This window comes from Chrysoperla carnea, chromosome 1 (assembly GCF_905475395.1).
Source record: "Chrysoperla carnea chromosome 1, inChrCarn1.1, whole genome shotgun sequence".
Lineage (NCBI taxonomy): Eukaryota > Metazoa > Arthropoda > Insecta > Neuroptera > Chrysopidae > Chrysoperla > Chrysoperla carnea.
Genome location: NC_058337.1, coordinates 33,131,007 through 33,250,222, shown reverse-complemented (window position 1 = coordinate 33,250,222; position 119,216 = coordinate 33,131,007). Strand labels below are relative to the sequence as shown.

The following is a 119,216-nucleotide window of genomic DNA, read 5'->3' as shown; positions in this document are numbered from 1 at the left end:
GTGCTGCCCTAGTGGAGCTGATGATGAGCCGAGCCAATAATTACCCATTTACACACAATCAATCATAATTATAGCGTTCACATATTTTGTATATATAATATATAAACTGTGAGTCGAGAAAATAACGCCAAATTATTGGATGGTATTCTATGCATAAAAAATAATTTTAAAAAAACTCAACCGATTTGGGTTTCTTTAAATTACGGTATTTTGCAAATATTAATAATCCACTCGTATGACTTATTATTTTTCATATTCTACATAAAACATAACTTTTTATAACAGAGTTTCACTACAGAGGAATATATATTTATAATTATCGTTTGATTTAATTTTATAATGGTTTTTATTCATACTTGTTTAGCATGTTTTAAAATATACGATTACTCGTTTGATTCTTATATCGACTTGTTTGAAAAACGCAATTTATGGTTATCCCCTTTGATATTAACATTATAATGCTAAGAAAAAGCATTCTTTTTTCTCACTTTCAATTATAATTACATCGTAAATTAGCCATCTTTATTAACGCCTTTCCTAGGACACTTGGCTTATCAAGGCAAATCTAACAATACATTAATAATTAAAATTAATCCAGCCGTTTGGATAATATAGAAGTTTTACATGCTAACTCTTTAAACAATGACAAAAGTCGATTTATATAATAATTGCGTTTTGAACATTTGGATTATGTGTATGGAATACGATCTTAGAGTTTGACGCGTTACTCTCGATGTAGCCCATTTAAAGACTTCAAATATTTTTCAAGATATTTATTTGTGTTTTTCTTTCAACTACAACAATAAAATATAAACAGGTCTTGGTTAATATTATTGGTATGAATAAATGATTATTAATTCAAAATATATAAGAAGTAAAGATTCTTGTAGTTATTGAAATAAATTCCACGATACTCGAAATAACATATAATATAAAACAGACTTACATCTTGCAAAATCTATAATTCAATTGCATCGCAAATATCGCCAATAGCTAAATTTGTTCATATAACACATTTAAAAAAATCTACAACGGATTTATTTTTAGCTTTGTAAAGATTTTTTCTACTGACAATGATTGTGTTGCAATTGAAATATCGATATTTAGCGAGATGTAAGTCGATGCTTTTTAATTGTATGATGTCTATGAGTATCATGGTATTCATTTCAATACCTATGAGATTGTTGTAGAAACGAATGTAGTAGTACTACACAAACCTACAGAAATATGTTTTTGGGTATCATAACGACTAGAACATTTTTTAATAAATTTTAGCATAACTTTTAAAATCACTTCAGCTCTCCCACATCAATGGATTGAAGAAGTGGGCAAATTCGTGCAAAAAGGATGGAAGTTCTTGGTCGAATTTTAATAAATGCACTCAAACTTAAGATCTGTTTATATAAAAATATGAAAAAAATTTAGGCTTAACGTACTTCAATTTTTTTCTTAATTTATATTAATTATTCTTTTCAAAATTGAATGTGTATTGTTTTTTTTTTCATTTTGTCGTCTGTGATAGTATAGTTTTCAAAAAAATATATACCATGCATAATATTAACAGATAATATATATATTATTACCACAGATGGGTATTAAATATAGACTGATACATAAAACATTATCAGAAACAGCATTTAGTTGTACCTATTTTTAGGGGTAAATAAAATGGGGCTGAATAAAACAAGTGAAAATCCTTCTTGACATGCCAACCTCCATACAAAAGACAAAATTATAATGAACATAAGAACATCTATTGCTGATTTATATTTAATAAATTTCTGTGGTTATTATCCTTAGATATTCTTCTTAAAAATGTTTCAAAAATCTTTATTTTGTGAACATATTTAAGGAAGATATTTTTGAATAAATTAATATTTATAAAATTAGGTATTGTTATATAAATGTACTAAATGTTCTATTGGGTGTATTAATTAAAACTGTGTTATGTACGAAACTTATTTTCAAATATTGTTTATAAAAATTTAATTTTAATTTTATAAAACTCCATAACATGCATATATTAGTTGTTTTTATCTCATCATAAATATTCTCGTTCAAAATGGAAATACTTTTTCCTTTTAACAATTCTAAACTGTACGTCTGTTCGGTTATAAATAATATAAAGATAATGTGGTACCATGAAATATCGAATTTAAATTTTGAAATTAGTATTAGTTTTATTTAAAAATACTATTGTGGTACCATTGATATTTGTAGCCCCACGAGAAGTTCAAAAGGGTACTAAAATGACCCTTTAACCATAAATTATACGAAATATATATCCGTTAGGTATGTTTATATCTTATCAATATTAAAATGAATCGAGTATTTAATATTTTGTGAAATCTATTTGCGGTATTAGCCCAAGAGCCGACAATGTTAATGAGGTTCACTTTGTTTTGAATATGAGTACATGGTCACACGCTTTTTTTTTGTTAAACATTTAAATGTTTCATTGATATTAACACTAGTTTTAAATAATTTAAAAATGGATGAAAAACCCTTTGATATATAGTTTTGATCTTAATTGTAGAAAATCTATTATTTATTATACATTTTATAAAACACCTATTTTTTATAAACCAATCTTGTCGGGACACCTTCGCAACCTTCTTATACGAAATATTTATAATGTCTTCTCATTTTAATATTTATAATGACTTTTTCAAGTAAAAATCAAATAAATACAAAATTTATAGTTTCTTTTAGCTGGAAGATTACAGTAGTTCCCTATTAAGTCTGTATGTTATACCATACAAACTTGCATTGAAGCTAGCAGTTCAGATTAGATTCCCTGTTTATTAATTATTACACATTGTTTTTTAAAATATACATTAATAAATATTTACGATATTATATTATTGTTCAATATTTGATCTAAAAGCTTCGAAGTATTGGAAGCTTTGGAGGTGAATGGCACAATATACGTAATACATTTTTTAGTTAATACACAAACCTATGGAATAAAAACACATTAAAAGATATATTCTAAATATGAAAAAAATTCTGATTTTAATAAAGAAATAACAATAATTTTATAAAAATGAACTAAATAAATAAAAAAATTAGAAATATTTTTGATTACTCGAGCAAAAAAATTAAGTGTAGGTATGTGACAAATAATAATTTGATGTTTGAAAAATGTGAGATCAAGTTTATTAATCAATAATATTATCAATCAGTATTTATTACTTATTTTATTTTAAATTTTTTAAAATTATTATTTCAATTCAATTATTCTTAATATATTATGCAAAAAAGTACTTCCACGCATGAGTACATTGAAATGAAAATACGTAAGAAATGATTCTGTATTTCATTTTGTGTACGGTAAATTTTTCTGTAGGTTTATTACTGTTTTTCGGATTGTTATTTTTAGAGAAAGAAATATCTCCATAACTTTAGCATGAGCTTAGTTGCGTCAAGCAATTTTTTGAGGTACGAACACCAACTAGGTTTACCGTTCGTATCATTAAGATTGTTTTGTGTTTATGATATAAAAATTAATTGTGTAAAACTATTTTTTTTAAATATTTGAACATTTGCCGGTGATCATTTTTTACGATTTATGATAATTCTTCACAATTTTTCTGTAATCAGACCAAAAAATAATTTAAAAATCTGAGTTAATTCTAATTTCATGGGGGGGGGGGGGGTCGAAATAAAAAAAATACGATCTTCTGGAAACTATAAAAGAACTGATGTCTAAATAGTGTGAGATGATGGACTTTTGAACTCTAATTTCCTAAGGATTCATACCATTGTGGCTAAGGAAACGCTTTTTTCTGATCAGAATATGTGTAACGAGTTTGAAAAACAGTAAAAAAATTAGGAAAAACAGTTCATCTTTGCTTATTATATTCGAAATTACATCGAATCTTGCTACATATTTAGGATTTTTCTATAATCGCTTTATTAATTATCATAATGATGATGTGATTAAATTTATATAAAAATGCACCTCCATTTTTTTTTTACATAAAAATGTGCACTTTTTCATTAAAAATATATTTAGGGTATGTATAAAATATGTAAATATATTTATGTTATTTTGTTCTTGTGTAATAAATGATTTCAGAAAGTAATTTAGTTTAATGTTTTAATATTAATTTAATTTAAATAAGTAATACCCAATATACAATTTGCTCCGAGAAGTCCTTAGCAACATTTTTTTTAAGGTAAATGAGATACAGAAAAATATTTCAAGCAAAACTTCCTTTAAACCCCCTTCGTATGACGGGGGTAATCTCAAAAGCACCTTAAAGATTGGACCCTGACCTTCAAGCTGACGAAGTTTTAGGAAAAGCGTACTTTTACATCCAAAAGAGCACTCCAAAAACTCTATCTTATGACATTCAAATTTTGCCGAATTTATTCATAATTAAAAAAATGTTTCATACAAAAAATATTAAGTTTTTTTTATTTAAAAAAAAAAATTCCAATTTTAAAGTGCTCCTCTATCTCTTGCGAGTTAACCTTTAACTGACCATGAAGTTCAAGGTTTAATCCAAGGTGCCTATGAGAATATCTCCTTTTATCCGAACAAATTTTGATAGAAACATTTTTCTGTATACCGACCTATCTAAGAAAAATTTCTCATTAAAGGGTGAGTAAGATCCTAAGGACTTTAAGAACATACTCACCACCGTTAGACCGTTAGCTCATAATGAAGTGAAATGTATATAATTTTTTTGTTGCCTGCCGTTTGAAATGTTGTTTAGGGTGAATTTAAAAAGAAAAACAAGTTTTAATTGTGGAAATCGAGTTTCAATTTTCGTATTCCAAGGTTTTTTTTTTGTCTGCTGTTTATGATGAAAGAAAGCCATTAACAGCACTTTACGTACTAGCAAATGGCGGGAAGTTCACAACTGTCGAAGGGGTTTGTTTTCCACAAATTAAACATTCGAATCACGGCTAAAATATTTTTCTTTATTAACAAACTTACCTTTAGCAAACGTCCAAAAGGCAGGCGAAAAGAATCAGAAGTTTCGCTTCATCATGGGCTAGCTAGCATAGGGGTAATGTCTTCTAGAGAAGCACATAATGTCTTCTTTAGCGATCATAATCTCCATTAACAAAATTTTTTAGAAAATGCTCTGAAATGATTCCTTACCTCTACTCCTGAAAGTATTACATTTTTTATAGTTCCCCCCTTTTCAGGTAGGTTAAGAAGTTTCAATATTTACAAAATGGAATATATTGGACTAGGTCATGGACAAAGAGTCGGAGAATAGGTAAAAAATGGAGCTTATTTATTTATTAAAGAATGTAATTATTTAAAGAATATTTTGTACTTCTTTTTTTGTTAAAAATCTTATCTGTTTATATTTCTTTAAAAGAAATCGTTATAGTGAAAATAACTAATTGTACGAAAAAACTTAATTTTTCACAAAAGACGTTTAGTATTAATATTATGAAAGTTTATGTTACGACGACAGTAGAATTGAAGAGAAAAGCTTTTATAGTTTTCTCTGAATGAGGAGATAAGCAAAGTGATACCAGAAAAGTATGTAAGTTGCCTATTTTATTTCATAAAATCACAAATAATGTATACAGCTTTGTTGCGAATTAATGCTATTTGAAAAAAAAAAAAATGTAATTTTATTTAAGAGATTCATTAATAAAAAAATGTATTTTACACCATTATCAACGATTACGTCTGTATAGTACAATCAAAGAAGTAATCGATTATGGAAAATGAAATCGCTCACATTTTGCTAAAACTGAGTGGAATGAGTTAAAATTATTGAGTAGGCAACTTGTATGACATATATGTTATGTTATATTTTTCAAATAATCGAAACTCTGTTACATGTGTAACATATACGTAATATAAATTGCCTATTTCTTAATTTTTAAGTCAACTTTATATGGACCGTTTTATTTAATGAACAATTTATTGTCTATTAATAAGTAGAAACATTTGCGCAACTAACTCATGGTTTACGAATACTAATAAAATAAATAAAACCATTTCACCAAGTTTTATCAAAAAGTGAGCGGCGGCTTATTTCATTTTCCTTTATTAACCGAGTTTTGTAACATCTTTTACTGTACTACTATACTGCTCATAGATTGCGTTTGAAATTTGTTAAAACTGAAAACTGTTTCGTGAATTGGTGAATATAATATGTAAATTGTCGAAAAATATTGCCTATAGATAAATTTTTGAAAGTTATATGAGAAAGATTTCCAGAAGAACAGTACTTATGTTCAAATTTGCCAAAACAATATAATCAGTTAGGGTTGGAATTAGGAATAAAGCCATCAGATGGAACATCGAAAGTTTTGGATCTGTATGGATAAATTTAAAAAAACGTTTATCTCTTTTAAAATCACTAATTTTAAACTCGCATCATGTCAATTGTACCTATGTGTGTACAAACTTGTTTTATACTGCACTAAAAATAGAATCCGCAAACAAAGCAACAGAAGCAATTCTAACAATTCTCTACATTTCTAGTTTGAAATAATCTACTTAAATCTGATTATTCCAAAGATTGGATTCGACAAAATTCATCGATGATAAATTAGTTCGAGTTCTTTGTACTTTTTATTCTATTTAGTGGGGAGCCTATTAAGTAAATTATCCTAGTTATAAAAGGTTTTTGAGTATAATTTTTTTTTTTTTTTTGGCGCGTGAATCGATGAAGTTTATTGACATTTTATTAAGAACAGAAATCAAGGTTCTACCTACCAAAATTGAGCTTTCCAGGAACTTTCTAGAAGTTGACCTTTTTCCACAACTACTTTAATTTTTGGACTACTACAAGAATAATTAAAAAAATATAAGATTATCAAAAAAAGGTATTTGTATGTGTTATTTTATTTATTTTCCAGATCTTACTAATTAAACTCGTAAATTCACAATATTTTATTAAAAAGAAATATTTTGTGGCGCACTGCACTTTTTTGTTTAGTTGTTATGAACTTTTGACATATCAATATTATAATATACTTTAATTATCGGAATTGTTTTGCATTTAATATTTCTCTTCGGAATTTGAAGTGCGAATTTAGTTTTTTAACGAATGCAATTCCAACAAAAACAAAATTCCATTTTTGTACATCTCCAATTTAATTGTGAAAATACTCAAATTACGAATAGAATTATTAAAAAATAATAATACCGAAGTAAGTAAATATAAAAATTATTATTAAAAACATTTTTTTTTACATATAAACCAACTAAACCTAAAACAGTTCTTAGTGAGTGTTTTACATTAAAATTTCGAAAATGATTAGATATAATAATTGTTTATAAGTATTCACATGTGTCCTAGCCTTAAGAAAAGTATTCAAAAATTGACAAGACATTGTGAAAATATTTTTATTAACAATACGTTTCTAATTTGTTAGATTAATTATTTTTATACAATTGTTACGTGCGATGTTACGGAATAGTCGATTGAAAATTTATAAAAAAAACTTAAAAAAATGAGGAAAAAGTACGAAAAAATAAAATATTATGAAAGGAAATTATATTTTGGAAATACCTTGAAAATTTTGAGATTTATTTTTATTATAGCCAACGTAATCTTTTTAAAAAAACGAGGAAATAAATGTTTTGAAGTATTATACTAATATTGGTTTTTTCACGTTTACTTACCTTACATAAAAAGAAATATGGTGACCAAAAATTGTGATTGAAGTTTGTTAAAACTGAAAACTGTTTCATGAATAGGTGAAAATTTTCTAAAATATTTGTGAGTACTGTTGAAAAGATTCAATTTTTTTTACAAATATGATAATTTGCTCCAGCATGCGTAAGTAGGCCAGGAATACAAAATTGGCGCGCCAAAAGATAAAACCATATTGGGATTAACTCATTTTTTGGGAAATAATTCGAAAAAACATTGTGTGCCTATAATTGTGTGTGTTTTTTTCAATTTTATTCAATTAATTCTAATTTGCCATTCCTAAATTCCTACATCATAAATTTAAATAGCCTTATTAAAAAATTTTCTCGAAACTCGCTACAAAATGTATAAAAAATCTGAATAGCAATAATGTAGTTCTTTTTCCCATGTTAAAAAGGTTTTTCGTAGTTGAATTTCGGTGTAATTTATTAAAATAAACCGTTGTTTTATCTCTTTCAGTTAATGAAAAAAACACTGAAAAATCACTTTGCGATACATATCACAGTTTTTGAGAACTCTGAAAAGAACTTTACCGTTATACGTTAGTGAAATCTTACAAAAAAAAAAACTAAAATTGTAAAACGCGATGTAAAGCTGTATGTTTGGTTTGTTATTTGAACCCCTTAGGGGCATGTGAAACTAAGTTTTGCAACCAAAAAAAGTTGTGCTACCTGTGTAATTCGTGAAAAACTGCAAAATTTCCGAACTTTTTACATTTTTTGCAGTTTAATTCAAAAACTATGATCTTTTGACATTAGTTGCTACCATCATTTTGAAATTTTATTAAATTTGAAACAATCGAGGTCAAACCACAGCGCTCCGTATAATAGTTTTTGAGATAAGATGCTTGACAAATTTATATGGTTTTCAGAAATGTAAAAATTTTGAGTTTTGCTCATGTTAAATCAAAACATTTCTTTTGGTGTACATTTTCTCCAAAAATATAAAAGATAGAGAGATGAAAATTTGCCTTCAACTAGTGAGTCTTATGAACAATTTCAGAAAAAAACCCAAAAACTTTTTTATAGAAAATTCCTTTTCAAAATTTTCGGAAACTAGAAAAAATCGCCGCATGAAGGCGATGCGAATCTGCTTTTTTAGTATATTATTTGGACCTCTTAGGGGAGTGTGAAACTATGTTTGGAAAGTAAAAAAAATTGTGCTACCTGTGTATAATAGCTGAAAAACTGAAAAAAGTCCGAAAATTTGGAGTACAACTTTTTTTTGCTTGCAAAACGTAGTTTTACACTCCCCTATGGAATCCAAATATCATACCAAAAAAGCAAATTTACGTCGCGTTTTGCAATTTTAAAGCAGAATTTGACCGGCGTATTATCTAAGACAAAAACATCCTCTCCACTGTTTTCAATCATTATTATGCCTGACGAAGGCGCGCGTTTTCGAAAATTATCATAAATAAAAATATACATTTTATAATTGATTTTTCTTGAACAAGAATGAAATTTCTATTTAAAAAAATAAAAATACGAATTTAAATAATTTATTCGATTAATAATCACTTTAGCGTTCATTCTTAAGGAAATTTTGAATAAAAATGCACAGCAATATCCATATTAATTTTTTAAATATATAACCATAAACGGATGTTAAGACAACATCCTTTTTTTAGATAAATGCAACCTAAATGTCTATACCTTTATTTACAATTGTTTAAATTAAATGTTCTGATTTAATTTAAACAAACGTATGAGTTCATGGTCAAAATTTTATATCATAAAAAGTCTTAAAAAACTCAAACTAAAAATAGAAAATTAAAAATACATTTCCTCGTTGTATTGTGAGCAAACACGGAAAAAAACTACATCTTCTCGAAAGTTCACGTTCCGCATGTGTAAATTCCTTTAGAAAATTCTATTCTTTACGAATTGAACATAGTTACACGATTTATATCGACAATGTATAGAATCGAATTCCGAATATGTACGATATGGCATTATTCGTAATAGTTTCATAGAGTTCAATTTTTAGTGTACTAAATCGACAAAGTAGCGTTTACAAAGATATTAAACAAATTTATTGTAGCGCTTTAAGCTAGAGCGGGGTAGAGCAAAAATTCGGGATAATATTAAAATTTAAAGGCAAATTGGAAAAATTTTAATAACTCTCAACGATGCGTTTTTTCGACTGTTTGAAAAGAGGTCAACTTATAAATTTCCTTTTTTTTTTTTAATAAAGAAGTAGAAAATTATACCACAATTATTACGTCGAGTAATTTTAATTAGAAAATTTGGAAGTCTTTTGAAAATTAAGCATCTTTTAGTTGTCGACGACTAATTTCCTAATTTTCCTAATTTCCTTATTTTCTTTTCGTATAGATAAGAAAAAATGTTCTGATTAAGAAATAAGATTGGGAATAACTTTTGACATACTACTTAATATTATAATATGAACTCGTCATAAATTTAAACCATGGCATCAAAATGGTTCTTATCCCTCGAATGTGCATCACCGAAAATTTCTCAAACATTGATTTGGAAATAATAGTAAATTAAGTTAAAGAAACATTTTTTAAAATTCACATGTTACAAAAATTAAAGAACTTATTCGACTGGTAAAAAAAAACTAACACTACAGTAGAGTCTCACTAATCCAGCCATCCAGTACTTCAAATACGTCAGCAACCTCCGTTCGCGCCTCTCCCATTGTTCTCCTATTAAATTATTAGTCGCGGAGCATTCTAATAATTCGACACCCTCTGATTTTTTTAATAGGATCAGCGATTGTATATTATAACGATTTTCTACATTTGAAAGCGGGTTTAATCAGGAATGGTGGCTAGATGTACTAAATTGCTTGTGACTAGCCTTTTAAAGATCCGCGATTCCTTACTTAGTTTTAAAGGATTTAATGGTGAGATTGGTGGAAGCGCAAGGAATATTGTCAGGTATGTTAGACTTCCATGCGTTTCCACAATAAAAAAGTGTTAATTTTTAATACAAATTAATTGAATTTAAAAAATAAATAAAAATTTAAAAAAAGATGATTTGCATCCATTGGAATTTTGTTAATCAAATAATTAAAGAAACATATACTAGTCTACAAAATTTTTATAAGCTTTCTTCCTTATTTGACGATTGATTTGAAATACTAGTAGAAGTATTATCTGGCTGGAGAATGCAGTGATGGGGACCTTAATACTGAATAATATAGGATGGTCAAATTAGGCATTATACACTTTTAATTTGAAACAGCAAAACGGTAGAAGCTATCAACATGATTTCTTTTTAATTTTATATATTGGATTATGGCATTTTTATTTTAAAATAATTCCATGTAAATGAACGCTTCTAAGAACTAACAACAAGGCTGTTTTCTTTTGCAAAAAAAAAGCAATAGGGGATTTACCTAAACATGATTTATAAACAATATTTTTAACTTCAAGGTGGTAATTTTGCTTATTCGCGATAAAAAATGAATCTTATCAATTTTATTTTAGTACACTCACCATATTTGCATCCATTGGAATTTTGGTGTCTATCCTCTCCAAAACTATACAAAATAGGGAGTTGAAAATTTGCAGGTAGCTTCAACTAGTCTTGTGAAACATTCACGAAAAACGAAAAAAATTATAGAAAATACTTTTTCGAAAACCAGTGATGTTTACGAAAAAATGTTCCGAACCAAAGTTGTTTATGTTTTTATAAGAATCATGTTTTACTTTTAAATTTTTGTTCTATCTCTAAATTTTTCGGAATTGTTGAAAAATTTAACTTTCTTTAAAAATAGTTTTAGATGAAAAACCAGTCCTTCCTGGTTAAAATCGATAGAAACTGAAATAAGGTCAAAATTTTCGAGGTTTTTCTTATTTTTCAGTATGATCGGGTCGTTTGCCGAGGTCGAAAACATAGATTTCACATTGCCTCTACATTTCAAACAATATATCAAAAAATCAATCAAGGTTCAATGTTTAATTTGGTTAGCTTATGTTGTGCGTCTAAGAGGCTGTTATTTACATGAAATTGTCTAACACATTATCTAAAATTAAAAAAAAATCATATTGGTATCTTACACCGTTTTGTTTTTATTTCAATTTAAAAGTGTATAAGTATTAATTAGCTGATTAACAACCATTATGTATACGAAGACCATAAAATGAAAATTTCTTCATTATTTGAATTTACAATACAGGAAAAATTTTTTGAATCAACCACGAACTTTTTATTTTCGGAGATAAAGAAAAAAAAACAACCTCAGAAAGGTTTCTTAACTCGGAAAAACATAAATTTTAAATTGGAATTCTGTATGTGTTATTTAAAATATATTATTTTCAGCTCACAATGATACGGCATTAAACAATCCAATGCAATACTACGCATGTGTTTAAAATATACAATATATTCTCCGTATGATTTGCACTCATGTGTGTATATTTGTCTAGTACTAGTATAGTCGTCAGATATATATCAATCCGACAATGTTTTAAACGCAACCAAGTGCTACCTACCTACCGATACTTATATATTTTACAAAAACTTACACCAGAGTTGGCCTTTAACATTTTATGGTTATTTTCGATATACTCTCAGTGTGTGTTAACCGTTGAATCCGTTAAGATGTACGTTTTCATGAAATTGACGACTCGACCGCCGCACAATTACTAATTCAAAATTAAAGGAAATCCGGAAAATATATATACATACATATACAAAAAAATAAATAAAATTTTAAAGATTAAAATTATTTTACAAATTGAAACTTTAAAATAAATTTTTTTAAATAATACAAAATAGTTTTTTAAAACAATGATGATATTACGTAACGTGTTAAAAATCAAAGTATATATTTAAAATTGTTGGAAAATTTTCAAATGATTTAATTTGAACGTGTTTTGGGAAAATTAATTAAATCTACCATTTATATATGTAAGTGCTTATTTTTCAAAAACGTTTATTTAAAAAAAAAATTATCTGTTTTTTCTGTGGGAGCGGTTCAAATTATTTTATCAAAGATCCAAACCTTTGCTTTTTTTTTCTAACCCAACAATCAATTTTTTTTGGATTTTTTTAACAAATTTTTTTGTTTGTTCTTAAAATTTAAAATATTTTTATAGAAATTTTTCAGTATTAAATAAGTTTGTTTATATTCTAAGATTTAAAAAAAAATTGAAATTATGTAAGAATATTTTATAACCGGTAGTGAAATTATTTGGGTAATAACGATCAGCCGGCAATACGAAAATCAATACAATAACCGCGAAAGGAACGAACCAGTGACATAGAGAGCTGCCTATCTTTCAAACTAGGAAGTTAATTTAAAACACTCACACATACATACATGTACACAATCAGCCATGTTTTTTGTTATAAGTTTCAATTGTTGTAATAAATTTTTCTTTTTTGGTTCTAGGGATAAAATGTTATTTAAAAATTTAATCTGGGTGATAAGAAAATCTTCAATATAAATTTAAAAACAAAAAGTTTTCGAACAATTAGGAAAATCGGCAATTCGAAATTTAAAATTAAAATTTTTAAAAACATAAAATAATTTTAAAGTAAAAAGTAAAAATTATGAAATTCAATTCAATGAAAATTATGTGTTGCAATGTAATAAATTATTTAATAAAATCACAATTATATTGCAATCTATGAGTGCAACAGTGACTGAAATATTGGGTGTTCAATGTGTAAGAGTGAGACGGGTTTTTACTTAAAAGTATCTTCTTGATTAAAGATTGTAAGCGATTAACACCACATGGGTAAAAAAACGACTAAGCGTAAAACTAGATGGCGTACCCTCTCCATTGGTGGTAAGTTTTTTAATTTTTTTAATTTATTTTTAATTTTAAGTTTTATCAAATTTAGAACATTGTTTTAATAAAAAAACATGGACTTTAAAAAATAATATTGTTGTTTATTATGAATAATTAAAATATATTCACGGTTCAGTTGTAATTAGAGCATTCCTAATATTTAAACATTACTACACAAGGTTATTTTGATTTAAAAACATTATTGGATAAGAAACTATAATTGTTGTCATAATATATTGACTTCCTCTATTAATTTTTTTTTTAAGTAGACGCGAATGTCAAATTTAAATAAAAAAACACTTTCAATCTTGAAGAATATTCCAATAGGTTAATTTAATTTTGATTAATTTTAAATATAAAATACTAGTTTTTCAATTTTCAACAGTTCCAAGAAAATACAAACATGTTGAAATAATAATGGACTTAAATGGCATATATTGCGAGCTAAGTGAATGCTATAACATTCGATGTCTTAATGTGTATCTACTGTTTAAAAATTTCAAAAAATAATGAATTTTAAAATTTTAGTTATCGTCTTTAATTAACTATTATCATTGAGTAAACATCAAAATTCAACGTCTAATCAATATTCAGTCTACTCAGACCGTTAGACCCATAATATTATTTTTTACTTATGAATACTTCCTTTTGATAGTACGAAAAACTTTTTGATAGTACGAATATCTTTTTATTTTTGCACATTTTCCGAGTTTATATTGTTATCAAAGATTTTCTGATCCGAAATTTTAGGTAGCGTTCAATTTGTGCTGGTAGCAATTTTCTTATCATAAATCTATTCGCCAGACTCTACATTCAGAGGTAAAGTCGCATAATTTTCGATTAGCTCGTATTTTATGAGATGAAAAAATAAATTGTAGTTAAATTTCAAAACAAATTTTGAATATAATTTTATGTTTATTTCTGATATAATTAGAGTTTTTAAGAGTTAAAATGTCCATTAATAGCTGTGAAATCTGTGAAATCAATATACGCACATTTATAATCGTATTTTCCGAAGGTTACTTTGATTACTTTTCCTTTTAATATTAGTTCAAGAGTCAGTGACAATGATTACGTCATAACTTTGAATTGTTTAAATTCAAAGTATAACAATGTTTTATATCATATTGGTACTTATTTGAAGCTCTCAAATACAGTGTTTGATTTTGAGTTTGAAAAATTTTTTCGTATAAAAGGGAATTAATAATAATAGACCGTAGGAATTTATAAACTTTTCAGTGGATACACTATTTCCATTTTTTTCTTCAAAATTTTAGGTTCAATATACTGTTTTGCAGAGGTGGAGGAGAGTTTATAAATTTTTGTATATTTTCTTTAATAGAATTTGAAATTAAATATTTTAAAATTTGAAAAAAAAGTTTTACTAATGATCCTTTTTATCTAAACCGTCACGTGATAAACTTGACAAGAGGCTAAACAGGATTCAAGGCATACTAATTTTGCATAATTCTGTATGAGAGATGATCCTATTTGATTTTGAGCCAAATAAATTTATACTAAAAGTTAATATTAACCTATTTAATAACAAAGATATTATTATTAACCCATTTATAATAAATGATAATACTAACCTAAAATGAATATTAAATAAGTTAAACTAAACAACTGACTTGAGCTATTTGTATAAATACCCTGTTTAGACAGTGTTATGTTTTTTGGAATTTACAAGTCTTCAAACGGATTTTTAGACAAAAAAATTTCTTCGAAAATTTAACTTTTTGAATCATACTAACCTTTTTTTATTATAAGATGGGTTTGGTATAAAATTAAAATCGGTAAATAGTAGTCGTTAAAGACCTCTCCGTTAAAAAGCGACTTTAAATAAATAAATAATAATAACAATAATAATAAAATCGATAAACTGACTACTTCAAGCTATTTTCAAATTTTCGACTCCCTATCTATTTTAGTCTTCAGAAGAAAACAAAAATATTTACGAAAAAATGTTGCAAACGAAAGTTCGGTAATCGAAAAAAATAGACCCGGAAAAAATAGACCGAAAAAATAGACAGAAAATTTTATAAGCTCGGAGTATTGTTGTAATTACGAGTTGGTTGGGTTGAGTTTGTCGACTATAGCGGGGTTGGCTGTATTCTGAAGTTCTTAGCCCTCCCTATTTCAAAAATTCAAAAATTGATTCCGGTATATTTTTTCTTAAAGCCAAAATTTTATTTAAGCAGTTTACAAGGTGTGTCCTACGGTCTACAGATCCAAGACCGAATTGACCTATGTTGCTCAAACTCATTTTTTACGTCTTGAGCAAGCTGTAAAAATTACTGCTCAATATATCTTTTCGTTTTTGAGTTTTGAGATATCATGGACAAATTAACTATAATAGGCGATTTTTAGGACCACCTATCCCAAAATTTGGTTTGTATCATCAATATTTATTACAAAGTTGAGACTAAACTTAATATACCATGATATATTTTATATGTACAGGATAAAAGAATATTTAAATTGTACGATCCCGTTTAAAACACATAGATCAATTACCGATCTGTGTAAATTTACAGGGTAGACCCAATTTTTAAAAAAAGTTATTAATTTTAGAACGAAGTTTTATCCGTAGATATTCTTTTTAAAATATTCATATAAGAGAAACGCACGCAATGTCAATATATTGATTATACAGCTAAATACTTGGTTTATCTTTTAATCTAAATTAATTTTAATAAATTCTATAATTGTCTGTTTCTTTTTATCATGTGGTATATATATGTTTTCTTGTTTTCAAGTATGTAGCGATCCAATTCCATAATGTTTTACAAGTTTTAATGAGGACTATATTTAACATAAGATATTTTGGGAAATATCCCAAGAAATATAATAATGAATTATTCTTCGTTTCAAAGCTAGTATAAATATAATTTGTTTTTTAAATTGTCGGAATAAAAATAGTTGACAATAACATAGGCCTGCAACTAAAAAATTGCACAAAATTTTTCAATTAGGTACCTTATTAAAAAATTTCGACCACATCCGAGTTAAATTGGCTTTGCAAGAAATAACTTGATAGAAGGAAATATTATTTTTGGATACAACACTCTAATGAACACATAATTTATCAAAAATATCCCAGGCAGCTAAAAAATTAATTTTGCACATCTGTGGAATTTATTTGCAAACAAAATAGACTTTTTTTTAAAGGATTTCATTTTTATTGACATTATACTATAAATAACAGCGCATGAAAAGGGTGTTAGTTCACGATTTTTCTATTTACAAACTAATCTTCCTTACAAATTAAGTTGATAGCAAATGAAATACATGCAGTGGTGGATTTAACGAGTATGCAAAGAAGCAATTGCCCACTGGGTCCTCGAAATAGTGCTCCACAAGGAGCCCGAAGTGCATTTACGAAGGCTTAAAAAAAGGAGAAAAATGACAAATTTGTATAAAAGGACACGACAACGGGACACGAAGTCCGTTAACGAAGACTAAACAAAAAGAGGAAAAAAGACAAATTTAATAAATTAGTTATGTAATTATTATGAGGGTAAAAAAGGGTACCACAAGGCAGAGGCACCAAACTCTAACGAAGACTAAAAAAGGCTCTATTTATAGATTTTGCCCACTGGGCCTTTTCCATTAAATCTGTCAGTGTTATCTGCTACGCTTGCAAAAAAATTATGTTTTATCACCTTTACTAAAATCTAAAATATATAATAAGAAGAAATGTGGACATATGAAGCGTAAGCCCAAAGGTTGATATTCACTGCAATAACTAAACCTGTATGAATTGTCATTAGTATTATTCTCGCTGGAAAAAATAGATCCGGATCTTAAATCATTCCGGCATTAACAAATAGCTATGTATAATCGGAGCGCACTAATGAAAGATTTATAGTACGGCTTGTAATTGACTCGGGCCCGTATATATTCTATGAACTCATCTCTGCTATGTAACTGTGCAGGCTGTATATCTGTATAATCTGTAAATCTGGAAACCGATGAAAAACTAGTGAAAACCGATCCAGACTTTATATTGATTTTGAATATGTTTGGAACCCTAATAGAACTGGCCATATGATTTACTGACAGTTATGATTACGGTCTCGTGAGCCTTAAATATGATAGTAGGTAATGCCCAAAATCGCCCTGTAAGAGTTCGTGAATTTCTATGAGGACTATCTCCTGGAGGGATTTGAAAAACTCACTAAGTGGTGGAGCTGGAAACTGCCTGCTTGTTTGATAATTCATTAGACGTGATTCTGAAGTCATCCTGCAAATTTTCAGCCCACCAAGTGGTCCACTGTCCACAGAAAAGAAATTAGCTAGTTTTTAGCTGAATAAAATATCTTGTTTTTATGAGAATGTAATCCTTGCTAGCATATCCAATGATACAGCAGTACTGAAGATTTGTTTGTCATCAGAATTCATCTAAATCAGTAATACCAATTTAGACTTGAGAGTATAATATTACACCGTTGTCAGTCAGACGGTCTATCAAAAAATCAACTATGAAATAAAATAAAAATAAAAATAGAAAATTTTTGAGATATATTCAATGCTTTTGACTTTTCTGAAAAAAAAGAACTTTAGTTTATTCGATTTTATTTGAAGATTGTTGGAAAGGCAGGCATTCTCTTTAGATTTGATACGAAGAAAGTTCATTATTATATGGCGCCCTTCAAATTACACCGGATTGCTAGCTGATAATTATTATTCACGTTTACTATGCAAATATAACGATTTACATATTTTCTTAAATCTGAGCGTCATTTGTGTCGATACAAATGTCATTTATGTTAAATTTAAAACCGATTCAAAATAAAAATCCGAAAATTAGATATACAAACACTTTTGCTTAATAGTCTGCCGCGCCCTAAAAGAGTAAAAATCTTGACGTTATTATTTATCAGCTGTGTTTCAGTTTTGCATCTTTTTTCAGTAGTGTAAACGCCGTCAAGATCCAATTTGCGTAGCAAAAAATCGTTTAATTGTTAGTTTTCTAAGTAATCGTGGTTGAGAATTATCAGAGTAGTTTACTAAAAATGTTTTTTGAAGGAATCGCATGGCGTCCAGATAAGAGCCTCATTTTTCGAGCTAGAGGCTTCTTTAAAGATAAACCAAAAGTGCACGTTCCCATTTATCGTATTCAATTCAGACACAGTCATAATTTCTTGTCGTTACTAATTCGAGAGGGTTTATTCGCAAAATATCTAATTATAAAATTAAATTATTCTCTGATGGTAAAACACCTTAAAAACCACAAAATTTGAGAACAACAATGTGAAGTGAAAACAATTAATTAAAATGGTTTATATAGTGTTCAACTTGACGCAATGTTGTAAGACCTTGTAATAAAATTTCTAAAGTAATTCTATATGTATTATATGTTATAGTCTTACAATATTTGTATGACCTATGTTTCTGAAAGCGTTATAAATCATCCCTAAAGTCATAAATGTTTCTAAAACATCAGTATATACTTTTCATATTATTTATCGTCTTCACATACAATTGCTCACTATAAAATTTTCAATTTCTTCTTTTTATAAAATGAAGTGGAAAATTAAAATAATTTTATTATATTGAATAATAAAAATTTAGAAATAACATAGTGAAATTAGAAATGTACTGAGTGAGATTATACGAACGAGTAAAATTCTACATAAAAATATTGTACAGTGTAATAAGGTTTGCTTAACGTTTTAACCCCCGAACTAAAAAAAAAGGGTGTTATAAGTTTGTTAACCCCCCAACTAAAAAAAAGGGGTGTTATAAGTTTGACCGCTATGTGTGTGTGTCTGTGGCATCGTAGCGCCTGAACGGATGAACCAATTTTAATTTTTTTGGTTTCTTTTGAAAGACAATTTTACGGAGAGTGTTCTTAGCTACTTTTCAAGTGCGAGCTTAGGGTTCCGTATCAGAAAAAAACTAAAAAATTGGCGACGATCTTCAAAATGTGTGTAAGAAAAAAAAGTAATTTAATGGAGAGTGTTTTATATATGTTTCAAGAGGGAATTTAGGGTTCCGTACCTGACAAATTTAGCGGGGATTTTTAAAACCTCATGTGAGTTTCACTTGTGCTTGAAATATTTTTCTGTATCTGATTTACTTTAAAATAAAGACCTCATTAAAGTTTTTTTTTCTTTCGAATACCACTTTTCCAAAAAATACACCGTTATTCTATTGTCTACTAAAGCCTAAAAGCATGTTGTATGAAATAGATGAGAAAGTTTTATGTTCTCAAATGAATATTTCAAAGTTTCGTATTTACTTTTAATACAATGAAAATGGGGACTGATATAAATTATGTGACCTTATAAAACGTTAGATAGGAAAATGGAATTTAATATTCACTTAGTGGTATTAATCGAAATAGCTTCCCAAAAGGATTGTTTATATACCACCCTTCTTTAACCATTATAAAAACAGTCTTCAATAAAATCAATAAAAGTAAATTGTATATTTTATAATATTTTGTTTCAATATTTTTAATCTTTATTTGATCGTAATATTTGATTACAATTTAAGAAACGATAATGAAATAGAAAGTGAAACTTTTAATTTATTCGTAAAACGAAAAGATATCTTAATAAAGACACCCGAATGAATTAAAATGATAAGGAAAGAATAATAAATAAAAAAAATAATATAAATACATACTTGTTATACGATACTTTATTTCGGGTGTCTACGGTATTATAGATTCTTTACATGTCTAACCAAGTGCAAACTTGATATTTTCGAAAATTCAAAAATTTAACAATTTCCTTAAAGCATTGAATTGGATAGTTCTTTAAATTTTTTATTTTGATTTCTTTGAAAGTCTATGGTTTTTACTATCCATCATTTTTTCTGATTATAAGCGTACAAGAAAGTCATTGGTGCCTACGACATTTTTTTTTTAAATTCCAGCAGTTACAATTCAAATTATATTTACTATGTTTACGAGAGCACTTTCTCGAAAAAATCTGCGAAAATGACTGATCTTCATATAATTTTAAAACTATTTTTTATAAATTCATTTTTCATGCCCTTTTAGAAATATAAATTATAATTACCAGACAGTTTTTCTGTTGCCAACACCGAGCCAGATATTATTCTAATAATAAACACGTTTTAAAATCGTTTTAATGTGGCTGTGGATTTAATAAGATTTAGTTTTATAATTAAAGAATGTAATTATAATTTTTCAGGCAAGAATTACGTTTCTTTTATTGCGTGCATCCACCGTTCGCGTCAACACAACCGCCCTCAGGTGCCAAACCTACTTGATCTCTAGCTTAGCAGTCTAAAAACAAATTTTCAGCTGTCTTAAGTTACTATCGGTAATAGACTTTGCATTCAGAATTTAATGAAACTTGGCATAGTTGTCCATTATTATATCACAATTAACCTGTTAAATTTTTAGGGGCCTTCAGAGAACTGAAAAAAAGATATTTTAACATTGATCCTTATGGAAAATCACAGATTTTATTTTATTTCACAAAACTGGATGTTCAGATTTTCAGTTCTCTGAAGGCCTCTAAAAATTTAACTGGTTAATTATGATATAATAATGGACAACTATGCCAAATTTTATTAAATTCTGAATGCAAAGTCTATTACCGATAGTACTACCTTAAACTCTTGAATTCGTTACCAGTTTTCGTACCAATAATGAATATCGAATACATGAGACTCTTGGGATCACATAAAGACGACATATGACTTGGTAAAGCAGGTTGCGAATATCAATTTCACTGAATTCAAGCTGGACATGAAGCAACCACATCTCAATGGAATGTATTTTAGCAATCCAAAATTTTTACACATGTAACTAATTATAAATAAGTTGATACAACGATCTGATTTCAAAATTCTTTGAAATTCGATTACACCGAATTATGCATTGTGAAATATTCGCACATACACTCTAGATGGAACTCTCAGATGTCAGGCGTGCAGTCTGTCTCTCTCCTCTACCTAATGTCCTAACTTTAATAAGAAAGGATTATCTAAATCCAACTATCTCGAAATCAACTTTCTTCTATCTATCGTCTTTCGCTTATTGATAACTGGGAGTTGTAACTCGCCAACTGGGCGTTAATAACTCGTACTAATTAAAATCAGAAGAAGGCCCTAATTCATTAGTTGAATTTTCGGCTACCAGATGGCAATACTTGTACTCACTATTTTTATCGGCAGTTGGCGGGATTTTTCTGATTTGAATTTGAATATTTTTATTGGTCTTAAAAAAACCAATAAAAATATTCAAATTCAAATCAGAAAAATCCAGCCAACTTGCGATAAAAATTTGTACTATTAAACAGGAAGTAGACCGCTTTTTCAGTAGTTCCTATTTTGATCACCTGATTACCAAATCAATACCAAATTGTTGATGTTTTGTCGGCAGAGTTAAATAATATTTAGCTTATAATTTCAAAAAAGTTGAATGTGCACATTTTTGATCTACAGACCATATTAAAAGTGATTGGTATACCATTTGATATTATTGTGATACAGTTATATTGTTATTAATTAAAATATTAATCAATTCATTTAAATTGATTCGAATGTTGTTCCAATTTTAATTAAATTCATTCATTCATAGTAATATTCTGGCTGACTTAACTTTAATATGTACTATTATATGTTATTACTCGTGTATTAGTATTGTTATAATCTATGGTGATTTATATGAATAATATTTTAATGTTATGTTTTAGTTACATTACAATTCATTGTCTATAATCTGACATACAGTCACTTAATTAAAATATTATTATTAATTTTTATAGATTTTTTTTTTTTTTTAAATTACAGATTTCAAATAAACTGGACCGTTATCCTACTACAAAATACAGAGTGTTCATTTCAAAAGTATCCAACCTTAATTACTCTTGACCTGATGTGATTATTGTTTTGAATGAAAACATATCGATTTAGATATCGAGGGGAAGTTTATTAACGGTATCTAGAGAATTTCAAGCTATCCCAACTTCGAAATTTCAAATGGCACCCCTACCTTGTGATACATCATTTGAAAGGGCATTCAATTGGTTCTTAAGATAGATGACACAGAAAATGGAATGTATTTTATGTCCTTTCAAATGATGTATCACAAGGTGGAACTGCCATTAGAAATTTCAAAGTTGGGGTAGCTAGGGGTTAAAAGATGAAACCTAAAATTCTCTAGGTATCATTTTTGAACTTCCCCCTAGATATCTTCACTCAAAACAATAATATCAGATGAAGAGAGTTATTAAGGGTGGATACTTTTGGAATAAACACACTGTATATTATTAAAGTTACGCTAAACTGTATATTTGCACTAATGTTACTTTGTTATGCTTGATCAGTTTGGGCTGTTTCAGGGCTCATTTTTAGGATAAAGAAGTGAATTTAAGATGTGCTACTTGAATAATACTCTAAGACTCTAAGTGTTGTCATGCCAATCGAAATTTTAAGACCATTTGTAAGAAAAAAGTCTTGCCCTGGGGCACGGCACGTGCCAGATTCTTATTATGAAAATTGGTAGTTCAGATAGTTTTTGTTCTCGAGATATGAGCATATTTGTAAGTGGCAGCCGTGCAATATACTCTTCAAGTGGGTTGTTGAACAAAAAAAAAATCAATTTTTGTATTTTATTTAAATTCTTTAATGAATAAAGTATAAAAATGAATTCACAGATTACAAACGTTATTTAGGCATAGTGTGCTATTTTCGAGAACATAGAAATGTTCAAATACCAAAGTATATATACATACAGAAGTAAAAATACTATGTCACACTATGTTTTACGAAAAATTTTTCTTCGTGTGTTTTCGTTTCTCTTTTGAAAAGTTATAAAACTTAGATCTATTTTACTCGTTTTCTGCGAAAAATACAAAACCTTTTTTAAAGAACATTTTTCTAGAGAATTTTACGTTCTCTAGATTATCTTCATTTGCTTTCATATTATGCATAATTTCGAAGATATTTCAAAATATTTGAATTTTAAGGCATTTTTACAAAGTTACATGCTAGCAAATTTTCTGTGTTTTTAACGATAGCAAAAAGTGCAGCGTTTTTTTTATCTAGGTGTACTTAAAAAAGTTTTAAAAAGATTTATAAATAACAAAAAGTTTAATGAAGTTCTTTAATGAAGTTAAATTAAGATTCTTATAATTTATTTCATATACATATCTGTGATACATGTCTGTGACAAAAACAAATTTAAAATTTGGTGGAAAACTTTATAATTTTTCCGAACCTATTATTTAAAAAATAAATGTAATGGAATTTGGAATGCACAACTTTTAGATGAAAACGCTGGGATTAATTCAAAGTTATAATCGAATAAAATTGCTAAATAATATTTGAAATATTTTTTGGAAATTTTTGGAAAAAACTCTGATTTAATCCAAGCGTTTACATGTTACCTAACACTGAGCATGTCAAATTCTATATTAACATGTCGATAGTTGTTTTTTGAGTAATAGGCTCGCAAAAATAGGGCCGTTATAGGTTATAGGTTCATATTCTTATTTGTATTGTCTTAATAATTCTCTGTAGATATCTTTTCGACAATCCATTTTATCTGGAGATACTTAATAAAAAAGCATTATTTCAGGTTTAAGGTATACATATAATTTTAATAAAATTTATTTTATATTTTTTGTACAATGTTAATACAAAAGAAGTGAAAACAAAAAATTGAGTTAATTGTTGAAATATCCAGTATAAAAAGTATTGAATGTCAGTGCTTGCATTATTTTTAATAAATTAGAAAAGTTTAAAAACCAACTTTCGTCCTCCATTTGTTTTGGTTTTCGAAAATTCCGAGAAAAATTTGGAAAGTATTTTCTAGAAATTTTTTCGTCTTTCTAGAATCCTTCACAAGAACTAGTTGAAGTTACTTAAAAATTTTCTACTGCCTATATTTATAGTTTTGGACACCAAAATTATATATTATTTGCGCCCTCACGGGTAAACAGTGAGGTTTACGAAAAAATGTTTCAAACAAAAGTTGTTTATTTTTTTATAAGACACATTTTAACTTTTGTTGTCTCTAACGGCTTACATGATGATCCAAATGACCTATGCTGCTCACTTAAGATCTCAAACTTACTTTTTACGTCCTAAGCACGCTGTAAAATTTTCAGCTTGATATATCTTTTCTTTTTTAAGTTATCATGATGACAGGCGGACAGACAACCGTAAATGGACTAATTAGGTGATTTGATGTAAAAACTTATACCAAAATTTTGTTTGCAGCATCAATATTTTTAAGCATTATAAACTTGGGATTAAACTTAATTTACTTTGATATACCACTAGTTCGATTTATATCTAGGTATATAAATATCACGAGTGAGAGGTATTATATACATCTGTTGACCCCCACTCTCTGCAGGCACTCAACAGAAAAACTGTTGTATAGCTTAAAAGACATCGAAGCCACGATACAAGTCACTTTTGCAATTTCATATAACATTTATAATACCTCTTACTTAGGTGCATTGCTTAACGCATGTACTCTGTCATACTCGTGATAGTTATATGTCTAGATATAACTCAAACTAGTGGTATATTGCATATATAGAGGGTATAAAAATTAGTTATATTTGAGCATGAAATGGGTCAGAACATAGACACTTAGGCTGGAAGTTATATTCAAGGTATTTGTTGTCATCTTTATTGTATATTTTAGTTATAATAAACATCCAATCTTGTCTTCCAAGAGGAGAAAAATTTTCAGTTTTATGTTAAAAATCATTCTTTACAAAAATTTTTGATTACATTGAAAATTGGATTATCCTACATTATTTAATTTTAGACTAATAAATTTAGAAGTAAAATTTGAATTTTACACAGGAAATCAGAAAGAAATAAATCAATTTTGAATTAAGAGTGCTTGCGTATTTTTATATAAAAATATAATAAAATACACTATAAATACATGGTGGGATATAAATAAGTGTTGTTTATGGACAATTACTTGGCCATTAGAAAGAGGAAGGGTGTGAGGTTTGTTGAAATACATTCTTAACTCAAAGGATTCATTTTTCTTCATCATCCTCGCTATTAGAGTGTTGAAAATCATATACGTGGGTGGTCCAGCGTCTTTTTTTTGTCACAAATTCTTGTTTTTCGCATCTTTTAAGACTTTACACACCTCCACAGCTTCTCTAAATGGAGCTAAAAGGTTAGGTTAAGATAGGTTACATTGGCTGTCCACGAAAGACACACTTAGGCTATAGAGCCCATTGTGATACCATACATGTGTTTTACCACCTTTCCGCTGATAATTTCATTTATCAGCTTCTCAATTTCAGAGGCTGAGTGCATCTCCTTCATGCATATACCATGCACTATACCAGCCCATCACAACTATTAATTTAATTAATTTTGTTGCGACGCGACGGCGGGAATCGAACCCGCTACCCTAAGCATACCGCGGACGGAATTGGTTACGACTTAACTAACTGAGCTAATAGGGCGACTAAAGGGTTGAAAATCGATATTAAAATTGAATTGGTTTAAGAATGCGCGTTTAAGGGGTAGCAGTTTCGACGACCCTTCAACCACCTTTTTTAGACCACAAATTCGTATTTTTATGCAGTTTTGTTTGAAGGCATTTTGTATTTTTGTCAAAAGATAAAAATTCCAAGGCAATAAAAAACATCTAACAGTAAAAACATTACATGTACGACAATTATGGCTTGAGTTATAAAGCTCTACAGCTAACAAGTTTTATTATTTTCTGTGCAGTGTATTTTTTTAGGTAAATTTCAAGTCCGTTTGTTTGTGAGACTTGTTATTTCAACTAAAATTCGGATAGTTTTTTCCATTACTTAACCTGACGTTTGTCATACTATTTATTATTCATATTTTCTACGTGCAATGAATGTAGTAATACATCATACTATAACCTGAAATATAAAGAGATGATGAATATATGCTAGTATGCTAGAAATAAAATAGGTCAGCCGTCAACTGCAGATGAGGGAGAAGAGGAGAGGTTTGATCATGTTTTAATACTTCCTCCTTTTTTTATATTTTCATAGAATACTCGAAACAATTAAATTATTGTAAAAACATAAAATTAGATGTCATCAATTCTTATTTTATCTCTACAGACTCTATAAGCTACATATACGGTGTATATGGGAGTGTCGGACAAGTAGGCTTGGTCCGTTCCAGGGGAGGCGAGCCGGTCAACCGCCCGGGGCGGCAAATCCTTAAAATATAATGTACAATAATCTCAATAATCGATGCTCAATAAGACCAGGACTATTCCGAAAACTGGTATTATTCAAAAAAATTCATTATAATTTAAAAACAAAAAAAACACCATTGGATTTTACGCACTTAAGGGAAACTGTGCATATAATATATATACTCCGTATACAGGATGTCTTTTATACGTTAGCATATGCTTGAAACTCGAAAAATAAGTTTTATCGATAAAAAAAAGATTAAAGCAAAAAATAGTGGGTGTATAGGCGCACATCTTACGAAAAGATGAAACGTGACCTAGGTTTTCTACTCCATAACTCTTCAAATTAGAAAGTTATTATTGATTAAAAAAGTAACATTTTTATTGGAACATTTTTCCGTAATCCGTACAGTTTAGGCAAAAACGGGCTGAAAATCTTTACCCAAAATTGTTTTTTCGTATCAAAATTATTTCGTATAATTGTTTCTGCGAAATCTAGGCACTCTTTGAAAAAAATTTACAATAAACCCCATAAAATTAGTTTGTTTTTCTATAAAAACATTTTTAGTTCAAATTGAATGAATGAACAAATACCCAAAAGCTAGTATTTTGCTATCAATTACTGTCTGCACTATTCGGTTTACAAAAAAATGCGTATTTATAAAGAATTTTCTAATTTAAAGCGTTCATCCAATGCTTGTCAGTAATGAATCAGAGTGAGGTTTTAATTGAACCTGAAAACTTAGACCGAATTCGATGCCGGTATAAGATATATGTGTCCCTTTGAAACTAATATTTTTCGTTTGAAGCATTTTTCTCGATTAAATTTATTTATCGAGTTTCAAAACATAAGTCAACTAATAAATGTCATCCAGTATATGGTATGAGTGTAAAGGACGGCATTACTACGGACGGATATTATTTTTGCCCAGAGCAGCAAAATAGCTAGATCGGGCCCTGCAAGTAGGGGATAGCGAGGAAGCACAGTTTATATTCTGAAATTATTTCAAAAATTTTTGATTGTTTTTATTTTGATATTGCAAAGCATTAATTTCAGATCTTTTATACGAAAACATAATTTATTTCACGGCAAATTTACAATACATGATTTTAAGCCAATTTTTATAATTATCTAACGAATTCCTTAATTGGTTATTACTATTATTTAAATAAATAATTACGGATCTCTAGTAAGTTTTTAATTAACAGTTATTTCCTAAACGAAAAAAGGTTAGTAAACTTGGAAATAGTATCATTCATAATAGATTTTTTTATAAATTTTTTCATTAAGTGCTAATTACCCCTAAATTCATTAACAGTGTATATTTCATTTGAATTAGTAAGTTATAATCACGAATACAAATTATTACAACTATTTTCAAAGAAACTGTTCACAATCCTAATGTTTCCTCACGTGTTTGCAATACCCACCCCCATCGTTCTAACTGCAGACAGAATAATTGTACATCGAAATTTTACCAAAACATTCCTTTGCTGTTTTTGGATCCGGTGTATACTATTAATAATATCGTTTAATTTCGTTTAATTAATTTCGTTTTTTTTTCGGTTAATTAAGGTAATTTAGACAATTTTTGAATTAATTCTCTAACTTTAATAATTAACGGAAATATTTTCGTTAAAAGTACATCGAATTTCTAATAAAAAATTTCCTATGAAGAAATGGCTTCTCTCTACCTTGCATGAGTCTCGTTTCGAATAATAGAGAAGTTTCATGTTTTTTAATTCTATTCTTTTCGAAAGTTGACTAAAAATTACTAAGAAAAATTTAAAAAAAAGTTTTTTTAATTTAAAAAAAAAAATGATTTTTCTAAACTTTAAATTCAAATGTGACGTCAACACATCTTTTTAGAAACGTTACCGCACAAAATAACATGCAGCATGATAAATGGTTTGTCTAATTAAACGTAATTTTCCATAGAAATAAAGTGAAAAATGCAAATTTGTGTGATTCCGATTGGTTTACTACCTCCAAGGGTGTAAATACGTCACTACTGTTTTTTATTCAAAAATATAACTTTTTTTATTAGTAATTAATAACAAAATGGAATTATTAATTTAAAGAAAAAACACTTAAATATACTTTAGATGAATTATTCTTTCATTTATATATGAATTTCTGGTAAAAAAAAATTAATGCCAGTTCTCTATTGTGGTTTTTTGTGATTTTCTGGAAAATCTTGAAATAAAACAGTTAGAAAATTTCTTTTTTTACAAAAGTTCCACATAGACTCATGGCAGATAAAGAATACTTTCATAGGAAATTTTTAGTTGGAAATTCGGCGTAAAATATAATTATGGTAATTGTATTTTAGAACTTTAAATGTACAAATTCAAAAATAAATATTCAAGTTAGAGAAAAAATGCTTACGACACAAACTCTATCATACTTTAATTGCAATAATTTCGGTAAGTTACCGAGAAATTGTTAAGTACAAACAATATTTAACGGTGCCGTATTTCGTAAATGATACATCGGCTTCGAAAACTATAAGGAAACTTACATAGAAATTTAAAGAGAATTACTACTTTTCTTCCGTCTGAACTTGTCGGATCTACATTGTACATTCTATAAAAGTAATTAGTGATATGAAATAAAACCGTCTGTTTGTTCGCGTTGCCTTGGTACTAAAATAAAATTAAAATTAGTGCCGTGTAGTAACAATTCAAAATATTGCTAAAGATATTCGACCTTTAAATTGAACTTACGAAAAAGAGTTCTATAATTAAATGTTATTTGCAATGCATTTGTTAAGATTTACATTAGTTTCAATTATGTTTACTGCAGTCTAAAAAATATTTTTAAATGAAAATTTTTAATTTTAAACAATGTATAAGAAAGTAAATTACTATAAAGTTGAAATTTTAGTCCCAATTTTTTTAAGGTACAAATTAATCCAAATTACTTTAGACAATGTTGTTTTCCGCACAAACTTTTTATACGTTTTCGATTTTAGTGACTTTATTGGTATCTACGCTTAGAAAAACCAAGAAAATTACAATTTTTCTCTCTGTTTTTGATAAAGGCCCTACGATGTTACTCGCGATTAAAAGAGATTTCGAGAGTTTTTATCGTTACTGTGTAAATTAATAAAGCAAAATTGCTCTAAAGCTTCTTGCGCAAAATTGCTCTAAAAATCTATTTCAAGAACTTTTACAAAACCCTTTTTAAAATACGGTTCCTGTATGCTATCCCCATAGGAACTGTACATTTTTCCAGGATAAAAATTAGCCTATGTCATTTTCTTACCCCCAAACTACCACTACCTATACAAAAAATCATGTCGATTCTTTGCTCTATGAACAATTAAAACAAATCTATCCCACGGGAGCCTATGGGCTATTTCAGACTGTAGTCTGCCTGTGTCAAATTTCATCTAAATCCGTTTGGTAGTTTTTGCGTGAAAGAGTTACAAACATCCAGCCATTCATCCAAACTTTCACGATTATAATATACTAGCTTGATACCCACCCGCTTCGCTGGGTTTAAAAGTAAAGATTGGTAAAGCCCATCGCGTTGCAGCCCTCTTCTCCATTGCTCTACTTATCCCCTTCCCATAACACTCGAAATAATGGTAGGGATTGTTTAATACATTTAACAACATACATTTAACGTTTAACACAAGTAAAATATATGTACAACTGGTAAAATATATGTACAATTTTTTTAAATGTAAAATAGTCATAATTCATTGAGTATATCAGAAAAGATGACCATGAATTGTTTTACTTGACTACTTTCACAGAAATCTGTAATTTATGGTAATGTCAGATTAAATTTAATTGAAAATTTTAAAGTTCTTCTGATGTAGGTATGAGTTATATTATTGTTAAGTTTCAGTCAAATCCATTCATATGTTTTTGCGTGAAAGCGCAACAAACAAAGAAACAAACATCCTTACCTTCACATTTATAATGTACAGGGATATGGGAATATCAGATTCAAAACCCAAAAAACGCAAATTCAGCTCAAACAACATGGGATTGGACTAAATTTTTATCACTTCAGAAGAATTTTCATTTTACGAATAGAAAAGTTGTTTAAAAATCTTTACTAGTATGCAAGATATGAACTTATATAACTTTTTGTTATTTACCCTAAATTCTGGGTGTTGCCAAATTCTGAAACACAAAGTTGATTTTTCACATTTTTACTAAAGAGATACTGAAGAAAATCGGGAAAAAAAATCGAACACACAGTTTTTGTTAATAAGTTTCCAAAAAACGAATTAATTTGATGATTGGTTTCTTAATTTCAGAGATATTCAACACTTCAAAAATATTTTTGCAGTTTTAAAGTACTCAACCCATGTATATTTGGTCCAAAAATTTTATAAAAGAGGAAAAAATGAGAAAAAAATTTAAAAAATATTTGTTAATTGTATAAGATAATAAGTTTATTGATTTGTTTGTCTTCTTATTATAACAGATTTTGGTTTTGTTTACTTAAGTTATTTACTCACCATTACATTCTGCTTTAATAATACTGTAAACATTCAATTAATATAATTTAAAATACTTAATTAACAACACTGTATTCAGTTAGATATCTATACATATAACATTTTAGATTAATGAAACTCTTTGACAATAATCCACTAAATGTAAAATAACACATTTGTTCAATGTATTTGAAATATTTTGACATATTAATTAAACACATTACACATCATAGTTAAATTCTCTAAAATGTTTTAAAATCATATTAATGTTTTTTCATGTTTATTCTGATCAAAAACAACTGCCATTATGTTATTATTTTGACAAAAAAATATTGAAATGTTTATCTTTTTAGATTTACATTTAAATATCGATCAAATAAAATATTTTTTCGTTTTAAGCTACAACTAGGAAGGGGGGCGAACACAAAACAACAACAAAAATAGTAAGAAGTATCGATTGTATTCACTTTGCGATGATCTCTATAGGTCGGTACGATATCGGCTACTTTATCTTATATAGTTACTTGGTGTTTTCCTTCCTTAAGGTACTTAGCTCTGTCCAAACTGAACCGATTTTGAATATCATCGTCTCTTTTTTAATTGTTTCGGGTACAGAACCCTAAATTCGCATTTGAAACATAGCTAAGAACATTCTCCGTTAAATTATCCTTTAAACAAACAAAAAAATCAAAATTGGTTCATCCGTTTATGAGTTATGATCACAGACACCATTCTTTTTTGGTTTGGGGGTAAAAAATAAAACTATATATATGGTAAAATGGCTTATGAGTAAACAAATTAAATTGGAAACAATTTTTAGAAAGGTTAGGGAATCGAATTTACGTAGAAATAGTTTGTCTAATCCTAAAATATATAAAAATCTATAAACCGTTAATAAATAATGATGCAGGTTTTATTTTTTATCTAGAAAAGTAGTACCCATTTATAGTTAGTGCTAAATACAGGACTTTTGTACTAATATACATGTAGTCTCAAAGAAAGGGCACCATGTTACAAAAAGTTAATTTTCCGTCCATTGAATATTTTCAATTATTATTCCTTTCCGAGGCAATATTTGGGGTAATATATAGCTTAGCAGTTTAAATGAAAGTCCATGGTGCCATTCATGCATATTTCCCTTATATTTTGATCTACACGATGAAGTTTAAAGTCATTTTTGAAAATGACTTTACATGACGCCATTTTATTCTGGATTACAGTTATGCTATGGGAGCTGGCAACGTTTTCGAGGGGCTATTTTAGGATGGATGAATTCCGAATATTTCTTTCCTTATTGAAATACGTTTGACATTTGAGAACGTACCCTCAAAGAAAAGACACCGTTCATTGGATATTTTACAATTTTTATACCTTTTCAAGGCCATATTTGGGGTAATATACAGCTACATTTTATACATTTTAAATAATATTAGTTTAATAAAAAAAAATTCCGTGATGCCATTCATGCGTATTTCCCTTTCTTGTACATGACGTCCTTTTATTCTGGATTACAGTTCATGCTATGGGAGTTGGCAACGTTTTCGAGAGGTTATTTTAGGATGGATGAATTCCGGATATGCCTTTCCTTATTGAAATTAGGAAGATATGAAATACGTTTGGCATTTGAGAAAGGTTTCGTTAATTAACGATGGATTCGCGCTAATAAAAATAACCGAATTTCTGTCTTGTGAATTAAAATGAGATTGTTTAACTATGAAAGTAAATCATATTAATTATTAATTTAATATCTGGAGCGGTGTTAGCAACGGTAAAACTGTCGGGCAATTATAATTTATATTGCTAAAAGGGTTTTAAAAATAAATTGACACAAATTGCCCTAAAATGATTTTAAATTTAGCAATTTTCACAAATTTTTTTCGGAAATGCACATTATTAAACGCAGTAAACGCAACCTCTCTCAGATGCCAGACATACTGATTTTCCACCTAATTTTAAAAAATTAAAAATATCCAAAAATCCAGCCATCTTGAAATAAACTTTTTGGGGACGTTACTAGCTCTGATACTATTATAAAAAATCTAGTGTCAACAACCTTTATGTACAAAATCTCAATAGAGTTTCTGAAGTAAATTTATATCACGTTCGCCTGATACATGAAATGATACAATTCAATATTAAATTTTTGGTAAAAAGTTAAATTGGTTCCTTTCATTACGATGCCATTTTCGATGTTTAGAATGCTATTTACGATTGTAATATCGAATAAGATCGCAAGGTAGGTAATTACAGAATACTTTATCAGACCTATAGTGGATACAGGTTAGCAGTATGCGTTTTAATGACATGAAAAGTAATTTTATTGGATTTTAATGGTCACGAAGATAGAGCTTTTAATAAAAACTAAATGATATAAAATAAAAACTCTTTTATGAATAGTAATCAATTAATGCCCATTATAAATTGCAGTACTAAACTCTTGCATAGTAATCTAAATATAGCTTGTTTCTCCAAACAGCTTTACCTAACTAACATGGTTACTTATGGAGACAAATTAACAATATCTTGCCAAACTATACTATTTTGTCATCTCTGTTATATTTTCTAGGTCTCTTGACATATTTAAAGTTTTTGTAAAACTTTCTAAAATTCCTAGTTTTTGCAGAAAAAGAGACCTCCTTTTGTATTGATTTTTCAGATTTTTGCTCTGTCTGATAACCTTGCTTGAGTAGATGTCCATAAATTGTATCGCCTTCACCCCGTTTTATAGAATGTCAAAACAAATATCATTTTTTAAATTTTTTTTCACTTCTTAGGCATGACCTAATCATCCGCCCACTTTAATTTTCACTTCTTAGGTAACGTAAATCATATCGGAAAGAGGGTGAAAATATTACATATCACGAGCAGATTTTCTTCCACCTTCGCACCCCCACCCCTGTATCAGGGGTGTAATCCGCCACTACCAAAAAAGATTCCTCCACACCCCCATTACGTAATGAAAACTACATTGGAAAGACTACAGATCACGAGCAAAATCGTCTGTCTCTCCGTCTAAAATGATTGGTTCAATTTTAAACAACACTTTTCAATCCCCGCCTTGGCGAGTTTTATATTAAACTAGTCTATTTTCTATATAACAAGTTCAGTATTTTTTAACGCTTAGTTGTTGTAATGTTTCAATAATTGGCTACAATTTTACTTCCTGCTCTCATGAAACCAATAAATCACAAAAAATTTTCCTCTTGCCTAAATAAACAAAAGTTTTGATCCCAAGCCATTTATATTAATCAACAAAATAGATACAGAGTTTAATTCAAAATAAAAGTTAAAATAAATAAATTTTAAATTTATTGTTACTAGAGAATACATTTTCTTAATGCTAAAAGTTTATTGAACGGTTGTATAAGGAAGGGTAGTATAATGTTGTTTCTATGGTTACACTTGGAAAGGAATAAAACCGATTAGGTATTATGACTACATATAACATACATAACATACAACAACCCACACACATACAGTGTGATTTATTTAAAAAGTTTCCATCTAATTTTTTATAAACGAATTGAAATATCAAAAACGATAAAATATTACATTTGTGGTGAAAACATGTTTTCACCACAATCTTTTTTAGTTAGATGAAGGTGCCTTCTATGTCAAACGATGGTCAACTTTTTTCTTTCAATTCACGGTATCTGCAGGTTTTACGCTTTTTAAGACTAAAAGGGATAGTATAAGAAAACAAATTTTGTAGACACAAATTGCTTTTTTTTCTAAAATAAGATAAATAACATTATTATTCTGAGAATTTGTTGATTAAATGTTGTCTTGGTTTTTCTAATATTTTTAACAATTGTTCAGACAAAAGTGGCAAAGAACCAAAATCTACTACAAAAAGTATGTATTTCCATTAAAAAAATAACGAAGTTGACCACTTTTTGACCCGGTACCTTTGGAATATCGATATTAAAATCCGTTTTTCAAAAAATTAGCTTGAAACTTTAAAAAAATCATTCTGTATAGGCACGGTACTCGGTACTCCCCCGTTTAACATATTTATATCTTCTTGTGAAACTATAAATTTAAATTTATATTATAAATTTGAATTTGGGAATGGAAGTAAAGAACGAACTACCAATTACAAACATGAATGAAATGAAATAATAAAATTTATCTAGAAATTTTTTTTTGTTTTTCCCTAAATATATACAGAGTTTATTAAACTTTTAACATTTTCCTCATAAAATCAATTCGAATAGTGTATTTTTATGTTTGGTTGTGATTTTCCACTATTGTTTTCATGATTATTTTTAATATTGAAAGTGAAATAAAATCTGTTATTTTATCTATGTAAATTGTAAAATGGAAAGTCTGTCTTGATAACTTTCAGTGCATAAAAAAAACATTTGAATAACAAAAATACAACATCAATTTTTTTTTCTGTCTTTCTAAGAATTTGGTGAATAAACATGGTGGGAGCGCAAATAAATGCAAAATGCATGGTCTGAACTTTTTTTTTAGCGTCCCAATTTTAACTATTATCAGTTCTAAAAAGAACTAAGAATAGAGTGATCACTAGATAAAAATCGTGATTTGAGTCTGCCCAATGGAAGACACAAAAATAAAGAATTATATACTAAAATTTTAGTGCAATTATCACTAGAGTGTCAAATAAATCTATATTTTAGTTCTAAAATATTAAGTTTATTTAGTTTGTTCAAGGTTTCACTATTGTCAAGAAGGTTAACCATATACACATTTGGATGCATTTCTAAACGATACTAGTTTTCACTAAATCGCATTATTTTTTCACGCACTGTAGACACCTTTAAACTACGATGTAGGTCATCGTTTCGTACGTACCATGGTGAATCACTTCAGCATACGCAGCACTTTGGACTGAAAACGATGTAAAATCTCAATGTTGCTAATACTTGCAGTACCCCACAATTGAATATGTTGTATGTTCATATAGGTTTCAAAATGATCTTATACACTAACAACTTATTTTCGAGCGATAATTTAGAATTACGATTTAGTAACCAGAAATATTTATTAAATTGAATATTTAGTTGTTTTCTTTTGGTTCATATATGTTTTCGCCAAGTTAAAGGTTTCTCTAGATGCATACCCAGATATTTAACATCTTCGTTTTGTGGAAGTATCACACCATTTAAAGTAACTGGTATCACACCATTTAAAGTAACCACGAATCTGCCACTTATGTAGCCATTGCTCAGTTTGGTTTAGATTCTCTTGAAGTTTTTCCGATGCTACATTTGGATCCGTCTGATACTAGAATTGCTGTGTCATCAAAAGTTGCAGTAATGTTTTCATCTTTCACTGGCAGATCGAGTGTGTAAATAAGATACAAAATTGGAACTAGAACGCTTCCCTGGGAAACTCCAGCAAGAATAGAATATATATCCGATAGTTCATTTTGAAATATTACTTGATAATATCTATATATAATTTAACTGCGTTTCCACTATTTCTTTAGATTATTTCATTTATCTATCTTATATCTTATAGATAAATCTCGTGCCACAGGTTTGTTCGGGATAAACTCCAAAACTACTGAACTGATTTTCAGATTTCGTAACTCTCTAGACCGTGGGACAGAAAGACTGCTTTGTTAAATGATTATTACTTACTTGAAGCTTCGTGAGTGGCTTCTTATTGGCGAGTCTACAAAAATTGCTCTCTACGACTTGCATGCTGCGTTTTCAAATGAGAATGATAACGGCATATTTAGGATATAGGTCCGAATAAACGCGGTAGGGAATTTGTCGAGCATTATGACCATTTGATAATTATTAAACAAGTCAGCAAAAGTGAACCATGTATATATTCAAAAACAAAAATTCTTAAATACGGCATGTTTGAGGTGAAAGACAAGCTCATCGGTGCAGTATTTTTTCGGACAAAATATTTTTATTTAATAATTATTAATGTTATCAAGTGGTCATAGTGCCCGACAAATTCTCTACTGGGTTTTTCAGACAGATAGCTTGAATATGATTCTTCAAACTACAATTCTTTTCAATATAGGTGTAAACGCTATGTTTGTTTTCACACTGCTCGTCACTCTATTATTCTTAATCTATTTTGTCTTTTTAAAAAATATTACTTGTATGCCATTAGTAGTAAGTATTAGTGACATTACACTTTTAAATAGTGCTATTTGCCAAAAGTATTGTGGATGTCACCAGTCAGTATGGGCCTGACATCAATACTGGCATCGGCTCATACGCCCTAACTGTTACTCATGTATACATTTAATAATAAAATCATCTAAGTTTAAAATTTTATAGCAAATCAAAACTTTCAAAATCATATAATATTGCGTCCACGCGTATTCTTACATAATGATATCTGCAAAAAATTTCTTACCGTATATTTTGGCTCATTTGTAAGCATACAAGGGAAGAGAGATAGGATTTGGTGTGTAAAGAGATGAAAATTTTCTTTCTGTAATAAATTACTTTGCTAGATAATATAATTCCCATACGTTTAAATGGGCGTTACCGCCTTTGCATTAAATGTTATATTTCCTATGTTATCGAATCTATTTCCCCAACTTTTCAACTAAACAAATTTCTTTAAGTCGCAAAAGATTTTCTCCAGTTATTTTCTAAATGTTTACTGTTGAAATTAAATAATAAAATTTATTAAAATTAATATTTAAAAAACATTCACTTTTCAAATTTTGTTTCATATTTTTATTGTATATTGTTCTAAGAAATTTTGTTAATTTTATTTGTATTACAAATACTGAATCTGAAAGGTCATATAATTGTACATATTATACCTATGTATATTTGTTCGGCGTTTTTTTTTTTTAAATAAATTCAATGCTTTTAGCTGTACCTTGAGCAAAAAATTCCCATAATTACTTCTCGAGGTGATTTTGGATCTCCTTGTATCCTAAAAAGCTACACCCTACTGTTGATTAGTGGATATAGCCGGTAATGACTTCACCGTGTAAAGTTATCTTGACCACTGATTCGTCTGAATTAACAATTATTAACTTGAATTTTTGATACAGTAAATGGCTAATATTTTTAGCCATCAAGTTATAAAGGATTTATTGGACAATCCTACTAAGGAAGACCGATTCTAATTGGAACCTTATTACATGCCACTTTATAGATATAGAAATAGAATGTTATACAGATGTATGGCTTCATCATAATTATGATTGTTAAAAATTATATGCTATTTTTAGTGATTATTAAATAATTTAGATTGGCTATATTTGGATATAATAATTTTTATATATTGCTGAGTAGCTGAATGTAATATATTAAATGTTATTTTATCAAGTCGTCTTTTCATTTTCAAAAAATTCCATATATTAATTTCACTATTCTTCCTCAAGTTCTGAAATGCTCTGCTGATCAATTATCATACAATTTTCCTTTCAAGAAACGCAAAAGCACAAAAGTCCAAAAAGTGCATAACTGGATCATAAATCATCGTCTACAGTTTGGTCTGGCAGGTTTCGTTATTGATAGAATATTTTCCGAGTCTGCCATTATAATGATTTTCTATTACCAATATTTTTCATAATTTCTAAGTGTTCTGTTGAAATATTTGAAAAGTTTGTGACTTATAATCCAAGAGTTGAAATTTTATCAAATTTTTTACTCTTAGTAAAAAAAGTCAGTGATGCCGTTACTTAAATTCGATAATTACAAGATAATTTAATGATGGTTCAGTGAATGTGCTAAAATTTTTTGTTCGTTTGTTACAATAATATTTAACATAAATTATTCAGTTGTACAAAGTATTATTAAACAATTTAAATATAATTATTTTGTTTAAATAATAATTAATGTCCTTTCGAAGACAATACCTTTGCAACATAGTATAAACTATATAAAACATTTATTTTAAAATGAAACAATAACTCACAGTCAGAGACTACCATGATGTTTTCTAAATCTTTACAATGCATATAAATAAAATAATTATGTCTATAACTGTATTCAAACAATATCAGAAGTCACTAATAATAATTATCTTATTCTATTTTTTTGATATTTGAACAATTTAATAACAGTAATAATATGTCTGACTGTCTGCGTGCCATATCCAAAGAGTTTTATTTGTTTCATGTTTGTTCATTATAGTTTTTTGTTATATTTAAAATAACATAATTTTACATTATTTTAAGAATGGACTAGTTCACCATCATTTTGTATTTTTAAACGGATTTAAATTATAATCAATTTGTCAAATTTTGAGGAATTTTTTTGTTAACTTCTTATTCTATAGGGAAGTTATTGTACTGGATTCGATCATAAAAATCGTGGTTTCCAACATATTTTAAAATGCATCATATCTTAATTTGGAGAAGAAATATGTCTGTGTGTGTGCACGTACGTATACACGTGTGTGCCCATTTTTTTCCTGATCGATATCGCGCGAAGAAAAAATCGTCAGTTGGCGAACGTTTTAAAGACGTTTTAATTCGCACGACGATTATTCGTGTGAACCTCAAGCGTCGTCCCAGACTCAACCCGCGGCTTGTTTTTTTTTATAACTCTTTATTATACTGGGAAATTATTTGTGTGGACCTCACGGGTCGCACCAGACCCACCCCACGGCTTGTTCATATTTCGTATTAGTTCAAAAATGGTTGGTCATTTAACACCTGAAATAATTAAATTTTACAAATTTTCATTTTCGGTTCAAGTGCTTAAAATAAATGAGGAAAACAAGAAAACTGGCAGAAATAAAGTATAATAATTCCTCATTGAGATTACTGCTAGCCTTAAGCCAAGCTCCAATTAAAATTTACGAAACAGAATTAATTTGGTCCCAGTTTAGAAAGCAGAAACCCCCAAATCAGTGTGAATGCATTCTTTAAACCTGTTTTTGTTAACTAAGTTCTATCAAAACTAACATACTGATGTTTCTGATGATAAAATGTAATAAATTTATTTTCTATAACTTTATCAATATAAACATTTCAATTTTACTAATATTATTCGAGAAATTTTTTAAATTACAAACGATAATTAACGAAATTTCACAGATTTCACAAAAAATTTTAAAGATTTTAAAAACATATACTGTTTTATCGATTCAAAATCCATTTAAATCAACGATGTCTCAATGAATGAATCAAGTTTTAGGTATCAAGGTCAATCTAGATACCAACGATGTCTAATGCACTTCAACTTTTTCGCTCGATGAAGTCATGAATTAGCCTAACAATAATTTAGAGAACATGTTTGTGTTTTCCAAGAAATTGATTTTTTTTTCATGTCATGATTATGATGATTTGAAATATCAACAATAAATCCTTGATATAAATCCAAAAATTATATCATATACCATATTTATTTATGGACTTCACACTAAGATACTTTACAGGGAACTTAAAAATAAGACTGTTACTGAATTTATGTTCAATTCAATAAAATTAGTCAAGTGAAAATCAGTCAAGTTCTATGCAATAAAATGCTACGAAATACATTTTGTCATCATACATGCAATGTATAAATGATCATTACAACATTTGAAGTGACACTATTTTGATCGCGTTGTTGTAGGTCATTCGAGCGAGCTTTGTTTATCTATATCTTTGTACTATCTATACTATAATAATTCAGGGTGTTCCTAAATCACCGGACTAAACAGAAACTATGAATTAAAAAGACTACTAGCGTTTGCCAAATTGTCAGAGTTAAAATAATTTTCAGGGAACATGGCAATTTTTTATATTTTAGGTGTGTTTTAGGTTTTAATCAATTAAAAGTGAATTTCAAGAGAGTCGAAAGGGTCTCGAGTCGAAAGAATTGAAAGCAATTTTTTCATTTTAAACAATATTGAAATATTGTTCATCCCCTTTTTAAATCTGTTGCTACTTTACTGCCTGATGCTCATGGCCCGCCGGCAAAAATTTTGCTGACAAATACTCTCTCCAAATTTTGTATGTGGCTTCATTATACTTAGTCTGACAGCTATTTCCTCTGACTTTTTTGATTTTGGGTCGTTTTCCTTCTAAATTTTCCGAAACATGTCGTTTTGACGATACATTTTTGTGTAGTCATGAAATTGACAACTTTGACGCGTTAGACTAGAAAATAGGATCTCCGTCTGACAATATGAAAAGTTGATTATGTAGTGTTCAAATATAAGACACTGAGATAATTAGTTGGTTATTAATAAATTTTTTAATAGTTTTTTCGACATATTAAGTGTATGGCATTTTAAATGGTTCATATTATTTGTTAGATAACATTATTTTAGCGTTTTGGTTGAAGTTTTAAGCTATCCAATTAAAAACCATACAGTACCTTTAAATTTTTTATTTAAAGTCGTCAAAACGGCTTGTTTCGGAAAATTTAGAGAGAAAACGCCCCAAAATAAAAAAAAAGTCATAGAGGAAATAGGTGTCAGGCTAGGCCTAAGAAGCCATATACAAAGTTTGGGGAGAGTGTTTGTCAATAAATTTTTTGCCGGGGGGTACTCTGACTATCAAAGCATTTTTTCAAACTGAAAAACATTTTCATGTAGGTACACCGATCATGTGTCACGTAAAAAAATGTGAATCAATAAATTATGATATTTACCATTTTTTCTACTTTTTTTACCCCACTATAATTTTTTTATTATTCTTTCCAAAATAGAAAAACTTAATTTCTGTATTTAATCGTACTTTAAAATTGATTAAATAACTTAATTAAGTAAATATTGGATAAAAAAAATGTCGTCATTTTATTCACAAATATAGTTTTGGAATACTTAATTTTTTTTCTTAAAAAAAAAAAAATTAAACTACTAAATATTTAAGTAATAATCTGTGTTAAACCTTGAATGTATTTGTATAAAATTTTTGATAAGTTTCTGATAGACTTTAATCCTAAGTCAATAAATAACTAAATTTTATAATATGATATAATTATTTTATAAATGATAAAAATAAATTTAGAAAAAATATTACAACTTTACAAGTTTTATAACCTGTTAGGCTCAAATAACGAAAACGATCATTGTGAATTCTTTAACGCTCATTTAGCGAAATAACAACTCGCATGCCTTGTTATACCATGTATATATGAAATATATTAAGGGATACTAAAATCAGTCCAAAGTTTGTAACGCTTAAAAATATTGACGCTAAGAACAAAATTTTGGTAAAGGTCATAAACTCCATTTCCGGTTGTCCTCTTGTCTGGCCGTCTGTCTGTGGAAACGATAACTCAAAAACAAAAGGAGATATCAAGCTGAAATTTGTATAGCGTGCTCAGGAACTAAAAAGTGAGGCTAAGTTCGTAAGTAAGCAACATCAGTCAATTGGGTCTTGGGTACGTTTGACCCATCTTTTAAACTGTTAGAGATAGAACAAAAGTTTAAATGCAAAAAATGTTCCTTATAAAAAAATAAACAACTTGAGGTTGAAACATTTTTTCGTAAACATCACTGTTTGCCCGTGAAGGAAAAAAACAAACTATTGCGTAATCAACGCTGTCTATTAATGCTATTTCAACAATTAATTAAGTCAATTGTTTGTTTTCATTTGTTTTCTTTTTAAAATATACCTAGTCATATATTTTCCCAACTTATTAAAGACGGATTGATTTGGCACTTCCTTATTGAGCTTCCTGCTTGAAGATTATTAATCCAACGTAAGATTTTGTTTTGGGAAGGAACAGAGACACTCCGATTGATCTTGAAAATTCGACAGAGTTCACCCTATATCACAATCCTTGTCATTCGCCTCCAAATGAAACAGCTATATGTGAATGAGCGTGGTTCTAACGTCAACGATGATGTTATTTAATGATTATACTAAAAAAGGGCGTCTTTAAGTAAAGAAAAAGAGTACAGAAACAATTCTAATAGGCGAGTACTTCCCGATCAAAAAACACTTATTATTCTCACTTAAACATGCTATAAAAAAAACACTACCATGTACCAAAGAACGAAAACTATCAATGAGTGGATGAGTGTAAGTTCCGACACATTTCATCTAAGAAAAATTAACTGTTAAAATCGGAAAAATGAATGTTCTAAGTTAATCACATGTTCAATAGTTTAATGTCACATATAAATCATATAAAATTCACAACACGTAAATTATACACTGTTTATATTTATTCTGTTAAAAAGAAATTAACCTTGAAGATAATTTACTAGTCAGCAGAATGAGACTAAACTTATACAGCGTGATAAAATATTGTATCTCTTATGTTTCTCTGCCAACAATCTCATTAACAATACAATAATTAACAATAATTTTATTTAAGCATTAACAATTTTTGTTAACAGTAGAAACGTTTCCCTCTTAAAAAATTAAAAAATGTGTCCTCTCAACTTTCTATAATTGATATATATCTTCTTAATTCAAAGATCGAATTTCAATTATTTACTTATTTTTTTGACGAAATAGTTTCGTTTTTGCTATTGGATAGGTTTGAATACCACAATTTATAGGCTTAGATCCGGCATTAGAAATATATTCCATCATCTATTAATTGATGAAAATAGCAAGTGCGTAGCAAGAGTTGAACAATCGCTGAAGAACGTTAATAATTCGTTATCACACGTATATCGTACACAACTTTATCCACACCCCTAAAATGTGAAAATAAACGATAAATATTATTATTTAAAATTTGTTATGACTTATTGACAGAAAATAGAAAATTAAACTGCGGGAATGAATTCATTATCATACTCGGGTGGTAATGAACTATTTTTCCCACGCATACTGAGTGAGAGTTCTTTTCTCACGGGCGTAGATAAACCTTATTATAACATAGTTATTGAAATAAATACCACGATACTCGAAATAAAATTGTATGTTAAGAAATTCTATTTAAAAAATATAATTAAAAAAGATACAACAGACTTACATGTCGCTAAATATCGATATTTGGATTGCAATCATCGTCAGTAGTCTCAACTCGAAGTCAACAAAAATTCATCTTTATACTTATTACCTATAACAGGCAGCGCTGTTTATTATGTCTCGGCTACCTGCAGCCAAGTATAAGCATTTAAGTAAACTGAACTTATCTTCATCTGTTAATTAAAATTAAAATCAATAACTATATTAAATCGGATCGAATTATAAATATGGTAATATTTAGCCATTCTTAAAAAGTTGCTGCCCGAAATAATAAATATAAATGAAATTTTTTTTGTGATTGCGGGAATTTGTCGCCAAGAAGGACACAGTGTAGTCCCAACTATTTTGCGAACAAAGATATTGTTGATAAAATTCAAACATTTTTTAATAAATTACATCTGATTGAAAATTATAGAAAAAGAAAGTTTTTATTTATTGTAACTATATTGTAATTTTTTGAAATAGGTTATCATTGTATAGTCTACAATTCAAAATAATAGCTACGATGCAACAAACTAATCGATCAGACCTGATTTTATGTCGAGCGTTTCTTTAATTAAAATTTTAATTTAATACTATCTTATTTCAAAGAATTTTTCCACTAGGATTTCTTGATGTAAAAAAACTATATGGACACACCTATTTCACAAAGTCTGTATCAATATGAACTATAGTCAATTGTTATCTTGTTTTTATCTTGTGGAAGTTATTACGGGTGATCGAATTCCAGATCATTGTGCCAATGTTCATATGGTATAAACTGTTGTTTATTATTTACTCTGATAGGTATACTCAATGTCACAAAAAATGCTCGTTTTAAAACATTCTAAGTGTTACTATTATAACATAACATATGATGCGTACGCTTAGAATGTTTTAACTGTGGCACTTTTTCTGACAGTGAGTGTACATAATGTATGTATGTATGTATGTATGTATGTATGTATGTATGTATGAATAATGTATCATATGATTTGTCTATTTAATAATTAGTAAAACCGTTTGTGTTATAAAGATCTTGTGACATAAATTTTCACTTTTATAATATGATATAATACTTATTTTGAAATAATAGTATTAATATTATTTATCTAAAAATCGGGTCATTAATTAAAAGTATTTTAAACTTTTCTGATATATATCCGAAAATTTTCAAATCACTACATAGTATAAAACAAAGTCGCTTTTTCTGTCCCTATGTCCCTATGTCCCTTTGTACGCTTAAATCTTTGAAACTACGCAACGGATTTTGATGCGGTTTTTTTAATAGATAGAGTGATTCAAGAGGAAGGTGTATAATACATCAATATTATAGTAGAGTAAGGGGTTGAAATAGGGATTGAAAGGGATATGATTCAAAAAGTAAAAAAGTTGTGCATCGATTAAGCTCAAATATTGACACGATATACAACCAGCTTCAAAGATCTATTGTTTTTATCTAATTTTAACCTTCGGAGGGTAGAAAGGTGTAGCGAGAAAGTGGGAAGGAATTATCGAATATTTAGAAATATACCTAAGTGGGGTATCAAATAAAAGAGCATGACGTGTACATTACAAAACTGTTATCCAACGCAAGGAAATGTGGAGGGAGGGGTGCAAGTGGGGATGTTGCCCAGCAAAGTGGGTAGTTCACAGCTAGTTTATATGTAAACTTAAATTATGTAAAGGTTTCCGATTGTTTTTTACTCGAGAAATCGATTATTTTATCAAAATATTCTCTAAACAAATGAAGATTTATCTAGTAAAAACCTACGATTATCGTAAGAAATATTTTGAAGATATCACTGTGTAAGTATAGGCGTGAATGCAATACTGTGTATGGTTTCGATGATTTTAATTTGTTATAAAATTTTAAACATAGATGATTTTATCTTAAATGTATGGGAACCTGAGTAACAGTAAGGGTGCTTGAGCCGATGATGTCAGTATGGGTGCCTGGCTCATACTGACTGGTGATATACATATTTCTGGTGAATAGTATTTTTTAACACTGTAAGGTCCTGATGCTACTAATGACGTACTAGCAATATTTATTAAAAAGACAAAATAGGTTAAGAATAATAGAGTGACGAGCAGTGTGAAAACAAACATAGCGCTTACACCTACACTGAATGGGATAGTAGTTAAATAATACGTATTGATACCGATCAAAACGGATTGTGGTTTGTACAATGCATTCAACGTATATATGTTCTAAGTTTAACGCCGTCAATATAGTTGGAAAACTTATTTGAAAAAATTGAATAAATTATAAACTTGGAAATTGTATTTACCTTCGTTATGCATAAAAACAATAGCAAATACTTTCAACTTATATTTTCTCAGTAATAAGTATCTAGAATAGGTATATTAAGTTTTCAATAAATCAATCATTAAAATTGAATTTATTCTAGAAATGTGTTGTTATTTTGGCGTTCATATCATCACTACCTTTAGAATAAAGACGACAGAAAATTGAATTTATTATAGAGTAAACTTTTTTTTTTATTAAGACAAAAAACACACACGTTCGCTAAATTATTCAACATCTACGATACCTGCTGTTAAGAAAAATACAAGAAACATAATATTTTCATAAAAAACTACCTGAAGAAAAATTTCTCGTTATATTTTATAACTATGTGAAACTTTTTATACATCAACAGAATGAACATTTATCCATATATATTCTTTTAATATATGTTCTTATATTCGTTTAATATACAGAATGTTCAATTTGCATCTAGGCATATAAATATCACGAGTATGACAGAATACATGCTTTAAGCAATACATCTGAGTGAGAGGTATTATATACATGTGTTGAAGTTTCGTATGTGTTGCGATAGTTGTAAGACGCTTGGAGAGTGGGAGTTTCTTAGTTGAATGGGATGAACTACAATAGATTAAAGCCACGATACAGGTCACTTTTGCAATTTCATATAACACCTATAATACCTCTTACTTAAATGCATTGCTTAACGCATGTACTCGGTCGTGCTAGTGATATTTATATGCCTAGATGTAAATCGAATATCCTGTATATGGCCTAGAAAATTTTGCAAAGGTACTGTTTGAAAGATATTTAGGTTTCCTAACTTCTAAAAAAGGTTTTTAAGTTTTTTGCATAATTTTTTGTCGTAATCTGTTACTTTGTGAAAAATTTTAAATTCCCACCTTTTTTCCAACCAATGGAGACGTCTTTAACTTATCATAAAGGCAGGTTATTATCATCAAACTTTTTTAGATGCAAAAAATTAATTATCCTAATGATTTTAATGGGGTAAATGATTTAAGTTTTTTTTTTTTTTTTTTTTTATAAATAAAATTATTAAAAATTTCTATTGTGAGGTTTGTTGTTATTTAAGATATCAATAAAAGGCCAGGTATGTTTTCGTTTTGTTAACTTCGAATTTTAAATCGTTAGATCAAGCTTGAGACATTTAGTTTTGGTTTACATTAATTAGCTCTAAGAAAATGATTTTAATTGCTAGAAAAATGAATTTTCTGTATCAATGTGACGTTACTTGTCATTTTATGCTGTACTTTCTATCTCCTTACTTAGTTTACTACCAGCTTGCGACAATTAACCAGCTAAAAACTAACCTTTAAAATTTCGAAAAAACTAATTTCTTAGCTTGTTTTTTAATCGAATTTCAGGCATAAATGTTCTAATTTCGCTATCTCTATCTCTATATATTATAAATGCGGAAGTAAGCATGTTTGCTTGTTTGTTTGTTACGCTTACACGTTAAAACTAGCGAATGGTTTTTAATGAAACTGTACAGCAATATAGCTCATACTTCAGAATAACACATGAGATACAATTTATAAAGATATATTAATAAAAAAAAAAATTAAAAATTAATTTAATTTGACGTTACCATAAATTACAGATTTCTGTAAAAGTCGATAACTTTCAGTTTTTTTGAATCAAAGTTCAATGTAGTGACATGTGCTTCCACCTACAAAAAGTTCCTTAGCAAACTAGAAACAAAAGTTTTAAATTTTTATATATTTATAGTTGATGGTAGAACTCTTACGTACTTTAGTATAGTTTCTTATATTCTACATGTATGGATGATACATACGTATATGTACACTAAAAGCACAGACTTTCAAATATAAAATAAGGTTAGAAAAATCAATAATATTCTACCTACAAGACTTGAAGACATATTATATAAACAATTCTGATTAGATATGCATCTATTGATATTTATAATATGTATTGGATTGGATAGGTTTAATAACAAAATTTTTATTTGTATTTTAATATTTTTATAAAAGCAAAATTATTATTTGAATTTGATTGTTTTATTTGGATTTTATTTGTTATTTTTAGATTGAATTTAATTAATATATTTTGTAACCACTAAATAACAAATACATACAATAAATTTAATTGAACAGCGAACAGGAAATAAATAAATATTAGCGGAACTATTTGTTTTTAACTTCATTATTTTGTATAATTTCTAACATACCATGTGTGTTTGTACCATCTAGGCATATGCATATCTGTAGTAGGACAGAATACATCCGTTTAGTAATGCATCTAAGCGAGAGGTATTATATACATGTGTTGTAAAACTACAGATACGATACGACAGATCTTCTGTTGTATGCATGCAGAGAGTGGGAGTTTTGATGAACTTACTAGTTATCTGTAACTAAAAAACTTCCACTCTCCAAGCGTCTTCCAACTAATGTTCAATACATGTATATAATACCTCTCGCTTAGATGCATTACTAAACGGATGTATTCTGTCATACTACAGATATGTATATGCCTAGATGGTACAAACAAACATGGTATAGCCGAGTCGTATTGTCATAATTATGGATTTCCGTTTGAAAATTACAGAAACCAATTTATCGGCTATTTTTATATACCTAAACAAAAGCGCTGAATACGATGATAACAAAAAAAAGCTTCATTGGGTTGTCTCAATTGTTTCTTAATTAATTGCTTAATAAATGTATCATTAACATAAAGTTAATTTATTAATTTAATTTCTACAAAATTAATGAAGTTTTTCATAGTTTTTTCTTTTTTTAACCCCCGAACTAAAAAAAAGGGTGTTATAAGTTTGACCGCTATGTGTGTGTGTCTGTCTCTCTATCTGTCTGTGGCATCGTAGCGCCTAAACGGATGAACCAATTTTGATTTTTTTGGTTTCATTTGAAAGGTAATTTAATGACGATAAAATTTGGCGATGATCTTCAAAATCGGATCAATTTGGAAAAGGCTTTAAGGAAAAAGGTAATTTAATAGAGAGTGTTCTAATATATGTTTGAAGTGCGAGCTTAGGGTTCCATACCTCGATTTGTCGGTGGTTTTTTAAATTTTTGTAAATTTCACTTGTATAAAATTAACTTACCAGCGCGAAAGGTTTTTATGTTGTTTTTGTTTGAACAATATTCATTAATTTTGTAGAAAAATTAAAACAAGTTTCATTAATATATAAAAGTAAGTTAATGAAAGATTGAGAGATTTTTTAAAGAAATTAGTTTATTGATTAATAAACAATTGAGACGACCAAACGCAAATTGGTCGACATCTCCGGTTGGTTTTAGACGATGTTTTTTATTTAAATCTTTATTTTTTGGTCTTTTTTTTGGTCGATGCATCGTTTTCCTTAGATAGCCGAAAAAAAAAAAAAACTAACAATGAAAATTGCCGTTAAAAATCATAATTTATAATAATGAAGCCGTGGTTTTAAAAAATTTTTTTTCCTCGTCGTATTCAGCCAATTTTTTTATATAAAAATAGTCAATAAACTCTCTTAATTAATCTCTTTAATTTTCCGACTGTAAAAAAGTTTATCCGACTCACCCATTACCTACCCCTAGAGATAGATCATGCTCAATCAGAAAATTATAGATCATGATAATTTTTATACATAAGCTATGGAAAAAGCCTTAAATTTTCATAATTTTAGAGCCGCGAGGCCATGTTCCGTGAAACACAGAGAACTCTAACTGACCTTAGCGATGGAGTTCTCTTGCCCGCACAAGTTTTCTCTTCACAGGCATTTTCTTTTACATAAAATGTACTTCACTCTTAGGTAAATATATTTACGTTTTGAGTATAAATTCAAATTATCATTGACAGGGACACACCTTATGAAATGAGACGTAGCAACACTCGAATAATAAGTTACATTTGTCTATGTCTTAAATAAAACGTGGCAAAACATTTTAATTTCAATATACCTACTTACATACACATGTTAAAAAACAGTTTGCTTTAAAATAATTAACAGTGATGTTTGTATAACTTATTATTAGATTATATAAAAGTTTATCGTCTTCTAAAGTTACACAATTACATTTAATAATGTTTAGACATGTAAAATAGTAATCTTTAGTTATCTAAATAATATTTTAAACGATCTTATTACTATAATTGTAAGATATAATAATACATGTCTACATGTAATATCCGCACTCCGATTAAAAATAGCCAGGGAATTTAAAGTTATTGTTAATTTTTCAATAGATTATTTAATTTTATTAATAGGATATAATACTGATGTTGAATTACTCGTAAAAATGTAAAACTAAACTTGATGACAAAATTTGAAAGTGAAATTAAAATTGATTAAAAAGCGTTATAAGCAATCAAAGAATGCATTCAAAAGTTGCCCATCTGCCATAATTATAGTTTTTCATTCACGATTAATGATTAACGATTATAATTAAAAATAGGAACGATTACGATTAATAAGTATTAATAGTAACTTTTTTAAATCTGCTCGTGATATGTAATATGTTCGCCCTTTTCCAATACAATTTACGCCACCTAAGAAGTGAAAATTGAAGTGGGCAGACGACTAGGTCTTGCCTAAGGAGTGAAAAAAAAAGAAATTAAAAAAATCATATTTTTGTTTTGCCATTTCATAAATTAGGGTGAAGAAGATACAATTTTTGAACATCTGTAATTGCCTATACATTAAGCAATAATATATTATGTAATAAACAAATTTTGACTAGCAATCACGCCTAAACTTATGAAGCGATTTAAATGAAATTTGATACAGAGGTAGTCCAGAGTCTGAGAAAGGACATAGGCTTACTGAATACTTATATTTTTTAATGCGCCCTAAAAAAGGGCTGTAAGGGTTTGAAATATTTTGTTTACGCAAAATTTAAAGTAGAATGGGCCAAGGATTCATGTTTCTTATACGAACTTTGTCTCCATTTTTTATGGGACGTTTTCACTTCTTAGGTGACGTAAATTGTATTGGAAAAAGAGCGAACATATTACATATCACGAGCAGATTTTCACATTCACCCTCGTATCCTCCACCCCCGCATCAGTGATATTATCCGCCATTACCGAAAAAGGTTCCCCCACACCCTCTTTACGTAATGATAACAACATTAGAAAGACTGCAGATCACGAGCAGAACACGTCTCTATCTCTTAGTCCACTATAATGTTAAATGCACCGGCAGTTATGTAGAAATTTTATTTTTAATTTTTCTGCTTTTTCGCTTATTGTCGTCACTCTTGAATATTTGCAAATTATGTGTGGTAAAAATTGATCTACAGTGCGAACTTTTCATATCGTCTAATATATTTATAAATATATCACGAAAAAAAACAATTCTTGTGGGGTAAAAAAAAGACATTTTAACATGTGATTTTTGTTACATTCTTATAAATCTAAATTTAGCTAGAATTTCTTAATGAACTAACTGTTATTTTTTTAACCCGACATATGACAAATATCAAACGACATTTTGTTGTTGTTACAACGAGAACGAATAAAACGCTATTTTTAATGTACCGTATCGATCAGAATATTTAGAAAACGTTTATTTCAAAGTGATTTCAGAAGTTTTAAACGATTATAAAACTGTCAATACTAAGTTTTTCTGCAATATTACCCTTATCACGCATGCATTAACCTTATCGGTCATTTTTAAAACAAAAAATACCTTAGCAGGAAGCGACTGAAAGAGAGAATACCTTAGTAGGGAGCGATTGACTGCTACAGAAAGTAAGTCAGAGGATTACGATCACAGAGACGCAAAAACGTGAAAACTGTAAATGTAATTAAATAGGGAATCATAGAAATATACCAATATATCAGTGAATTTTAATTGCAATTTCATTTTGGTAAGTTAATTAGTTTAACGAAAAATGATGTAACAATAAATTTGGTTTTTTTTTAAATTTTGCCACGAGAGGAGTCGAGAGTAGCAAGTCTCTTGTATTGTCTCGACTTGTAAAATTTGCTATCGTCTTTTCTCGTTTCTATCATTGAGGGTTTATTTCTATTGTTTCGAGTCGTCTCGTTTTTATTGTTTAAAATCTTTTAAAATAAAAATAATTATTATTCCGATTTAACGTTTAACAAGAATTCGAAGAGTCTTAAAATAGAAGACAAATTGATTGGAAGATGTATTGAAAGTCTGCCTGGATAATGATTGTCTTTCTCTGGAATATCTATTGTTTGTCTGTCTAATAATTTTTGAAATTCATAATTCTTATTACCGTCATATTCTCGTTTCTTTTGTCCCCATGTCAGTTGTGGCAAAAAAAAAAACAGGAATAGAATGGTAATACGGTAGTTGTCTGATGTCGAATTTGCCATATTACCCATAAAAATGTAAAACTAGACTTGATACGATGACAAAATTTGAAATTGATATTAAAATTGATTAATAAATAAAGAAGCTATAAAAATTCAAAGATTATTACCCACCCATCTCCTTTTAGCAAAACAAAGTTTTATATTTATTTTATATGTATCTCTATGGTGATATCAGACAATGACGTCACTAACCTATATCTTCTTTCTTTAAACTTTCTTTAAGAATTTTAAACGTTCATATTTTGCATAGTTTTAAAGATTTTCAAACACCGACTTCACTTTTCTGCTTGTTCAGTGAGAATTCTTCACCTAAAGTGATTTAAAAAAAATTTGTCAAGGCCTATTGTAATGGAAAATTTATTGGACAAAAAATCACAAAAAAAATCTTATAGGCACATTCCCACTTGAATCTCGGAGTGTCGAAAAAATTTATTGATGCTTACTTAATGCAGTATACAATTATCGATTTCCTAGTCACAAATCATTTTCAATCGCATTAATTTTTTTTCATTAATTTGATTGTACTTTAATGTTACATTGCACGGTTCGTTACATAATTTTTAACATCGTTTTATTGTTGTTATTAATAAATAGTTAATAAAAGCTTTGTTAGATTAAAAATATATTTATTTATACTTGTGTTTATTTTCATTATAATTTACGATGATTGTAATGTAAATGATATGCATCGAAACCATAATGTAAACATAGTTTAATTATAAAATATCCAGACAGATGGCCTTAGATTAAAATCGATTCCTATTCCCTATTATAGGAGCAGTGTATATTTTGAAAATTAATTGATCAAGCGTAAGGCTATTAAAGACTTGAAAGCGAGGAAGTAAATTTCGAAAGCAGCGGTAGATATTAACTTTACATTTGTACGGACCATCTGTATAAACTGGCTATAAGATGTGTATGCCTACCAGGTTTACAGACATTGTGAATGGTTAAATTTTTTTATTACTCCCATTTTGTCTTTGATTTGTACCATAGCCATGTCTCGCAAAATAAGGCCTCAGATTCAAATTGGTAAATAACTTTTTCCTTCGTCTTTATGAACTTATACTGTAGGCCAACGATCTGTAGTCGATAACAGACCACTCTGTATATATCACTTATATCTATCTACAGTCATGCTGAATTTTAGTTAAATTGCATTTCATTTATAATCTGACTAGACGAATTTTAATCTGACTGTATATTCATAGTTTTTACATCAAGTAATTTTAACTAATAGTCTATTTATAAAATAAATGCAATTACGTATTTATAAATATTATGACAGTATATTATTATAAAATAAATGTGTTGATATCATAATGACAACAAAATGCATATTTTGTAGGTTCTTCAACTTATATTTTCAACAAAGACATGTCTACCATTCTTATATTGAAAATCTTTATTATATATTTAGGCATAATATCGTCATTTATAAAAGCACACCATTTATTAAATTTTTCATACAAAATGATTTTTTATTACAGTATTTCCTATGTGTTTTTTCAACGTTGTTACGCTTTAATATAGGAAAAAACATTCCCTAGCAATGTTTTTAGTTGTAAATATACAGGGTGGTATAACAATATGACTTTATCGAATGAAAGATAACGTGTTAAAATCAATCATTTTCTATAGATACAAAAGATAAATAAAAAGAATATTATTGTGAATATTACCAAAACGGCTGCTTAGAAAAATTGAAAATTTGGCACATAAAACTGTCAAGTATATGGCATTGCTTAGCGTTATTGTAGCGTTATTATCTCGAAACGACGACATACCCATACTTTTATCCTTGGTTTTCATAATTTATCACCATATGCTTTAAATCATGAAAAATCCTTTGCTAACTCTGTTGAATTTTCAATTTTTATCTACTGTACCCCCAAAAAAAAAGGTGACATTGTATTTATTTTGAAAATTCTTTATTTATTCTTCCAAATCAATTTGGAAGAAACACTGGTTGTAGCCACTTTCCGGGATTGCCTTCAGTTCCGTCTTTGCTGCGTCTTGAATCTCCTCTATAGTATCAAAATGGTGTTCCCGGAGCGGTCTTTTGAGCTTGTTGAACAGCCAGAAGTCGCACGGCGCCAGATCAGATGAATACGGTGGTTGCGGAACGATTTGGGTTTAGTTTTTGAAGAAATGATCACGAATTATGAGTGCAGTATGGGATGGTGCATTATCGTGGTGTAAAAACCATGAAATGTCCACAATTCCGGCCTTTTTAGGCGGATAGCGTTACGCAAAAGACGCATAACGTTCAAATAATATTCCTTGTTGACTATTAATCCGGGCGGAAGGAATTCATAATGAACAACAAACGCGCGGAGTTTAGGTTCAAATGTCACCTTAATTTTTCGACACTGTATTATATGCGTTTTGGCAATATCCACAAACATATTTTTATACCATGCATATATGTAATACGCAAGGTATATTAAGTTTAGTCACAAGTTTGTAACGCTTAAAAATATTGATGCTAAGCAATATCTCCTATATCAAAACTTTTTTGATATAGGAGATCATAAAATCACTTAATTAGTCCATTTCCGGTTGTCTGTCTGTCGTTTGTCGTGTGTCTGTCAGTCTGTCATCACGATTACTCAAAAACGAAAAGAGATATCAAGCTGAAATTTTTATAGCGTGCTGAGGACGTAAAAAGTGAGGTCAAGTTCGTAAAGGAGCAACATAGGTCAATTGGGTCTTGTAAATCGTAGGACCCATCTTGTAAACCGTTAGAGATAGAACAAAAGTTTAAATGTAAAAAATGTTCCTTATAAATTAACAACTTTTGTTTGAACTATTTTTTCGTAAACGTCACTGTTTACCCGTGAGAGAGCGCAAATTATGCGAAAATTGTATAGTATTATATGGTTATATCAGTTATATGTATATGTGTGACATGTATGTTTGTGTAATGTGACAGTGTAATCAACTCGGGTTTTCTTCTAAAATTTCAATACTCCTGAGTCGATGAGAAACATTTTCTACTGTTTCACGAAGCATAATATATAACCCTTTTATGTAGCGGAACTATGAAAATCTTTTTCTTCTTGGTAATTTTGTAGAGAGGTCGGAGTCCATCAGTGAGACTCAGGCGTGCCAAACATGTGCTTTTAATTAGGAATCAGTTCTTTTTTTTTAGTTCTCCAATGTGAGTCTAAAATTAAAGGAGAGCTTGATAAATAAAACTAAATTATTATTATTGTTTTTATAATGGCTGTAATGGTTGAAACAATTGAAACAATATTATTTTAATTTATTTAAAATTAAAGAATATAGTGGAAATTTTGCAAAATAATTTAGTTTTATTTATGTAAATAGTTATTATAAGAACAAGCATCTGTCCATGTATGCAAATACATTTGTTTGTGTCATCGCAGCTTCGCGAATTTTCTTCTCTAGTCCCTATTTTGAACGTTGATAGTTAATTTGTTACCTGACTTATTTCCATTTCGTCACAAAAGATTATATTTAGCTCAGTTAGTTAAGGCGGGTTCGATTCCCGCCGTCGCAACAAAATTAATTTAATTAATAGTTGTGATGGGCTGGTGTAGTGCATGGTATATGTATGAAGGAGGTACACTCAGCCTCGGAAATTGAGGAGCTGATAAATGAAATTATCAGCGGATAAAGCCTAAGTGTGTTATTCGTGGATAGCCAATATAACCTAACCTAATCTTTTTCTATTTAGGCAGGAATTTGAACGCCATTTCATAAATCGTCGATTTATCGAGATTGAATTTGAACCCACTGAATGTCGTCTACCTATAAAGGTTTTAGAGTGAAAGTTTTTACCGCAAATTTTGTCTCGGTTTTTTAAATGGGGAAATTTAAGTTTTTATAATGCAGACCAAATGGCCACAAGGCTAATGAATCTCTTGGAGGCCATTCATAAATTACGTCATACCATAAGGGGAGAGGAGGGGTCAATGGAATGTGTGATAAGGGGTAGAGGAATCAAAAGCTTTGTAACGCCACATGTCATAATTTAAAAAATAAAAACATGTGAAGTTTATACGTAAACAAAAAACTTAAAATATTAGGTATACTAATGCGATCTTTGCTCGCTGTCGTAACGTTCCGCTTTATATTATTAACATAATTAATTGTTTTTTGTGTGATGTAATTTATGGTTTTCTTTTTTTGTGTATTACATAATTTAACTTGTGTGCATCGATAATTTTTAATATTTTAACTTTTTAAAAATTTTCCCCGATTTAAAAAAAATTAAACTAATCTAACTTTAGAACGAACCTTAAGTCTCGATTGGATCCTATTTTTATTTTTTATATTCATTCATAATAGTTTTCTAGAACTTTAGTATTTTAATAGTAATAAAAATAATGTTCCTCAAAGAATGTGACATTTAATGTGTGTTTTCTTTAAAAAAAGAAAATCACATGCTTTTCACAGGAAAATTTTCTTTCAAACTGAAATAAATTTTCTTCATGCATTATTTAAAAAAAATAATCTAAAAATATACATAAAATTTTTTATTTTTTACAATTGAGATGAGTTAGTAATAGCACAATATACATTATGTATGAACGTACTAACGTACATACCTATAGGTATTTATTTCTATCATAGCGCAGCGCCGCGCGTATTGTGAAGCATGTGAGCGGCTTAAATCTTATGACAAGCATTGGCATTTGATCAAGAATAGCATGTGCTTCGTTGTTTTTTTGTGTGTCTGATTGAATACTATTTATTAGTTGGAAGATGATGAACATTAAAATTAAAATATTTAAATATGTACAGGAAGTCACACACACATAATACTATTCGTGTACGTTCTACTTCCGATATTTAAAATTGTCCTGATTGTATGACATGCTGTACAATTGACATTGATACTTAGTAATTTAATTGTACGAGAAAGCAATAGAATCGACGCATAACGTCTTGAAGAAAATTGCATTGTTGATGTCACAGAACGGAAATCAACGAAAATTATCTATATCGTATATAGTATAGTATTAGCAATTATTAATATATTTGTTACACGATTGAATTTTCGTGGCTGGGACGTAATCGACTACATATTAAATCAGTTTGTATACTTTACTAAATATTATTTTTTTAGACTTTGAACATGAAGGAAGTAAATAGAGGAATCGCTGCGTTGCGATATTTTGTTGCTATTTTATAATAAAAATACTACCTCTTACTGATTCACTTTCATGATATATTATATTGAGTTACAGCTGCTAGTTGCCGGTAGACTAAGCATGTTTGAACAAAAGCGTACCTGATAGATATTCATTAGTCTAGTAGAAATAGATATTCATTAGTCTAACCAACGGTTTCTACGGAGAATACCTGTAAAAAAATGTAAAAACTGACTTATAGTACCAAGAGATTTACAATCAATTTCATCACTGACCTTACAAATAATTTTAATTTTAGCAATTAAATTTTAAAGTTAAATGGAAAGTTTTCGACGATTGCAAATAGCCGCCATCTGCTACAACGACATACATTGCATGGAAATGGTGGATATTTAGTGAATTAAACAATGAAACTTGTCTTCTTGACATCTAAGTTGATTTTAAGAAATAAAATATTTTTTGTACGGCTCCAAATTTTGGCTATTTAAAACCGTCCAAAAAATATGGCATGGTGATTTTCGTGTAAATGAAAAGAAATATGTAAATTTAGCATGATTTCGATTTCTTCACAACCTGAACCGATGTAAATACGGCACAACCAATAAGAAATCGTTTTTTTATTAATAAATATATATATATATATTTGTTTTATTAATAATTAATAAAAAAATGAAATTATTAAATTAAAAAAAAATTTACATATGATATACTTTAGATTAATTTTTCTTCTCTACTCTCTTTGAAGGTGTCATAACAAGGCAAGCACTGTAAATGTGTTTTTGATTATCATAAAGAAGGTCGAAGCCTCCTAGTTCAATAAGAACATGACTTGCATATTAGCGAATTGCCGAAGGAAATGGATCTATTGCTTTTGTACTGATGATTGAATTTTAGAAAAATTTCTTCAAATGTTCATCGATCCTACCTAATAGATGTCAAAAATGACCATCGTTAAAATTTATATTTATATATGTATATATATGTTTAATAAAATTTGGTATCAACATGGATTTTGGTATTCGAAAGGTGAAGTTCGTTAATGAGAAAAATCGACAAATATACAAAGGAGGGAGATCTTGCGCAAAAAAAATTTTGAATTTAAAAAAAGAATTTTTTATTTGGTATTTTTTGATCAGTTTTAAGCCAAAAAATACTCTTGTGATTTTTTTTCTAGACGCTTAGTTTTTGAAATAAAAATTCCTGAAAAACTAAAAATACAATATTTGATTTTAAGAAAAATGTGTTATTTTCCAATCTCTGACGAAATTCGCTTAGCTACGAATTTTCAATTTTTGCATGTAGAATGTAAAGTGAAGATTGAAGTTAATTGATTCGCTTAAACACTCTTCCTAAAAATTGAAATTTCATTTTTTCGTGGACACCCTGCATAAAAACGAAAGCTTAACTAACAAACGTATATAAAAGCTATTTTTAATTTTTTTTTTTTTCATACAAGTGTGTTATACATCACACAAGCATAAAAACCACATACCGGTAGTGTGTACTATTGTGGATCATGTGATGAATTTATCTTATTATTTAATATTTATAATAATAATTTATTAATATTTTTAGGAAAATCATCAGTCATTTGTCACATACTAGAATACTGACTGACGTTAGTTAATACAACTACACGTTCATTTAACTCTTGTTCTTTTATTCCCGTTAGTTATATTGTGTTCGTTTGTTCGTTCCAGACATTCTCTAGTATCTATAATTAAATTTTGATATTTTGTTTTCTCTTTTATGTTATATAATTATTAATGTTGAGAGAATAAACGGAGATAAATATTGCATGAATGATATATCGATTTTTGTGAATAGTTTTGTGGTTTCAGAATGTTAACACACTATTTTGTAAATAATAGCCTCTATATATACAAGTGTCTTGCTTTTGTGATAGAAAATAGCTATTCCCTAAAATCCAATTGACATCAAAATTCTTTTGTGTAATGCTGTGAAATCTTTTCAAAAAATGAACTTTCACCATTCGAAAAAGCACTCCCAAAATCCAAAGATCATGTTAAAGTAAAATTTAAAAATTGTACCTCGGTTTTGAGCTATTTTTGAGGTACCTAAAGCTTTGGGTTAAATTGACCAGACAAATTTTACAAATAAAGCTTTAAGCATTATCTATTGTACACAGGCAGAAGTGTATGCGTCTTATTTTTTAATATCGAAAATATTTAGTCTCAATAAACAACGAAATTGCGAATCTGAATAAAAAATGTATACGTTTTGTTAAAAATATACAAATTTAAAAGTAAAAATTAAGTTAAAATTTTGAATTTTTAAGAAGCTTTTAAAGCTCCGCCATTTGTCCAGTAAAATTTTTTGATCAAAAAATACTTACATTATCTTTTGAATAAAGTAATACTGAAAAATTATCCCCCTCCCAACTGCCATAATTACATAAATTTATATTTATTAAACTTTGCGTTAAATTTTCTTTCGATAAATTTCTGTTCATACTTGTTGTGTCGATGATATTGTTTGTTTGTACATAGAGGTCATAGTGTAACTTTTTCATATGGGTTTTTTTATTCTGTTTTTATTTTTACGATTAGTTTTTAAGTTTAGACTTTTCAGATTCTACGAGAAAATAAAAAAAGGAATATTGCAGTAGAGTAATAGATAAAGTCTAGGAGAGGTTTTACTGATCAGAATTAACTAAGTAAACTAATTAGCTTGTAAGTATGAACTACTTACAAGAAGTAAGCAAGAGTAATTTCAAAGATTGCTATTATACTTCTTGACTTGGGTATCCAATTCAATAGACGCTACAGCCCAGGGTGGGCTTTGGCTTATTCGACCACTCTCTTGCAGATTGCTCGGTCGATGACAGCGGATCCTCATCCAGTGATTCGCATCACCTTCAGGTAGTCGATAACTTGGTGCAACTATCTGAGTCAACGCCTGCCTCTTCGTCCTGTGGCGTGCACTTTGAACTACACAATATCTTCCGCCTCCAGGATCTCATGGATTTCTCTATTGGTTCGGATGCGCCATTCTTCCTCGCTCACTCAGATTGCACAATTTTCACAGCCATATGTTATGATGGATCGAGTCAGGCTATCGTAAATGGTCAGTTTGGTCTTACGTGAAATTAGTTTGTTCATCAGGAGCCTTAGATTTGCAAAGTATACCCTGTTTCCACTCTGCAACCTTTCTCTTATGGCGGCACTCATTTTCCCTCGTTGTTCACCTGTTCTCCAAAATATTTGAATTTCTCTACCGCTTTATAAACTACATCATCTATGACTAGATCTTCTATTGTCCTCTGGTCTTGTGAGGCTGAGATCTTCATGAACAGCGTTCTCTCTTATCTTGTCTTGACTTATAATTTTCGATTTCATGCTATAGGTACAAAAACCAAACAATAGCTGAATCATCTAGTACTATTAATGCTCGCATAGCGAATTCTGATTATTGATGATGTTTTCTGATTATTTCTATTGAATTTCATATTTATTAATTGTACCACGTGCTTTTTAAAATTTAAAATTATATTTTTTATGTTAACAATTGTCCTTGGCCTGAATTTAATTTTTTTAGGTATATTTAAAAAAAAAATAATAAAAATTGTCATAAATTACAATTCTAAGAGAGATTTATCTTATCATAAATATTTTTTATCAAGTGTGTCTGTTCTATTAAATAATTTATCATTGATTACTGTACAATAAGAAAGTGTGTATACATTGTTAAAAATGAAGCAACTTATATCTTACAAAATTTTTTTATTCAGTCATTTAGTGAATGAATCCTATTTTTAACACACATTTATTATCAGTGTGATTTTTGATGATAATATACAGGATTGTTCAATAAGATTTTAATACGAAAATGAGAGGCATTTTGTTTAAAAAGATGGTACCACTTTAATGGGATAAACAAATTTTCCAAAAAGATAAGCTACCCTTTTTAAATGAGTAGGAACAAATAGGAACAACAATAGGAACATAATATAACAGTTTGTATTATTAAATATAAATTACTAGTTAAATCGGGCCACGCTTCCCTGTGGCTTTGTCTGATATTAAAATTATTGGCGGAGTAAATAAAAATAATAATAATTTATAGGTACCGCTAAACCTTTAGAATATTTCCATAAAATTTAAGAAAAAAACAACATGTTTATGAGTTATTCATATACAGAATGTTCGATTTACATCTAGGCATATAAATATCACGAGTATGACAGAATACATGCGTTAAGCAATGCATTTAAGTGAGAGGTATTATATGCCCTGATAACTGGTTGCCAAGTTTATCGATTTAATTTTAGTTTATCTTATTTAGTTCATCTTGAGTTTGTTCAAGCATGCAATGGTCAAAATTTGTTTTTTTTTTTGTTAAATAGCAATTTGAAGTCAAATTTCCGAAAGAAAAAAACATGTACAGAGTCGTAGCTTTAAATTTTTTATTTGATCAATTATCATCAATCCAGTAAACGAGTAATTTGAAGACTATAAAACATTGATTTTGTTTTCTGTTACGAGCTGACAGTATATCAATAAAATTCAGGTTTATACTCAAAAGTATTATTGGGTCGTAATCCTACTTTCAGCCATTTCAAAAATGTTATTATTATTCGTTAGGTATTTTAGTTGTGTCCAATAGACATCACAAAACCAGAAAAATGTTTTTAAAAAATTGAAATTATTTTTAAATTAAATTTGCAACCTTGGAAATTTGAAATGAAAATGATAAATTATTCATATTTGTTTTTTTTTTTTTTAATGAATTTTTCTGCATAGCGCCATTTGTGTTGTGCCAATTCTTAATTTTTTTGTAAAAAATAAAATGGAATGTTATAAATTCACTCTTCCTTAAATCGATCTGTTGCGGCCGTTTCTCTGTAATTGCTTTCTTCTGATTATCTATTTAAGTGCTTATCTTTGATTATTTTGACACTTTGCGGTGCTTTTTAAGTTTTAACTGCTATTATTCTTTATAATGCAAGACTTATATTCACTATATCAAAGGCGCAAACAACAAAGCTAATGATGTATTTTTATGAAAATTTCCTGACGATAACTTTAAAAAGTTAATATTAATATGCAGTAGTTAAAATTCATCGAAAATTTTCATTTTGAATTTATTTTCTAGGGAGCTAGCCTAAAACAATAACTATTCCTTGAAATTATTCATGTCACCTCAGTTTCAATTTTCAAAGTAACAATTATTTCGACAAAGTGACATAATATATTATTTCATTTTGAAGAGATTTTTCAGAATCTATTTTAAAATTTGAACAAAAATTTGTATAGCTAAACGCTAAAATAACAATAATTATTGTTTATAAAATTTTACAATAAACAATTGGCTTTGGTACAAGAAAATATTTTCAAATTACGTAAAATATCACATCCGGTTGTCAATACCACACGACAGAAAAGTACTTTTCATTTGTATTTTTAAACATATCCACGTAAGTATTGACAAAAAAAAAACAAAATTTGAAATAAAATACTTGTTGAAATTCTAAATATAATTCACAATAGTAAAAAATGATTTGTAACACGCACGATTAAAGTATATTAATAGCTAAAAATTTTAGTAGAAATTGTATGATTTCATTTCAGTTCAGAGAAACAGACCTCCTAGGAAGAACTGTTTAAGGTAGTGCGAACGTTCTTAGGGTATATTTCGAGTTTGGATTGTTTTTTTGGAGAACCATTTATTTATTTATGCAAGTTTTAAACAGCGCTTATAACAAAAATTATTTCAACTAAAAATACATGCTCTTAATTCGAGTGCGAATCGCTTTCAGGAATCAGAAATAAAAAAGTCGTACAAAATTATGTTAAAATTTTCTTCGACTGCCTAAATTGCTCTTGTTTTTGTAAAAAAAAGCAACTGTTTCTTCAGAGAAAAATTGATATAAAAATGGTAAAATAAAATATTTATTTTTCTCACTTCCGTGCAGAAAGTGTTAACTTTCTTCCCACTATGCAAAACGAAGTTGTCGCTTTCCGCCTTCGTCGGAGAGACCACACATCACGGAAGCAAGTAAAGAATGTCTCAGATCTAATGTTCATTGTTGCCCGAAGCCGAGACATTCTTTACTTTTGCTCCCTAGATGTGTAATATACTATTTTTGACAGATTTTGGACATTTGGGAACTAATTTTAGCTATTTTCAACAAGTTGCACAAAAATTTAAGTCAATAGGTCAAGTAGTTTTTTCAGAATCGTGGAAACCGTTTTGTAAAATCAAATTTCTAGGAAAACGCGTTTAAAGTTTCAATGTACTTACCTATCATTTGTAAGTGATTCTTGGACCATATAATAAGCCGAATGATTCCACCTAAGCTTCTTCCTGTTCCGCAACTTGTTTTTTTTTTTGCGTTATATAACACGCCTAAAATTGGTATTTTCTGTTTTGTAGTCGTTTTGCGGGGGTTAAATTTACCAGCTAACTAAAAGTTTTTTGTCCTATTTGCTGAAAAATAAACAAAAACAAAAAGATACTTTCAACTAATAAGGTAGACATTAGAAATGCTTGTATCCCTTGTCCAAAACTCACTAGTGCAAGTCTTAAGCCAGGATATATTTTTCAACTCATTTTAAGAAGGCATATATTAGAGGGGAATTTTCTTTCACAGTTCACAGGACGGCAAGCTGATAAATTATACGAATATTTGATGAGGGTATTCAAATAAGAATAAAAAATTTTGACGGATACTCAGAAGAAAGGTGTTCGTTGTTCGACACAAATTTCTATTTTCCTAGGTATTAGTCGAAGAATACCATGTTAATAATATTGTAGTGTCGAGCAAAATTATTTTGATTTCGTTAGTCAGCCAATTTTTGCTATTTGAATATCGCCCTCAAAAATATGAAAATTTAAGTTTGCCGCGCAAGAACAAACAGGAACATAGAAATCCTTTCAAAGAAAAAGTGCTTCCATTATTAATAGACCAAAAATGTACTCTCAGGCAGGAAAAATACAATTTGAACAAATAAAATTTCTTGAATTTGTGCTAATGTATGACAGAGTGTAATGGAAAACTTTCTTCCATAAAGTAAAATTATCAAAGAGTTAAAAATTATATTTTTGATAACAAATAATATAAAATATTTTTAATTCCCCATTCGCATTGTATAATAACGTAATTTCTTTAAAAATTAACATTAAAAAAAACAATTGACTGAGTTAATTGTTGAAATACCATGCATAAATAGTGCTGATTATTCTATCACATTGCACGTACATATACAATTTATATATTACATACTATACAATTTGCGCCCTCACGGATAAACAGTGATGTTTACGAAAAAATGTTTCAAACAAAAGTTGCTTATTTTTTGATAAGGAACATTTTCTACATTTAAACTTTTGTTCTATCTCTAACGGTTTACAAGATGGGTCATACGGACCCATAGGTCAAGACCCAATTGATCTATGTTACTCATTTACGAACCCGACCTCACTTTTTACGTCCTGAGTACGCTGTAAAAATCAGCTTGATAGCTTCTTTCGTTTTTGAGTTATCGTGTCCACAGACGGACGGACGGACAATTACCGGAATTGGAGTAATTAGGTGATTTTATGAACACCTATACCAAAATTTTGTTCGTAGCATCAATATTTTTAAGCGTTACAAACTTGGTACTAAACTCAGTATACCTTGCATATTACATGTATGCATGGTATAAAAAATCAATATGACTGTTGTTACAAATTAACACATATTGAATATAAAAAAATTACATTTATTAAAAATTAAATTACCATACATAAATTAATAAACATTTATTTTAAGCGTCACACTAATTAGGCAGAAAAAACTAAAACTTTTCATGCGCAGTAATTTTTATTTTTGGCAATGTGTGTATATTTATAATAAAATTTTACAAAAATACTATTTATCTACCCTGTAATTTTAAAAACATTTAATGAAATATTAAATTAAAGCCTTCTTGTAGATAAAAGAATGGAAAGCGGGCATGTATGGAATATTATTTTGCTTTGTAGGTCATTTTTTGACGTCATGCTCTTAGTGTTAAGAAATGGAACATATTTTTATACCATGTATACATGTAATATACAAGTTTGTAATGCTTAAAAATATTGATGCTACCAACAAAATATTTATAGTACATTTTCGGTTGTCCGTCCGTGTGTCAACACGATAACTCAAAAACGAAAAAAGTTATCAAGCTGAAATTTTTACAACGTACTCAGAACGTAAAAAGTGAGGTCGAGTTCGTAAATCAGCAACTAGGTCAATTGGGTCTTGGATCTGTAGGACCAATTTTGTAAAGCGTTAGAAAAATAACAAAAGTTTAAATATAAAAAATATTCCTTATAAAAAAATAAAGAACTTTTGTTTGAATCATTTTTTCGTAAACATCACTGTTTACCCGTGAGTGTGCAAAATAGGCGCAAATTGTATAGTATGTATTATATAGGAATATTAGTTATATATGTGTGACATGAATGTATGTGTAATGTGATAAGAGTCATCAACATTGTCTATACATGGTATTTCAACAATTAACTCAGTCAATTGTTTGTTTTCACTTGTTTTAATACTAATAATAGTCCAAAAGCTAGCGATTCATTCGATTAACTCGTTTCCCACAAAGCTGGTGATTTTTTAAATCTTTCATTGTCGGTGACAACTTAAGCTTAACAACAAAGCACGTTTCAGAAAAGATAATAAAATCCATGAAAAAAGAATACAAATTTTTCTTTTTGAAAAAACCGACTTCAAAAAAGAAGAAAGATTCGATTATTTAGATTGGAACAAAATTTTATTTTTGTTACGTGGGTACAAAAAGTTATTGAAGCTGATAAAAATTTTTAAAGCTTAAATTTTTACATAAGTTGAATAATGGTGGAAGCAAAGAGTAATATTTAATTTAATAAATCGATATTATGTCGAATAAATTGACCTCCACTCCCATTTAAACAGATCTATGCCGAAAAATGGTTTTGACACTCTGATCTGGATGGTACGCACATCAGTTGTTAAAATCCCTCCATAAATCATCTAAACCCTACGGGGTCATCTAAGTATTACGTAATCAAACTTCTAATGATAAAATTAAATGATAAAGTTATAAAATTAAAAATCAATATAATGGAAAATTATAATTGCGAATTTTGTCATGAAAATCGGTATATGGGCATAAAAAAATATTCTAAGCAACTTTTTCTTATAATTTTTTTTCGATATCTCTAACCATCTCTGGCACTAGGCAAAATTTTAAAAATTTGCGTTATTTGTCAATTTGTAGTAAGCTGAGTTTAAGATTCAGGTTTCTGTTATTACTATCTTAAAAAATGTAACCCACCCCCAGGGGCGTAGGAACGAAATTTTTGCTGGGTGGGCAGGTTCGAAATTTTTTTTTGCTGGGTGGGCAGAAAGGTCAATTGTTAGTGAAAAACTATTGTTTTGCCCTTAAAATTATCCTACACGAAATTTTAATAGAGCAATAAAATTTTTAATCTCTTCAACAAAGGGGCATGGCCCACCCAGGGAAATTCCTGGGTGGGCAGCTGCCCACCCTGCCCATACGGCTCCTACGCCCCTGCCCACCCCTCTATATTACGGTGCTTTTCTAATCGATATTCTTTCTTATTAATGAAGAATGTTTGAGGGTGTCTTCATCGTAAATGCGGCACACTGTAGATGCTATAAACGGTCCATTTTGGAGAAGTGTGGCGTAAGATAAGCCTCAAACTGCAGTGAAATCGATAGAACTTGTTTAGAAGGTATCACAGAGAAAAATAAACAACAGTAAGATAGAATAATCATATTTTTCAAGCAGATAATATGTCAGTATCATAAAAACTTATAAATTCAAATTTCCTTGTAGTATTGGTTAATTACGCATAGCATAATGGTTTTCTGAATCAATCAAGCATTTTTTATGGTTAGCCATAAAAATTGTTTTAATAGCCAATTGAACACTCTATTAATTCTGAAATAAATTATGTTCTTATCCTAAATATTAAAGTGGTCTCTATTCCAAGATCGTTCACTAACAATTACTATTGGCATTGCGTGAGGTATTCTTAAAATTCAAAATTTATTTTTAGATATGCATTATAAAACATTTTTAAAGAGAAGTTTGGAGGGGGGAAGGTTAATGAACAAAACGCATAAAATTATTGCCAAACAATAATGTTTTTAAAATTTCATCACGTAGATAGATACTGTTTTATATATTTCTTAGAATGTGACAATAATAATCAAAAAATGTAGTGTCCTAAAAGCCATTTGTTTGTAAATAAATATTTTATTTGTATATTATATTGATTTGTCCATCCAATTGATTAATCAACGATTTTTGGGATATACTTTTGCATTCATATGGTCTTTTCGAATAATGTAGATTTTTCCAAAAAGCAAAGTACCATTTTTTTTAACCCGTGAACTAAAAAAGGGGGTGTTATAAGTTTGACTGCTATGTGTGTGTGTCTGTCTGTAGCATCGTAGCGCCTAAACGGATGAACCGATTGTAATTTTTTTGTTTTCATTTGAGAGATAATTTAACGGTGTTTTAAGAGTATTCTTAGCTATGTTTCAAGTGAGAGATTAGGTTCGTACCCGAAAAACTAAAAAATTGGCGATGATCTTCAAAATCGATTCAATTTGGAAATGCATGACATAATTTTAACATATCAATACGTACTATGGAAATGAATGGTCAAATAAACCTGGCTCCATTCATTTCGAAAAATGAAATGGTAAAATAATTAAGTAATTCAAAATAATAATTCAAAAGAACGAAGTCAACTCAAATATTTCAATTTCAATTAAAATATTTCCAAAAATTTATCCAAAAAAAATGATAGCTATCTAAGTATCCTTTTCATCTCATCTGACCATCACTTTATCGTTGACCATCACTTTGATATTGATTTAAGAAGGAGTATTATAGGTTAAAAATGTTTATCTGTGCGTCTGTGTGTTTCTCAGTGGCATCGTAGCCCCTAAACAGTCGAACCGACTCGATTGAGAACATTTTATAGCTAAGTTTCTAAAAATCGGTTTACAAGGAATAAATCCCATTTGTCGGGGTTTTTTTAAATTTTGTAAATTTCACTTGTTATAATATCGACAATATTTATTGAGAAAAATTGATTCTAATTGTATACCACTGTCTGATAATCAATAATATTCACCTAGTCCAATCTTTCTCAAAGTGGACGATAACATCACTTTGTGGACGCTATATAGGCCCACAGGGGAGCAGTAAGACTAATTTGAAATTTAATATTAATATAATTGCACACAGTAAAACATAAAATAACGGGTAAAAATTATACATAGGGGGAGTTGAAACATTGATTCTTGAATTGGGTGATAGACGAAATAAGTTTGAGAACCTCTGATCTACCCATGGCAAAACAGATTATGTTATTTTTATTTAGCATTAATAATTTATGTCTACAGGTCTTTATATAATCTAGGATGCACTGATAAATTCTGTGTAGCATCAGTTTGTCTACATGTCGATCTGTAGACATAAATTAACAATGTTAAAACAGAGAAGAGTTAGTAAAAATAACAATTTATTTTTGTCATGATAGGTATTGAATATAGATTAATTTATTAACTAAAACGGGCCTTAAAATGCATTTTTGTGCTTTATTAAATACCCAGAAAGCGTATTCATGCTATTAGCTTTAAGCCATTTAATATTGTAATAATTATTTTAATTAACACTTAAAATTAATTAACAATTATATTTATTACTGAAAATTTTAATCTCAATACGCTATCTAAATATTGGAATAGAGCCAAATTTTAAATTTATGGCAAAAGAATTTACTTTGATTTACCGTGTCTACTTTTTATTGGTATTGGTTAAGTAATTCAATAATTAACGAATGACATTGAATATGCTATTATTCTTTGTTTATATAATAGAGTTGCAAGAATTTTATAATTACCGGTTTTTTTTTTATCAAAATTTAAGTTGCTAATGCATTTTTTCACATTTTTTTTCTATTTTATAAATAATATGAAAACAATTTAAATATATAAAATAAATATAATTTTATGTGTACTTTAGTTATTACATATAATGATGCAACATTTTTTAATAAAATTAAATGGGGAGGCTAGAACCATTGCGATCCAAGTAATTTTTTTATATTTGCGAGAGAATAAAAAAAATTGTTTAAAGTTTTGAGGAAACTCATGATTTTTATTGATAATAAAAATAAATATTAATTAAGTAAGAGGTTGGGATTTCTAGGTAAAATTAATGTCGAATAGCACTTGTATGAGTATGGCATGGAAGAATTATGGAGAATTGCGTCTTTTTGGTACCCACTTGCCAAAGTCTTTATCTTTATTTTAACCTGTCAGCACTCCTGTCAACCGTTCGGTAATCTTTAGTCTCGTGATAAGAGATTTGCACTTGCTTTCTGAGGAGCTTGGAAAAATCTAAAAAATTTATAGTTCGAAAATAAATAAAATTATATGAAAATAGAAAAAGTTTAAAGCACATAACTATTTGAAAAATATAAGTTATAAATGTTTTAAATCAAGCGTGAGGAAAGTGCTTATAACGGGGAGTGCTGACGGTTTAAGAAAAGGTTTACTTGGATTACTATTGTTTTACCATCAAATGATAATTACATAACTTTTTTTTCTGCACGCTAAAAATGATATTGTAACTAACATAAAATAAAAATTTGAATTCGTTGAAATAACTAATAATAGTTGGATGGTGTTAGCCAAGAAGGACTAAGCTTACAAGTTTCAAAAAATGAGCTATTCATTTCAGATTTGTTTTTGTTATGTAAAAAAGGCCTACATGCTTATTTTCCATTAAAGGTACAAACTTGTATAGTATGAAATTCCTTACATATTGTTGGCAATTACGCAAATAACTTACCTATTTAAATCCTTTTTCGTTTTTTTCGCTTACTATCTTGACGTCATTTATAGACTACAAGCCCGTGCTAAAAATTTTTGGGTGAAATGACCCACCAGGAATCATGTTGAAAAAATGCTCCTATATGTGAAAGTAAGTTTAAGCACCATGGGGTCAGTTTTGTGCCGTACAGGTGAAAATATGAATGTCAGATTCCTTGGTGTCTCAAGCCCTGCACCACCAAATATTTACGGCTTTGCTGGATGCTAGCTCTAAATAAGTATTCTAAGTGAATTACATAAATACAGAAATAAATCCGGTAAGTTCAGTACCGGAAGTTAAAAAAATTTATGATCTCCCGTCAATTTTCGAGACCCTACGTGATTTATTTTTATATGGCATTTATGTAATTCGCTTCGAATCCAGAGTTAGAATACAGCAACGCCGAACATATTTGCTGTTGCAGGGGGGAAACACCAGGGGGTGTGACATTCATATTCTCAGCTGTACTCACCTATATCTCGCAAAACTGACATCATGGTGCTAAAACTTAATTTTACTTATATAGAAGCATCTTTTTCAACATGATTCTTGGTGGGTCATATCACCCGAAAAAAGTTAGTATGGGCTTGTAGTCTATTACACATTAATCCTCAATCCGAAATGAATATAATTTTTGTTCGTGAAATATTTTGAAGGAAAAACTGTCCGAACTGCGTACAACGTGCAAATAGAACAACTGATATTTGAACGTGAATTCAATTATTAGAAATTAACTGTTAAATTCAACTCATTTATATTATTTCATTGTAAAAAATAAAAGCTTGTAAAAACTCGTGAGCAGCAGAGCTCCATCACTAAAGTCATATTTTCCTCTCATTTTATTTTTTTTAAATAAAAAATGCTGTTTATTGAAATGTAATTCATGTCTTTTCAAGTTTTTAACACTAACGTATAACAATACCGATTTTTAACTCTCTAGTTCAATTTGGAGAAGCTGTACTGTAAAACCATAAAAATTTCGAAAAAACATATCGATATTAAAAAGGGAAAAAGAGGCTGGTAACTTGGCACCATCCTTGAAACTAACCTAACCCACAAAGCGATTTTCTTCCCTCTAGCTCACTGTATGGAGTCTGTATTGAAGTTTAAAGCCATAAAATTTCTGAAGTCAACTCCCTCCCCTCTTAGAACATCGACTCGTCTTGTAAAAAACTCTGCATAGCGAAGACATCTTGAACAAAAGGGGATCGCTGGGAATGTCCAAAAGTAGCGGAAAAAATCGTCTCCCAAAACTCATAAAATGTGTTCTGGAGTGCATCAAATATATTTTATAACTGACCCTCACTCGTCTCCGTTCACCCTCGATACAGTCCATAAGTCTATAATTTCGGGGAAAATATGATTCGAACGATATTTTTCATTAACGTAAATCTTGTCTTGTGATTTGATTGAATCACAAGGAAGGAGTTAGTGAAGCCAAACAGTATTCAATAGCGGTAAAAACATACACAATAGAGATTAATATCTATGTTTTGGTACAACGAGTTACATACGCTCGATTTAATTTTGTATATTGACAACACAAGTTATACAACGGACTACGGACAACGTAAATACTACAACTCAACGTTAATTAGTTTATTTTTCGTTACATGTAGTCACACGCTAGAACGATAACAATTGTTTATACATTTCTTTCACGTTAACTAGTGCGCCATCTTTTATGTCGGTATAAACATTAATAAACATTTAATAACTTTGACTCACTTTAACTCAACCAATTGAGCTAATTATACATGTTTTTGAAACGTCAATTCAGTGCAATTTTAATCATGAATCGCTTCATACCGAAGCAACGCACTGAAATGGTGACGCTTTACATTGAAAATAGTATTTTAGTTGAGTGACCTCAACGCGCCAACACATACTGTTGGCGTTCCAATGAACTGGTTGTAGCGGTCAGAGAGAACGTTTACCAGAACCCAAAGGTATCGTATGGGCACCAAACAGCTGCTAAAATGGTTAACACCAAGCTTATTTCACACTCTCTGGCGGATTCAATAAGCAAAATTGATGCATTTGGGGAACGAGAAATCCACACAAGATTAATTAAACGCTATTGCATGTCCTGAGTGATTATTTGGGCCAAAATGTAGGAAAAAGTGCACATTTTTTTTCTGTTTAACTACAAGGTTATATACACTAGAGTGAAATCGAGCACATTTTGTTTTGGCTAATATGGGCGGCCACTTGATGGATGTTATAAAATTAATGGATGGATGAATAAAATTAAAACATAAATCTAGTTATTATGAGGCGTGATGGTACACTTCGCTTAAAAAGAATTTCGGAAATCTGAGCACATCTGGAAACAAGGAGTATTTTGCCATATATTGCAAATTGAATAGATAAAAAATGAAAAGTAATAGTATATATATGCTGAAATGCTTAAAAATAATTTTAAAATTATCTCCTAATATCGAGATATAGCTTAGTTATGGCAGTAATGGCTCTCACCGTTCTTTATAGCCTTATTACTAAGCATCCACTTTTGCGATGATCCAAAGCTCCGTAAATTATTAAACGTTAGTGTGGCAACATTAGTGTATCTGGGAACCAATTTTTTAGGGAATTTAAAAATATGGACAAAAAAGTCAGTATTGTCAAACATCAGGAACCTGTTTCTATGATCTGGGTGATTTTTCATCTTTGCTTTATTCGACTTAATTTTTCGAAATATAATTTGTTTAATTAATACTGAGCTACATTTAAATTATTACGCTAACGTAAAACTAGACTTGTGTGTTTATTTGTAGAAAACAAACATAATCTCCGTTATTCACCAATCAAATTTTGTATTATTTGTTTTCAATTTACAGAGAAAACAGTATCAATTTGTATACCTATAGATATTTTTTGTTTAAATATTTCGATGTAGTACAAGTCATTAAATTTTTTTTACTTTGATCTTTTAAACAATCTTCATCATATTCTGTTTACTAATTAATTTACAATACGGCTCTAATTTCAAAGTGTTACATAATACTTATTGAAGTGTGAAGTATAAGAAGTGGAATACTTTATTCATTGAATAATACCGAAGGGAACTAACTATTACAACGACGCTAAAAACATTAATAAACAATAAATTTGCTTCCGCGATTTCCGACTCTAAATGAACTCTCATTTTTTGTGTGTGCAAAAATGTAAGATTTTAGATTCAAGAAAGAATAACAAATAATTGACTGAGTTAATTGTTGAAATACCCTGTATAGAAAGTGTTGATTATCAGTGCTTGCATTATTTATAATAAATTAAGAAACTAACACAATTTTCTAGAATTTTTTTTCGTTTTTCAAGAATCTTTCACAAGACCGCTAATCGAAGCTACCTTCAAATTATTAACTATATATCTTAAAGTTTTGGAGAATATGGACACCAAAGTTTTTTCCTAAATTGCGCCTGGGTAAACAGTGATGATTACGAAAAAGTGTTTCAAACAAAAGATATTTATTTTTTTGTAAGGAAAATTTTTTACCTTTAAAATTTTGTTCTATCTCTAATGGTTTACAAGATGGCTCCTACCTGCTTCTGTTATTTCTTAGTAGATAGAAGAAATACTTAATAATTAAAACAAATTAAATTTCAGCGGAAAATTTTCATAATGCATTTTTATATTGTTTTGAAATACCGCTTGATTGAATGCTCAAGTACATATGAAGAAGTTATTTTTTCTACGTTCAGTTTTTCAAATATTTTAGATTATATCTCTGTCAATTTAAAATAATTAAATAAGAATTCCATGCTCAGAAAACATGATTCATTATGGTGTACATGAACGCAATATTTTCTAAGGATTTAAAAATTTATTATTTTTGTTCATTAATTCATTATTTTTGTATGAATACTTAAGGAGATATGCAAGAATTGAATAATACTAGAGATTTCAATAAAACTTTATAAATACATTAACAAAGTTTCCATAAATCATCAAAAAATTTTAGGTCATCGGACTTTTTATTAATATTTTATCGTTCAAAATTGGCTGAAAAAATGATGAATCACATAGGTTATCCTTTTCAGTTGGATATTTCTATATAAAAAAATCTAGAGTCTAAATGGCCGTGCGGTTTAAAGCGCTAGTTTTAGAACGTAGGATTATTTAGACTTAGGTTGCGGGTTCGAAACCAGGCAGCGGCAGTGTGAACAATTTATAATTAATGGGAGTGCAGATTTGATCACATTGTCGTCGCTTGGATAAGAACGAAGTAACCGACTCCACCCACATCAAAAATGTAATTGTATATGTTTGGAATTGATTAAATAAAGATTAACAAATAATGATGTGGGTGGCCTCTGTGATTAGGCATGCGTCACAAAAACGGAGGTTAAACCCCATTATTATTATTATATTATTATTATATAAAAAAATCTAGAAAATGTGATAAAAACTATCTAAAATATTTAGACAATCTTGTAGTTTATAATAATACCATAAAAATATAAGGTTGTCGATGGTATAAAAACAAAATTTGAATTTAATTATGAGTTCATCGAAGATCCGTCATTTGATGAACAGAGACGACTATAGTTAGAGTATTCATGATTGAAGAGCGATATCTATATTATCAAATTTATAAGCATCACTTGCACACAATATATTATATATTTTTGTTGTTGCGGGGTATTGTAAAGCTAAAAAGCTAAAAATAACTCATTACTATTATGTACCGTGCAATAAACCAAAACTTTTTTACAATACTGTAGATTTACAATCACCTTAAAAGATTTTATCATATGATTTTAAACAAAATTAAAAGGAAATTATTAATTTATTGGATGCTTCTCATTCAATGTCTGAGTTTAGCCCTTTCTTCGCCTTCCAGTCTATCGTTGACCCCAATTAAACGGACTAAGAAAGAGATCGACAAAATTCAACAATTCTTAAAAATTATCCCAAAGCCCGTAATAAATTTCAGTCATCTTTTTTCATCACTGTATCTGATTTTGATTTTTTTAATAACAAAAAGTATTTAGAAAATGGTTGGAGTTTTTCAAATTACCACAACAGTATTGTAGCAGTTCAAAAAATGAAATTTCAAAGCTCGTATCGATTGAATATCTTGTTTATTTGTGGAAATTAAGCGTTTATGGTTTCTCTATTTAACTTGGAGAGTATTTATAAAACAAAATTATTTTATTGTGAAAAATACATTATTTCCTTAAAAGAAAATCCCTTAACCACTTAACTAACTACTCAAGTGGAATGTTTTATCGTTATGTTTTTATAGATAAGATTTAAAAAAATGGTCTGTAACACTCCTTGATAAGTTACTCAGGGAAACATATTACAAAATACTTTACATTTTTATGACCATTGTTCGAATTGATAAAATTTATCAAAAAAAAAAAAACCTTTGATTAAAAAAAGTATTTATATTTATAGTTTATTACTCAAAAACAAAAAATGTTATAAGAAATTTTTATTTAAGTACCTACACGAATATGGTCATTTTCCTTCAAATCTTCATCAAATAGCCGTTTTCATCAAAAACTTCATCAAATATCCGTCGAGCTTATTAAGAAAATGTCAAAAATAATGACTAGCATCCGGGCCAAAACAGCAATAAATAATTTGGATATCTTTAATCTTACACACTTAGACTTTTACTCTGTTCTGTCTCATATCCATTGATCTTGATTCACCTATAATTAACTACCTCTGTCTTACATACTTATTGTTGTGCTTTGATCTGCTCTAACAAATATGTAAGACCAATACCAATGAGTAAGATAAAAATTTTAAACTCATAACATTAGTGTATTAAACAAAGTCAGCGCTGACCTAAGGGTAGAGCATTTTAAGTGTTGATTATGAAATATAAGTTAATTTTTGAACCGAAGGCACCGAAAGACGATGTTGCTCTACCTTGATTTGGGGATACGGCTGGCTTTGAACAAAGTTAATTAAACACAGTCTTGGTTTTGGTCTTAGTCTTCTTCATCGCCAATCCAAAATAACCTTTCCGTGTCTGTACCCGTTCTAGGGCACCAATTTTAAACTAATGGGAACGAAATTAGGAGCTAACACCCGGGGCAAAAGACAAAATAATTAAAAATATTCAAACAAGAAGCGTTCGTGAATTACAATAGTAACTTAAGTTTTATAATTTCTAAACATGAGCAAATGTCAAAATATTCTTAAAAGGGAATTTTCTTAGTTTATGCAGCTTATGTGTGACAAGTCACTTTTATTTGTGTCATTGTATTCAATAATTTACTTTATATTCCATTATTTTACCTAATAAGCTCAGTTTGGAAATTTTTTCCGAGATCTAATCATACAAAAAACACGTTCAAGTTGATTTCGATTTAATTAATTAAAAGTGTCCCTCTTGCGGAAAGTGCCAACGTACCTCGCGCTGTGTTAAACGAAGATTTCACTTCCGTCGAGCAGTAAAATAGCATACACACCACGGGAGCAAGCAAAGAATGTCTCAGATCTCATGTTTATCACCCTCGGCTTCAAATTGGGCGACAATGCACATGCGATCTAAGACATCATTACTTTTGCTCCTGAGACGTGTTATATACTATTTTTAACCCCTAAATAAAAAAAAAAAAGGGTGCTATAAGTTTGACCGCTATGTGTGTGTGTATGTCTGTCTGTAGCATGGTAGCGCCAAAATGGATGAACCGATTTTGATTTTTTTGATTTTGTTTGAAAGCTAATTTAATGGAGAGTGTTCTTAGATATATTTCAAATTCGAACTTAGGGTTCTGTATCCGAAAATTTTGTCGGAGTTTTTTTTTAAATTTTGTAAATTTCACTTGTACTTGATATATAACTTAGAAATAAAATTGTTTTCTGCAATTTTGCTGATTATAAAACTTTTAATGTTTAATACGACTCAAATTGATAAATTCCCTAAACTACGAACGATCATGTTGCATTATTATTTCCTCAATCTGTAGTATCTATAAGAAAAGAAATAGTCAAATCCAATAACTTACCAACACATTAAAATTAAGAAATAACATTACGTGAACAGGCACGTAAACAAACATAACATAATAGTGGAAACGAAAAACAACCCACGCAATAATTTATAGAGATTTTATCCGTATTTAAACATTTTCCTATGTAAAATAGTAGCCTTGTTTATGTATATACATTTTTCCATTTTCATTATTTACACAGTGTCAGTGTAATACAATAGAAATTTTTTTTTCATTAAAATTTTTTAATTAAATTACAAAGTTTAACGCATTATTTTATAGTTAACGTAAAACATCTCTATCTCTATATATAATAAATTCGAAAGTATGCATGTTTGTTTGTTTGTTTGTTTGTAACTGTACAGCAATATAGCTCTTACTTCAGAATAACACATGAGATATAATTTATAAAGATATATATATATATATTTTTTTAAATTAATTTAATTTGACATTACCATAAATTACAGATTTCTGTTATAGTAGTCATTTGACATTACCATAAATTACAGATTTCTGTAAAAATAGTCAATATAAAATATTTCACGGCCATCTTTTCTGATATACTCAATGAATAGTTACGACTATTATACATTTAAAAATAGAAAACCATACATATATTTTACCAGTGTAAAACAATCCTTACCACTATTTCGAGTGTTATAGCAAGAGGAAAAGCGAGAGCAATCTTTACTTTTAAACCCAGAGAAGCGAGCGATTACGAAGTGAACTTGAAGACCCTATTTCAATGATCTTAAACTTATTTGTAATCACCATTTATTTATAAAGGAAAACATGTTTTCCCTGACGCATCACGTATGTCTCGCTCTTTTTATGAAAGCTGAATGAAATGATATTAATGAAATCGAAATTATATTAATTGTTATCTGCAAATAAATTAATTGCAGTAATTAAATTGTAAACGACAACAATCAAGTATGTGAATCATTTGTCTACTAATTGATACTCACATGATATTTAACAATAATTTGCAATTGTTTAATAATAATATATTTAAAATTATTGATCGGTATTTTAAAACAATTAATTTGATTAATGGCCAACTTTGCAATTGGCCATGATTTGTGTAGGTATTTGTGTTGCTCAAATGCATAACTTAATATTGATAATATTAAAAGATTTCGTAGCCAGAGCTAACACTGAATGTTTTCATATTATTTAATTTTGTTTCCTCTAAAATGTAATTTAAAATTATAAGAATAAATAAGAAAGGAATTTTTTTTTCAATCTTTTTAATCAAATTTTCAACATTGATGATGAATTGTACCGGTAACATAGTTATTATATGAAACTTGTATTGGATTGTATCTCTAGATATGATTCAACAAACGATCCGGGCAAATTCAATAAAAAAATATAATTGAAGGTACAAAAGTTCGCGCCTGGCTGAAATTTGGTGAGAATGATCAAAACACCTTCTTAAATGAAGTCCTACAATTCTTGTCTAAACTATTTCTATGATAAAACTTACCGAATCGCGAAAAACCCGTTTTTGTGACCTTTGACCCCGCGTAAATTCTTTTCCACATCTCATATCGATAAGGACATTTTAGATTTCATTTAAGAAGGTGTTTTGATCAATCCTATCAATTCAATTCAATTCAATTTTATTTATTCTTTTTTTAAACAATAAAATATTGTACAGAACATGTCATTAAAAATTGAAAGGGAAAAAGAAAGGGTGCAAATTTTTGTACCTTCGAATGTTTAAATTGACCGGATAAAAAATTGATGAAAAAAACTGATTTTCGCAATCAAACTTTGTGGGCAATTTACAACAACAAGTTATGACCAAGTCAACATAGAATTTATTTGGTTTTCTTTTTTTTATTATTAAAGAGAATTCACACAACTTCGTAATAATTATGCAGTTTTTCCTACATAATGAGTTCAAAATTAATTATCATTGTCACGGTCATATTAATGAATACCACGCCTTACAAAAAAAAAATACTATCCATCAATCAATCATTTTATTATTATACATCATTATTACACATTAATATGGTTGGTTACATGTTGTATGTGTCCTTGTATGAACGATGAGTTCTCGCGTGCATAGGTACAGAATGTTACAAATAAAATGGTCTAAAACTTTTTTTACCGAAAAGTATTTCTTTTCCTCCTGATATAGAACAAAACTATAGATTTCATCCTAAACACAAGCTGCCATGCTACATAGGTTTGACAAAGAAACAGCCCCAGAACTAGAAAAGACAACTGACAATCAAGACATTTCCTTAATCTTTAGAACCCGACATCTACTAAAGGTGTACACGGCGTGCTTTTGTCTGCGTTAAAGAATCTATTAGCTCATCAAAGTCAGCCTCAAAGGTATTTTTTTTATCCAATGACTAGGATTGCGAGAGAAGATAGACTTTCTTAAGTAATTGTTGAACGCAGATAGGTTTTAATTATTTTCAGTTTGCTTGAAGCTTCGCTCACAGCTTGTAGGAAACACTTTTACAAAGTCATGATTGCACAAATGTTGTAACAGATCGAATGCACTTTATTTTTCATTAATATCGGTTACTAGCTCTTGAAAAATGCCAAGTTCTTAGCAAAAATTAACTTAGATCGACCATTTACCTGTATGATCTTTGGTTGCAACATAGGGTATGTTCATAAATCAAATTGCTCGATTTGCTCCTCCCGATTGAATAAAAAAAAAGTGCTTGAATCTAAATATTCTTAAAGGCATGTAAAACACTTCAAAAAAAAAAAAAAAAAAAAATTAACGATTTATTGAAACAACTGTTTCTAAATTTTTTTATGCAAATAGAAAACTTGATTTCATAGAGAAAAGCAAATTTAATTGAAAATTCTAAACAGAGAGATAAAAATGTACATCTGTATTTTCCATAAATAATTTTGAAATATCACAAATGAACCCTTTTGTTTGTAAAATAGTTTTCAAATATAAAGTAACTATACTTGATGCATTTGATCGAGACCAACTTTTTGAACTTTAAATTGTGTTTTCGAGCTTAATAGTACAATTTAATTGATTCGAATTTATATTTTTGTTAGTCATTTTAAATCATAATTAAAAGATCGAACTACTTAAATTAAACTGTGTGCTTTAAAAATGTATTTTGTTTTTTGAAATATTGGCCTCGATAAAACGCGTCAAGTATAAGTAAGCTAAAAAATAACTTTTGTAATAGTTGAATGGAACAAGTTACCTTTTTCTAATCTTAAATCTAGGCATGGGCGAACCAGCAAGACAGGAATTTGTGTACTTAACGTAGTTCCAGCATGGTATTTGCAGTTTCTATGTTAAAGCAATGGTACAATTTTTTTTTCGACAGAATTTAACGAAAAATTAAATTTAAGAATTTAATAATGCTTACTATTAATTCCCAAAGTTTCAGAAATTTTGACCGTTTAAAATGGGAAATAATTATGCCAACGTCCCAATTTCGATCAATTTACGTCAAAATTAATATCTCGAAAGTGAAAATTAATTTCTAAATTTTTTTTTTTAGAATTGTATTGTATAAACATTTTTTTCTACTTTTTCTTCAATATATAATAATATCATAAAAAATAGTTGGAGAAACCGGACATTTTACATGCTTTAAATGGGACATGACCCTCAAAATCGCGAACTTTGTCTTTAAATATCTCGCGATCTAAACGGTCAAAAATTATGAAATTTTAGGAATTCATAAATAAAGCTATTATAAACCCGAGAAAAAAAATTCGGCCAAATCTGTCGAAAAGTGATTTCATGCTGGTACTACCTTAAGAAAAAATTGTGAAATTCTACAGTATTTTGGCTCAAACACCCGCTTAGCCAACTAAATCCGTGGCTATTCTAGGTTTCAGAGGTTGTTTCCCTCACCTACCATCCTCTCAATACGACCATGAAGATAGGTACAATTTTTGACACAACTATTTACTTTTGGTTTTTTTACAACTTTTGTTAACCTTTGAAACATATAATCATATTTGAAAAAAGAATTTACCTCATTATGTATTTTCTTCTTTTCTAAAGAAATCACAAGTACCTTTTCAAAAGAAATCACACAAGTATTCACATAAATTATAATAATTCTGTAAATTGAATGTTGTAAACAAGGAAAAAAAGTATAAAAATTTCGAAAGTAAACAAAAAATTAGAAAGATATATGTTGAAAATTTGAAATATCTATTAGGTGATTCGACAAAATCCGAGACTAGCCTAAAGGGACTCTTATAGCAATTTTATATGATTTTTAGTTAATACCAACCTACAAATGATACCGTGTCAAAATTTGGTGGAATTTCGGCCATTAATTCGTTCTAGTTAGTAGTAGCAATATTGACGGGACGGCAGAAACCTAGCAAGTAGGCCTATCCTTTTAACCAACCCCTAATTAATCTGTTCTTACCCTCATTCACCATCTGCGTTACCTGATTAGTTTCCTATGGTCGTTATAGCACCTGCTCTTCTTGTTGATGAAAGCCAGGAAGGATAATAGGAAAATGAAGTAAATTAGAATTGTTTTCGGGTCAACCAAATTCTTCAGATTATCGAAATGATTATAGTCGCTGGGACACAAATCTGGTGCACGATGGCTGGGTACATAGTCAAACTCGAAAAATGATTTTAGAAAAAAGTTTCATACAAAAGAGCTGGGCTCTGTTATCCAGGCCTAGGAGTATACATTAAGCGTATGATTGCCATTGATTCGAGTTCAAATTCTACCGCATCTATTGAGTTCTCGAAAAAATACTTTCTCTCACCAGTTTATACAACTTTTTAACTCCGTTAAAGAATGTGTACCTCTACATATACTACAATTATTGTATGCAATTTTTTTTCTATATACAATAATTATTTTCGATTTTGAATCATGAATTAAAAACTTGGAAATAAGTAACAAAAATGTACAAAGATGAGAATCATTTCGTTTAGAAATATGGGTGATTAATTCAAATTGGGACAAAGGGTTATTGTCATAATGACAATATACAAACAAAACCAGAATTATTTAGTTTAGCCAGTTATGTAATTACATTGAATGTGTGCTTATTAATTCAATTGTACTACCGCGGCCGCTCGCAGATAAATTTGTGTGTAAAAAATTATCTATAATTTTCTTGAATATGCGATGAATTGGGGGACTGACAATAGTTGCAAACAAAACAAGAAAATTTGTGTAGAAGTACATATTTAGAAACAAACCTTTTTCAAGGACAAACGAATATTTTCAATTGAAAATGGAGAATTTTGATTATTATCTTAACAAATTATTATGCAGGAAAATTTCTTCGTTTATATTTAATTTCTGTAGTTGCTGTAAATGTTTTTGAACGTAAACTGCTAAGAACTAAAATCAAAGGTTATCGGAAGTATTAAGCTAGCTAGTAAACACCCCACCTTATAGGCATTATTTTCTTACCGTTACTAATAAATAAACCATAGTCATCGAACATGATAGTGGCAGAGGGTAGGCACGGTCCATTGTGCAGAAAACTTTTTAAAAAACAATATTATTTTTTAAATGAGTTCATTAGTTTTTTTTTCAACGGGTATTTTTTTATTTCCTAACATTTTTTTGTCTACTAAAATAAAGATATACATTAATATTTCCCGTAATTAACTTTAATCATTATAATAATCTTGTTAAGATTATTCATAATTTAAATAGCTTGCTTGATAAGTGCTGGAAAGATTTTGATACAGCGTGGCACATTCCCATCCTCTTTAGAAATTGGTGTGTGTGACTTACTTATGCCTTTCTTTATCTTTATTTTACTTTTTTACATACAATTCTTGCATTCTTTTAAATGCGGCTTACAAAATTTTCACTACCGGACAGAATGATTTTTGCATTTTTTTTTATTCAATTATCTTTCTAATGGAATAGCAATAAAAAAAATTTATCCGTAAGAAAGAAGCCTGCGTGCGGTATCAAAACTTTACAAGCCTCCTGAATGAGAACGCCCCACTTACAGGAATTTTCGCAGATAAAAGTTTTTAGATTATGTATAATTAAGTCGCACACCAATTTCTAAATGTATATTTATCAATGAGAAAATGTAGGCACATTACGCATACATACATGTCACATATACATAACTGATATTCTCATATCATACATTCTATACATTTTGCGACTAATTTACGCCTTCACAGGTAAACAGTTGCTTTTACGAACGGACTCAAGACCCAATTGACCTATGTTGCTCATTTACGACCTCGACCTCACTTTTTACGCCCTGAATACACTCTAAAAATTTCAGCTTGATATCTTTTTTAATTTTTTGATTTATCGTGTTCACAGACGAACGGACGGACAACCGTAAATAGAATAATTAGGTGATATTATGAACACCTATACCAAAATTTTGTTCGAAGCATCAATATTTTTAAGCGTTACAAACTTGGGACTAAACTTAGTATACCTTGATATATATTACATATATACATGGTATAGAAATTATGAAAATCGAAGTTGAGTCCATTTTTCATAGTCATCGGTAAAATTTAGGCTAATTAACTTAGGATAACCAGTACATAAGCTTAATTTGCTAATGCATAGAGACATCGTGCTTATAGATTATTTGTTTAATTATTAATAATTATTAATTTGAGTATAATTTGATTGTTACAGAGGTACCAAGTGATACAGAAGAGGAAACTCATGAAAATCACACAACACCAAATTATTATAAAAATGTAAAATTACGTAGTTTTAAAACGCCTACACCAACATCAGATAACAATTCAACACGTTCAACATTTAATAATTATTCATATCGATGTAACAGTGGTGGTAGCAATAACAGTTCTTCATACTATTATAATCATTCAACAACACATAACGGTACATCAACACCATCAAACACCACCAATCACCATCACTATCAACGGGAGCCATCATCATATGGTGCTGGTGCACACTATCAACGAACATCATCAGATTATACATCATCGTTCCATCATAATCTACGAAATGGTGGCAGCGGTTCATCGACATCTACGGGAGGTGGTGGTGTAGCGGCGAGCACAAGTCAATCAAGTCATTCAACACCCATACGCAGTCGTTATCATCGTAATCATGGTTATAATGGTACTGGTGATAAGTATAAGAGTTCACGGTCGAACAGCACTGCAAGCGAACCAAAAATTACGTTTAACGAAGGTAAGTTTAGAAAAATAAGTTTGTCCAATATCCTCTAATTTTAGTAATGGTATGAGTAGTTTTTGACATGTCTCGAGTCAAAATTTCCTTATAGTAAAGTGTTTCCTGGTTTGTACATATCGAAACTAAATTTGCCAAACTACCACTTTTACAGCCTTCAAAAATAAGCTATAACTTTGTGTGGCCAAGATAAATCGTCATCGTTGTTAAAAAGGAGACATTGTATTTTTTACCATGAGTAGATGCTTATGGTAAAACTACACAAAAAACGTAAGACGTAACCAAATTCGTGGCTAGACTGATATAATCTTTGTTAGAAAAAAAAAACATAGTCAATAGAACTTCGCCTTAATTTATTCACTCAATAAGCCAAAATTATCTCGTTTGAGGCGGTATTCTGGTCTAGAAGAATTTTAGGCATTTTTGAAACTAAGATTTAAAAAAAATGAAAAACATTTTTGTAGCCATTTTTTCATATGATCTTTAATTAAAACTCGAAAAATTCGTATTGGTTCTAAAGATGCGATTTGTTATCCTCATCCATTTTTCTGAATCTTTCTGATGACCAAACGCGATTTGATTAGCACACAATTTTATTAGCTGCCATTTTTAGCACATTTTTTTCTTCAGATAAGCGGGTTATACAATGCTAGAATGCAAGCGGCAGTTGAACGAAGACAGCTTTCAATAGGCCATGCGTTAAAATTATCTGTGAAAGAAGCACAATGTTATACAAATAGAACAATTAATAGCCGATTGTTAGTGTAATAACACTGTCGTTAATTTTTTAATGGGCAATATTTCTCATATAATAATAGAATACACACACACACACACACACACACACACACACATACACACACACACCTTCAACGATAAATAAATTTAATTAATATCTGTTTTTAATAATACATATTTTTTAATAATACATATTAAAAAACAATAACTACTTAACAATAATTATTAGTATGACATTATCCAAAGCTTAAAATAGATTAGTGTTTGAGGTGAGGCAATAGATTCAATATCATTTTACAGAGAGTACCCCTGAACCAACAGCTTACAAAAAAAACTGATATCAAAATAAACAATTGTTGCAATATCCTGTATAAACAGTGTTGAATAATCTATCATTGCATTATTACAAGTTTAAAAAATAAAAAAATGTATGAAGGATTATATTTTTGTTTTTTCTAGAAAACTTTTTATTAGTTTTTTGGATTTTCCTTTAAAACGAATATTTAAACTGTCCCGCGAAAATTAACTGTTCTGACCGCTTAATCTTGTCGAATGGTTTAGAATTAGACTCATTATTTAAGACTATATACAAAATTTCGGCTCTCCATCTTTTATAGTTTTAGTGGAAATGGAAACTAAAGTTTTGCCCTAATATTTACTAATAAAGTATTGCAAATAAAAGTATTTATACAGAAAATTTTTTCCATTTCAATTTGTTTCCTATTTCTTACGGTTTAAAAGTCATTTTTCCGCCCTGAATACGCTTGAAAAATATCAGCTCGATATCTCTTTTCGTTTTCGAGTAATCGTGGCGACAAACAGACGGCAAACTGACAAACCTAATTGGACTAATTAAAGATTTTATAAACACCTATATCATAATATTGTTTGTATGTAGTATCAACATTTCTAAGCGTTAAAAACTTGAGACTAAACTGAATATACTCAGATGTTACATATATAGGGGGGGTGGAGGGGAAGGCACTGTGTAAAAAGGGGCACAATGGAACAACCGTAATATTTGTTCCTTATTCCAAGAATATTTCAGAACAAAATACTCATTATTATTAAATCTGGTTAATTTAATAATTCTTTGAAATTTAGAATTAGGTGCAAATATTCCTCCCTATAAAAGGTATAAAAATATAACAATAGAATTATGTTGAACTAATCCTCAAATGCTTTGGTTTTTTCGTCTTTGTAAACTACGGTTGATTGTAGTAACTTGAGCGCGTCAGATTAACATATGAGGAGTTCCTTGAACCTTCCTTAGTACCTCCACCAAATATTAGTCTTAAATATGGGGGGACGGGGGACACGCCTAAGGCAGGTGATCATATTAGTAAAAACGAAATTGCAAAAGCTTAATTACATGCTAAAAAATGTACATTTCAATAATTTGATGATTTAAGCGTGAAGCAAGGAAATAGAAGGCTTGCAAAGTTTTTCAGATTAAAAATTTTCCCAAAATTTTTTCAGATTATTGGAATGTACATTTTTTAGCATATAATTAACCCACCATATCTTAATTTGACGCGCTCGAGTTAATTCATCTATCGCAATTTTTTCTTTTTTATGTATATATTTTTTTATTTCTTTTTTAAGATATATATCTTTTTTACTAATCTGGTCGCCTGCTCTACGCTTGCCTCCCCCCCATATTTAGGACTAATATCTGGTGGAGGTACTAAGGAAGGTCCAAGAAACCCCTTATATGTTAGTCTGACGCGCACTAGTTACTACACAAAAACCATCTTGGACTCCCCTATTACCACGATAGCTTTATAAGACTCTTAGATGTAGAAGGGAAATAAAAATGGAATTAAATATATTTTTTGTTCAACATCTTAAAACATTTTGTTCAACATTATAAAATAAACCTTTATAATTGGTCATTTACGACAATTTGTTACACTTTCGGTCTCATTATTTTCCATTTTCCTAAAAGTAGATACATTTAATACTAGGTAATTCAAGATAATCTCTACTTGTATGGTACTTGTAAGCTGTTTTAACGTGAAAAAGTTACAAACATCCAAACAACGAAAATATACTTTCACGTCTGTAATATTAGTAAGATGAGATAGATAAAATTATTTACAGTAAATTTAAATTTTAAACTATTTAACTAATTGCGTATATACTTCGAGAGCATTTAAAAGGAATGCTCATAGAAAAACTTAGTTAATTGTCGAAAATAAACAGAATTTAGATTATCTTCTGACAGTAAATTGTTTTGATAAAATTATTCAAGATAGAGACACATCTGTTAGAACATGATTTCGTTAGTAATTTTGTCATAATTGTATAATAATTCTAACGACCAACTGAACATGTTATAGTCTTTTTATATGAGAACATTAATTTCAGAGTTCGTGTATTAAACCAATAAAACTATTTAAAAATATTTTTTTTGTCTGTTAAAATTAGCCACAGTAATAATTTCAGAAAAAGTTTGTTTTTTATTGTTATAATATTTGAAAATAAACTTAATTGTCTTAAAAGTTGCGTGCATTTAGAATTAATAGAACTCATACAATCATCGATCATTTCTTTAACAATTATTTAGAACTAGTTGGTTGAATCCACAGAGCTCTAATAATGGAATCCACCAGGTTAACCCTAGATGGTAGTAGATATTTGCATCAGTAACGTCAATCTAAATTGAATTTCATAGCATAGTTAATCCTGGAGAAAGTCGTCCTATTAGCTCTACTCCAACTAAGGCCGTAACAAAGTCCGTCCACGGTATCCTTAGGGTAGCGGGTTCGATTCCCGCCGTGGAGGTGCACTCAGCCTCTGAAATTGAGGAGCTGATAAATTAAATTATCAGCGGAAAGGTGGTAAAACACATATATGGTATCACAATGGGCTCTATAGCCTAAGTGTGTCAGCCAATATATCCTAACCTAACCTAGTCCTGGAGAATATTAAGGCAGGTTGATTGATAAACCTAGTTCTACGAATAATTCCTTTGTATTTAGTCTAACTAAAAAATATTGTTTCAGTTATCCTGGATGTAAGGCGTTTAGATACTAGACTGCAAGTTGGGTTTGCGCAAATTATTGATAGATTAGCAAAAAATAAGTGTCTTAAAAAATTTTTCCATAGTTAATTTTCTTTCCCCAAACAACTTTAAAGGTGAATTTTTAAGAACAAATTGAAAGTCATACCGCGAATTTTCTTACAAATCTCTCGTATTTACAAACAAATTGAAGACACCACTTATAATTTTCAATTGATTAAAAATTGAATGGAAAAAATGAGATAATCTATATTTTAAATTATAGGTAGATACTAAAATCTATATTTTAAAAATGTAGTTGCAAATATAAATGATGGATTTGGAAGTTTATTTTATTTATGAGCCCATATCTGTAAAACTTTTGTATTGATTGATATTGATGAACATTACACATATTTTGCACAAAATTGGAAATAATAATTTCCAAGTCAAAGGCTTAGAAAAATATATTATACGTTGTTGAAATTAGGGCAGCGTAATGAACTCTCAATGGAAGGGGGTTTGAAATAAATTCTTAAAATTATTCTAACACCAAGAGATATTCTGTAACAGGTTCGCATAACATTTTTTCGTGCCTTCGAAACGAAAGTAGATACCTTGGTCCTGTTACGCAAAACGAAGGTACCACTTCCTCCGGCACGTAAAATAGTTTGCATACAACGGGAGCAAGTAAAGAAGACTCGGTTTGTCACCCTTCCTCCCTAGGTGTAGTAATATACTATTGTTTATTTCACTTTCACGATACGGAACACTAAAAACTAGTTTGGTATTTTGTATTTTTATCAAAAGTAAATGTTTGATTTAAGAATTAAAAAAATTCCTTTCGTATAGACGATATGTGTATTTTATAGTAATGTTTACCTAAGACAATTAAAATCAGTGAATTACCAAGAAAAGAATAGGTACATAAAAAGTTAGAGGATTTTTATTGTTATACTTACATTATCGTTTAAAGACACTCATTTATTACATTGAAATTGAAATTTGATATGTTTAGAAAAAATATATTAAAAGTGTTGTTTATTATGCTTCTCCCAACGGATAGTGTAAAAATTTTATGTTTAAGAATCAAATCAATAACTAAAGAATTGACTATAAATAAATGTATGAAACTACACTCCCATGAAAAATTATAGAGTACACTCACATAAAGAATAATAAAAATAATGGCAGGTAACACAGGATCAAAGAATAAAAACAGATTGGAGATGAAAAATTAAAAGAATAAATAATAGCAAGGCAAAATTCTTCTTTAACCGACTTCCAACAAAACAGGAGGAGGTTATCAATTCGACTGTTTTTTTAATGTGTGTTACCTCAGAACTTTTGACTGGGTGAACTGATTTTGATGATTCTTTACCTATTTGAAAGCTGGTGCTTCCCGTGTGGTCCCATTTCATTTTGGTCCAGTTCTGACAACGGCATCCATGAGAAAACCATAAAAGTCTTGAATTTGCATTAAGTATGCACGACAAGAGGACGAATAACTCAATATCACGCCAACCGATTTCAATGATTCTTTTTTTAGTGACAAATTAGTTAGTGTACTTCATTTTCACTAAAATTCACAAAATAAAAAACTTTTAACAAAAAGAAAACGGACTTCAAAAGAAAAACTTTGACAAAACAAATTAATATGCACTACAAAGTAAAAAAATAACGATAATATAATATAGTAACAGTTATTGTTATTTTTGGAGTCGGTGTCAACCAAGTTAATGTAACAAACTGTTCTGTCATAGTTGTTTCCCTGGCTGACACCGACTCCAAAAATAACAATTATTGTAACTACGTTATATTATCGTTATTTTTTTACTTTTTAGTGCATATTAATTTATTTTGGAAAATTTGTCTTTTGAAGTCGGTTTCTTTTTGTTAAAAGTCTTTTATTTTATTTAAAATCAATTTTAATAGTTAATAATTGAAGCATTTATAATAGTTTTCCACTGCGCTCCGACTCACTGTTTTAATAAGACGGTAGCTCTTTTTAGTTGTTTTTTTTAGGGGTAATTTAATCGAAAATCGACTTTTACTGAAAGAATATGTGTTTAAAAATTCAGCTTAGGTATCCATGCAAAATTTTAAGAAAGAAATAATTGAAAATCGATATAAAAGACTAAAATAGATTATTCATACTTTTCTAAAAATTTTATTCTTACTTTTGACTTATATCGTCAAATTATAACATAATTCACTCTCAAAATTGAAAAAGTTACTTGATCATAAACGGTTATACATCCTAAGTTGACATTTGACAATCCGTTAATAATTTTTATATTTACTTTTCCTGGATTAATAGGGCATATAAAATTAATCATTTTGTGTGTATAAAAAAGTGTTATAATTATTTTATGATATTTTCTCACTATATGACAATTATTGGATACAACAGAATTATCTCTTTTAAATATATTTTAATTTTTTTGAATTTAGATAAGATTAAATAATTTATGAAGACATATTTTTAAATAAAATTATTTCCTTTCGATTAAGAAGTATAATATTACATAGTGTTTATTATGACCCCGATAATTAAACAGTTTAGGATGTTGTTACAAATTTTAGTACCTGTTTTGAAGTTTATTTTTTTTTATTTTACCGTTCTTTAACTGTAGGTGTTGGGAAACTTTATTTTCTCAGAGTCTCACAGTTTTAATGGAAAATGTCCCGCGGTTAAGTGAACTAATTTTTTTTGATTTGTTGTCCACCTAAATGTGCTGAACAAATATTCTCTTGAATCCAATACTCGAAAATGCTTTCTACCATTTTTATACTCTTTGTATATGTAGTATATATCAAGGTATACTAAGTTTATTCCCAAGTTTGTAACGCTTAAAAATTCTGATGCTACGCACAAAATTTTGGTATAGGTGTTCATAAAATCACCTGAATAGTCCTTTCCGGTTGTCCGTCCTCCTGTCAGCCGTGCTGTGAACATGATAACTCAAAAACTAAAAGAGATATCAAGCTAAAATTTTTATCGCGTGCTCCGGACGTAAAGAGTGTGTTTTAGTTCGTAAATGGCAACATAGATCAAGGTCATGGGTCCGTAGGACCCATCTTGTAAACCGTTAGAGATAGAACAAAACTTTTAACCTGTGAGAGCGCAAATAAATTATCCAAAACTATAATAGATAGGGAGTTGAAAATTTGCAGGTAGCTTCAACTAGTGATCTAGTGAAACATTCTCGAAAATCGAAAAAAAAATTCTGGGCAGCCGAAAGGCTGCCATACTTTCATTGGTTTTTAAACTCTTTTAATTTATAAAAAATAATGTAAGCACTGACATTCAAAACTTTCTATACTTTCTATTAATTGTTTGTTTTGATTTATAACTAAAAAATAGTCTAGCCATTAAGATTCTAGGTCAGTTGAAAAGTGTAACGACAAAATTTCGATAGCTAATAGGCTTTTCATGATAAGTGTAGATTTTTAAATTAAAAAATATTGTAAATAACTTTTTAAGCAAGTTTTACCTTTTAGTTTCATATTTTCCCCTACCTAACTGGTAAAAAAGGGCTGGCAAACCAAGGCTTAGCAAATTTATTAAACTCTAATAAAAAATTAAACAATCTTCGATCAAGTTTGAAACAGTATTAATCCAGTTGATATTTACTATATGCTCACCTTTTCAGCTTTATCATTCCTTTTTCTGTTTGAATTTGAAACATTTTATAGAAATAATAAAATCAGTTTTTAGTTCACATAAGAGAAACACGTATTTCTTCCCCTATTTGCTTTAAAACATAAATAGAAACGCAATTTAGCATTGTTTGATTAGGTACATTTTCAACATATACGCCATTCTTGTCATACAATATTGTCAACTGAAATTTTATATTAAATTTATTTCAATTTTTGGCTAAAAGAAAAATTCCTTAGAGAAATGTCATTTTAAATTAACGTGAAAGCTATACAAACATTACCTAGGTCAGAGATGAGCAAAATTTATTCGAATAATGAATAACGAATAAGAATAACCAAGTTATTCGGAAACATCACGACGAAACATCAGCCACGTACTTGTTCTTTGCAAAAAAAATTTATACATGTTCGGCTTTCCACTCAGACTCGGTCCCCGGCTACCTGGCTGATGTTTTGGCAAACTGTTTTTAGCATCTCTGTTAACATTCTGACAAAACATCAGCCACGTACGTGTTCGTTGCAAAAAAAATTTTTTTTGCATGTTTGGCTCTCCGCCCAGCCCTACCTGGCTGGTGTTCCTGAATTTGCTGGAGTAACCTTAAATCTTTATTTTCTGTAAGAGAAAACTCAAGTACCTGGTGGTTGGAGAACTTGCATGTCTCTCTTAGGCTATTAATAAAATAACGAATATATCATTTGAAAATTGGTCGAATGATTTTTTTCTCAGGTAAATTATTCGCGAATAAAAAAATCGTTATTAATTATTATTTATTCGATTAATTATTTGCCTAGCGTTCATTATATTCTTTAAATATGTACGAACTGAACTGTTTTAGCATGTTAATCGAGTGGCCAAATTGAATTATTAAAAGTGATTGTTCGAACAGTACCCACTTCGTAAGTTCAAACAAAGTTCAACTTTTATATAAGCAAGCATTTAAACGCTTGTGTTGTGATTTTTGAAGTGCATCTTTCAGATGTCTACTTTTACTACATGTTAAATATCAAATTTATAGAATTACCCAGGTGGAATTATCACTTCAGGTGAAGAATTCTCACTGCACGGGCAGAGAAGTGAAATAAGTTCTTGAAAATCTTTAGAAAAACCCAAAATATGAACGTTTAAAATTCTTAATTAAACAAAGATGGTATAGGTTAGTGACGTCATTGTCCGATATCATCACAGAGATACATATAGAACTTTGTTTTGCTAAAAGGAGATGGGCAACAATCTTTTAATGCTTATACTTCTACGTTTTTAATCAATTTTAATTAATTAAGTCTAGTTTTACATTTTTTGAGTATTATGGCAAAATAGACATCAGGCAACTACCTACCGTATTTAACACGGGTTGGTTTTGTTGGCAGTTTACATTGAAAAAAGTGATATTCGTATAAAATTTAATAATTTAAATCCTTCATAATTTTTTCAGAGATGAACGACGACTAATTCGAATCTTTGTTATGTTTAAATTACCCTACTCCCGTATAACCATGAATTACTTCCTGTTCGATGTAAGATAGAGCCTTAAACCGTAAATTTCTTTAACTTTTAGGTAAATTTTGTATACCTATATATTTATAATTCTTATTTTATGTAAAGCAATGCTCGTATAGCTTTAAATTGATTTTCTTTACCGTATATATTACTTATAATTTAAAATGTCAGATGCGACCTACCTCCTACACACTTCATCATTTTCTCTTTAGTGACAAACTGACAAATAAAGGTTAAAAAACATAGAAAAAATGCATTTTATATTTTTATATGTATATATGGCAATGTACTTAATTTAAAATAAAAAATGAAGATTTTATCAAAATTTATATGACCTAAAGAATTAGGTTTAGAAATATCTTTGTAAAACAAATATTTAAAAAAATAGTTTTTTGATAAAGACGTAATCATTCCGTCATAGAGATTCAATTTTTCAAACATTTTTATCAGAGACGTATTTTAGGGTAGGGATATCGAGAACTCTCCGTATTTATTTCTGAAAATAAATCAAGTTTTTATATTTTTCTGCCACGACCTATTTAGAACATTCATTATCACTCTTAATTATGATTCACAAAAGCTTTAATTAGTTTATGAATTTAATGTAAATCTTGTGTAATGTAAATGTAAAACCAAGCGATGGTATTCAATTTTTCACTATAAAATCATGCGGCGTACACTTTGCATACACGCTTTGTATCCAAAATGATTCTTTTTGACAATCCCTTGCAAATGCTTCTTTTTTTTTTCTAAAAAAGCACTTGTGAGAAAACACTATCTTAATTTTTTTCAGATCTTTAATAGCAATTCACGATAATCCCGACCACGACATTCGATGGCGCAATATTTGTATCACAAAAAAAAGGTTGTCCTGCTTTATAAAAAAAAAAATAACGGTGATGGGTATGTAACCACATACCTTATGCGCTTAATATCGGCAACATTCTTAAATGCACCACTAATTATCATTTAAAGTGGTTCGGCTGTCACGTTAACTAGGCAACTAGACAATTTGTATGATGTAAATGTAAGAAATGCTCTAAAAATATCGTGAACTAGGCAATTTATATGACGTAAATGTAAAAAAATGTAAATATAAAAAAATGTTCTATCTGAGTCGTGAAATTAAAATTACATATTATTAGTTTATTACTCATTTAAAATGTCTGGTAATCTTTCCCTACTTGCCCATTAACTACAATTATTCGTTACATACAGAACCGAACTCAATGCAACTAACTCTAGATTAAAATGGCCTATGCTGTATGTATGATGAAATCTAAAATTTATAATTTAGTCAAACGAATAGCCGAGCGATTCTACTAAACTGATTACTGATTCTCTTAAAAAAAGACGCTCTTAAAGAATGTCTTTTCCAAATTATAAAGAGTTTTCTCTGTTGTTAATTACATCTTTAACACACTATATTTTGATAAAATAATGAGAGTACCTAATCATTTTTTATAACGATAATAGTAAAAGTTCTGGAAGTCACAACAAAATAAGTTTTTAACAACTAATGACATTAGCTTTGTAATTGTAACTGCACCGCTATGCCATCATAATAATCTATGCCATCATGCATAAAATGAAGTGGTAGAAATATTGTTTCGAACACTTGAATTCTTTTGTTTGTATAAAAACTAGTAGGTAGCCAGTTATACCTAACTAGCAAAAGTCGAATAACAAAACCACTATTTGTCTGCAACCTATTTTAAATTTATTGTTTCTTGACTGTAAAAAAATACAATGGAAATGAATTACAAAGAAGAAAGAAAAAATAATGTTTTATGTTTATGATTACCAACTAAAAATTATTAAAATCTGTGTTTAACCCAGGCCATGCCATTCTCCTACATAAAGGTTTACGAAATACATAAAGGTTTAAACTTCTTTGTTATTAGATATGACACGATCAAAGTACTAAAGATCGTCTCCGACATCTGTAAGATTAAGAGGCTCGCTTATCTGCCCGACATGTTGGGTCCGTCATTTAGGGTATATAGGAATGGCCTTCGGGTTTGCCTTTTAAATCGGACAATACTACAACACGATTTGTAGGGCCTACTTGTAGCAAACTTCACTATAGTCAGAATTATTATTATTATTATTTATATTTATGTGTCATTAAAACACAATACCATTTAAAATCTTGTATATAAATCTGGAATCTCGGAAACGGCTCCAACGATTTTCATGAAATTTATTATGCAGGGGTTTCAGGGCAAAAATCGATCTAGCTAAGTTTCATTTATAGAAAACGTCGTTTACTCTCGGAAACTGCTCCAAAGAAAACAATAACAAGCAAAGCTCGGTCATCCAGGTAATATCTTTCTATTAACATACAAAAAAAAATTATTCAATGCCATTTTCATTAATTAACAGATGAGAGTATATTTTTCTAATGCCGGATCTTAAACCACAACTATTTTCTGGAACTAAATCTATATACTCCTTGTACTTCAGGAATGGCTATTACATCACTATATAAATAAGGAATTAGTTTTATTGAAGTCGTTTTCGTTATTGTTTTCGGCATGATCTAACATGTATGAACCTTCTTCCATTTGCTTCCTTAAATATTTCATAATTATGTACCTTCACTTGGTAACTAAAAGCGTTGCTATCAAATAATGAAATTCGCTTTGAATCGATCCGTCTGTTTAGATGTGGGCAAAAAAAATATTTTCAGAAGATGAGACTACTAAACTAATATGAGTGTTAGTTTTTCCTTAAATGGACATTGTTTACTTGGCAATGATCCAGATGTTGTAACACATAATGGGTCTCTGCACATAAATGTAATACTTTTTTTAATAAAACATTTTAGAGCAAACTAGAACTGATTTTTGTAATTACCTTGTTCAAAGTAAAGGATGTATTTAGTCCCGTAAAAACTAATGTTGAATCTGAATTTATTTTTTATTAGTTTGGGATGACGTTTGTCCGTATTTACTTATGTATGCAAGAATCGCGCATAACTCAAAAACCATTAACCCTAGAATGTTGAAATTTTGGACTAGAATGGTTATAGCATCTAATTGTGCAACTTCCTATTTTTATTCCCTTTTAAAATTTCGAAAATTTTCCGATTACCATACAATAAATAAGCTCTGAAGGAGATTACTCAAAAGTACAGTAGGCACCTGCTTACAGGCACAAGTTGACAAGGTCAGGTAATGTCCGGCATACGTGACGGTATACCTATGCAGTTAAACCTATATACCGGTAAAGTTACCTGTGCAGGCTAAAGCACACACACGCTACAGTAAACCGGAAGAATTCTACTCAGCCGAGAAAATACGAAACAAAAACGACGTGCTCTCTGTTCAAGGAACTAGACACAACTATCCTTATACCTGTATCGGTTTATCAGACGGATTCACACACACGGTCAGGTCTATTCGCCTGCACAAGAATCAAATTTTGATTATCCTCCGGTCGCATAAACAAGCAATCAAGCATGCCTGCAGAGGTTGACACCTACGCTCCGGTTTACCTGTACAGGTGACCCGAACCTGGTTACCTGTTCAGGTATACCGAAATGTGTATGCCTGGCCCGCAAAAGTATGCAAAAAATTACAGTCCGTTGATATTGACGTTTGTAAAGTTATTCAAATGTATGACAGTCTAGTTCATATAATTTGTGCAGAAAGGAAAAATTTTAATAAAAATTAACATCAAGTCTTGGAACTCTCAGTAGTCAAAGAACATACAAAGAGGATACGGAAGAGAAAGCTCGCGGTTCATGAACCTATCGAAGATATTACTTCTTCATTATCTGTCGGAAAACATTCAGGATGACTGTATATCTAGTAATTGTAGACAGACTTGTGGTTGTACTACAAATAAGGCAAGAATTATAAAGCAATTTTCACAACAAATTTTCTTTTTTAAGCAATTAGATCAATTTGAACCTTGAAAATTCAAATTAGAGCAAGCATAACGCTGTTTTCTGGTGAGTTAGAAAAGTGCTTTGTTTATTAATGTATTTCAACTACGTTCTTATTTAACAATGGAAGCTCGAGTCGGAGAAGTGCCCCGAACAACGAACGCAATTTTAAAGGTTCTAAGAAATAAATAACTTGAAACTAAAAAGGATCTTTATGGATAGATTTTTATTAAGACGTGCGCAAATTTTTAAAACGACTTACGGGTGTAAAATTTCTTAATCCGATACCGAATGTGCGATGATGCGATGCTCGCATCAGATATTTTCCTGTGAGACATGACGTTATTGAATAAACGAAATCAACTTATCTAATAATACCTTACTTATCTAAAACAATGATTGCAATAATTAATAGTAGTCTAAGTGGTCGAGCGGATAAAGACGACATCACATTTACCTGTTCAGCTACTTAGACGGAGGTTGCGCGTTCGAATCCAGGCAGCGGCAGTGTGAACAATTATAATTAATGGGACCGTAAAATCGATCACGGTAAAATCGATCGCTTGGATAAGAACGAAGTAACCGACCACATCATAAGATTTAATTGTGTATATAATATTCGAATGTAGTTGAAATAAATAAATATTAAAAAAATAATGATGTGGGTGGCCTCTGTTATAGACGTATATGTCTCACAAACGGAGGTTAAACCCCATTATTTAATAATTAAAAATAGCGAATTGATTTTTATTGAATCCGGACATTGTTTAAAAATTTCAGCGATAATAGAATCTGGGGTTTATTATTACATAAGAATATTAGTAGCCAGAATTACAGCGCACGACCAAAATTTGGCAAATCTAGCTTTTGAGATGCTTCAATGTGTAAAGAAGAAAATTTATAAAATTAAAAACTCTCCGATACAGCAGTATATAATTCTTTCCCTCTTCCCCACAACCTTCCAAATTATTACCAGATCCCTTCACAATCAATGATACGAACAAAGCTCTAGAACACAGGTAAAAACATAGAACACTCCTGTTTTTATATCAAATGTTACAGTTTATAAATATAAGAATATAAATTCATAAATTTAAAAAAATTTCATTAACTTTTATTTAAAAATGGAAAATCTGAAAAAATTGTAATTTTTTATCATTCTATTCTAGATGAATATACGCGAATAACGACACCACGGCAGGATGTGTTATTTAAAAAAGGATATTTGAGTAAAAAAAAACCACTCACAGTTGTATCTGGTGATACAGCGCAAAATCACCACGATAGCAATGGTTTAATGGCAAATGGTGGTACGGGACAACATCATATGAATGGACATAGTGGCGGTATTATTAACAACGGTGGCGGCGGAAGTTGTGGAGAATCCAATCCTTCGACAGGATATAATTCAACAACTGGAGGTGGTACACCCGAACATCATTCATTAGGTACTTATATTTTATAGAATAATAAAAAATCATGTTAACATTATATACCTGAAAATTGTTTGTACAACCGATTCATAGTCACGTCATTTGGAAAATTTTGAAGATTTGTTTAATGCATTAAAAATAATTTCTCTATGTAATAAATAGTTTATAATCATTTGGAATGGATAATCAGATAATAATCATAGACTTTGACTAATTCAAATAGTAATTTCAATTTCGAAAAGGCCACCCGATCGAAATGCGATGAATAATGTGCAGATTTTTGTTCATTATCAAAATCATTACTACACACATAACATATTTCTGAAAACAAATTTAAGAAGGAAAACCTAAAACCTAATGAATTCGACACAAATAATGCGAAAGCATATTAAGGTTTATAATTGAATATTGAATCCCATATATATCTTTATACAAGTGAAATTTACGAAATTTAAAAAATCCCGGCAAATTTTTCGGCCACGGAACCTTAAACTCGGTTTTGAAACATATCTAAGAACACTCTCCATTAAAATTGCCTTTTTCCTTAAAACCTTTTCCTAACTGAGCCGATTTGGAAGATCATCACCAATTTTTAGTTTTTCCGGGTACGGAACGCTAAATTTCTACACTCTCCGTATTAATTTCTTACAAGTGAAATTTACAAAATTTAAAAAACCCCGACAAATTTTCCGGATACGGAAACCTAAACGCGCACTTGAAACATAGCTAACAACACTCATAAATTACCTTTCAAACAAAACCAAAAAAATCAAAATCGGTTTATCCGTTTAGGCGCTACGATGCCACAGACAGACACACACACTTAGCGGTCAAACTTATAACACGCCTTTTTTTTAGTTCAGGGGCTAAAAAATAAGAAATACTTTTTATACCAAGTATTTATGAAATATATCAAGGTATACTAAGTTTAGTCCATCGTTTGTAACGCTTAAAAATATTGATGCTACCAATAAAATTTTAGTATAGGTGTTCATAAAATCACTTAATTAGTCCATTTCCGGTTGTCCGTCTGTCTGTGAACACGATAACTAAAAAACGAAGAGATATCAAGTTGAAATTTTTATAGCGTGCTCTGGACGTAAAAAGTGAGGTCAAGTTCGTAAATGAGCAACATAGGCCAAGGTCTTCGTGTAAATCGTTAAAGATATAACAAAAGTTTAAATGTAAAAAATGTTCCTTATAAATAAATAAAAAACTTTTGTATAAAACATTTTTTTGTAAACATCAGTGTTTACCCGTAATGGTGCAAATTAGTTTAGATACATTATATAGTATTGTTTATATTTTATATTTATATGTTAAATATATTATGTATGTGTTTGTTTATTTTTCTTTACTTACATGACGTTAAAAAATACACGAATGCGTAATCAACACTGTGTATATATGGTATTTCAACAATTAATTCAGTTAATTGTTTGTTTTCACTTGTTAATTTGAAATTTCCGTATATCTTTAACGATTTTATATACGGAGGAAGAGAAAAACTTTTGAAATTGAGACTTATAGACGTCATTTATGCAAATGCATATTTAAGTGATTATATATTCAATGTTCGTGTGTTACAGTTTTTTATTATTAATCTGTAATTTTTTACAACATTAAATGTAATGTAGCTTGACTCATATTGCATATTTTAAACATGCTTTTATTACAATTATAATTGTTTTATAAATAAAAAACCGAAAGTTTTCAAAGTTAAGGTCATCCACGGTGTTATTTTCGTAGTGTGTGCTTAGATTACGACACGATTATACACATAATCCAGAAAATACAAAAATAGTTTTAAAGGATATATGTTATATTTTCTAGGTATAAACTTGAGATGTCCAATTGAGACCAAATAGTCTAGAAATGCAACTCACTTGTGAAAACAATAGGAAGAGAAATATCGAAGTCTACTAATGATTTAACATTTTAGCTTAGTTAATACTGTCTTGCTATATGAACTATAATTTGCTAAACTGAATTTATTGTTCAGTCTTTCTCTAATATTAATGTCATTTTCTTTCGATTTATCATCTCTTATTTGATAATTCTACTCTAATATGATAGGCTCTAGTGGGAGTTGGCTGACAATGTCAATAACCAGATATTATTTTTAACCCCCGAACCAAAAAAACTGGTAAAATAAGTTTGACCGCTATGTGTGTGTCTGTCTGTCTGTTTGACGCATCGTAGCGCCTAAACGGATGAACCGATTAAAATTTTTTTTTTTGTTTCTTTTAAATTTTAATTTAATGGAAAGTATTCTTAGCTATATTTCAAGTGCAAGTTTAGGATTCCTTACCCGGAACAACTAAAAAATAGGCCATGATCCTCAAAATCGGTTCAGTTTGGACAAGGCTCTATGGAAAAAGGTAATGTAAAGGAAAGTGTTCTTAGATATGTTTCAAGTGGGAGTTTAGGGTTCCGTATCCGAAAAATGTATCGTTTTTTTTTTTTTTTTAAATTTCACTTGTTATGGGATTAACTTCGATTTTAAGTTTTCCATTTAAAAAAATGTTATTATTTAAGTGTATATTTTGTCAAAAATGTGTTAAAAAGCTACTAATATTGTTTCTTATTTTAACCACAAGATCAAAATTTTTTTCTGGAAAGCCCAATATATACAAACTTTATAAATAACAATTTTAAACATAGATATAATTTATTTTACAGATGGTGGCGATTATTACGACACAGATATTGACCAACATCAACCTCCGTTTATAATTCACAACGGGTTTGTTGATCACAATGGTGTCTTCTATGTAAATGGTAAAAATTAATTTCAAAATTATTCACATTTTACTTTTGATTAACACTAACATTCATTGTATTTTACTTTTAGGTTATGATCCATTTTCAATGATGCTGATTGGTCCACCTCCACCGCCACCCCCTGGACAATTCATTCATCCGGTTGATTTCTATCCACCACCACCGCCATCAGTATCAGGAGTGCCATGTTTTCCACAAATCACTCCGTCCACATCAATTAATAATCAAAACGATAGTACAACATCAAATAGTAGTAAACGATGTTCCACTGATTCACAGGTATGATTTTTTTTATATTTTTTTAAACCAACCAATTAAAAAAATATTTTCTTTATTCTGCCCTATTTTGATATATTGAAAAGCCTTCTTGCTAAACAATCAAAATGATTTTTCGGGATTTTCTTTGCTAGGTTAATATTGTCATAAAATAAACCACGCCAGTAAATAAAAGTTTTGACTGTCTTCTAGCCCCTTTCGGAATAATGAGTGGATTTATTAATTAATAACCGATTTCTCATATTCATAAACTTTTCCACGTTTTCTGCGAGAGAGGTTGAAATCTGATTTGATAATATCATTCTTTGATTAGAAAAACCATAAAGATGTTATGAGGCATTACGCCAACAACTGAAAGTTTTGGCTGTTCTCTAGTCTCGTGAGAAGTAATAAATGCATTTGTAAAATAGTCCAGTTACCCACAGTTCTACTTGCCTACAACTTGCAAGCTCCATCGAGGAAAACATCTGTTTCTTCCCTGATAACAAATACACTTAGTTATGAAATCTAATATAATCTCTAGTCGTTTCAATTTTCGTCTTATTTCTTAGCATTATATTTTAATTCGATAATTTAAAATTTCATTCGCGATGCAGTTACTTTTCTTATTATAAGACAAATGATAAGAATGAAAATAATAAGTCAAGTAAGAAATCAGAAAATTGACTTAAAATAAATACTTAATCGAGATCAAGCATGCTTTAACTTAATTGTTTCTTTCAGGCTGATGAATCAAATAGTCCACACAACGAAAATGAATCTTCTGGTGAAACAAATAATTTTGCGTCGTCCGAACAAAGTCAATCCTCGTCATTAGACAATAATTTAGATCAACAATCTTCAGATAATCAGACCAATAATTTAACACCGACAAATACTGATTCCGGTGTACAAATTATAGACGATAATAACACTACGGACGATTGTGCAAAATCAAATCCAGACGATGGTAGCAGTGACTCAGTAGAACCAATCACAAATAGTTCTTCAACGCAATCACAAACGACAACAATATCATCCACATCTGTTCCCATCGTAGAGGAAGATGTTATCGTACCAACGAATGATGGTTTAGTTGAAACACCACCAGCGCCTATATTACCAATGCAACAATCGAATAGTTTTGTTGCTCCAAGAATATATCCAATACCAGCAACACCCACACATTTCTTTTTGACTGCAGGTCCACCACCAACTGGTTTTATACCATTTCCACCACCAACGGCTGTTCCAGGCCAACCTATTTATATAAACGGTAAAACATACTTCTAGGAAGTTTTAATTTTTAAAATAGAGGATCATTTTTTCAGTTAGGTCAAAATAATTGTTTCGATTTATTAATTTTATATACACTTTTCATTTAATGTGTACTTTGAACTATTACCTTTATAGATTTGACGTTCGTTAAGAATTATATTCATTTGAAAATCAGGTCGATGTCTCTCTTATTTTTGGCAATGTTTCATAAACACAGTTTCGATTAATCTTTCATATTGTCATATTTTTTCCATCTTATTACGCATATGAATGTTTTTAGTGAACGGAAAATACTATTATATTACCAACTAAGAGATTAATCATCATTTTATTTTTGTTTAAAACCTTGTGAAAAATATTTTAAAAATTTTTATTCACCGCGCGCGTGTATTTTACAAACGTCTATAAGTGTCACACGCACGTCTAGATTATATAATAATATTTTAAGGTTAGTATTTCATCTTTTTTTCTTGCGCACGTTTTTAAAACGAGGTTGTACCAATTTTAAAATTTTTGTCATTGAAAACGGTTACGGTGTATGTTGATGAGAAAAATGATTATGTAAATTACATGATAGAACTTCACTTATGAGGTTTGTTTTCTTTGATTGCAAATGTTCATGTTCTTGCATTCTTGTAAATAGGTTCTTTTTATTGTTATTGTTGGGTGTTAATGAAGTAGGAAGTGATGAAACTTCAAATTTCTCACTTTTCATTTTAGAAGACGAATTTTAAGAAAATCAAGAAGTTGAATGGCGTAGATCCGATACAAAAAAAAAAAAAAAAAAACTGGTTTCAAATCACATAATCTTGGTTGACATTTGATATCACCAGAATCTGAAAAAGTTCCCTGGGAACTTTTCTAGCGTTTTCATTATCTCATGCTGATAATAATCGATTGTAAAATGCCATTAGCGTCAACCGCCGCAGTTTGTAGTATTGCGACATTATTATTTTCAAATACTCCCCGATGATGTCTTGTAAATCAATCGCGAATTTTCCTCACTCCTTAATGTGGCAGTTTTGTTATTAATATTCCTAAAGATGTGATAATGAGTCTCTAACTTCTGAAAAATCAAAGTTCTGTTTGTCAACTTGCGGCAATTCTTCCCTGTTTTTCGTAAATGTATTTTTGCATTTTGCAAGTTAACATTTTACATTCGAAAATAAGCTAATTATCAACTGCTTAATTTACAGTGTTCCAAACATCAAAAAATTCATTGTTTTACAAATCATCTTCAAACTGTAGACTTCTTGCCAAGACGACTTAACTTCGATTTTACACAAAAATAATCCATAATTTTCTTGTAGATTATTATTAAAACGTAATGCACTTGTTAACTTAACCTAGGCATATTTTTTCTATGACGTAATTTTGCATTTCTAAATGTTTCTATTCGCAGTCACTGTTTAGATTACAATTTTTCATATATCACTCCCTTATTCAATTAATTCATGTGTGCATTCAGTGTTCAATTTTATTTATAAACTTTTATAAATAAAAAGTTTGATTTGAAATGCATATTCAATTGCTATAAGCACAAGAGTATTAAATCAATCGATAATGTGTAATTTGTTTTTAAATAGTTCGATCACTTATTAATACAGGTCGTAAAAACATGTTTGAAATAATTTTGAAACAGTGCCATATTGCTTAAGAAATGATTTTATATTTTAAATTTAAAAATATATAAGTGTTTTATTCGAGCAATGAAGCTTTGTCTTTCTCTAGAAGTAATTCAATAATTTTTCTATAGATATCAACATCCAACCTTCAAGTGCATTGAATCTAGGAATTGTTGATCCATCGAAACAGCGTTATATTCAGAAACGAAGGAGACGAAAACTTTCTAAATCGCAGAACGATATAGAGGTAAGATAGATTGATTATATTTTAAACCATACAATAAACTAATCGGATAGAAGCTTGTCTCTGTAGTAATATTTAAGATTCGCTTCAGAATCCACATTTAAGAATTAGAAGATGTACCATCATACAATTTTATAATTGAATCGGATAGCGATATCTGAAAATGTGCTTTAAAACCGCATTATTAGTGCCATCTGGAAATTTAAAGACTTATTAGTTAAAATAAAGGCTTATTATTTCATTAATAATTTTTATTTGTCCGTTGTAAAATATTATGTAATATGTAATAGTAAATTATAAAAACAATTATATATTGTTAAAAATATTACAAATAATGGATATTTCTATAAAATATTCATCAATCAACAACATCCCTGAAAAGAAATTCAAAGTCACTGTTTTTATTTTCAGAAAAAATATTCGGATAATTCGGGATCTTCTACTTCAGACGAATTCGAACCCGAAGAACTTAGTTTAGAAAAACATTCAGCATCCTTAGATGATACCGCGAATGATAAAACGCCTACTATAGAAATGTATTCCGTAATAGATGATATATCAAACGAAACTAAAGACAAACAATTACCATCACCCCGATGTACACCACCTCCTCTCGTAAATGGCGATAGTGTAATCACAAACGATTCAAAAGAAACACAAAAATCGTTATCAACCGTATACAAATTAGACGCCGAAGAATTTGTACCACGATCAATGCGATTGCAGCAAACAGCATCCACGTCGATTGACGAAAAATCAATAAATCCTGAATTACGTGCCAAATTTGAAAATTATTTGAATCGTCAAAGTACAAATATTAGTGATGAACAAAATGGTTACATGGTTGGTGAGTTTATACCAAGTGATTTTATTTTTCATCATCCTGGAGAAATACACCATCATTATCAATTAGAGCAACAATTAATTGGCACAAGTTATCCATCGTCGCAAGCACCACCACAAGCATCGAAACATTTTATTCATCATAATCAATTTTTACCGCCACGAAGGCAATTTGTAAATGGTTACAACAAAAAGAGACAAAAATATATAAAACCTAATCATTATTATAAATCCAATTATAAAAATTATTCACATGATCAACAACAGCAATCAACATCTACGAAAGTAGAACACGACGATGATAATAAAGCAGACGACTGTAAACCCCAATCGATGACTGAAACACATGTAAATACAGAAACAAATGAATCAGCATCACTGCCTATAGAAAAGACAATTACTGATAATGATGAGGATGTAACGAAAGATTTAGTATTGAGTAAAGTGGATTCAAAAGAAAATGTCGAACCTAAACTAGAAGTTACAGCATCAAATGATGAAACAAACAAATCACTTGAAGTTGTTGTTGTGACGCCTAGTGAAAATAAAAGTATAAATGAAATACAAAAGAAGAATGAATCACACCCATCAATAACCTGCGCAAATCAGGATGAAAAAATTACCAAAACTGAAACATTTGATAAATCTGTGATGACAGTAATCGATGATAAACCCAACGTAACGTCAACTGACGTTAAAGAACAACAAATAACACCGTCATCGCCAATTCGAATACATAAACCGTTACAGAAAATCGAGAATAACTCACCGACAGTGTTAAAAGTTAGTAGTAAGAATTATGCACAAATCCTTCGAAAAGATGATAAAATGACCACGTCTATACAACAATCAAAAACAATAAGAAAAGATAATTTAACAGCGACTAAAACTTCACCAGTATCATCGAAAATTCAAAATAAAACTAAAACTGTACAGCAACCTATAAGACAACTGTTAAAAAGTTCACCCCAAAATGTACAAAAATCAACAACAAATAAAATACAAATTGAACCTGTACATAGACCAAAAGTTCCGCTTGTTAATTCATTACCGGAAGATAATGAATGGATATCGGTGCCAAGTCGAAAGAAAGGTAAAGTAAAGAGTTATCAACAAATTCCGTTATCGATGTCTTTGCATGAAAATTACTTGACACCAGAGTTAATTGACAAAGTAGAAAAAGTAAGTGAGCCAAAAGTAGAAAAGACAGAACCAATTGTAAATACAACAGAAGAAACTGTAAAGACAGAAGAAATTTTAGACAGTTCAGCATCAACAGAAACTGTAGTTGCTTCAAATAAATCAGTATCACCAGCAGTACAAATAAAAAATACTAAAAAACCTGTGGTTAATAAACTTTCACATACACCTAAAAATTCAGTCAAGAAGACAAAAATAAACGACTCTGTTATTAAATCTGACAAACAAATTGAGAAAATAAAAACCCCCATTGAAAATGTAATAAGTAAACAGGAAACGGTGATGCCACAACAATCTACAACACCACCAGATGTATCTAAGAAACAAAAGGGTAAATCATTAAAGAAACAAGTAATTAAAGAAAATAATCCATCAACTAATCAAAATACAGCAATTGGTGAAAGTATAGACAATTTACGTAAAATGTCTACCGAACATTCAAAAACCAATATTGAAATATCAAAAGAAATGGATCGATTAATACAACAAGGGTTATATAAAAATTTAGGCAATACAATTAAATCATTAGGACATGATAAAGAATTTTTATCAATAATTGATCCAAATATCAATATATTACCAAAAATGATGTTTGACCCACAATTGAAAATGAAAGGACAAAATGAGAATTTATTAGAATTGAATATAATGGAAACATTAAATGAATGTCAACGATATTTTGCAAATAAAAATATCAAAGATGTGATGTTTGATTCCTCATCATCAACAAAAGATGTTAAAAACCAGACTGTTCAAGATGAGGAGACAAATAGCAATATTGCTAGTGTTGTTGGTTCATCTGTGACGTCAGACGATGGAAATGTTCAAATATGTGATAGTGTTGAGACAAATAATAAAGCATCTCAAATAAGCAATATAAGTGCCTCCATTCCATCAACATCAAGGGTCGATGAAACACGGGATGAACAAGTTGAGAAATTATCCACCACTCCAAATGGTGTTTTGATTACAGCTACATCATCATCTTCTGATAAGAATATTGATGAAAAAACAGGTAAGAATGTGCCAATTATCATAGAAAATAATACAAACGAAGCAGATTTATCTGATAACGATGATACACTGTTATCATTTAAGTTTGATTCCAATGAGAACATATCTGTAATTACTGAAGAACCACATGCTAGTGTAAATAACGAAGATATCGAAGAACTAGAATTAGATGAGAACACATCAATAAAGCATTCACCAGATCCAGATTCGTGGTCCAGTCATACAAATTTAACAACAACAAGTACTGAATTCACTTCGAATAAATTATCAACAATGTCACAACAACACAAATCACTAACAGAGGTTGTTAAAGAGTGGTTAACAGAAGCACAAGAGAAATCACCAAATGTATTTAAATCACCTGAAAAAATATATCGTGAAAAAAGTGCACCACCAAAATTATATCATCAATACAATAATGATTCAGATAGTTATGATTCTGAACCGGAAGTTGGTAAAAGTAACGAACAAGAACAAGAAACGTCAAAAAACGTAAAAGGCAACCCCCTATTTGTCGCATCTGCTAATACTAATCAAAAATCATCATTGCATCATTCATTTTTATCATTAATTGAACCACTAATAACAAGTAATGGATATTCAGTATCTGCATCTGTATCGGGTGCAGCTATTGGTGAAGATGCACTGTTAGCAAATAGGAGGGTTGCTATTGATACAAATAAAACAGATTTTAAAACAATAGCAAAACGACGTATCAAAGAAAATGTAGCAGTATTTGCACGTGAATTAGTAAATACTGTAAATCCAGTCGTTGATGGTATGAATATAGAAACTGAAGATGATGAAGATAAATTGAAATCTAATACAAATTATTGTTGTGAAGTCAATGAACATACGGATTTAAATAACGAACAAGGTGAAATAAAGAATAAATTAACTACGGCTGGTATGCAATTTACAATAAAAGGTGCTTTTGTACGTGATGTAGGTATAATAAAAAGAACCGTCAGCGAAAATGGTGCTATTTTTAATAATCCAACTACTTCTATTGTAAATAACACTTTCAATTCAGATGTAAATAGTTATGTAAATAAATCAAAATCAAAATCATGTATAGATATGAAATTATTGTTTGTTGAAAATGAGAAACAAATCAATAATCATTCATCGTTACCATCAACACGTGAAGGTTCACAAGAACAGCAGCAATATTGGGAGGAAGATCCATCATGTTGGATCCGCGATGATGAAGATATTGGAATTGAGTCAATAACATTGTTAAATAATGAAAAACCGTTAATAAAAAATGGCGGTACAAAAATTTGTATCAAAAATAATTTAACAAATTGTGATGAACAGAATATTTATAATAAAAAAGAATTAAATAATAAAAAAAAAGATAATAAAATAGAAAATGAAGATGACGATATAATTGAAACGTATGAATCAATGTATGGTAAAAATTTAGACTATTTAGAAATACGACAGAAAGTTTTAAACGAATGCGAACAAAAGTCATCGACATCATCATCCCAACCTCAACCACGGGTTCTCAATGCAGATCCACCATGTGTGCTTGGTCAACGCGGAGCTGTATGTTGTAGCATACAGTAAAACATAATCTCAAAAATTATTGACGTTTGCTCATTAAAATGTTTCGAGATTTGTTGTTGTTATGTGTTAACATTATATTCAGATTTTACGACTTACCATAAATTTGTGTCTTACCTTCACAAATTTGTTCTTAAGAGTACCTCCCTCTTTAAATGTGTATAGCCTGTTCATCGTATCAAAAACATTATTTTTAAATCAATTTTTTTTCGAAATTAAATCCTGAAATTAATAGGACCTACATAAACTACACTCTGCAATGAATAAATCTAATCTTAAGTTTAGGATTTAATTCCTTTATTTTGTATAGTTTATTTCGCTTTAGATGTGTAAACGAAATATAGATCAATCAGATACACAATTTTAAAAAAATTACAAAACACAAACATGACAAGTAATTTATTAAAACAAACATGGCTGCCGTTTTTAAATAAGATAATGAAAATTTACGTTTTTTGTCTGTTTTATTTTAAAATGGGAAAAAGTGAAGTGCATCTATTTACCTCATATGTTTAGCTATACAGGGTATTAACTCGTTGTCGATTCAATTATTTTTAGTCTCGATATCTGACAACAACACTGACGTACGTATGCATAATCAAAGTTAATACGTCCCTGTATATTAAATAAATCGTTATTCATCAAAATATATACCTGGCTGTATTAGAATAATTATTTTTAAGGATTAAACTAATAATTAAGTCGTAATAGGTATAACCATATAAATAAAAATTTAAAAATCTGTTAAGGACTCTTTTAAAGAATCTTCAATCGCTCTGACATAAATTAATGGTCCTAGAAGTCTCGATACTTAAAATTAAAACACTTTTTTTGTGTCGAAATTCGGCTTGATTATTCTTTAAAGTTTCTAGAGCGAACTAATCTTTATGACGCCACTCTTAACATTTCTGTGCCTTTACAAACGATTTATCCAACTTTTCAAAATAGGCTTCAGTTTTGGGGACTATCTCCTCAAAATAAGCTTCAGTTTTAATAACCATCTCTTTATTGAAGCCATATCTCTTCTTTGCACGTCTTTTTTGACATTTACCTACAAGTAATAGTCGCTGGGAGCTTAATCTGTAATTATGGAAGCGGAAGCAATTCGAAGTGAATTCATACAAGTTTGTAATTTTACTGGTCGACTTTGGCAACGTTGCATTGTCTTGGTGAGAGGGCTGTCTTTTCGATTTATGACTGGCATTTTGTGATTACATTATGCAAACGAACATACATTACCATATTACTATTCGCTATGCAAGTCGAATGTTAACTTTTTGATCGCTATGGTAGTCTTGTATCCTTCACTGTCCATTCAGTTCTGACTCGGCGTATAGTGGTATATTATTGTTTCATCCATATCATACACCCCGTAAAATTGTTATCTTTATTTTGATTAAATAGCTCCGAATGGTGTTGTCAATTATTAACATGCTGTTTTTGGTTAACTATGAGCAAATATGGTACACACTTCGAACAGATCCTCCGAATATAAACTACAATATTCTTGCAAATTACAACAGAAACGGTCTATTGATATGATGCCAACTATTTTACGCACCTTTACTATGTGGTTATTTCGATTTTGCAGATTTTTTAATGCTTCACTGCGCAACAGTCATTTGAACGCTAATAGCATTTCGTACACTGCGCAACAGTCATTTGAACACTAACATCATTTCGTATCATTTGTATCCAGAACAGTTCAGTTGCGATCAACAAATTGTTATTCTCATCGGAGTATAGAACATATTGCAGTGCGTTCTAAAATATTATCAAACGTTGATCTGTACTCGTAAACATACGTTTGGATATGATATTGGAATAGCCCTCTATATACCAGTCTCCGAATCTTTCGAATCATCTATCAATTATGAAGTAATGATGATTCCACTGGTATAAATTATTAAAGGCACATTAATTTAATACATTGTCTGTTTATGATTATTAAGAGTTATTCGTATACATCTGGGTATATAAAAAAACTCATTGAATATTATTACTATTTAAAAATATATATATATTGCTTGTTATCTTAGTATGTAAGTAATAATAATTATTGTATTGTTGAATGATATTTAAAAATGAAATCACAATTAATGATAGAAGTACAAGTGGAATACTTTAAAGATTAAAAACAAATCTAAAAAACTACACAATTCGCTCTGTAATTGCATATTATTTTGTAAATTTGTCAATTCATTTGTTGTATTCGATTGTGTCGATTATCTTTAGTGTAGGATTTTGTTTACGAATCAATACGTATCGATTTCACGAATATTTCATTGTATGTATAACTGGAATCGATGTGCAGTAGATTAAATACAAAATCTTGGACAGAGCTAATCAACGATTGAAAATATCATTTATGAAATCATTAAAATACAAGTCATTGATTATTTGCGTTCTTTCTTTTTCGTTTAATGCAATATTTAGGAATATATTTAAGTAGTGGATAATTTATTATTACAAAATATATCGAAATGTTCCTTTGTTATTTAATATTAATTAATTAATTTTAAATGAAAAAACATAATACTACATTGTTTTAAATGTAAATGAACAAAAGGTTTCTTTTTTTTTAAACGTTTTGTCTCGCTTTGCGGACTTAGAAAAAAATTAATCCATAAAGATTTTTAATTTCGAATAATTATTTAAATAGATTAAATTCTGCCATGGATGTAATAAATATTTCGGTATAAATTTTGAATCTTTATGAATTTTTCAGTTATTTTAAGTTTTAAGTTGACTGATTTTTAAAAATAAAATTTGAAAAATTCTTTTAAAAAAAAAATTAGAAAATAATTTGTCGCGTGCAATATAATTAGAAAATTATAATTTACTTGTATTTTTTTAGTATAAAAAATACATTTAAATAATTTAAAACGCAAACGTTACTTAAAAATGAAATATTGGTAGAGCATTTGAAAAAATCATAATAAAAAAGAACACAGCCAAATATTAATTAGTGTCAATTTTTAATTAGTTTTAGTTTGCATTTTTGTCGAAATACGTAGTTCCTTAATTAATTTACAAAATGCTTATGGTAGGCATGCAAACTTTTATCTTGCGTAAACAGCAAATACTTGAATAAGTATTTGATTTTTTGTTTTGTTTTCTTTACTTGCATTATTTTATACATTTTAATGAATCCTACGTTGTGATAAACTTAAAAATCTTCCTTAAAATCGTTCTTAAATTGTATAAAATAATCGTGGGTATTGCGTTTTTTAAACAATTTAGATTTAAAAAAAATTAGTAGTTGTAATAAATTACAAGTTCAATTTTCATCACATGTTAAAATAAATAGAAAAGCTCAAGAAAAATAATTAATGAAGACATTTTTGTTTGAATATATAGATTATATATTTTTGTTTTTATTATTAAAATATTTAAAATTAAATCTAGATAATAAAAATACCCTAGGAATAATTAAATTCTACAAAAACTTAATATTTAATTTTCATTTAATTTAAAACGTTTTTTTTGGTCTCCATAAAATATCATTTTTAATTTAGTGGCATTTGTAATGTCTTTTGTTAATTAGATTTGGTCAATTATGTCATTTGGAATGTATGCCGAGCGTAAATTTTAAAAGCAAATGTGTTATAAATCACCCCACAAATATTGGGAAGAGAAGTCTGTGGCTCCGCTCAAGATTATTTGTTATTGTGTAATCTTCCCTATGGAGAAGAATATTTTGATAGCAATAAACCTGTTATTTTTCTGGGTGTGTTTGAAATGTTAATTTTTTTAATCGTTTAAATATTTATGTAAAATCTTAAAGAGATATTACTTATGTCCAATTTTCAAATAATTTGTTGGTTTTTTTATATCACTCTTTTGTTTTGTTTTTTTGTTTTTTTTTTCATATAAAAAATAATGTATGCTGTCCGTAAAATTTAAAATACAATTTTCAACTTAATTTACTTTTACATGGTTTTATAATTTATTTATATTTAATTTGTTTTATTAATATTTTAAATAGGAATGGGTGAAAGATTTAATGGCGGATTTGGTTGGTAAGGTGGAACGAAAAAAAATATTGAGGTATCCCACTAATTTTAAAAATTAAATCGTTTTTCTCCAAACAAAAAAATGTTAATTGTTGAACTCAGTATTATTTATTCATTATTTTACACATTTAATAAATAAAAATCAGTAAAAATACTTGTTTTTTAAATTAAAACAAAAAAAATTAATGCAGAATATTAATTCGAAACTGTCATTTATGAAATTTGTTGTATTTTATGATAGGGAGCAATCCTTCTGGCTCGCAAGGTTCACATACTTTAAACTTTCCGCAGGAGAAAATGAGTATTCGACTTAGGACAATAAAAATAATAAAGTGATTCATTCTTAAAGTTAGAGGAGATACACCTCAGGATATTAAAAAAAATATTTTTCTTATTAAAGTACTATTAAGTTTGCGAAACATAATTTTTTTTCACAAATCTAGTCACGTTTAATTTCGAATTTTTGTAATTAGATTTCCTTCATTGAACAATATGAATTATCACTTCTACCAGGTGTTAGACTTGTTCTTGTATGATTGCTAAGTCAGATTGGGAGCAAAGTTTCTATAATATTTACGTAAAGAAAAAATCATAAGATATTCTATTTTATAGAGCTGCCCATCAGTATGAATTTCGTTAGATGAGCGTATAAATGGGCGAACTGAAATGAAGAATTCATTCGGCAGTGGAATTCTTAAAAGTGGTATGACGTTACCTATACGCTATTCAGAGACTAAAAACATTTAAATGCTAACTAAATATATAAAATGTGTTTGTAATAAATATTTAAATAGTTGCGTCTGAGAAGTCTCGCTAGTAGAGAAATGGGAAAATGAACCTGGTAGGTAACGGATTAAGCTATGGTGATTGTGAACTAAAAACACTAAATACTTGCAATAAATGAAGTAATGGTGGTTTTTCATCATTGTCTAGAAAACATAAAGCATACGAATGTGCGATGTTTATTTTGAATAATAAAGATTTGTTAGTGGCAGTTAAATTGCTAAAAAAAATGTAAGAATTATACGTGCTAAATTGTATTACATGTCCATGAAATTTGACTATTGTAATGGATTTCATTTGATATTAGAATGAAATGCGATAGCATTCCGTTATTACTATTATGATTATTATATTCATTTAAAAAATGAAGGAAGTTGAATTACTATTACCTTCAACTATTACATTCTGTATAAAATCATCTTTTATGTATCTGGTTGAAAAATCGAATGAAAAAATCATCTATAATTACACTTTCTTTGCCAAAAAATTGTTGTTTCAGCAATGCGCGCATGCAGCTTATAAATAGAATCTAATTAGAAGAACGCCAAAAGGTTCAATAGGTTAAATTAATTCACCTCACCCATGTGTTTTAATTAATAAGATCTCAAATTGAAATCTAATTTTGCATTTTGTTGAAGAGCAGACCAAATAAAGACGTGATCCCAATTCTCTTAAATAATATATTAAATAAAAAATAATAATTAATTATATTTAAAATGGTTTAATTTTTTGTGTGTGATTGTGCCTTCAAATCTTATGTAATATTTTATTTTATTATTTACGAAAAAAATACAATTAAAAGACATGTGAAAATAGTTATTAATTTTATTTGGAAGTAAAATCATCCTTATTTTTTTGTTTTGTAATATGCACGATAATAAAAATATAATATGCTAATTTATGGCCTATTTTAAAACACAAAATTTCTCGTGAATGAAATCAAAAATAATGAATTTAGAAAATTATTGAAATCGAGATAGGGATATACAAAATTAAAAAACAATTATGTATGAATAATTTGGAAAAAAATAATGTTTTCAATTAAAAATTGTATTGAAATAAAAAAAATTTTGCTTAAGAACAAGAAACATTTTAATTTTCATAATTTTAAATTATTAATTTATGGTTCGGAAGCTTCACTGAAAACCCATTCGAAACGCCTGTGTCATGATTTTAATACCAGTCCAGCATATCGTCCCAATAACATCGCCATAATCCCAATCAGGAGGAAGATATAAACCCTTAAATTTTTAAAATTCTGAGGAGGCTTTTTCGGTACGGGAATGAAAGCCTCAGGAAACATGAGCAGGTAGGTGCGATGGGCATATCCCTCTCTTGTACAAAAATTCATTCCACCAACATTCGATCAAAGAAGAGATATATGCTGGCAAGGTTTTGCCAAAAATCATGAAATTTAAGAAATAAGGTCGACGTTTGGAAGAAAGTGGCAAATACGTCCATCCCTACCAATCTGTGCATGATTCGAAATAAGTTTCATATGAAAACAATTCTTAATAAGTTTCGGTGTCCGACAGCGTATAATTTTATAGATAAATACACCTATATTATTAGTGCCTACAATTAATAAATATCTCAAAGTTTCAGGCAGTGGATTCAAGGATCTTCCTTTATTTTATTAATGCATTTATAGTTCTATCAAACCAAAGTGACACTGAGTAAGGAAGAGTGTAGATATGAATGCACATACATATATTACATATATATCTCTTTCGCAGTGCCACTTTGTTTTGATAGAACTCTTATTATTCAGTTTTTTGGTTCCATTATTGAAAAATGAGTTTCTTAATTATAATTATATTTGTCCTTGGACTGCGTCGATCATATTGATGAAAAAAAAAGTAACTTAACAATACCGGACTCTAATTTCGTACGTGCCTTCATTTTGACGGCCCTGGATCTTTTTTATTTGGGAAAGTAGCAGTACCGTAAGCAAAAGAAAAACTAAATTATTTTCGCTTCAATTAAATTTTGTTAGAAATGATGAAGACCTAACTAATTTATCTTCCAGTCATCTTGAAACATAATTAAATTCGTTTTCCTATTTTAATCAGACTTTTATATTCACATCAATATTAATTGATAAACAAATGTTTGAAACATTTTATCCAAAATTGAATGTAGGATCAATCACTTTTTTACTTGTCTTTAATTTGACGTTTCAGAATAAGGATCAAACCAATTTTGAGGTAAGTATAAATTTGGTACGTATAAGGTGGGTCAATAAAATAGTTTCTTAAACGTAGTAGTTGGGTTGCGTCAACCAAATAGAAGCCATTTTTTATTTTCCTAGTTTGGCAACTATGTGGCTTCCACTTGGTTTCTTCAATCTAACGCGTGTTTTCCGTATCAATAAAAATTTTTTTGGCGGAAAAATATAAGCAAAAATGGTTTCATTTGGTTAGGCCACTAAATGTTAACATTTACGTCGCTTGAGGTTCTAACTAACCAATCAAAAGCCAGCACTTGGTTTCTTCAATCTAACGCGTGTTTTCCGTATCAATAAAAATTTTTTTGGCGGCAAAATATAAGCAAAAATGGTTTCATTTGGTTAGGCCACTAAATGTTAACATTTACGTCGCTTGAGGTTCTAACTAACCAATCAAAAGCCAGCATTTCTTACGTCACGACGTATACGAATCGTCGTACTTTTACTTCTGTATATTAGCATTTTTTCATATAAGTAGTTGGTTATTTCCGGTTAATTATAACACAATCGAATATTTGAAAAAAACCGAGAAATAGATGTTTTCAAGGTTTAAATTCAGAGACCTGTAGGGTTGCCACCTCTTCAGATTTTATCGAGAGACTCCCGAAATTGCGTAGCGTTTCCCAATTCTCGATACCAACATAAACTCTCCCGAGTTTCGTAAAAAAATATTTTTTGATTATTTGCTTCATATTCAGGTAAATTTGATAATTCTGAGCAGCTTTTATTTTAAATTAATCAAGGATTATTTATTTAATTATATAATTATGGAAAAACTGGGTATTAGCCAACAACCGGGTATTTTTTTTTCTGCAATTTACTGCAGAAATTTTTGGCTTGTTGGAATATGTTTAGGAGTATCTTCTGAGTGTAAATTCAAGTTGGCGGGACAGAGGGCCTTAGCTTCAGCCGCCATCTTGGAAAACCCGTTTTATCAAATATCTCGTGAACCGGGCATCGTACAACAAAAATAGTACGGATCATTTTCATAGAGAATAACATTTTCTATGTCTTTTATTGGAAAAATTTTTCTGAAATAATATATAGGTTTAATTTAATATAATAATGTATAGGTTTTTATTTATAGCGCTCCAAACTTTTCTTAATATGGTTATTGCTAATTATATAGTTAACGGTTCATGGTACATGAAAAGTAGTGATAAACAAATTTGTAGAACATATAATTTCCAATAAATTTCATGCTAAACTTTTCCGTAACATTCATACCATAAGTTTAAGAGCTATAGGCCAATAACCAGGTATTTTTTTTGCAATTTTTAGTTCGGGGGTTAAAAATATATGTTGTTAGCAGTATAAAAGTGAAATGATTTTACATGATTTTTTAGTCACAAATTAAAAATTTAAGTAAAAATTACTATTTAAAGTCAATCTTCTATTTTACTAAAAGATCAGATAAATTTGTTTCCTGAATCACCTATAAATTATAAATGGAAAAGCTTGAGGCATTCCGTTGAAAATGCTTTATATTCAATGTTGTCCTTATAGCCCGTCTTAAACTTTTTTTATAGGTATCTCACTTTTGGATAATTCGCCCTTAAAAATCGTAATCAGTAGGTCAAAATTCTAGGGAAACACTTGGGTGGATCAGGTACCTACACTACATATGAAGCAAACCCCCAAAAGTAATTTTTCAATAAACAAGTAAAAACAAAAAATTGACTGAGTTAATTGTTGAAATACCCTGTAGAGAAAGTGTTGGATACCAGTATTTGCATAATTTTTTTATACATTAGATTAAGAGTTTAAAAAACCAACACAGTTCGATCAAAAATTTCATAAATTTTCGAAAGTGTTATATGGAATGTTTTCTTTTTTTTTTTTCGAGAAAATCACTAAAAATCACTAGTTGAAGCTGCTGACCAATTTTCAACTCTCAATCTTTTATAGTCTTGGAGAAAATGGGCACCTATAGTTCGTCCTAATTTGCTGCCCTCGCGGATAAACAGTGACGTTACGAAAAAATGTTTTAAGCAAAAGTTGTTTATTTTTTATAAGGAACATTTTTTACATTTAAACTTTTGTTCTGTCTCTTACGGTTTACAAGATCCAATTGACCTATGCTGCTCATTTAGGAACTCAACCTCACTTGTTAAGTTATCGTGTTTACAAACGGAATAGACGGACATCCGGAAATGGACTCTTTAGGTGATTTTATGAACATCTATACCAAAATTTTGTTGGTATCATCAATATTTCTAAGCGTTACAGACTTGGGACTAAACTTACACCTTAAAGTACACCTTGATTATATAACACGGTATAAAAATATATATTATATCACATAGAAAGAGGTATATACCTCTTTCTATGTGATTATAGCCTGGCACAAGGATTTTAGAATCTTATTTGAAATCAGGTTAGTAAAATGTTATTGACAGATAAATTAAAACATTTGTAACAATCAAGAAAAAAGTTTAAATGAAAAAATTAATTTAGTAGAATTAAAATTCATGAAAAACTTTTTACTAAAAGCAGTTTCACAAAACTAACAAATATATAGGTATATTTTTTTAAATAATATAAAGTTTAAAAAAAGTTATTCCAC

At 29.2% G+C, this 119,216-nt stretch overlaps 1 protein-coding gene across 3 annotated transcripts; it reads left to right on the top strand.

The window, feature by feature from the left end:
* Positions 1-13,172: 13,172 nt before the first annotated feature.
* On the top strand, positions 13,173-113,731 carry LOC123305340 (FK506-binding protein 5-like). Of its 3 annotated transcripts, none has more exons than XM_044887030.1 (9): positions 13,175-13,410; positions 84,048-84,578; positions 98,546-98,824; positions 101,492-101,590; positions 101,664-101,872; positions 102,593-103,124; positions 104,883-104,998; positions 105,407-108,053; positions 113,613-113,731. In XM_044887030.1, the coding sequence occupies exons 1-9, from the start codon at positions 13,356-13,358 to the stop codon at positions 113,648-113,650; spliced, it is 4,506 nt and encodes a 1,501-aa protein (XP_044742965.1). In that variant the 5' UTR covers positions 13,175-13,355; the 3' UTR covers positions 113,651-113,731. The 3 variants fall into 3 exon arrangements, with proteins under 3 accessions (XP_044742962.1, XP_044742965.1, XP_044742964.1); XM_044887029.1 differs by lacking the exon at positions 113,613-113,731 and adding an exon at positions 113,172-113,515 and having other exon boundaries at positions 13,176-13,410; XM_044887027.1 differs by lacking the exon at positions 113,613-113,731 and having other exon boundaries at positions 13,173-13,410; positions 105,407-111,618.
* The last annotated feature ends 5,485 nt before the right edge of the window (positions 113,732-119,216 follow it).

What these genes read in the sequence shown, in the direction of transcription:
- LOC123305340 (XM_044887027.1), top strand. Translation starts at nt 13,356, where the DNA reads ATGGGTAAAAAAACGACTAAGCGTAAAACTAGATGGCGTACCCTCTCC. An exon ending in TGGTGTCTTCTATGTAAATG is followed by an intron (nt 101,591 to 101,663) that starts GTAAAAATTAAT and finishes TTTTACTTTTAG; the next exon opens with GTTATGATCCATTTTCAATG. An exon ending in GATGTTCCACTGATTCACAG is followed by an intron (nt 101,873 to 102,592) that starts GTATGATTTTTT and finishes TGTTTCTTTCAG; the next exon opens with GCTGATGAATCAAATAGTCC.